The sequence below is a fragment of the Myotis daubentonii genome, chromosome 2 (assembly GCF_963259705.1).
Source record: "Myotis daubentonii chromosome 2, mMyoDau2.1, whole genome shotgun sequence".
NCBI lineage: Eukaryota > Metazoa > Chordata > Mammalia > Chiroptera > Vespertilionidae > Myotis > Myotis daubentonii.
Window position 1 is genome coordinate 52,571,552 of NC_081841.1, and position 138,326 is coordinate 52,709,877.

Below are 138,326 nucleotides of genomic sequence, written 5' to 3' on the forward strand. Positions count from 1 at the left end.
CTCTCCCCTGCTCTTCTGCCTCCTCTCTCTCCCTCCCTCCCATCCTTCTTCCCTCTAAAGTTTCCCTTCCATCTCTGGCACTGTCTTTTCCATCTCCCCCCATTTCTTTCTTCTCCTTCCCCCCATTCCTTCCCATCCCCTCTTTTTCCCCCCCAGTACCTCCTCATCTTCCCTCTGGTTCTCTTTCACTCACTGGCCCCCACTCAGTGCTGCCCATTCTCCCCCCTTGGAGCAGGTCATCCCCTCCACTGCAGGGAGTCTCTTCCTGAAGACTGGCAGGGCCCAGCCGGAGGCCTCATGGTGCCACCTACTGCCTCAGGTGGTGGGAAGACTGTGCCCAAGGACTGCCCTTCAGAGCCCAGGTTGGGACTGCGGGCTGGGCAGCGGCCCCTGGAGGTGAGGCTGGGGATTGCAGCTTCCTGTCAGTCCCTGCCTCCCTGCTCATCTTCTCAGCCCAGGCACCCTGCAGGTCCCACCTAGTTGCATGAGTGTGTGAATGGTGTGTGGACACTAGGGCATAGTATGTCATGCATGCGCACATGTGAGTGTCTGGTGTGGGTGTGTGATTTGAGTATGTACATCCTGCCGGTATCCATGTCTGTGACTGTGTGGGTGTAGAGTGCACACATGAGTGTGTGAATGGCATGTGGGCTCTGCAGGCTTTTGCCTGTGTGTAAATCCTTTGTGCACCTGTGAGTGTGTACACATGAGAGCGCATGTGATCGTGGAAAGGCACATGCTTCTGGGGGTACCGGGAGGAGCCTGAGGGCTCTGCCAAGTAGCAGCTTATCTGTACCTGGGGACACCAGTGAGCAGGGAATAGCATGAAGACAGCTGGCTGTGTGTGCGAAGGGGTGAAGGGCTGTGAGTGTGTGCATGGCGCTCTCCCTGCCGTGACAGGCTCATGTGTACACATGTTTTCACTGTAGTGTGGGGGGTAGGAGACCCCCAGGAGGGTGACCATTTGGATCTGCAATGCCACGGTCACATGCGAGTAGCACAGAGGGCCTGGGGGAAGCTGTTTTTGTGTACGTGTGGAGAAGGAGTCCTTCTAGGCTGGGGTGGGGCGGGGCTGAAAGTGGAAGTAGTTGGTGATTTATAAGCTTTTAAAGAAATGCCTCAGCCCCCAGTTGGGCCCCAGACACAGTGAGTGCCATGCATTCCTCAGGTCTGACATCAGCCAGACACCTGAAGCCACAGCAATGAGAGGAGGCTGCCTCCCTCACCTGCCCACCCACCGGAGGCCGAGGCCAGTGGCGAGCACACACACCTCTTGCCCTGAAGCTCCTGCTGGGTGTAGGGGCACACTGCCCAACGGATGCCTCCGTCCAGCCACAGACCCCTCCCCAGCCACCGAGGCCACATGCCAGAGGCAGTGGAGCAGCTGTCTCTGCCTTGGTGGGCCTGGGTGCCCCCTTTCCCAGCTACGCCTGGCTCCTTCAGGAGAGCTGAGTGGGCCTCCTGCAGGCTGCCCTCCAGGACTAAGCAGGCACAAAGCAGAGTGCAGGAAGCCCTCGATAAATGCTGCCTGGAGGAATAAGCGAACCAAGGCCGGTTCCCCAGAGCGGTGCTGTCTGGCCCAGGGGGCTCCCTGAGAGTAAGTGGTGCTGTGCTGAGTGCTGGGGGATTGGCCTTTGAATTCACCTCTGCATGATTCTCTCTGAACTTCCTGTTCCTTCTTTCTAGAAAAGAGCAGAAATCCCTCACAGGGTCATGATACCAATGAAATGTGGCGGCGTGCCTGATACACGTGCTGAGTTCTCAGAACCACAGGTAACTCCTCCCTGAGGGATGCTTGGAGCCCTTTCTGCAGCTACACCTGGACCAGCTGTGAGTCAGCTACTGCAGGGCAGCAGGGATCCTCAGGGTCCATTCTAGAAGCATGAGTCAGACCCAGGTCAGGACGGGGGGTGTTCACACTGGGGTCAGATGCTGGACCCAGGTAAGAGCAGACACATGCCTGGTTGCCACCGTGTCACGCTACCCTGTTCCAGTAGCTGGATCTCAGGAGGTGGGAAGGGGAGCCTCCGATGCGGACTGAGCACCCCCAGGCCTGTGGGGTGCAGCGTTGTTGACACAGGCTCTGTGATATGGAGATGCTTTTCAGATAGAGTAGCCTGAAAGGGCCCAGGGATGCCCTAGAAGGCCTTGCTGCGGCTGCTGGGGCAGGACCGCTAGCCCTGGGCCTGGGCCCAGCCTGGGGACTCCTTCTTCTTCCTTCGAGCTCCCGAAGCCAGCTTGCCAGGCCCAGGTACCTGTCTGGTTCCTGAGAACCTCTCACTCATCTAGATCCCAGGGGTCTCCAGTGAGGACTCAGATGAGCTTTTCCAGGCTTTCGTGAACATCTGAGACATGGAAATGCTTACTCTGAACTCTCCCACACCCTGACTCTGGGCAGGGGTCTGTCCTTTCCCATTGCTGTAAATTGTGACTGTTCGGCACAATGGACAGCACCCATGCCTGGGGTGGGCCAAAGTGGGGATGAGGGTCTCCATGCCTTGCAATGGTCAAAAGTTTAGCCACAGCACACGTATCTCCAAAGCCTGACTTCTTATTTCTAGGAGCCTTGTCTTCTCGGAAGCCAGGAACTTACTGGCTTCTTAGGACAGATAACTAAACACACCATTCTGGATATTCACATGGGCGACGTGATTTAGGATGAGGCGCCTCAGTGGGCCTTTGCAGGTAGGAAAGTGGAGGGCAACGGTGTGGTGATGGGGGCTTATCTTTGCTGCCCAGACATGCAGAAAAGTCAGACACACACAGAAGTCGCCTGCTGCGACCAGCCCTTATTAGGCACTGGGAGGAGTGGGTGAGACTGTGACACGAGGTCCGCCGCACGGCTCTTGCCTTGTAGCAGCTCACAGCTGTGCAGCGGACATAGGTGTCAACAAACATTGATTCCTTTCCATGCTTGAAATTTGCAGGACTCTCTCAGGGAAAACATGAAACCTGTTAAAATGTGCAGAAAATGAAGCGGCAGCTTGGCCGGGAGGGAAGGAAACCAAACCACATAGCCCTCAGGGACCCGCCCCTGGGACCCTGGCTTCCAGGGCAGCCCTCTCCTGGTTCTCTTGGGGCTCCTGGGTGTGGGAAGAGTCCTGGGTTGCTTTTCCTCCTGCCCCAGGCCCCAGGGGCTGCAAGCTTTCAACTCCTCCTAAGTGCTCAGTGCTGAGGTGGAGGCCGTGGCCCTCAGCCTGCACTCCAGCCCTCCCGCCTGGCCTCTGATCCCCTGGACAGAGCTGTTTGCCCAGCCCACACCTGGCAGTCTGTCCCTGACTGTCAGGACGAACAGGTTTGGCTGACCAAACTGGCAGCAGCCTTTGCTTTCAGTGAGATAAAGAGTCAGAGCTTTGGCCACAGCTGAAATAAACCTCTTGGACTTTATTTTCTCTTGAATCATTTTTAACTTATGGAAAAGTGGCAACAAGAGTACAAAGAACTTTTTGGGGAACCATTTGATGTCCCCCACCCCCATACTTTAACATGTATTCCCTACAAACAAGGACACACTCTCTCTCAACCACATTACAGTCATCAAAATCAGATTAACATTGACATGTGACTGCCATCTAACCCTCAGACCCCATTCAAGTTTTGCCGGTTGTCTCAATAATGCCCTTCACAGCCAAAGCATCAGTTCAGAATCCTGTGCTATCTATCGCAGTTGGTGGTCCTGTCTTCTTAGTCGCCTTTAGTCTGTAACTGTGCCTCAGTCTTGAGTTTTGTGACCTGGACACTTTTGAGGACGATGAGCCAGTTGTCTTACAGTATGCCCCTCACTTTGAGTTTACCTGATGTTTCCTCATGATTAGATTCAGGTTATACATTTCTGGCAGGAAGACCACGGAAGTGGTGCTGGGCTCTTCCTAGTGTATCCTGTCAGGCAGGGCACAATTTCAATTTCTTCCATCACTGGTGATGTTAACTTTGGTGACTTGAGATGATGTCTGCCAGGTTTCTCCCCTGTGCGTTACTTTTTTCCTCTTTGTAATGAAAATGCGTTTTGTGGAGAGATACTTTGAGACCATGGAAATATCTGGATCGCCATCAAATTTTCTCCACTAGTTCTATCCTCGCTGATGTATCTTGGCTTAATTATTGCTATGGTTGCCAAATACATTATTACCTCTACATTTATTACTTGGTATCTTCTGTATGGGAACCCCCCCCTTTATCATCTTCACATTTATTTATTCACTAGAGGCCTGGTACATGAAATCGTGCATGGGTGGGGTCCCTCGGCCTGGCCAGTGATTGAGGCCCATTTGGGCCATCTTGCCCAGTCTGGATCAAGGCCAATTGGGGCCTGCTGGCCAGGGGGAGGGACTGGGGGAGGTTGGCCAGCTGCAGGAGGTTGGCTGTGGGAACGCACTGACCACCAGGGGGCAGTTCCTGCGTTGAATGTTTGCCCCCTAGTGGCCAGTGTGTGTCATAGCGACTGGTCGTTAGTTGCTTAGGCTTTTATATAGATAGATTTATTTATTCATATTATACTAGTGGCCCAGTGCACAAAATTTGTGCACATTAAAAGGGAATTAGAGGAAATATTTTAATATTACTATTTGCTCTTTCTTTATAATAGGAGTGTCAGAGATGAAAGAAAATTAGTAAAATGTATATGAAATGTATATGAAAATCTCCCTCCTGTCAGAGTCTGGGGTGCACCATGGGACCCAGAGTGAAGTCTCCGCCCACCTGCATGCACCTCAAAATCGTGCAAGACTCAGACCCAGCCAGCCCCATCCCCGTCAAGCCCTGCCAGGCAGGGGGTGCAGCCTCAGGTCCCCGGCCCAGCCTCATGTGCCCTGGCCCTGGCACTAGGGCACGAGGGCATGAGGGCGCAAGGGCACAAGGGCATGACAACCATTTGCATATTAGCTCTTTATTATATAGGATTATATAGACTCAGAGATTCCTTCTATTTTATTCATTACTAGAGGCCTGGTGCATGAATTCGTGCACAGGTTGGGTTCCTCAGGGTGGCCTGCATGGATTGGGCCCCAGCTCACACCCCTGCAGCCCTGCCTTGGCCTGGCACCATCCCCTCACCTACTCCACTATCCCACCTGTGGGGCAATTGATCAGGGCCTGGCCCCTACCGCTGCTGCTGGTTACCATCTGTGGGGCAGTTGGCAGGGCAATCAGGCACCTGCTCACACCCGCCTTGGCCTGGCGCCACCCGCTTACCTGCTCCACCATCTTGCTACAGTCCTGCTCTCATCACGGCCCTTCGGGCCGGCAGCACCTCTACTGCCGCCTGCTGCCAGCACAGTGTTGCTGATGCCCGCCATGTTCTGTGCTGCCCCCTGGTGGTCAGTGCATGTCATAGTGAGCAGTTGAACTCCTGGTCTCCTGTTTGAACTCATGGTCGAATGACCACCCGAGGGGACAATTTGCATATTAGGCTTTTATTATATAGGATTTAGTTTGATGCTCAGATTGTCCCAACTTTGGCCTGTGGGAGTCCCTTCAAGCTGGCTTCTGTATTTGATACATTCCCTCCATTCTTTAAGACTTCCTGACTTTTCTGAACAAGAGGGTCATGACTCACTCATCTTGTGATTTCTCTGCCCCTGCCATGGAATTAGTCATTTCTCCAAGGCAACTTAGTTCCTTTTAGTGGAGAATGGTATTTAGAAACCAAGATCTCAGCACTAGGTATGTTCATAGCTTTCGAAATGTCAGTGATTTTTCCGACTGGTAAGCCAGGAACAGAACGTTGCTTTAAGCTTTAAGATTCTAGACCAGTGATTCTAAAACCTGCTCAGGTGGAGGACAACATGAAGAAAATGAGATTTTAGTGGAAATATATAATATATTTATTGAGTAAACATGAAATTTTCTAGAATCTAAGACATCTAATCTATATGGATGTGGAAAGAGGGGATATACATACATGTGTATATGTATATGTGTAATCTATACACACATAATTTAAACATGTGTATTTTATCTCTCTGTCTGCCTATCTTGAAGACCGTGAGTTCACACTTACCTTCAATACCAATTCCATACCACACAGTTCATTCTAGTTCCCCTTCCATCATTTCTGTGTGTAAAACCAACCTCCCCTGTAGCCACTGCCCCAGCTCAGATGTCCTCTTCTGTGATGGACAAGTCACCCTACTGCATGCACACTGTGCCCAGACTTGGGTGCCTACTTTCCTTGGCCCTATAATATATTTGGGACTGAATTATGCAGGGAGGAAGGCAGGCAGGTAGGCAGGTAACATTCTGGACATTTTAACGACCAATAAATAATTTTCTGATCTTTGGAAGGTTTTGCTCAAAACTTGCCCTTAAAAAATGATATATGCTTTGCTATTCTTGAAATACCAGACTATGTGAATTATATTTGAAAACACATGAAGGGAAAAGTTATCCATAATTTGAATACAGCCTTTGTTTCGTGTTTTAGTGCATCTCCTTTTAGTCCCCTCTTCCCAGTGCATCTGTTTTCTTTGAAATATAATTAGAGCTGTAAAGTTGCTACACCTTTCCAGCCTGCCCATTTGCTTGAGGAAACAATAAACACATTCACTGCTTATGAAATACCTCGTATGTGCCCAGCTCTGCATAGGTTGTTTTCTCTTTCTCATTTAAACCTTAACATAATATTGCAAAGTAGGTATTTTCCTGACATTAGAGCTAAAGAAATGGAAGCTCAGGGAAGCTATCCAAAATGGCACTTCTGGTAAGCGGTAGAGCTAGTGCGGGAACCCAAGCATCTCTGACTCCAAAGTCTGGTTCACTATCTGACCTCCCTGAAGATAAGTATAACCAGTCTCCCACAATACAGCACTGTTTCCATAACTCTGATTTTAAATGCAGGCGTATTGGCCCTGGGAGTCCTTTCAAGCTAGCTTCTGTGTTTGATACTTTCTCTCCACTCTCTAAGCACTTCCTAACTTTCTGGAACAAGATGCTCTGGCCCATCATGTGATTTCTCTGTCCCAGCCCTGGAATTAACCATTTCTCCCAGGAAACTTAGTTTCTCGTAGTGGAGAATGGCACGTAGAAATCAAGGTATGCTCATGGATTTTGAAATGCTGTCAGTGATTTTCTGACTCTAAAGCCAAGAACAGAATGTTTCATAACTTACTGGCACTATTTCAACTATGCCCCTGCTGTAGGCTATGTGGGCTGCTTCCTCTCGCTCTATAAAGAATGCATGGTGAACATCTTCATGGATATGTTTTCCCATGAATTGTTTTCCAAAGGGCTGGCCTAATTTGGTTTTATTTTTAAATCCTCACCCAAGAGTATCTTTTTATTGATTTTGAGAGAGAGGAAGAGAGACATTGATGTAGGAGAAACATTGATCCATTGCCTCTCATACGGGCCTGACTGGGGATGGAACCTGCAACTGAGGTATGTGCCCTGACCAGGAATTGAACCCACAACCTTTTGGTGTACAAGATGACGCTCCAACCAACTGAACCACCCAGCCAGGGCAAGGGTTGACTTAAGTTGAGTGCTACACTCAAACAGCGTTTGCATAATATTATTTTAAAAATAACTGACACAAAAAGTATTTTGATTTAATTAGCATATATTTGAATATAAGTTCTGTCTTATTCAAGAAACACTTAAGGGTTACCTGCTGTATACCAGGAATGATGGCAGGAATGGAAGATACAAAGTTATTTTTATTGTATACGTCTTCAGAAATCCAACACCAAGATGACTGTTTTAAGGGCTGTGCCAGTGAGGCCTTGATTGAAACGCGGGGGGTGATGTGGGGGCAAATGCCAAGACAATGGGTTGATTCAGTCAGCTCAGGAATGATGTGATGTGGGGTAGATGGGGTTCCCAGGTGTTGGGTGTGACAGTTGTGTCTTAGCGCCAAACCCTCACTTACATATTCTGCTTTGTGGTGTGGAGTTGGCTTTGCCAACTGGTTCTGTTAGGATCTGCCAATAGGGGGTGCCAGAGGGAGCCTGCAAGGCCTTTGCTGTCCTGGTGAGCTCTGCCTGGCAATGGGTCTTCTCCCTGCCAACAGAGCCTTCCTGTAGCAGCAGCTGAATCCATTTGGCAGTTTTCCCAACACTAGGAGTATCAGCTTCACTGTGCCCTTCTAATCCGAGGTCCTCCCGCGTGCCAGCCAGCCCCGGCTCGCTCCCTCCTCAGAGGTCTGTGCGTCAGATCCCCTCCTCTCAGTGTCCAAGTGTTAACAGTTCCAACCTCTTCCCTTTGTTCCCTCAGCCCTAGTTATGGCAGCTGCTTCCGTCCGACCCATGATATCCCAGGGTTTTCTTTTTACTCTTTCAACGTCCCAGTTAACAACTCTATGCCTAGTTCACAATTCTTTACATTGAATCCTCTCTGTTCAAATACCTGCTGAGACTATTGTGTCCTTATTGGAACCTGGCCAGCGGGCCGTGGGAGCTGCAGAGCTGGCTGAGAGAACGCAGCCTTTCCCAGAGCGTTCTGGCTCCCTCTTGCCAGGTGTTGAGTAGGAAGTGTCTAGCTGGGCTGAGGACTTGTTGACTGGAGAAATTCCAGCTAGATGCCTGGCAGCTGCATGTTCCAGGAAGTCAAGGGATCTCCTGGAGATGGGAATCCGTTCAAAATAGTTGGTCTTCATAAATCCACATAAATATTTTGTCCGTTTGAGGCATTAAAGGGCCACAGAACAACTTTCATTTCAACTCTATGCAACAAGCATGAGTGAGCACCTATCAGGGTCAGAACACGGGTGAACGCAGAAAACTGCACCCCTTCTGACTGAGCCACGTAGGGATATACAAAACGCACAACTCAAACATCCCCAGCGGCCTCAGTTCATTACCCACACCCAGCCGCATCCGGTGTTACAACTTTTTGTGGACTCTCAGGTAACCCTCCCTTTCCACCAGGTCACAATAACTCACAAGTTACAATCCTTCTAATGCCCATGTCCACAAGCAAACTTTAAGTCTTTTTTCCTCCCAAGTAAAATGCCTTATTTACTGCAGTCATTATGTATTTCTTTCCTTTTTTAAAAATTAAAAAAAAAAATCGCCCTAACCGGTTTGGCTCAGTGGATAGAGCGTCGGCCTGCAGACTGAAAGGTCCCAGGTTTGATTCCAGTCAAGGGCATGTACCTTGGTTGCGGGCACTACCCAGTAGGAGGTGCGCAGGAGGCAGCTGATTGATGTTTCTCTCGCATTGATGTTTCTAACTCTCCATCCCTCTCCCTTCCTCTCTGTAAAAAATCAATAAAATTTATACCAAAAAGATTTTTAAAAAATCTCAGTTACAGTTGACATACAGTATTATATTAGTTCCAGGAGTACAACAGTGTTTAGACATTTTTGTTATGTATTTCTTAACCATGTAATATGTGTAAAACTGTGCTACTGTTTTTATTAGGTTCCTATCTTTTTTAATGTGTCACTGATGAAGTTTTGAGTGTTGTGTCCCTAACCCCATTTCCCCCCCTCATAAGCCTTGTGGTTTTGTTGCATAGTATGGTGATTTTCAGGAATGCATATGTTATAGAAGAACTGACTAAGCCTAAGACAAAGAAAACAGCAAGGGAGATGACTGCAGAATGCTTCTGAAGCTAGAGTGTGGGACAAATTGTAACTAACTGTGAAATAATAGAAAACACATACATTGGTCTCTGCCCTTCGCTCCTGGCACGGGGCTCTTAAAAACCCTTGTAAATTCCTAAGTGGTAAGAGTGCTAGGAACATTTCTTGTCCTAATATTTGACTTTGTCCCCGTGTCTGACACAGGGCCCCTAAAAACCCTTGTAAATTCCTAAGTGATAAAGAGCACTAGAATCATCTTTTGTTCTATTGAGGCAACTTTGGCTGTGTTCAAGAATAGGGGCTGGTTACCAGAAAGACCAAGTCATGATTAGAAACTTGAAATTCTTAGCCCCACCCTCCAACCTCAAGAGAGGGGAGAGGGGCTGGAAATGGACTTAATAATTGATCATACCACTGTGACGAAGCCTCCATAAAACCCCAATAGTATGGGGTTCAGAGAGCTTCCAGGTTGGTGAACACATCCACAGTGGGAGGGTGATGTACCCCAACTCCACAGGGACAGAAGCTCCTGCACTGGGGACCTTCCCAACCTCACCCTATGTATCTCTCCATCTGGCTGTTCATCTGTATCCTTTATCACATCCTTTGATAAACTGATAATCGTGTTTCCTGAATTCTATGAGTTGCTCTAGCAAATTAATAGAACCCAAGGAGGGGGTTGTGGGGACCTCAGATTTATGACTAACTGCTCAGAAGCACAGGTGACAGCTTGGACTCCCAGTGGAGTGGGGGACTGAGCCCTTAACCTGTGGGATCTGAGGTTATATCCAGGTAGACAGTGTCAGAATTGAGTTCAAGTATAGGATGCCTAGCTGGTGTCACAGAATTGCCTCGTGGAGAAAACCCGGAAATGTCAGAAGTGAGCATTTTGTGTGAGTAGTAAGGGAGACATGCGGAAAGAGAACTGTGGATTTTTAACACACTAACTTAGACCTAAGAAAGTTGACTATTAAGCCAGCTATGAGAAAGACGGGAGCCACACAAGAGAGCGTCAGCAACCTGCACGGGTTCTCCTGAGCACATTGTTGAATAATGAGTCTCGGGTGTGTAGAGTGACGCTGGGGAAAGGATGACTGGGAGTTGTAAGCTGAACACTTTTCAGAGCTCATTCAAGTTCCTACCAATGAGAGAGGGGAGTCCCCAGTGAGCACCTGGGGAATTCAGCAGAGACCCCAGAAGGGTGATGCCCTAGTGAATGGGCTCAATTAGTCCAGAGTAAAGACTACTCTAGACTCGCCTCACCAGAGCTTAATATTGGAGGACTATGCTCCCAAATCCCAAGACTTAATATAAAGCTACAGTAATCAGGAGTGTGTAATATTGGTAAAGGATAAACATATAGATCAATGGAATGGTAGGACCCAGAGATAGACCCAGCTGCAAAGAAAAGACTCAAAAGGCTGACTATGGGATTTCTTCAGGTGAACAGTTCAACTGTCTCATGCTACAGTGAGTCCAGCATTGACATGCCTCATCTATGCTCATGAACTCCCAACCCAGTTTTAGTGTTACCTCTGGAAATGTGAGTAGTTAGCCAAGAACTTCCAACATGAAAACTGGAGCTCAGACAACAACAACAACAACAAAAGAATCTGGAGGAAGCAAAGACTAACTAGAGAGATTAAACTATTAAAAGAAAAAAACCCTCCCTTTTATTAATATTTTCAAAGAGAAGATATTTCAAAGAAATAATTCCAGAAAAATTTCCAGACTTGAAGGACATGAGTTTGTACTTGGAAATGGCACACTAAATCACTAAATCCCCAACAGATACCATTAATTCATTCCACTGGGAATAGAGAAGATTACATGAACTTCTAGAGAGGAGGAAAAAGGTTTCATATAAAGGATCTAAAGTCAGAATGGACTCAGGCTTCTCAGCAGTAATATTGGCAGCTAGGAGACAGTGCATACCTTCAAAATTTAGAGGGGAACCATTTTCCACCTCAGAATTCTACAGCTGTGCAAACTATCAATTGTTTTGAGAATAAAGACTATTCAGACATGCATTTTCTCAATATATTTGTATCACCTTTCTCAGAAGGCTGCTGCAGGCTATGCTCTACCAAAACTAGTAAACTAAGAAAGAGGAAGAGATAGAATGCAGGAAACAGGGAGTACAGTGCAAAGGAGAAAAGACGGGGGTTCCTCGGAAGAGGGTAAAGGGAGACCCAAGATGAAAGCAGTGCAGCAGGTCCAGAGAGCACCCAGTCCAGGTGGGAAACTGGGGGAGCCGGGAAAATGGCCCAGGCGATGAAACTGATAGAAATATTTGACATGTTTGACCATAGTGAGAGGTTTAGGCAAGTGAAGGAGGGTCTGGGATGATTTAGGGATCTATCTATATCATCTATATCTATATCTATATCTATATCTATATCTATATCTATATCTATATCTATATCTATATCTATATCTATATCCATATCCATATCCATATCCATATCCATATCCATATCCATATATGTGATAATGATACAGATCATTATTAACTCTGGAAAAACCAAGAGTAAGAAAGTATATTACATGGTTCAAAGAATGAGTGAAGTATACTGCATGGCTCAGTTGTGAATACCAATTAAAGACATAGTTCTATCATGAAGAAGGGAGATGAGAAATGTGGTGGCTGTGGAGTGGTTGTGAAAGAGGTGAATTATCACTTTCCAGAATGGGAAGTTAATATTAACACCTAAACCTGAAAAGACAAGAAAGAGTAGTATAAATATACCATTTAGAGATATGTATATACATTTAAAAAATAAAAGTTTAAAACTTGAATGAAAGCCTTTTGGGAGTAGAAATTGTGTTTGCCTGAGAGCTGCTATTTTTCATCATAAGCTTGTGGTTTGTCTCTTTAAACTATGTGTATGAATAACTGATAAAAATCTATCTGTCTATCTATTATCTATCTATCTATCTATCTATCTATCTATCTATCTATCTATCCATCCATCTATATTTGGGGACCATTGTGAAAATGGTGGCTGAAGTGGAGAAGGCTGACTCTTTCCCCCTTTGTTCTGTTGACATACTCAACCAATAGGATAAAAAGCTAATCAGCTAATGAGGGTAGATGTGAAAGTCTGGTGTCTGCTGGAGCCCAGCGTAGGCACATCAGAAGCTTTGAGTTCTTAGAAGCCTGGGATCAAAGGCCTGGGGAAAGCTTGTTTGTCTAGGAAAGTCAAGGCTCCCTGAGACACTGAGGGAGTAGAGCCACTCCCTCAGGACAAGGAGAGGACTCAGCCTTGGGCCTCTGTGAGGTTTGGAGAGAAGTTCCCTAAACTTACTGACAGTAGCTGCCCTACAGGGAACCCATCCTGTTTGCCTGAGGTGGGTTCATACCTGGAGCAGCCAAAGAGCCCAAAGCTCTCCCCATTCTTCAGACAAGAGTCCTGCATGCCAGCCCATTTGCTGCCAGCCTGAAGGGAGAACACCAGTTTGAACAATCAGAACAAGTGCCTCGTACTGAGGAAAATTTAATGGAACAAATGAGATAGAAATTAAAAATAATGTACAACAAAAATACTTCTATGGTGATTCAACAATTTATTGCTAAGGAATGATCTATATATATAAAACCCTAATACGCAAGTAGACCGAATGATGGAACAACTGAACAACCAAACAACCAGTTGCTATGATGTGCGCTGACCACCAGGGCGTGCGCAGAACATGGCAGGCATCGGCTGCAGTGGAATGGTGGAGCAGGTGAGTGGGGGCGCCAGACTAAGTGGGGGCACCGGTCACTGTCATGGGGTGAGCCTCTGGTGGTTACTGAAAATTCTTTGCTCCTGCTTGCTGCGATCCCCCCCAGGCATTCACATATGCTGCCGGGGCCCAGCACCGATTGCTCAGTGCCATCAGTGGGTGAGAGTGGTGGCTGCCAGCCCCAATTGCCCCTCAGGGCTTCTCCACCTCCCCCTGCTCCTGAGTGGTGATCGGGGTCCAGCAGCCGCTCTCACACCCACTGCCGATGATGGCTCCACTCTCACCCGCAGCCAGCACTGGAGCCACTGCTGGTGCTGGCCCCAATTGCTCTGTACTGTTAGTGGGTGCGAGCAGGGGCTGGTGCCGTCTGTGAGTGGGGCTGCTTGCAGACAGGGGACCAGGGCCCACGGCAGGAGGGGCTTGGTGGGGGTGTGGAGGATGGGCCGAGTGCCCACTGCAGCCTTGGTGCCCATAGTTCCTTTCAAGGTGCATGAATCTGTGCACTGGGCCCTTAGTCTTGGAATAAGAAAAGAGGTTTTGGCAATTAAAAAGTACTGAATTTAAAACTCAATAGAGGAAGTGAAAAGTAGAATAAATACTACTGGATGATAGAGAAAGTCATTCAGGAGATCAGATGGAGGAACTATCTTGCAACATGGAACAAATTACAAAGAAATGGAAATTATGAGTGAGAAGATAAGAGAATGCTAAAGCTAGGAGATCTTATATCTGAATAATATTTGTTTCAACTTTAACTAATAATAAAAATAAATAAATAATATTTGTTTCAGAAGGCAGGAGAAAAGAACAAATAGAGGAGAACCAATAAAGAAAGAAACAATAGAAGAAAACTTTTCTGAGCTAAAGAAAGACTTGAGCATTAGCATAAAAAGGGTTCCTCAAATGCCTAGCAAGATTAATAATAAAAACAAGATACACACCTAGTCATCTTTTGGTGAAATTTCAGAACTTCAAAAAAAAAAAAAAGTAAAAATCCTAAAAACTTCCAGACATAAAACAATCAACAACAAAAACAGTTTACCTGAAAGGGAAAGAGAATCAGACTGGCACTGGAGGTCTCATTTGCAATGTGGAAAGCCCTACGATCATTAAATGATCCCAACAGCTTCCAGGGGAAAGAACTCAGATCCAAGAATCTTGGCCAAAATGTTCTTTAGTGTAAGAGTAGAAGACGGAAATTTTCAGATCTCTAAGGATCTATGTACCATTTTTCAGTAAACTATTCAAGAGTTAGTTTTAGATAAATGAAATTAAATTTGTAAAAACACCACACATCTCAAGATAGGGGAAGACAAAGAGCATATGAAACAGTGGAGAGCAATAGATCTAGTAAAATTTATAGTAAATAAATGGATGATGATAAACTAATTTTTACACTATGTTCTACATTAGAAAGGATTTTTGAAATAGAAGGCAAGGGGGAAAATCCTTAGTAATAGGTTGAAATTAAAATTACAGATTATTTCAATCAAACTAGGATATGGGATGGAGAGGCTGATGTGGTTGAGAGGAAAGAGGTGATGAGCATGAGGAAATAAAAAGTGCTATAGGATTGTGCTGAGTTAAAGGGGGTCATATAACTATATAATTTTGGTATGTTGGTAGCGAATTATCAAATAGAAATAGAATATGAATTTAATTATAAACAGAAATATGAATTTCAATATCTCTATCATCCAGCAGTATTTATTCTACTTTTCACTTCCTCTATTGAGTTTTAAATTTAGTAAATGTGAGTGAACTTGAGATGGATAGAAAAACTTCCAAATACGAGGAAGGGAAACATTTAATTTAAAACAGAAAAAAACTGGAAGGATACCCATAAAAGTAGAGACCTATGGGGTCAGGTAAGGAAGGTGGGATTTAGAGAAGTGAAGGGAGAACTTTCATTTTTTCCCCTTCTTTGTTCTTCTCTAATTTTTGAATTCTTTTAAACAATTAGGATGCATTGGTTCATTGCCTTATAATTATAGACAATAAAGTAAGAAACACTGAAAAGTCAACACTCTTCAAAGATGCAGAGGTGATGCCATTTGCAATGTCTTTGGAGAAACTCCTTTCCCTGCACACACCCTCCGCACCCCCCCCCCCCCCCCAATAATGAGTAATGATTATTACTGGAGAAAAGGGCTGGAGAAAAGTATTTGGCTAACTTCTGACACGACTTTTATGTTCAAAGTAAAAGCTAAAGAATTATGCCATAAATAAAGATGTCTATCTGTGTACTTACAAGTTCCCATTTATTGAGAAGAGGTGTTCTGACATGCCCTATGGGGGATGCACTGTTCTCAACTTTAGAAAATTGGACTCTGTGATGGGCCTAGAAGCCACCAGCGCAGTGGCATGGCCTATCTTCTTAACCTAGGAGTTAAGGCACCTCATTTTAGTTTTGTCCCTGCCATTTGTATGGGCTACATCAGTGGTTCGCAACCTTCCTAATGCCGCGATCCTTAATACAGTTCCTCATGTTGTGGTGACCCCCAGCCATAAAATTATTTTCGTTGCTACTTCATAACTGTAATTTTGCTACTGTTATGAATCGTAATGTAAATATCTGATATGCAGGATGTATTTTCATTGTTACAAATTGAACATAATTAAAGCATAGTGATTATTCACAAAAACAATATGTAATTATATACGTGTTTTCCGATGGTCTTAGGCGACCCCTGTGAAAGGGTCGTTCGACCCCCAAAGGGGTCGCGACCCACAGGTTGAGAACCGCTGGGCTACATGCTTTTGTGCAAGTCATCTAACCTCTCTGAAGCTGACTTCTCACCACAGAAATACTGTGATCCTGCTCTTAATCAACATTCCCTAAATGCTTATTTTATGGATAATGAACAAATAAATGAATGAAGTAACTTGTCTGAGGTGACCGTTAGTGGAAGCCTACAAGTATCTAGCTTAACACATAGTGAAAATGGGTCCCTCCTACCTCCCTTCCCCCCACCCCTCAGCACTCTGCGCACCTCCTGGAGGATGCGCTCCTGGTTCTCCGTGGAGCATAGGACCAGGGTGCAGACCACCACGTCCATGGAGCCATCGGCCACCCGGTGAGTGTTCTCCCCCGCGGCCACCACGAAGCGCTCAAACTGCACGTGTCGGTTCTCAGCGATGCTCTTGATCAAGATCTTCTCAAAGTTGGGGTTGGGGTCAACACAGGTCACCCTGCATCCGGGCGGATAGAACTGCAAGTTGGCCCCGGTGCCACAGCCCAGCTCCAGCAGGCAGAGCTCCCCCGAGGGGCTCCCGTGCTCCTGCAGGCTGCTGAAGAGCTCCCGCTTCCGGCTCGCCATCTGTTTGTGGTACATTGAGATGAACCTCACCCAGAAGTAGGGGAAGTATTTGTTTGCATATCCTGTTCCACAAGCCCAGAAAGTTCAGCAGGTACATGGGGAATGCCAGGATGCGGACGGCCAGAAAGAGAAGGTGGGTGAGGACTGCCAGTGTGCAGGAAATAGAGCCCAGAACACAGGGATGGGGGACTGGGAGAGGGATGCGGGTGGTAATGTACGATTCTGTAGACCTCCTAGGAGTGCAGTCATCAGGTGAGGGATGAGCTGGGGGAAGTGAGAGCTCAACTCCCAGTCTCCTTGGGCTCTTACCAGCAAGGAGAAGACAGGACGCCATGAGCATGCTCCAGCAGTCACCTGCCACAGCAATAACTTCAACACCAGAAACAGTTCCCATTTACTGAGCCTCTAAGTATATTTTATAACATTATCTTCTTCAATACTTAAAAGAACCCATGGGATAGACACTATTAATTCCCCGTTTTACAGAAGGAGAAACTGAGTCCCACAGAGGTTAGCTACAAGATTGTGCAGCGGGGAAGCGGCAGTCTAAGTAGAATCGGAGTCCACACCTTCATCCGGGTGCTGCAGGGTGTCCCGGGGATGGCTGATCTGTTAGGGAGAGTTACTATCATGCATGCAGGGTGTAGGGGTAGGTCAGAACCGCCCCACAACACGTCTTTATCTATGAGAAATAGCCATTCTAATGGAGTCTGTAGGACCTTCTCTGGCTAACTAGCCTTCTTGCCCACCTTTGAATAGCCTTGTCCATCCTTGGTTCCTTCTTGCCATCGACGTAGAGGCCTTTCTCCTCTGCAACAAGCTGGCCTCACCTGGACTCTTAAACTCACCCTCCAACCCCCCTCCCTGCCCCATAAGTTAGCTACCCGCTCATATTTAACATATCTCCCTATGGTCTAGCCCCCTTTCCACTGCCAAGCCACATGCTCAAATCTATTTCCTTTAGCTTGCTTTCCATTCAAGTTAACTTCTCATCTCATTTTCCTTTACTGTCAAACTTCATGAGAAATTGTAGTTGGCACTCCATGTTTCCATGTCCTCACCCCATTGAAACCTCAGCCTGCTGATGACTGGTTTATACTCCCACAGCTCCAATGAAAGTGCATGCAGACAAATGAGAAGGCGGCCAGAGGGAGGGGAGCAAGACAGGGTGACAGAGGACTAGAAAGTGGTGACCAATCAGCGGAATGGAATGCTGCATCTGAGGAGCCCAGAGAGGCTGGTGTCCAGGACACAGGTGGAGAGAGCCAATCCTCAGAGCCCGAGGGAGGGGGAAGGAGAGGGTGGGAGGTAAGGTTGGGTGGGGGAAGGAAAGTAAGGGAGTTTTTGCCTTGATTTTCTCAGTGAGAAAGAATGCGCTGATACTTTAATTTTTTTTAGTTTATTTATTTTTTGCTCTGAACCTTTTGAGAGTGCAGGTGCAGGGTATAGGGTGGCATAGAGAGTAGAGAGGCTTTACAGTAGCAACCAGGACAGCTGGGAGAGGTTGCTGAGCAAAGGCGGAGGGAAGTGCCCAGTCGCAAAGAGGGTGCAGCGGAGCCTGAGGATCTGATTTGGTGGTGGCACCAGATCTGCAGGAGACGGTTTTCTTTGCCCATGCTCTGAAGGTTAGAGCTCGCAGAGAAATTCAGTGTTTAGGCTGAATAGGCCTGGGGGTTTTTCCTCTTGGAGGAGACTGAAGGCTGCAGGGTCAGAGAGGGAGGGTCCAAGCTGGGAAGAAAGTCTGAAGGAAGGTGGTAGGCGGGGAGAAATGTCACAGTCGGGATAAGGACTGAGGCTGCTGTGTGGCTGAGGAACACGTTTGCTGAGACTGAGAGCTACGAACAGCCCTGTGTGTGAAAGGCTTCAGAGTAAAGCCGTGTAGGGTTAGAGCAGCTGTTCTCAACCTTCCTAATGCCGCGACCCTTTAATACAGTTCCTCATGTTGTGGTGACCCGGAATTTCATTGTTACACATTGAACATAATTAAAGCATAGTGATTAATCACAAAACAATGTGTAATTATATAAAGGTGTTTTCCGATGGTCTTAGGCGACCCCTGTGAAAGGGTTGTTCGATCCCCAAAGGGGCCGCAACCCACAGGTTGAGAACCGCTGGTCTAGAGTGTGGCACTGGGCAGAGACAAGAGAAAAGGATGGAAGTGAAAGTCAGTGGAATTGCAGAGGCAAGGAACGATCAGGCTAAGATGCTGGGAGGTCATCCACATGGAGGATGGGGGTGCCGGTTGGGGAGGAGCAGCAGGAACCAGGGGCCAGCATCCCTGCTGAGGGTGAGGGAGTGGCAGGAGGTCAGGAAGTGACTGTGAGCTCAGCAGGGACCAGCTTCAGAAGAGGAGGTAAACGTGGGATAAGTGGATGGCATGAACTTTGTAGGACTTTAAAAAAGTTACAGTGACTTATGCAATCAATATATAAAGGTAAAAACACTATCACTATGTAAGGGATTTTATTCTTTTCAATGAATAGCATTCCTCTGAATGTATGCAGCTCAATAGATTTAATCACTTCCCATAGAAGGGCATTTATGTTGTTTCTGTTTCTCACTGATATAAAATAATGGCAGCAGAGACCACATGTACGTGTGCACTTTTGATGAGAACATCTATAGGATAAGTCCCTGGCAGTGGAAATGTGGAAGGCCCCCTGCCAGGGAAGGCACTGGCTTTCTTTTAAATTCATGTCAACTGAACCCATGATGAAGGCAGAGCCTTATCTTGGGGGCATATCTAACCAAGAGGTGGGAATGCCTCATTGACCTTCAAAGCCAGGTGACTGGAAATGGGTTCTTACCTAAATCTAGTCAAGCACCAGGAATGAATGCGATTCGGACCTACCCGGAGGTGACTATTTACGAGGAAGCCACAAGAACGCACACATTCCCCCTTCTATTTACCCTTAGTAAAACTTCCCGGTATTTGGCTATAAATAAAAGTTGCTGCGATGGCTCTGGGTCCTGTTCATCTATCAGAGAGCAGACACCACACTGGGTCCCAGCTTCCCTCTATTTCTGTCTCAGTCTCTTTTTTTTTTTTAAAATCTATATTTTATTGATTTTTTACAGAGAGGAAGGGAGAGGGATAGAGAGTTAGAAACATCAATGAGAGAGAAACATTGATCAGCTGCCTCCTGCACACCTCCCACTGGGGATGTGCCCACAACCAAGGTACATGCCCTTGACAGGAATCGAACCTGGGGCCCTTCAGTCCCCAGGCCGACACTCTATCTAATGAGCCAAACCGGCTAGGGCCTCAGTCTTGTTTTATTCATTTTTCCTTAAAACCTCATTGAGTTCTATTCAAGATTTCATCAACCCCCGCGTTCTCTCTCTCTGTGCTGGTCGCAAGAAGAGAGAACGCCATTCCCCCCCATATCTGACGCCACGAACAGGGATCCCCATAGGAAATACTTGGTTAAGGATAAGTGTATTTGCCCTGGCTGGTGTGGCTCAGTTGGTTGGAATGTCATCCGAACACTAAAAGGTGGTGGGTTTGATCCCCAGTCAAGGGTGCATGTTTCTCTTTCTCTCCTGTCCTCTCTCTAAACAAACAAAACAAAAAAACCCACACAAGTGTATCCATTTTGTTTAGATAAGAACAAATGTCTTCAATTTTGACAGAGGATGAGCCAGTCGATGACCCCATGAACAAAGGACAAAACTCTGTCAACCACATTCTAACCTCTGTGGGACTCAGTTTCTTCTTCTGTAAAATGGGGAAGAAATAGTGTCTATCCCATGGGTTCTATGCCATAGGGTTAGTGTGAGAATTAAATGAGTGAAGAGATGCAAAGTGCTTGAAACACTGCCAAACACATGTAAAGTAAGCACTATGTAACCAGTAGCTCATATTCTTTTCTTTAAATTTAAATCTTATTTTCAACTACAGTTTACATTCAACATTATTTTATATTAGTTTCAAGTGTGTATCATAGTGGTTAGACAATCATATACTTTACAAAGTGTTCCCCCAATATTTCCAGTACCCAGTTGGCACCATACATAGTTATTACAATACTAGAGGCCTGGTGCACAAATTCGTGCATGGGTGGGGTCTAGCCAGCCTGGCCCCAATCGGCGGATCGGGTCTGGGCCTGTTGGGAGGAGGAGATAGTGGGAGGTTGGCTGGCTGGCCTGGGGAGAGGGGCCAATCAGGGGCAAGGCCGGCTGGGGGGGAAAGGCTGTGGGAGGTTGGCTGCCGGCCATCCCCCCATTGGGCAGTTTGGCTGGCTGCAGTGGGCATCATAGCAACAGTCATTCCGGTCATTCCGGCATTATGGTTGCTGGCTTTTTATATATACTAGTATAGATTGTTGACTATATTTCCTATGCTGTACTTTACATCCCTGTAACTATTTTGTAACTACCAATTTGTACTTCTTAATGACTTCACCTTTTTCACCCAGTCCCCCAAGCTCCTTCCCCTCTGGCAACTAGTCTGTTCTTTCTATCTATGAGTCTGTTTCTATTTTGTTCATTTGTTAATTTTGCTATTTAGATTACAGGTATAACTGGAATCATATGGTATTTGTCTTTCTTTGACTGACTTATTTCACTTAGCAGTCAGGTCTACCCATGCTATCACAAATGGTCAGATTCATTCTTTTTTGTGTGGCTGAGTAATATTCCTTTGTATATATCTATCACAATTGTTTTATCCACTAGTCTATTGATGGGCACTTGAGTTGCTTCCATATCTTGACAGTAGCTCATATTCTTCATGCCTGTTGTTCACTTTTCTGTTGCAGTTGTTTGTCTTTTTCTTTTTTAAATTTATTTTTTTATAATATACAAAATAAATTTATTACCAGAGTGTAGATCAAAATAATTAGCCATTTATATGCACTAAACATTAACATTTCAAGAAAAAAGATTTTAAATATAATAATACTAGTGGCCCAGTGCATGAAATCACATGAATAGGCTGTCTGCCGCTTCTGTAGGAGCCGGTGGGAGCTGCAGCACGCCTGAAGGAGCCGGTGGGAGTGCTGCTTCCATTGGAGGCTGGAGGGAGCTGCCACTGCTACCCACAGGAGCCAGGGGGTGGGGGGAGGGACCAAGAGGTGCTCCATGCATTTCCTGGTGATCGGTCACACATACAGCCCTGCCCACCTGCATATGCCTCGCTGCGCACACAGCGTCCTGCTAATTGGTCGTTACACATGAGGGCGTGACTACCATTTGCATATTAGCCTTTTATTATATAGGATTGTCATTTTCTTATGGATTCATCTATTTAGGAAAGTAGCTTGTTGGCTGACATATATGTTGCTTCCTTGTCTTTAATTATTTGACCTTTTTAAAAAAAGTATTACATTCCATGAAGAAATGTTGAATGACTCTTGTCAAACAAGCTCAAAAGAGTCACAGACTTTGGCTAGAAATAAATGACAAAGATTTATTCTAGGGTCTTAAGGTTTGAAAATTGTAAACACAATTAGGCAATTCCCAAAATTTTCCAAAGGAGGAAGAAAAATGTGAGAGTTTGTATAATAAATAGCACATATTTGAAAAAAAAGTCAATCCTGCCTCATGAGCCTATGGATTGGCTAAGGATGGCCATCTTCCAGATGTCCGGTGGTCTGCATAATGGGTGCCAGGTGGTCTGGATAATGAAATATTCTTTCTTTAACATGACACGTGGTTCTCTATAAGAGATGTATGTATCTACAGCACACCGACATTATTGAGGTTCTTCAGAGGTTTATCTATAAAATTTAGGTGTATCCAGGCACTGGAACACCACTGAAAAGTCAAAAGTTTAAGTTTCACGCTAGTTAAAGCAAGATTAGAATAATTTCTTCATGCCTAAACCTATTCGATTTTAATAATTTAGCAGCTTGACCATAGCAACTCCATTTTATTTCTTCCTACTTCTCCTCAGGTTTTTGTTATGATTACAAGTATTTGAATTCCAAGATAATAAAAACAAATCATGCCTTTTTTTTTTCTTTAGAAACCAGAGGCTGTATATTAGCGGATGGACAATGAGCAATAGTTCTGAACGTGCAGGAGGGAGCCAAAAAGAATGTCTTCCCTCCTCTCCAGAGAACAGCAGCCAGTTCCACCTGTGAGGACTGTGGGACCCCAGGTCCAGGCAGGTTTAGAGAAGCCAAGCAGGGCTGAGGACCTGGGGGTTGCTTGTTTGTTCATAGCTGGGTCCAGGGGGTTCTGGGAAAGCCAGCTGGGGAGGAAGTGAGTGTGTGCTTGGTGTGTGTGAGTGACAGAACATTACAGAGGTGGGAGTGAGCCTTAGTCCAGGAGTCAGCCCCCCCCCAGCGCACCCCCCCCATACTACTGAAAACCAGAAAAGCACTCCCTAACAGCCCCCTCCAGGTGCTGCTCCTCCTTGACAGATCAGCTCAGTTCTTGAGGTATCTGGCCCCAGGGTGGGCCTGGCTTAGCTGGTTTCCCAAGGCCAAAGGCTTTGTGGGATTAACTGGGCTCTGGATTCTGCCGGGAATCTCCAGGCTGGTCTCTGTGAGGCCGGTGGGAGCCTGAGTCTAGATGAACCATTGGGCTGCGCACCTTGCGGAGCAGGAATCTGTCCTCGGTGTCCGAGTTAATAGCTGCTTGTGAAGCCCTCCAGAGGGTGTTTATGTGTGCAGCCTGGCACTGTGTGGGCTCATGACGCTGGCCAGCCCGTGAGCATACAGACAGGAGGAGGAAGGCAAAGCCTGGAGCACCAGGAATGCTTCAGGGAGGGGGTGGAGGCGGACACGGGGCAGGCCCTGGAATGGGGAAGTGCTGCTCTAGGGGAGGCTGAGCCTGGGCCTGGAAAGGGCTTGGTCTGAGGTGAAAACCTGGCCAGCTCATTGGGAGGGGCTGGAGGTGGGCTAAAGGTGGCAACAGGCTCTCAGTGGTCTTTTCCAAAGGAGCCGGCGATGTTGAAACATCCATGAAGATGGAAACAGTTGCTGTTTCCCTGAGGGCAGGGCTACCCCTCTATCCCCTCAAAGCTGGGTCTGGAGAACAGGGCAGTGGAGAGGGTGTGGCCTGGGTGGCAGGAGGCTACTGGGAAGGCAGGCGGGTGCTTAGCTGTCTCTGTGTCCCTTGTTCCCTGTTCTAACACCATGTTTATCCTTCTCTAGGGCTGGGTTTGAAACTCCTGGGAACCTTTAAACCAGTGGTTCTCAACCTTCCTCATGCCGTGACCCTTTAATACAGTTCCTCATGTTGTGGTGAACCCCCAATTTCATTGTTACAAATTGAACATAATTAAAGCATAGTGATTAATCACAAAACAATATGTAATTATATATGTGTTTTCCGATGGTCTCAGGCGACCCCTGTGAAAGGGTCGTTCGACCCCCAAAGGGGTCGCGACCCACAGGTTGAGAACCGCTGCTTTAAACAGAAAGATGGCAAGGTCGGGGGAATGGGAGGAGAGTCTGAATGCAGATGCAAGCACACCCACCAGACATAGATACGAAAGTGCTGCCCCAGGCACTCCTTCCCCCTGGACCTGGACTCCCACGTGTATAAGAATGTCAGACATGCACAAAGCATATGTTTAGAGTGTGCGTGCAGAGAAGCCCCATGGAAGTGAACAGACATCCACAAAGTGTCCCAAATACACACAGGCGTCCCCTTCCTCATCAGAGACAAATAAGCGGACAGGACTGTGATTTAGGGGTGGGGGTGGGGGAACTCAGGCCCAGGGTAACCATTCCCCCCACCCCCCACCCCCACCCCTCTGGGCCTCACATGCCTACTGGAGTGAGGAGGAGAGGGGGGAGAAGGGCGGTCCTGCCCCACTTGGCCTAGTTTCTCCACGGAAATGAGGTGTAGTGGCATGTGGCCAGGGAAACCAGCTAGGCCAGGCCCACCCTGGGGTCAAATACCTCAAGAACTGAGCTGATCTGTCACGGAGGAGCAGCGCCTGGAGGGGGCGTTAGGGAGCGCTTTTCTGGTTATCAGTAGTATTGGGCGGGGGTGCGCTGGGTGGGAGCTGACTCTTGGACTACAGCTCTTCTGTCCACCTCTTCCGCCAATCTTTTACGGCCTGATGGCCCGGCTCTGGCCTCAGGAGCGGCTCTTCACTCACTCCCTTAGCCCCTACAAGAAGCCTTCCCTGGCTGGGTCCGGCTGGGACCGCTGTTTCCCACGGCTCTCTCGGGGACTACCGCCCGCTCACTCCGGACGGTTCTGGTTCGGACTGAAAGCCTGGCCCCTGCCGGGTGGGCGGTGCGGAGGGCGAGGGCGGAAGCGCGGCCCGGGGAGGGGCGGGGGAGGGGGGGGGCGCAGAGAAAGGTGGCCCGCGGCCAGCCCCGCCCCTACCTGTATAAGCCGCTGGGCCGGCGCCTAGCGGATAAAAGCGGCCAGGTTTGCCCGAAGGTCAGCGAGTTCGGCTCCCTCTCGCCCACTGCTAAGTCCAGCCCGGTGCCGCCAGCATGTCCACCCACTTCAGCTCCCAGGTCTTCAGCTCGCGCTCCGCCACCTTCCCGGGGCGCGGGGCGCAGGTGCGCCTGAGCTCGGCGCGCGCCGGCGGCTCCCGCAGCAGCAGCCTCTACGGCCTGGGAGCCCCGCGGCCGCGCGCGGCCATGCACTCCGCCTACGGGGGGCCGGTGGGCGCCGGCATCCACCAGGTCACCATCAATCAGAGCCTGCTGGCCCCGATGCAGGTGGACATTGACCCCTCCATCCAGCAGGTGCGCCAAGAGGAGCGTGAGCAGATCAAGATCCTCAACAACAAGTTCGCGTCCTTCATCGACAAGGTGAGCCGCTGCAACCTGCCGAGTACGCCACGCTCCAGGCTGCCGCGGCCACTCAGCCCTGACTGCGCGTGGGTTGGCGCTGGGAGAGCTAGCCTCCCTGTCCCCCAATATCGGGAGCCCCAGGCCGGGGACAGGGGTGGCTCTCTTTCTGGGCCCCTTTCTCTGCGAGGGGGCTGTGTGGAGTCAGAAGTGGGGTAGGGGTGAACCGCCGTTCCCAGCTGGGGAGGTCCCCCTTAGCCCCTCTGTCTGCCCTAAGGCAGATGCTGAAAATAAAGGGCTGGAGGGAGGTAGGGAGGCTCCCGCCACACCCACCACGCCCACCACGCCCACCACGCCCTACCTGGTCCTCTAGCTGCCCTTTGGTGGTAGGAAGTGAGGGAGGTTGGAACTGCTTTGGAGACAGCCCATTTGGGGACAGGGAGGGGGAAGGGACATTTGGGAGGTGTTTTTCCAGAGGGGTGGGGCTGGGGTGGGAAGTGAGAGTTGGGGATGGAAGGGAGGGGGGCAGGCTTGACTGGTGGGTCTAGATGCCGGGCAAAGTGGGGCTGGGCCCAAGAACTAAGGGCTAAGCCAGCTGGGCCCACGGACCAGGGTCTCCTCCCTCAGGTGTAGACCAGGCCTTCCCTCTCCTACCTCTCCACCTCCCCACGCCTCCAGTGCCCTCTTCTCCTTCACCATTCAGACCGTGCATGTCCTTCAGGCCCAGGTTCCTTCCCTGCTGTTGAGCTGCTCTGTCTCACTGTCCACAACCCCCAGGTCCTGCTGCCCCGAGTTGCTGGTTCTGAGAAGGCTTGCTTTCCACTCCCAGTCATACTGGGTGCTCCTTAGGGCCCTTTTGGGCCCCAGGGCTGAGCACATAATAGGTGCTCATTTTACATTGACTGCTGTAGCACCTTGTCCTGAGGCCTTGTTGGAGGAAAGGGAAAGGGGAGAGAGGATACTCAGGGAGGACAGGCAGGTCCCAGCCTGCAGGGAGGAGGCCATGAGGCCCAGGACACTGACAAGGAGAACCCCTTCAGAGAGGGAGATGGAGAGTACCCATAATTCAGTGGGGTGCACAGGAGGGAGGAGACCTTAACTTTAGCACAGTGCCCAGACACCCTGGTGAACCAGGTACACTTGACCCCTGGGTCACAGTCTAAGACACTCAAGACTGAGAGTCCTGGAGAAGAGGCTTGTTCAGGGTTATTTTCCCAGAGGAGAGGGCCAAGGGCTGGGGGCCCAGGCTGGGGGAACAGCCAGTGGGAGTATGGGATCTGCTGGGTGGCTAGGGACCATTCCAGTGCCACTGTGGGCAGCACAGTCTGCTCCCCATCAGTTTCCTCCTCCATTTCCATTCTAGGTGCGGTTTCTGGAGCAGCAGAACAAGCTGTTGGAGACCAAGTGGGCTCTACTGCAGGAGCAGAAGTCGGTCAAGAGCAGCTGCGTCCCAGGCATCTTTGAAGCCTATATTGCTGGCCTGCGGAAGCAGCTTGAGGCCCTGCAGATGGATGGGAGTCGCTTGGAGATGGAGCTTCGGAGCACACAGGACGTGGTGGAAGACTTCAAGAATAAGTATTGGCTCCCAGTGTGAACTGTGGGGTATGAGGGTTCGGATGTGCACCCAATCAGCTGGCCCTCTGCAAGTCCCCTCTGGGTTAGGGGTCAGAGGGTGAAGCTGCACAGTACAATAACCCGGAATGGTCTTGACTAACACATTCCCTGCCTAGCCTAGTCCTTCTTTGTCCCTGAGGGCTGTTTCCAAGTCCTTCTGGTCTTTTTATCCTGAATTACTCCCAGGAAAATATCTCTGCCCAGCCCTGCCCTGCCCTTTCCTTTTGGGTGCCTGACAAAGACCCCAAGAGAGGGTAGGGCAGAAGGTATGACAGACGTGCTTCAAATTTGCACAACCCTCATTTCGTTCAGGTGAGGAATTAGAGATAAGAGAGTTCAGGGACTCAATCAAGATCATATAGCAGATCACTGGAGAGCTGGGACTTGAATTTTGGGCCTCTGGTTCCCTGGAGGAGATATGAAACCAACTGGAAAGAAGCAAGGAGAGAGAATCATCATTGTGAGCCAGGAGAGAGGTTGCAGAGGCTGAGGGGTGGTTGTGATCAGGGCAGGAACCAGAAAGGGGACTGTGAGAACTGGTGGGGAGTCCAGGGTCCAGGAAGGCTGGGGATTTAGGGACAGGCCTTTGAGGTGTCCACTAAGCTTTCCCATTGAGTAGAAGCCAAAGCTTGAGGCTTGGGCTGCCCCACCCTGGCATGCCTGCACAGTGGGCATTGGGGGTAGTGAGTGTGCTCTGTTCCCTGCCTGGAGGTGCATGACAAAGCCAGAGCAGGGCCACTGGCACTGACTGGAAGTAGAACAAACAAAGGCCTCTGAGGAGAGTGCTCACCCCCCATTTCCCTAGGGCAACAGTCAACAGGATAAACCCCACAGCAGGTGGAACAGGCAGGTGCAAGGCAGGGAAGGCCTGGGGCAACCAGCGAGCCCCTTTTGTCTTATTTTTAGTGAGCTCCTTTGTTATGTGCATTTGAATTTGTGGGCACACATACTTGCCCTCACCCCAAAGCCCACAGAGCTTTCCTGTGGAGTCAGGCTGAGCTCCGGGCTGGGGCTGAAGGAGGCACAGGGAGGGCCCTGGGTGCAGCTGCCCAGAAGCTCCCATCTGCACACTCTCAGGCCCAGCAGCGCTTCGCTTTGCCCAGGCAGGGTGGACAGAGCGCCTCAGGGATGTTTCCATAACTACTCATAGGGCCTGAGGGAGCGGGAGCATGAGAGTCGGGTTCCTGGGGCTGTTTGCCTGCCCAAACATCCTGCTCCCCACCACAGTTGTTCCTGTTTCTGACCCTTTTTATTTACGTTTTCCAATAAATACTCCGGTAAGCCCACCTGCTCTCTTGCTCTGTGCCCTGCTTTGCTCATGTCCTCCGATGGGTGGGGCTGGCTCTTTGGGACAAAGAGGGATGGGAGGGTGGAGGGGGACTAGGCCACCTAGTTGGGGCCTGGTTATTCCAGGAATGTATGCAGCCCCTTTCTGATTCCACAAGGTTCCTCCCTTTCAGGCCTCTTCATCCCCCACAGGGGGTAGGATCAGGTAGTGGTTAAGGCATGGGCCTGGAGTCAGACTGCCAGGTTTCAAATCTGGGCTTTGCCACTTGGCAGCTTAGTGACTGGACAGATCACTCTGCCTGTCTGTGCCTCTGTTCCCTGCCCTGCTAATCTCGTACCATTGTTGTAAGATTGGTGTGGGGATTGCCCAGCTGGGTGGCTCTGTAGGTTGAGCATTGTCCCGTACACCAACAGAGTTGCGTGCTTGGTTCCCTGTCAGGGCACAAATCTAGGTTGCGGGTTTGATCTTCAGCCCATGGGTGTTTCTCTTCTCTCTCTCTCTCTCTCTCTCTCTCTCTCTCTCTCTCTCTCTCTCCCTTTAATAAAATCTCCTTGGGTGAAGATTTAAAAAAGTTTGTTGTGAGGATTAAATGAGCTAATGCATAGCTAGCATATAACAGTGTAGGCTCCATATGAAGCGGTCTGTAAGCATGGCTTTTATTCTTTGTTTTCTCCCAGCATATGCAGCCTTTGTCGTTTAGTTCACATGTTCCCTGCACCGTCCCGCCACCCTCCCCCACCCCCCCCGCCCCCTCGCCTATCCCATGCCAAGACTCAAAGCCTTAGGAACCACCATATGGAAAAGTTGGGGGCATTGGCTGACACCTGTTTTTTCAGGGGGTCATTAAGGAGAGGGTGAGGGTGATGCAGGGTAGATTTTCACACCTGCATCTGAGGGAGGTGGAGACAAACCTGCACCAACACCATGCCCTCCTCCTCTACTGCAGGTATGAAGAGGAAATTAACCGGCGCACAGCTGCTGAGAATGAGTTTGTGGTGCTGAAAAAGGTGAGGGGGGCAGATAGGAAGGATGGGGGATGTTGTCTGAACACAGGGGATAGGGGACCACATGGCCCTCTCACCTGAGCAACCAATAGAGACCTGTGACCAAGGTCTGCTCTAGGGACTAAAGAAGGGAATGATGGGCTTGGAGAAGGAGAGATCTGGAAGTCAGGCCATTATAGCATAGCCTGTCTTGTGTTTGTGTGCGCACATGCACTTTTGTGTGTGTGTGTGTGTGTGTGTGTGTGTGTGTGTGTATTTATTTGTGTGTGTCTGATTAGTCACTAGACTTGTTTCTGGGACTGGAGGGGTTAGAATTAATATCAAAGGATGAAAGTTAGAAGGAGAGATTCCAACACCAAATAAGGAAGTGTTCTAGCACAGTCAGAACATTTCAGTACAGACAAGGGTGGCACATGGCAGGCTGGAAATACCTGCTGAATGAATGGAATGGGCTGCCTCGAGGCAGAGTAAGTTCCTCATCCCTGGAGATGTGCAAGCCGAACTTGGAAGGTCTTAGAAATATCATACAGGGGTTTGATTTAAGGTTCTGATTCAATGCATATTCACTGAGCAGCTGAGTTTTCCAGGACCATCCACATACATGCAGCTGCCCTCCCCGCCCTCCCCCCCCCCCCCATCCCCCAGTGCTGGGACCTTGAAGATTCAGGGATGCACTATCCATAGGAGTTTAACCACGGGAAAGTGTGGCTAGAAGAGATCCAGACATCATTTGGACCTGTGGTGCTATCTGTGGCCCACCTGTGCCAGACCACCCATGCTGCTAGCTAAACACTCAGGCTGGAGATGTTCCATGTCTGAGAGTGGTGCCCTGGAGTCTGAATGGTTTTATGCTCTCTTATTTGACTGATCAGAAGTTGAGGCTCATAGTTAGTAGGTGGAAAGGATTTCCCCTGAGTGTCTAAACCACCAAAGCCTTTAGGAAGAGGTAAAGTGTTGGGTTTGGGGCTTTACACTGCTCTGGGCTGCCAGAACCGAGAAAGTACCTCCGGTCCTGGGGCTTTCATGGAGATGTCAATCATGCAGCCTGGGAGAATCGAGTAGAGGAAACGTCATCCGTGGGCAAGTCAGGCAGCTGGAGAAACTGTATGCTTCTTGGTGGGGCAGTGGTGTTGGCCCTGTAGGTTGGACAGTGCTAGCCGACTCCCACCCCTGCTAAATGGTCTGTGTACTTCTCACCACTTCTCCCAGGATGTGGATGTTGCCTACATGAGCAAAGTGGAGTTGGAAGCCAAGGTGAATGCCCTGAATGAGGACATCGACTTCCTTAGGACCTTCTATGAGACGGTGAGAACCTCAGGAGTGGGAGACATGTCATGTCCTACATGTCCTAACCAGGGGGCCATCTGGTCCACCCCCACCTCTGGGCTAGTCTGGGTGTGAGTTGACTGTGTGGGGGTACCTTTATCCTTTTTGGACTTAGGAATCTCAATGGATGGGGAGTTCGGGAGGAGCTGGCCTTATCAGAGAAGATTGGTAGGGTCCATCAGGATTGGCCTTTCAGAGACACGGAATGACCATTTTTCTGGAAGTGGGATAGGGAGGGCTGAAGGAGCTAGGAGGATGTCAAGGGATCCCAGGCTGTGATGGAGTTCAGTGGTGGGCTGGGTGGGACAGGCCAGGGAGCTGAAATCAGGAGAGATGAATACCTGAGAGTTTCCACCCAGAGGAACTGGGTGAGGCTGCCCACCAACTGGCCACTCTGTTCACCCTCCCACCTCATTCTTTCCTACTCACTCTTGCCCTGTGCTGGGCTTCCAGCTCTTTCCCTCATGGGACCTAAAATCCTTTCCACTGCCATCTGTGTGAGGCTCTGGCCTTAGGCAGAGGGCAGGGTGGCCAGTCATCTGGCAGGACTGGTCTGAGACATAATTTCATGTTAACCTACATACAGTTCTCATTTCTCATTTCAGTCTAGTCTATGCCTGAATATTCAGCCTCCATTAGGCCCTTAGAGTGAATTTCCATGTGTTAATTTCAGGGGATGGATCCTTGAGGCTTTCTTTAGGCATTTTTAATCTTAGTGCAGGTATTCATATATCTGTCACATGATTATATATATATATATACATATATATATATATATATATATACACATATATATATATACATATATATATCTGTGTGTATTATATATGTATATATAATTATGTTCTTCTCATTATGAAATAGGTACTCATTACAAAAAATCCAGAAAATTAAATAAAGCATAAAATTGAAAACAGGTCACCTATACCTGCTCTTATCATCTTGGTATCTACTTTTCCAGACATTTTTTGTGCATATATACACATAGAGATATAGAAACATATCCTATATAATAAAAGAGAAACATGCAAATTAACCGTCCCTCTGCTATGCTCAAGCCACGCCCACAAAGCCACGCCCACTGGCCAATCAGGAATGAGTATGCAAATTAACCCAACTAAAATGGCGGCAGCTACAGAGCTGGAGCGAGCAGGAGGCTTGGGTTGCCCCTGGCAATGGAGGAAGCCAAGCTTCCCGCCTGTCTTGGCTGGCCCTTGGCTCCGCTCAAGGCTACAAAGTTTCAATTATAGAAAATAAATAAATCCCAGAAAAAAAGAAAAAGAATAAAAGGAGAGGCTGGGAGCTTGGGTCACCAGGGGGCGTGGCCAGACTGAAAACAGCCATTAGCCCCTCACCCAGGCTGGCCAGGCACCCCAGTGGGGACCCCCACCCTGATCTGGGACACCCTTCAGGGCAAACCAGCTGGCCCCCACCCATGCACCAGGCCTCTAGCCTATATAATAAAAGAGTAATATGTAAATTGACCCTAACAGCAGAACGACTGGGAATGACTGGTCACTATGGCACACATTGACCACCAGGGGGCAGACGCTCAATGCAGGAGCTGCCCCCTGGTGGTCAGTGCGTTCCCACAGGAGGAGATCTGCTCAGCCATAAGCCAGGCTGATGGCTGCCAGCACAGCGGTGGTGGCGGGAGCCTCTCCCACCTCCTCAGCAGCGCTAAGGATGTCCGACTGCAGCTTAGGCCTGCTCCCCACTGGCAACTGGACATCCCCCAAGAGCTACTGGGCTGCCAGAGGGATGTCTGACTGCCATCTTAGGCCCAATCCCACAGGGAGCGAGCCTAACCAGCAGGTGGACATCCCCCGAGGGGTCCCAGACTGCGAGAGGGCACAGGCCAGGCTGAGGGACCCCCCCAAGTGCACAAATTTTTATGTACTGGGCCCCTAGTATCTTAATAAAAACAGAATCATACTTTTTCCATATAACAGTATGTCACAGGTACATTTCCCTGTTTGTAAACACAGCCATGTCCTCAGATTTAGAAGCTGCAGAGTGCTTTGTTATAGACCATGATTTATTTTACTCGCCCCCTAGTGCTCCCCTCCAGAGTAGGGCTCACGCCCGGCAGTGCTCATGGCAGGAGCCGTCACAGCCCACCACACCCTGCCAGACGCTTAGTTGAGAAGTTGCTAAGGGGCTCTTCAGGGAACCAGGGTGGGTGGAACTATTTAGCAGATGGTGGCCTGTACCTTCTCCCTGCCTGGTGACTCACACCCACTCTGGCCTCTTCTCCCTTTTTCTTTCCCTGGTGTGTGGGGGCTCCCAGGATGGGCATGGGTGTGTCATGCCCCAGGTCCCCATGTTCTGTCTGGTCCCTATAGGAGCTGTCAGAGCTGCGGTCCCAGATCTCTGACACGTCCGTGGTGCTGTCCATGGACAACAGCCGCTCCTTGGACCTGGACAGCATCATCGCGGAGGTCAAGACCCAGTACGAGGAGATGGCCAACCGCAGCCGGGCTGAGGCCGAGACCGCATACCAGACCAAGGTGTGCAGCCACTGGGGACACATTTCCTCCTCCTGCAGGTGGCAGTTTTCCTTACTCACTCGGTTTCAAGCCTTTAGGGCCCGGTCCCGCTGTTCTGGCCGGACTCCGTGTAAGTCTGTGGTGCCCGCCAGCGCCCTGGGAAAAAGAGGATTGCAAAGGACAGGCCCTGCCCTGATGCGGGCGCAGGGCAGAGGAAGTGGACATGGTTTAATAATTTCAATAGGTAAAATGTGGCAAGCATTCATAGTGTTAGGCAGTGTTCCAGATGTTTTAACCTGTATTGACGCATTTAAACCACAGAACAGCCCTATTAGGGAGGCACTGTATTATCCCCATTTTACAGATGAGGAAACTGAAGCACAGAAAGGTTCAGTAATTTGCCTAACTCCAAACAGCTACAGATGGAAAAGCAGGGTCCTAGGCTGCAGACCAGGCGCTGTAGGGAGGCAGTACAGCTGACTGTGAAGGTGCTGAGGGAATGGGTCGGGGTTCCGGGAGAGGGAGCCTGAGGCAGGGGTTAAAGCAGCATAGAAGGCTGTCTCTGCAGGGATAGGGAGTCATCCATGGTGCACAGGTGAGAATACAGGTACGCCCACAAGGAGACCTGGGCTCAGACTCGCTGTGTGATCCTTGAGCAGTGCCTTCATTCTCTGGGATTCACTCTCCTCATCTGTGTAATGGGTGGTGCTGAGGAGGGGGATGCATGATAGGTTGGGATCTCAGACTTCCAGGGATCCTCCAGCACTATGATGTAATGCGGATGGGCAGGGCCTCAGGATCAGTGGGGGTGGGCCCCGGGAGCCATCCTGGTCCTCTCTGTCTCGTCTGGGAGGAAACTGAGCCTCTGAGCCACCCACTGCCTATGCCGGCCTCTTAGCATTGGGTGAAGATCGCTGGGAGTCAGACTTTCCCTCCTTGGGAAGATAAGCTGAGAGGGTTTGCCATTCAGAATCTTGGGCCTTCCTTGGGTGGGGAGAGGGATGAGTTGCCTGTAATCATCGCTCATGCCTTGTCATACTTCTCTGTGTGGCTGTTCCAGTTAGAGACCCTGCAGGCCCAGGCCGGAAAGCATGGGGCGGACCTCCGGAACACCCGGAATGAGATTGCGGAGATGAACCGGGCCATGCAGAGGCTGCAGGCTGAGATCGACAACATCAAGAACCAGGTGGGCACAAACCCTCCTCCTTGCTCCTCCCTATTTGTTAGGGTGTGTGCAGGGCAACCAGCTGACAGGAGAAGGAGGCTGGCGGAGCGGGGCGGGGCGGGGGGGGGGGGGAGGGCAGTGTCAGCCTGCCCCTGCCTCCCACCCACTGCCCAACCCGGGCCTGGCTGAGGCTGGTGCAGCTCAGGCCCACTTGTGAGAGCTCCAGGACGGACTATTCTTGGCCAGCTTTAGGCTCGGGCCAAAGGGAGAAGAGGAGCCTAGCTGGGCATAGAGCCTGTGGAAGAAGCCATGGGCTGGCTGGCCAGAGAGGAACCACCATTTGTTACCATCTTGGTATGAGCACGCTCCTTGCACCCAGCTCTGGGTGCAGTATGCGTGCCTGGAAGCTCACAGTGGTGGAGGGTCGGGGGTGGAGGACAGTGGCCAGGAGAAGTCCTTACTGTGGCTCACAGGCTCCGTCTCAATCCTGGCCTCACTTTCCACCACTCCCTCGCTGGCTCTGCTCCGGCCACACTAGCCCGCTTCCTGTACCTTGCATTTATTTGCCAGGCATCTTCATGCTTCAGGGCCTTTGCACTTGGTGTTGCCTCTACCTGGAATGTGGTTCTCCCAGCTCCATACATGGCTGCCCCTTTCCTATCCCTGGGGTTTAGAACAAGAGATCTCGGGTGGCTTTTTCAACTACCTATGAGCAGTCTGTCCGAATGAAGCACCTATCACTCTCTGAAATGTTCTGTCTCATTAATTATATATTGACTGTCCCCCACATCCACTGGAATATAAAAAATGCTGCCTTAGAGCAGGGGCCCCATTTGTATGGTTCACTGCTCCTCCCTTCCCGACACCTGGCACAGCCACAGAGGTGGGAGGGGCAGCTAAGCCTGAGCAGGTGTCTGCAGCGGGGAGGGAGGGAAGGTGACCAGTGCGGCAGCTTCAGAGAGCTAACTTCCAGAGGAGCTGGGAGGATAGGATGTGGGGGTGGTTTGCCCAGAAATGTCTTCCCCTCGGAGTCCTGCAGGCCTGTTGACATGAGGGCGGAGGCCTCTGGCACAGATGCAGGGCCATGAGTCACCGGTGAAGCGGGCCAGCTTCCAGGCCAGTGGGGTGGCACAGCATAACGAATGGCAGCTGCCCAAACCCTGCAGCTTATGCTGCATCCGGGTCTCCTCTCACACTATAGGGCAGAACCAGGCCTCAGAGTTGGGGTGTCTGCCACCATCAAGGGGCCCAGAGGTAGTGGGGTGGGCCTCGCCAAGGGGGCACCAGTGTGACAGGGAAGGGCACTGACAGGTGAGTGAGGGGCAGAGAGTGTCAGAGCGCCTCCTGGGGAGGACTGGGGGGCTGGGCAGAGGGCAGAGTGCATGAGCTAAGGAGAGGGGATTTGGGGACAGACAATGGTGGGTGAGAAGGAAAGAGAAGGAGCACTGGTTAGGGCCTGGGATGGTGGCCCTCTCTGACAAGATGAGGCCTGACGCTAGAGAGACTCCTCCACAAGCAGAGGGAACGCCATAGCTGGGCAGGAAGTGGCAGCTATTGCTCAGGTCCATCATGAATCTGATCACCCCTCCCGAACCTGGGGGCTCCAAGCAGTGTGTCTGCTCCAAGTCCTGCTCCGGGCCTGTTCCAAACTGCTTCCAGTTTTGAAGGTGGTTTTGGTTCTATCCGCCGCCTGACATTTGGGAATTTAACTAGGATCCCATAGCTTTGGAGGTCCTCCAGCCACGGGGAGCTGGGCATTTGCGAATCGTAATAGGATTTATTAATAATAATAATCCTAATAGCATTTGTTAAGTGCATGCTCTCTGCTGGACACCACCCAGTTTGTATATTACTTCATTTAATGCTCACAATGTCCTTATGAGGTAGACACCAGGATTATTGCTACTTTAGAGAAGAGGAGACTTTGGCTTAGAAAGGTTGATTCATCCAAGATCACATAGCTCGTAAGTGGCAGAGACAGAATTAGAACCTAGGTATTGGGTATCAGAACCCATGTTTTTAACCCCTGGGATCCTCTGGTGCTTGGGGAAGTAGGCTGGTGCCAGTGAAGCCCAGGTGCCCAGCAAGTTGCCCAGGTGCTCACCTCAGGGTGGGGAGGCAGGAAGGCAGTGACTGGTGAGACCTGCCCCCACCTCACAGCTCCTCTATTGCCCACAGCGTGCCAAGTTGGAGGCTGCCATCGCTGAGGCTGAGGACCGTGGGGAGATGGCACTCAAGGATGCACGTGCCAAGCAGGAGGAACTGGAGGCTGCCCTGCAGCGAGCCAGGCAGGACATGGCCCGGCAGCTCCGGGAGTACCAGGAGCTCATGAACATCAAGCTGGCCTTGGACATCGAGATTGCCACCTACCGCAAGCTGCTGGAGGGCGAGGAGGGCCGGTGAGGGCACAGAAGCTGAGAAAGGGATCCTTCTGGGGCTCAGTAGGGCCTGGGGCTTGACATTTATCCATAGACAAGCATGTCCTATGCACCCTCTTATGCAGGGCACTGGAGGTGGGAGTGCAGGGGGTACAGCTGAGGCCCACTTCTTTGCCCCTGAGATGACCTAGAAGGAAAGACCGTGTGGTGTAAAGCTCATTGGAAAAGTTGAAGTAATGACTTCATGTGGGTGGCCATTAGCAGGGCCATCTTATTTGATCCTTAGAACACATTCAGGTAAACAGGTCAGGTATTGTTAATACAGAGAGAAGCTGTGGTTCAGTTTTATTAACTGAGGGGACAGGAGTGTGCAGTCAAGCTCTGCTGATTCCTGGTTTAAGCATCTTCGATAACCCCAGGCTGCTCCTCACGATGTAAAGTGCTAAGTCATGAGGTATTGACTGAATGTGCTGGAGGAGTTAATTTCTCCCTGTCCCCAGAGATAGTTGCATGCTTACCTGCAGCCTGAGAGGGGGCTGGGAGGGGTTGATCTTGGTCTATTTATTTATTTTTATTGATTCCAGAGAGGAAGGGAGAGGAAGAGAGAGAATCATTGATTGGCTGCCTCCTGCATGCCCCACACTGGGAATCAAGCCCCCAACCCAGGCATGTGCCCTGACCGGGAATGGAACCGTGACCTCCTGGTTCATAGGTCGATACTCAACCACTGAGCCATGCCAGCTAGGCTGGACTGGGTTAGTCTTATAGGGAATTCTTCATGAAAGACATGGAATATATGTCCATGAAGTTGGGCCTTCCTTCTCACCTTGATGGGTTGGTTGATTCATTCAGTCACTAGATAGGCTTTAGAGTATGTCTTGGAAGGTTAGGATTTGAAGAGGGTGAGAGGGAACAATGTAAGCAAAGCCCTGGAAGTAGAACTCCTCATGGCTTGGCCTACAGAGATAGGTAATATGTAAGACATATTTCTGCCTTCGGGGAACTTGCAGAGGGGTAGAGGAGACAAAACATCTGCAAAGGAAGCACTCAGAGACTAGTAACTTGGACCTGTAAAATGCTGAGTTTACAAAGGGCCTTTCCTTTTCTGAGCATTATTCCGGAGGGTGGGGAGAGAAGATGGGGAATGAATGGAGTAGAGAGGAAGGAGGTGAGGTGGGTGACCTCTGTCCACCTCTTGGGGACATGGAGATAGACACCTTATTTTTATCCCTTAATCCAGGGTGAGGAACCTTTTTTTCTGCCAAGGGCCATTTGGATGTTTATAACATCATTCATGGGCCAACAAAATTATGAACTTAAAAATTAGTATGCTATAATTGGTCAAACATTTAATTAACTCACCCCAATGCCTTGGCAGGGCCAGACCAAATGATTTCACAGGCCTTATATGGCTCGTGGGCCACCGGTCCCCACCCCATCTTAATCCCTCAGCCCTTCCCAGGGGCAGGTCTAGGGTTAGAAACTCATCCACTCACCCAATTTGGGGAGGCCTTTAGTTAAGAATACAAAGTTACAAATATAAAATTAGGCACAAAGCAAATATTTATTTAGGACCAGGAAAGGGTGACAGGGTGAAGAAAAGAAAAATCGCGCAGATCACTAGAGCCCAAGGTATTTAGGTTCCCCTTTGAGTTCTTTAGGAATTGAATTCTTATATGGAATTGTTGCCTGATTTCAACCATGCTTTCCCCTCACTCCCCAACTGCCAGTAATGCCCAGCACTTGCAGGGGCCATTCTAACAAGGGGCCTGGAAGCTTCCTAGCATACCTATCTCTTGCCCTTGGCCTTTGCTCTGCCTCCTGGACTTGGGGCTGCTGAGGCCAGGTGGCTCCCTCACTCCCTCCGCAAAGGCGAGGTGTCCCCTCCTCCCCGCAGAGTACACTCATTCCCATGGCCAAGGGCTTGTGTGTCACAGAGCAAACACACCCAGCTGTCTTGGGCGGATTATTAATTTCCAGTGCAAGACAGTGCTTCAGCTCCACTGGCTGCTTCAAGTCACCCCACCTACCTCCCCATTCCCTCCTCAGTCCCTGTTGGAGCTGCATTCACTCAGTCAACAATACACTAATTATTTTAACACATAGTAATGACTACCTGCCAGACCTCATGCAGGGGCTGGAGACACAGTAATCAGTCAGCTACAGCCCACTTTGAGGATTTTATGGTCTGGTTAGGGGAGGCAGCTGTCTATGTAATAATAAGAGAGGCTACCATTTACCTAATCCTGTGTGCCCAGAGCTTTAGGTACACTGTGTCATTGAACTCTGGCAAACCACCCTGTGAGGTTGGTACTGAGTGAGGCCCTATTTGTAGATGAGGAAATGGGGGCCCTAAGACATTCCCAAGGTCATGTCGCCAGTAGGTACGAGGGCCTAAGTGAACCCTGCCCCCCACTCCTCCTTGCTCATTTTGCAGCAAGGCTGAAGGAAGGCTGGAAGTGTGGGGCAGAGGACAGAATACCAGTCCTGTGTGGGGCCTGGACGGAGGGGCCTGGGAGTGCCTCCTCCAGGGCTGAGGGAAGGGCTGCTCTCACAGGTCTCTCCTCTGCCCCCAGGTTGACCGGAGATGGAGTGGGAGCCCTAAATATCTGTAAGTCCTTGGCTTCAGCCCACCCCTTGTGCTCTCCAGACTGGGTGGGGCCTATAGGATGGCATGTGGGCCTGAGGGCCGGGGCTTGTGGGGATCTGGAGCCTGCCTCCTTCCCTTCAGTAGCTTCAAGCAGGTGCCCTAGAGCTGCCTCAGCAGCCCAGGGAAGCCTTGCAGGGGGCACCCCACCCCGCACTGTCCGAGGCTCCTTCTGGGTTGGCCCATGGTGGGTATGGTGGGAAAGGGAGGTGATGGTGGAGGGGGGAGAAGGGTCAGCCCAGCAGGAGGGTGGGTGGAGTGAAAGGACGGGCCCTGGGTGGTGGGCCCATGCTGACTGAGTCCTCTCTCTTCTTTCCCAGCTGTGATGAATACCACCGGTGGCGGCGGCGGCAGCGGGCTGACCTACAGGGGAACCAGTGGTGGCAGCGGACTGGCCTTCGGGGGAACCATTGGTGGCAGCGGGCTAGCCTTTGGGGGGACCATGGGCAGCAATGCCCTGAGATTCTCAAGTGGAGCCCAAAAGGCCTATTCCATGAGGACCACATCTGGCACTCGCAGGAGTGTCCTCAACTGAGCCCCAGGTGTGGGGACACCCATATCCCTTCCCCCCAGAGTCATAAGAGAGTCCCACCCTGGTCCCATCCCTGGCCCCAAGACTGCAAAGCTGTCTACAGAATGATGTGAGAACAGCTTCCAATAAACAGTCTCTTTCTGAGCCTGGGTGAGCCCACGGCCAGCACCTGGTATCCTGGCTGCATTTGGCTGGCAGAGAAGGGGGTGAGGAGGGAGGAGCCCTCGAGAGGGTCTGCTCTGGTAACTGGAAGCCTCTTGTGCAGGAGAATGGGGGCGCTGCTCTAAGGAACTTGGCTCTTATGGAGTGTGAGGCCTTGGCCCTCTCCCAGGGCTGGGCCAGTTCCAACTCTTCTCCTGAAGAAGCCCAAAGACACCTCAGGGGAGTTCTGGCTCTGCCAGGAAGGGGGCAGCGGAGTCCGAGTCCTCCACTGCTGAGGGTGGGGCCGTGTGCCCCTCCCCCCAGCACTTGCTGCCAGAGGACATGCCTCAGGCTGTTTCTGGCTGGAACAGCCAACTCTCAGACTGGCTGCCCCCAGCCCTTCCTGGTGCTTTGTCTGCCAGGCCCTGGACTGTGTGTGTTTGGGTCTAGGATTCTGTGGGGGGCAGGTAGGGGGTGGGGCTGGCAATGGGAGGAAGTCTTAGTGTGTGTGTGTGTGGGGGGGGGGGGGCAGGGGTAAGGTGAGGAGGCCAACAGAGTCTGGGTCCCCGGTAGTGGCTCTGTGCCCAAGTCAGTGGGGTGAGGCATGGTCTGTGTATTGAACCCCCGAGGGTGCATCTGTGCTAAGTCTGTGCTTGATGGGGCATCTGTGTGTCAGGTCTCTGACTCGGGGTCTGTGCAACTGTGAGTGTGGGGTGTCTTTGTGGCCTGTGCTTGGGACATCCATCCAGGATGGACAGCAGCACATCGATGGGTAGTGGGGAGGAGGTGGGAGGTCTCTCTGAGACCCTCTGGGAGTGGTGGTGGTGGTATGTGTGTGGGATGGGGTCTACCCAGGGAGTGTTGGTTTATGGGGGAAGGGGAAGTCTGTATATCCGATCCCATGGTCAGGAACTTTACCATGTTGAGGTGGGGGCGTCTTGGGGGAGTGGAGGGAGTGGACCACGGGTGTCTCAGCAGCATGGGGTCCCCATGCAAGGGGTCATGGGAGCCAGCACCCCATCCTTGCTAAAGCTCCTCCCTGTTGCCCTTCTCACTTCCCTTCCAGCTCCTCTGTGTGCCTGGGTTTGGGGGCTGCCAGCCGATGCCCCTGCACCCTTCAGGATGTAGGAGTGTAGCACCCTGGGTAGGGTGCCCCAGAGACAGCCCACCCTGCCTCTCTGGCTGAGAACAGCTTCCCTGTTGCCTCCATTGGGGGTGAAAACCGGGTGGGAAGCCCACATGTGGAAGCACAGATGCGCAGGGAGTCTCCAGCCATTTCTTATGACCCCTGAGCTTTATTGGAAACATGGAGACCAAGCATGCGGGAAAGGGATCGAGAGCCCAGGCAGCCGAAGAAAGCTGTTCCCTGGGAGATGCACCTCAGCCATTGTGCACAGGTTTAGAGGGCAGGGGAGGCACAGCACCAGCAGCACTTTCACACCAGACCCGCCCCAGGGCCAACCCACCCCTTAGAAGCCACAGGAGTCCAAGTTCCCAGGGCAGCCAGTCAGGATTGGACCTTTGCCCAGGGTTTCGAGAAAACCAGTCATTCAGACTTTTGGGGATGGGGAGAATTACCAAGACATACCAGCACGGAGAGCTGACCTCCCTGGAAGAAATGAAGAGACAAGCAGTGGGGGGTAGGAGGTGCGAGAAATGAAGGCAGCAGTGTGGACAGGGCAAGGATGCTTCCCGAAGCCCTTCCAGCTCAAGTCCAGGCTCTTCCAGAGCGCCGGGCTGGGGCTGGGGCCGGTGGCTGGAGTTGGGCCGGCTCGCTTGCAGAGCGGTGTGTGTACAAAGACTGAGGCACTAGGCAAACCGCACCAGGCGGCCACTGCCACAGCTCTGCCCGCAGGGCGCGCACATTCCAGTGTTCACCGCTAGGTTCCCGCTGCAGGGGGCGCTGCAGGCGCTGCCGGTCACGGGCCTGGAGCCTGACACGCAGAGGTCCCCGCAGACAACGCCACCCCGGGAGCTGCTGACACCTGCGGGTGGAGGACAGGGCTTAGTCCCTGTGCCAGATGGTGGCCAGCAGTCCTGCTTGCTGACCAGAGCCCACTTCTCTTGTTCAGAGGCCCCCCGCCCCTCATTCTTATTCCTGGCTTCCGCCTCACACCTGGGCACTCCTGTAGTCTAACGTCAAGGATGGATCCTTGATAAACTGTTAGCCCAGGCCCCGCTATCGGCAGAAATAGCTACTAAAGCGATCTCCATCATTCACTGCCGCATTCCTCTCCTTCCTTCCAGGGTCTTCAAATTGCGGTTGTATGTTTGTAAATAAAGTTTTATTGGAACCCAGCCAGACCTGTTTATTAAGTATTGCTTATGGCTGTGGTTACTTTCACATTATAATGACAGATTTGAGTAGTTGAGGCAGAAACTGCATGGCCCTCTGTCTAAAATATTTACTACGTGGCCCTTTAAGAAAAAGTCTGCCCTACAAGAACCCCAAGTCCTTATATTGGAACCCACAGTATAGATTACTTACAGACATTTATAGCGCCAATCCCTTCACACAACCTGTGGGGAGAGCAAAGAGACAAAAACTAAGTGGGGAGAGCAAAGCTTGCAAATTCCCTTCTCAAGTAATCTCGATGCAAATTCGATGAAAGCAACAAGCAAACATGTTCCTGGCTCTAAGCACAGTTTGGGGAGATTGAAGAGGCATCCTTCCCACAGGTGTGAGCCTCACCTCTGCTCCTCGCCCTCCAGCAGGCGCCTGTAGGTGGCGATCTCGATGTCCAGGCCCAGCTTGGAGTTCATCACCTCCTGGTACTCCTTGAGCAGGCAGGCCATGTCCTGCTTGGCCTTCTGCAGGGCGGCCTCCAGCTCGGCCAGCTTGCAGCGGGCATCGCTGACGGCTGTCTCGCCCTGCTCCTCTGACTGCTTCACTGCGACCTCCAGCTTGGTGTTCTGGGAGGCACGGGGTAGGGTGGGGGTGGGGGGTTTACTAAGGCTCCTGTTCTGGATTTGGGGTCAGAGGCCAGGCATCCAATGACCATTGACTGTCAGGAAGAAGGGGCCTCACCCATTTGGGAGCTCAGGGGTTGCAAATTAATGCTGCCAGGAAGGTTGGCACAGTGTCTTTAATTTTGGAAATTTAACACAAAAATCCAAATTCCTGGCTTCTCTTGAAAAATATCTAAGGCTCTGGGCCCACTGGCCCTGCATTTCCATGAGGCCTGCCTCAGTTGGATCTGATTAGCTCTATCCTCTGTGCTTTCTGGTTTACCACACTCCAGTGCTTTCAGCACAGCCTACTCCACGCATTTACTAACCTCTGGGACATCTGAGTGTGTGATCGCTGACCTAGACCAATGGGCCACAGAGGTGAAAAGGTTTACCCCAAATCATGTGGTAATTAGAGGCAGGGCTGGTTTGAGAGCCCCAGTAACCTGCCCCTCAGACCAGTGCTATTTCTTCTGCCCCTTTATGTCCCTAAGACCAAGAGAATCCTGGTCATTCCATTCCCCTTCATACTGCTCCCCCCATACTGTCCCCTCTCATCTCCGTTCAGTGGAATGGAGAGCATTTTAATGGAAGAGACTCATCTAATGTGTGCTGTTTGCTCCTGTTCCCACACTTTGGCAAGGTGTCAACCCTGAGTGCCCCTGCTGCGGGCTTAACCCCTTCTCTTGCTACACTGAGGGGTAGGCCAGGCTCCTGTACCTGGCACTTGGCGTTCTCGACCTCGGCGGTCAGCCTCTGGACCATGCGGTTCAGCTCGTTGATCTCCTCCTTGGTGCGGCGCAGGGTCTCCCCGTGACGGATCACTGTGGCTTTCATCTCCTCGCACTGGGGGGAAGCAGAGATGCTCCTGAGGCACGGATATGTCATTCCACTGAGCCCCACAGCTTGCACATTGGCCACCCCAGCTGCCTGCCCTTCCCTTGCCCTTTTAGCATCCCTCCTGCTAGGGTGCTGGGAAGGGGGCACTGGGCACTCACCTTGCTGCGGTACCAGGACTCGGCCTCGGCCCGGCTGCGGCTGGCGATGTCGTCATACTGAGCCTTGATCTCGGCAATGACGCAGTCCATGTTCAGGTCCCGGCTGTTGTCCATCTTGACGACGACTGAGGTGTCTGAGATGTGGGCGTGGAGGACACGGATCTCCTGTGGGGCAGGGGAGTGGGAAGAGCTTCTTTGACCAGAGCCCTGCGGTCGCGGTGTCCCCCTCATGGTCCTTCCCCGTTCCCTTCCTCTGCTTCCTCCAAGACTCACTGTCTGAAGGCCCAGTCTCCAAGATGCCCCCTCAACCTGGGGCTTCTAAATGCACCTCAGACCCAGAGTCCACGGCTGAGAGGAGCCTTGCTGCTCTGCTGTTCTGCGCTCCCTCTCACCTCCTCATACAGTCGCCGCAGGAAGTCAATCTCCTGGGTCAGGGCCTCCGCGTTGGCCTCCAGGTCTGATTTGCGCAGGTAGGCGCAGTCCACGTCCTAAAGGGCAGAGAGTGGCACAGGAGTCTCACTGGGAAGACCACACAGAGCTCTTCCCACCAGGGAGGGCACCCTCCCTGCAGACCCTCCTCAGCTGCTCAGCCCAGTGCCTGGTATCATGGCCTTGGTGATGTCCTTTATGCAGGCAGAGGGGTCAGGAGCAGGTTTGGGTAAAGGAGGGAGACCCTGAGGTTTCCAGGCACTTCCTCTGGTACCCACTGGGATGATGCCTCCAGGATCCACATCTTGTACCATCACTAAAACTTAGGATCTAGTGTAAAATGGGTCAATTCTACCGATGCCCTACCCATCTCTGCTCTGGAATCTCATGGAAAGAAATATAGATCTCTGGTCAAAGAAGAGGTCTCAGGGATCAATTCTGCTTCTTTCAAGCCAGTGTGACTCAGGGCAAGACCCAGGACTTCTGTGCCTCAGTTTCCTCACAGTGACCCTTGCCTTCCTCATATGGAGGTGGTTGGAAGGACCTGGTGCGAGTCTACACAATGGCACTTGTGCTGAGTCAAGTCTAAGAGGTGAGGCACAGCAGCACCGTTTACACCTTTCCCAACTGTGGCTGGTCTGAGGATTTACTCTAGCCTAGTGTGCTTTTTCATTCACAAATGTTTATTGAGTGCCTACTCTCTGCCAGGCACAGGGCAGAAGGAGGTGGGGAGCCACTGGCCAGGTGGGAGTTACCACAGATAGAGGAGATTGCCCTGCCTGAAACAGGCGAAGTGCCCTGGTGTCCAGGGCCACCCAGGGAGCATTAGGGCATTTGGGGAAAAGAATAGAGGAGAGGTTGGGCTATGTGATTCTGGGGGTGTCGCTCAGCCTCTCTGAATTACAGAAAGCTCCCTCCTGCCTCTGCCCTTGGTTCTGAGTTGTGGGAAGAGCATTCTGGGGTCACTCACCTTCTTTAGGACTACAAATTCATTCTCAGCAGTGGCCCTCAGTGCCACCTCCTCTTCATACCTGGGACAAAGAGCATAGGTTCAGTGTCTAAAAGTTCAATAGGCTGGGATTTGAAGAGGGAAAAAAAGTAAATTAGGGCCTACACAAACAGACTCCAGGAACTGGGTCATTTGGAGGTGATCATAGAATCAAAGTGTTGGACTAGAAAGGACCTTGTCCATCCCTTTCCTCTTGGTACTCAAACCAACCCCTGTCATCCAATGCTCTTACTGATTCAGGAATTCTCACTCATGATGTGGGCCAGGGTGGGTGCCATGCACATCTTCCTAGGCAAGTGATGGCGAACCTTTTGAGCTCGGCGTGTCAGCATTTTGAAAAACCCTAACTTAACTCTGGTGCCATGTCACATATAGAAATTTTTTGATATTTGCAACCATAGTAAAACAAAGACTTATATTTTTGATATTTATTTTATATATTTAAATGCCATTTAACAAAGAAATATCAACCAAAAAAATGAGTGCGCGTGTCACCTCTGACACGCATGTCATAGGTTCGCCATCGCTGTCCTAGGCCTTCTCTCTGCTTCTGGATTGTAACTCCAAAGGGGGCAGGAACCCTGCCCTCGTCTGGTATCCCCCTTACCGCTCTTCCTTACTTTCTTACCCCTCCCTCACCTCAGGGCCCAACACAACACCTGGAACATAGAGTAGATGTTCAACAAATGCTTGATGAATTAATGAAGTAAGCATGTAATAATGAGGTAACTGGAGCAGCTCAGACTCTCCAATGTTTCAATTCCCACCCCAGAAAAAAAAAAGCCCCACAAACTTCTGTCACTGTCTTCTTCCTTGTGGAAAGTTCTTCTTGTGGTCTAACCCAGAGCTACCCGGCTCTGACTTAATCCAGTTCCTTTCTCCAAAACCTCCTCCCTGATGCACTCACTTCTTCTTGTAGCCCTCCATCACCTCCTGCACATGGTTGAGCTCTGAGGCCAGCCTCCCGCTGTCGGCCTCCACACACTCGGCCTCGCGCCTCAGCGTCTCGATGTAGCCCTCAAACAGCGGCTCCAGGTTGCTCTCACAGCACTTGCGGTTCTGGTAGTACTGCCACTTGGTCTCCAGCAGCTTGTTCTGCTGCTCCAGGAAGCGCACCTGCCATTTGGGGTGGGAGGAAAGTCAGTGGGAGGAGCCGATATCCCCAGCCCTCCTCAGAGAGCAGGCAGGGTCAGACAGAACTGGCAGCGCCCATGTTGTGCAGAGGCAAGAGGTGGCCGCCATGGACCCTGCTGGGCGCTCCTGGGCGAGGAGGCACCAGAGTCCTCGTTTCACGATTGCTTGTTCAGGCCTGAGCGAGGGTCTGTCTAGGTGGCCCTGGATGGGATGAGTGAGAAGCTGAGGGCATATGTGCTGTGCTGGATTACAGTTGGGCTGGGGGGACAAAGAGGAGTGGAGGGTAGTGACAGGTAGGGAAGGCTTCCTGGAGGAAAGGATGGAGAGCAGGGGTTGGAGGGATACAGGAGGACGAAAGCCTTTCACTCCACGCTCCTCCAGGGCAGGGCCTATGGCTCCTTTAGCTATGTCCTCAGTGGCAGCCTGGGGCTGGGTGAGCAGTTGCTTGAATGGATGGTCAAGGTGGGTAGGCCTTCCTAGCTGGGGAGGTCAGAAGGGCAGACTCTCACCTGGGGAGCTGGAGAGAGGCTGGGCTGGAGTCCTGCTCTGCCACCCACTCTCGGTGGGCCCTTGGGCAGGCCCCTTGCCCTATATCCCTGTCTCCTTTGTATTCTGTTTGCACTCAAAGGGCTGGACTGGTAGTGGCAGCAATTCTCAAATATGAGCCCTTCGCTGGCTGTCTTCAAAATGTTGCCATCCCCTTGTGTGATTTCATTCATGATGTATCTATAAATGAATTTTCTTAACATTTACACTTAAATGAGATTAAAGGAGTAACTTTATATTACCACCATAGTTGTAAAACCATTATCACTATGCATTCATAAAAGGAAACCATAAAACATAAATTGTAGCTGAAACTGTTGCCCAAGAAAGTTCTGAACCTCGAGGCTTGCTCTCTTTATCAAAGTGGGAGAGTAGCAAGTATTGGAGGGATGCTAAAGACACACTAGTATTAGCACCCAATGAAGATTTTCTCCACTTAACCTAAAGGACTGAAAAACTCATGAAAGGAGATGAATTTTCTCATCAGGTGCTATTTAATGCTTTGCTGTATTAACTAAAAGTATCACATAAAATATCAGCACTCCTGCCTTGGTTGGGTGGCTCAGTTGGTTGGAGCGTCATCCAGTACACCATAAAGGTTCTGGGTTTGATTCCCATCAGGGCACATACCTAGGTTTCAGGTTCCATCCCCATCCGGGCATGTACAGGAGGCAACTGATCAATGTTGCTCCTCCACCTCTCTCTCTCTCTGTCTCTCTGTCTCTCTGTCTCTCTGTCTCTCTCTCTCTCTCTCTCTCTCTCTCTCTCTCTCATTGGATAGATATATCACCCATTTCTAAAGAGGCAGCTTGGGAATCCCAGGATCCCAGGTCCTCCCAGGAGTTCCAGGCTCAGGAAGTGTGTGCTCAAGAACACCCAAACCTTCTCTGTGGGCACCCTGCCTGCCTGGACAGAGGTTGTCTGCAATAACATTGCTATCAAATCAGGAGCCCCTGCCCAATACACAGCTGTCAATGTGGTCCATCTCCATCAGATGTGGTCCATCTCCTCTATCACTGAGAGCTCACCTGGACCACACCCCTCCTGCCCATGACTCCTCTCCAGTGCCCAGACCAGCAACAGAGGGCTCAGGGAAGGGCTGGTCAGGGACACCCACCTTGTCGATGAAGGCAGCGAACCTGCTGTTGAGACACTTGATCTGCTCCTTCTCCTCATGCTTCACGCACTGCGCGTTGGGGTCGATCTCCAGGTTGAGGGGCGTGAGGAGGCTCTCATTGACGGACACGGTGGTGATGCAGGGCGGGCTGGGCCCGCACACGCCGCCTGAGCGGTATCCGAAGCTGCGTCCACAGGAGCCAGAGCGGAAGGCGCCGCAGACGCTCTGGCTGCCAAAGCCCCCTGTGAGGCCGCGGTAGCAGGAGACCCCGCGGTAGGGGGCGGCGGTGATGCAGCAGCGGCCGGGCCGGGGCCCGCAGGCGGAGGCGCAGCTGAAGGCGCGGACCCCGCAGGGGCCGCCAAGGCGGGTGGAGAAGCAGGACATGGTGCGGCGGCAGCGGCGGCAGTGAAGGGCACTGAAGCCCGAAGTCGGCGTGGAGTCTTATATCGCTGCCCGCTGGCCCGGGGAGGGAGCGCGCAGCCAGCGCATTTATGAGCTTGGAGGTCGGCCCTGGTGCCCAGTCCCGCTGGGAATCAAAGCGGGCCGGCCGCCTGGCTGCCTCCATAAAACAGCGTTTGCCCCCTCGCCCGGCTTTATGGGGCCCAGAAGTGCCCGGTCAGCTCCGCCCGCCCTGTGCTCAGGGCGGGCCCGACACCTCTCTGCCACACTCGGCCTGGGTAGCGCTGGATCTTTGGCTCCATCCCCAGGCTGGGCAGCTGGGCGCCCCTGGCCCCTCTTTGGGTCCCAGCCCTGCGAAACCACCCTTCAGGCTGGGAAGCCTTGGTCTTAGTTTTTTGTGCATTTCCATATGGTGTGTGGGGGCGTGTGTGTGTGTGTGTGTGTGTGTGTGTGTGTGTGTTGAAGGGAAGGGGTCTCTGAGGAACATTTTCTTGTCATGACCTGGAAGGTGAATAACCTTTCTGAACCTAGTTTCCTCATGTGCAACATAGGGAGAGTAATGGTGCCCATCTGAGAGTTGTTGGGAGGACCTAATGAGATAATGGACAGGAAAGCAGTTAGGGCCCTGCCTCTCGCTTAATGAACGCCCCATAAATGTTTGTTTGTTTGTTTGTTCTGTTTATTTTACTATTATTGCTTTGCCATTCATCCTGCCCCCTCCCCCTTTGGGCAAAAACTTTCTCTTCTCTTTTTATCAGAACTCAGCTTATGGCTTCTCTCCCTGTGAGTATCGCACCACCCCTTTTCCTCCCAGAAACTGTTTCCTGTCCCCTCTCCATTCTGCTCGGTGGAGGGGAGGGAGTTGCATGTATGGAGTGCCTACAGCGTGTAAGGGCTTTAAAATGCATTATTTCGTCCTCCTGAGGTTTACCTGATTAGGAAGGTGAACTCAGAGTGGCCCGGTGACTTGTCTAAGGTCACGCATAGAAGGCTCCATAGAGAGGGAGGGTCAGCTTGGAAGGTGGCTCCCAGCGCTCCCCCACACTGGGCGCTCCCAGGGTCTGAGTCTTTGGGTGCTGAGGAGGGTTGTGGTCCTCTAGGAGGCAGGGGCCGGGGCTGCTAGGCTTTGGGCTTTTAGAGAAATCAGCCTCATCCAATGCCTTTCCTTCAACTGGTGCTTGGTCATGGCCACCAACTCCAGAAGGCCAAACCTATCATCATGGAAGTTGATTATGTGTCCAGGTATGGGCAGAGGAAACCAACGTGTGAACTCAGCAGCCAATATTAAAAAGAAACATGTAAATTATTCTTAGCTTCCTTTGTTTTTAAATATGAGTTATTATTGTGCAAAGGGTAATTAAATCCTGGAATTCAGAGGTCATCATGGCTGCAGTGCCTGCCTCTGGCTGCCTGGCATTCCATTTCCAGGGAGTGCCCCATTGCCCCCTTTCCAACACCCTTGAGAGCCCAAGCCCTTTGGTTCAGCCTTGGCTTAGTGGGAGTTTCAGCCCAACCCCAGTTCTGTCCTCTGTAGAAGGTGGAGCCCAGCTCCCCAGTGTCTTGTGCTCCGACTTCCAGCTGCAGCTGGAGTCCACAGCTGTGTGACTCACGCCTTGAGGATAATGTATTCCCATTCCAAATTTCTCCAGGGAATGGTGGTATTGGTGACATCTTCCTTCGGTGCCCCGTCCTGAGAGGAAATGGACTTACCCCGAAGCATGGAGGCCTTAAATCAGTCCTATGGAGGTACGTATGTGGTTCTTGCTTGGACCTCTTTCTGGGTTTTGGTGGATCGATGGGTTGGACTTTCTGTGCTATCACAATGGATGAGATTCATAATCAGCCTTTGTCCACACAGATAATTAAGTGCATTAACATCCAGAGAGACCAGAGGGCTGCGGGTTGATGTGTGCCCACTCAGAACACAAGCTGAAGGGGAGGGAATTGAAGGTCTGACGGCTGGAACACAGTGGTCCCCCAAAGAGTCAGTACCAGTCTCTGACTGAGCCTCAGGGACACACGCACCCTGCTCTCTCTTTATTATCCTGGAACCTATGCGCAGGAGATGGGCTTTAGCATGAGCATTCAGACACACCAAGAAGAGATTTCCCTACAGAGAGGGTTGGTAGTTCTGCTTCCTTGGGGAAGAGGAGGGCTGTTCTATTCTTGGCCAGTTCTTCTAGAAATCATTTTCTAACCCCTTTATCGCCAGTCCATCAGTCTACTGATGAAAAGCAAATGCTCCGTCTTGGTTGTCAGGTTTCTTCCTAACACCCATCCCCTCCCAGGAGGCCCCAGGAGCCAATTCAATGCAGGTGCAAACACCTGCTGAGCACTCAGGAGGAACTGGCTCAGGGCATGAAGGAGGAGATGGCAGTCCCCGGGCAGGGCAGGCAGGCACAGAGGGCCCTGATACTCAGCTGCAGGGTGTCTGGTTCTAATGGAGGAACACCATGCCAGCGGGACTTGGAGGGAGAGTGAGCCTCAGTTCCTGAGCTTGGGGCCAGAGGTCAGGCAGGGTCCTTGGAGAAGAACACAGTTTGATTGGACCTGAAGAATGGTAAAGAACTGAATGTGCTGAGATGAGTGAGAGAGGGGGAAAGATGTAAGCAATGACACAAAGTAACTGAGGCTATCGGTGTGACAGGAATAGCTGGCAGTCCACGTTAGCTGCAAAACAGGAGCTGGAGAGGGCAGGGGGAAAGGCGGCAGGCTGGGGCTAGGTGGTGGATATGGTGGCTGGATGGGGCGGGCTTAGAATGTCAAGCTGAGCACTGGAGGTGCTTGACCTGGAGAGCACCATGATCAGAGGTGAGCGAGCCAAAGGGAGGGGGATACTATATGGAGTGTATGTGTGTGAACGTGTGTGTGTGTGTGTGTGTGTGTGTGTGTGTGTGTGTGTCTAGTTTTGGTAACCCAAGGCATCATTACGAAACATCTTAAATATCAATGTGCCCATTTAAGAAACACTTTTTCCCCATTCTCTGTGGTGTAGTGATCAAGAGTGTTTCTGGAATCAAATACAACTAGGTTCAAGCCTGAGCTCCACCATCTGGATGAACAATTACATAACCTCTCTGAGCCTCAGTTTGCTTTGTGTCGAGAATGAGGACATAAAACTTGCTCAGGGATGGGGTGAGGATAAAGTGAGGTGTGTATGTAAAGCATTTGTAGAATGCCTGGTACATAGTAGGTGGTCAGTAAATTCTAACTGCTATTATTGTTGTTGTTGTTGTTGTTGTTATTTCTCCTCTATTGCGGGTACCTGCTCTGGTGACCACCCCAGCCCCTCCCCCACGCCAGCCTGCTCCTCCAGGTCTGGGTGCTGTTCGGGACCAGCTCCCCACAAAGGTTCTGAGTTATCCTTATTGTCCCTTTGCAGGTGTGAACAGCTCCCGGGACAGTGTTGTTTCTGGGGGCCTCTCTGCCGCCTGTACCTGTGGCACCAGATACAGTGGGATGGGAGCCTGTAGCAGCAGCTGTAAGAAGGGTTAAGTTGGCAGGGCTTGAAGAAACACCCGAGCCTCCAGCCCTCCCCCCGCCCCCCAGAGGGTCCCAACTGGCTCTTATGCCCAACCCACCCAGGTGCAACCCAGTGGCAGGTACAATGGTTGATCTCGCTTTGACCTATTTTCTCTGCTGTCCACTTCTCATTTCTTTCTTTCTTTCTTTCTTTTTTTTTTTAAGTATCATGTTTTCCATTTTATTATTTATTTATTGTTAATCCTCACCCAAATATATTTTTGCATAAATTTTTAGAGTGTGTGGAAGGGAGGGGGAGAGACAGAGAGAGGAACATTGATGTGAGAGAGACACATTGATTGGTCGTCTCCTGCATGTACCCCAACCAGGGCTGGGGATTACGCCTGCAACCGAGGTACATGTCCTTGGCTGGAATGGAACCTGGGACCCTTTGGCCAATGGGCCAATGCTCTATCCACTGAACCGAACTGTCTGGGGTCACTTCTCATTTCTGGTTGTGTGAGAACCCCACTCCTTGTCTTCTGCCTCCCCCAGGCCAAGAAAGGCTGCTGGGAGGAGTGACATGTGGATTTCTTCTGTGGATTCTGGGCTGCCTGGACCCATGAAGAGGACAGCTCCTCAGCCCCCGTCTCCCGACCTTCCCCTTCCCTTGCACTCTTGTTCTTCCCTTCCTTCCCCAAATCTCCATTTCCTCCTGCTGTCTGTGCTTAAAATAAAGTCATACATTCCTGTCATGCTTGTCAATCTCTTGTCCATTATTTCAGGCCTGGAGGGTTGGGTGGCATCTCCTGGAGGGCATTCAAGGTGGCGGGGGCTGCTAGGGTTATGCCAGCTATTTATGCATTGGTGTGCTTAGGGCTGGGGACATTGAGGAGGGGTGCTCAGGGATCCTTGAGGTAATTCTCAAGTGCTAGGAAGTGTCTGGCACAGTGTTGGCTCAGAGCAGGCACTGAGCAATGTTAGAAGAATTAATGACTTCATCTCTAAGGTTTCCAATTTCCCATAGGTCAAAATATACATCATTGTGTACATCATTGGAATTGTTGCAAATTGAGATGTGTTGGAGGGAATATAATTTTTTTATATATTGCTGGTCAAAGAATAAATTACTATAATGAATTTGGCAAATAATTTTGTGTGTGTTGTAATATGTACATAGATACTGATTCATGACATAAAATATATTTCTTACTTTGAGTTGTGGTTAAAAAATGTTTGATAGTCAGGACCTTAAAGACCCTCTTTCTGAGTATACCAGTAGACATGTACCAAAAAGTTCATAGCAACATTGTTATAACAAAAATAAAAATATACACATGCATACCTATAGGAGAACGGAGAATTATTCATACATTGGAATACTATACATCACTGAAAAAGAAATAAATGGATGAATCACAAAAATAAGATGTTGAGGAAGAAAAATAAAATTATAGAAGCATATAGGCAGAGTAATTCTATATATATAGATATATCCATATCTCTCTCTCTATATATATATTTGTATATATAAAGCATAAAAGCAGGCAAAACTAAATGATTGCTTGGAGGTTTATTCACATATGATAAAATAATAAAGAAAAGCAAGAAAATAGTTAACACAAAAACCCAGGAAAGTGATTACTTAGGAGATCGGATGGGATTAGGGATGAAGGATGCTATGATAAGGGTCCCCCAGGGAGATTTGAAGGTACTGGTGGGTACACAAGGATCTGTTTTATTAAACATTTGTTATATATACTCTTTGGCATGTATGAGAAATTTATAAACAAAAAGAAATGCCAACAGAGGCTTGTACTCTCTAGGCCCCTGGTTCCGTCTTCAGTTTAGAGTCATCACCCCAGATTTCCTATCAGGTCTTGGGAACTGGAATCCCCAGCCCCAGCGTCCCTCCCCGAGTCTGTCTTCCCCATTGCTAACAGATAGGCCTGCCTAAATCGCCTGTCTGGTAGCAATGTGGCTGGTCGGCTCGAGCACCTGCCTGCAAGGCCCATTCCAGCCCAAGGACCTCCACTTTCCCATCTGAGCGCCCAGAACTGCCCCTTCTACTCCAGGTCAGAACGCCGCAATTGTCACAGGTGAGGTCACAAAGCCCCCAGGTGGGAGAGGCCTTGTCTTCAGAGGTGAGGGTTCTGGGAGTTCCTTGGGCTGCAGCTTGGCTTAGTGCTCCCGGGAGGCTTGGAGGAGACCTCAGCTTGGCTCATCATGGTAATATCAGTCAAGTGCCCTTATTTACTCTCCTCGTCCCCTGATCCTCCCTCTTACACTGCTGCCCCCACCCCATAGTGTGAGGAGATAAAGATGACCATGCAGAGACACCCGCAGAGCCTGGGGTACAGCAAGGAAGAGCTGAACAGGCTTAACCAGGCCATCCAGCGGCTGACTGTGGATGTGGACAGAGCTGAGAGTCAGGTGAGGGGTGGGAGTGGGGGTGGCAGAGTGGTGATGGTTGGGATGTGTGCCTGTTATTTATGACAACTAGAATACATTCCCCTTCCCTCATCCTTTGAAGTAGATTGAGTTTCTCTTTGTGAATGTCTGAGAAAATAGGAGTGTGGCTATATGTGTACATCATGCTTATATTTGCCTATAATTCTCTGTAGTTCATATGGGTAAGTGATTCAACATGTAGGTAATATATATGCTTGTTTGTATATCGTTTTTATCTGTACGTACATTTTTATGTCTATGTGTTTTGTTTGCCTATTATAGCATTAAATTTGAGCTCATCTTTAGAATTTGCAAGATTTTACCTAGAAATCCAGTTTTCTGGTTTCTATTTAAAAATATGTGGATCTGAAAAAAAAAGTGGATCTGGTAATATTAAACTACTAGAGGCCTGGTGCACAAAAGTTTGTGCACTCAGGGGGTCCCTCAGCCCGGCCTGTGCCCTCTTGCAGTGTGGGACCCCTCAGGGGATGACCACCTGCTGGCTTAGGCCCACTTCCTGGGGGATTGGGCCTAAGCTGGCAGTCAGACATCCCTCTGGCAGCCCGGGAGCCCTCGGGGGATGTCCACTTGTCAGCGGGGCACAGGCCTAAGCTGCAGTCGGACATCCTTAGCACTGCTGAGGAGGTGGGGGAGGCTCCCACCACCACCGCTGTACTGGCAGCCATCAGCCTGGCTTGTGGCTGAGCAGAGCTCCCCCTGTGGGAGCACACTGACCACCAGGGGGCAGCTCCTACATTGAGCATCTGCCCCCTGGTGGTCAGTGTGTGTCATAGTGACCAGTCATTCCCAGTCGTTCTGCTGTTAGGGTCAATTTGCATATTACCCTTTTATTAGATAGGAGTGCCTGGCCAGCCTGGGTGAGGGGCTGATGGCTGTTTGCAGGCTGGCCACAATCCCTTCAGGGTGGGGGTCCCCCCTGGGGTGCGTGGCCAGCCTGGGTGAGGGGCTGATGGCTGTTTGCAGGGAGGCCACAGCCCCTTCAGGGTAGCGGAGGGTCCTGCTGGGGTGCCTGGCCAGTCTGGGTGAGTGGCTGATGGCAGTTTGCAGGCTGGCCAAGCCCCCCAGAGGGGCTGGCCATGGCCCCCAGCCACCCAAGCTCCAGTGGAGGCTGGCTGGAAGCAGGTATCTGGGATTTATTTGTCTTCTATAATTGAAACTTTGTTGCCATGAGCGGAGGCCACAGCCGGCTCAGGGCTGGTGGGAAGCTTGGCTTCCTCCATCGCCTGGGCAACCAAGCCTCCTGCTTGCTCCAGCTCCGTGGCTGCTGGCCACCATCTTGGTTGGGTTAATTTGCATATAGTCACTCTGATTGGCTGGTGGGCATGGCTTAGGGCATAGCGAAGGTATGGTCAATTAGCATTTTTGTCTTTTGTTAGTGTAGATGTCCCACATGGCAGCGTTTGGCTTGGGAATATGTTACTTTGTGTGCCACAGCCCCCACCACTCCAGATTGCCTCATTTAACATTGAGGCAGAGGGTTCTTTGCCACTTACCATCACCTAGGCTGGCACTGTTATCCCTGTGGAGAGAAACGGTGCTGAGGCCGTGTCTCTATCTAAAGTGGAGAGATGAGCCCTAACTGGTTTAGCTCAGTGGATAGAGTGTGGGCCTGCGACTGAAGGGTCGCAGGTTAGATTCCAGTCAAGGGCAGGTGCCTCGGTTGCAGGCTCAATCCCTGCCCTGACGTGTGTGCATGCGGGAGGCAACCAATCAATGTGTCTCTCACATTGATGTTTCTCTCTCTGTGCCCCCTCCCTTCCATTCTCTCTAAAAATCAATGGAAAAATATCCTTCGGTGAGGATTAACAAAAAAAACAATTTTTGTCCTGCCAGTGGCTCAGTTGTTGAGCATTGACCCATGAACCAAGAGGGGGGTGGTTCGATTCCCAGAAGGGGCACATGCCTGGGTTGCAGGCTTGATCTCCAGTAGGGGGTGTGCAAGAGGCAGCTGATCTGTGATGATTTTCATCATTGATGTTTTATCTCTCTATCCTTCTCCCTTCCTCTCTCTCTCTCTCTCTCTCTCTCTCTAAAACAACAACAAAAAACAACAAAACAAAACAAAACAAACACACACACGCACACACACACCAAAAACCCAAAAACCAATAAAGACATATTTTTAAAAATAGAGAAATGAAAGGCTGGAAACGTGAAAGAGGTGCTGGTGATTTCAGGACACTGAGAGCATGCACATTTCTCTGTGGAACTGGATCCTGTTGTACACAGTTAACGTTTGGCCTTTACTGTTCGATGCCTCAGCCAGGCCTCTGTTGTCATTTGTGTTTGTGACTCAGGCTTAGGCCTTAGGAAGGACAGGTTCCACATGAGCGCTCCCTTTCCCCGACCTCTCTCCCTGGCAACCTCCTCTTTTCTCCCAGCCCACTCTTTGTCAAGCCCTCTCAATCACGCTCCACACCGGAGGGAAGGGGTTCTGCTTTGGTCTTTTCTTGCTTTCTGCAGAGACAAGTGTCGTAGGCTCTGAGGGAGGTTTGCCCTTCTCCAGGAACTGATGACGCTGAGGGGGCAGAATGAGAGGGTGGGCATGTTGGGGTTCAGTCCTCCACCAGTCACAGCTCTGATCCTGCCTCCCTTCCCCCAGCCTGTTTCCTAAGCAGCAAGCACATTACCAAGGCAAGCAGTCATTATTATTTCCCCCTGAAGACTTCACATTCTAGTCTTCTGTGAGGACAGAATAGCCATCTTGTTAGTTTCCCTGATAAAACAATAATCTCAGCATTCTGTGCTAAGGAGCATTTGCTGCTTCTCCCATCTGAGCTCATTTTAGAAGTGTCACCATACTGATGTCAAGGGCTTTCTCTCAGCTGTCCCAAATGGCTGGCCCCAAATCTCCATCCTGGTAATAGGGCGCACGTGCACGCATGCACACACACACACACACACACACACACACACACACACACACACATGTTTCAGAACAGGCATGCTCACTCCACACAACAATCTGTAATCCTCATTGGCTCCCCAGCCTCTGAGAAAGGTCTAGAGATCCTTGAGGAGATAGAGGTGGGGACCAAGGATGTCCTTCTGTTCGTGGTCCCCCCTTTACCCCCAGCCCAGCGAACTAGAGGGAGCTCTGCAGGAGGAGGGTGCCTCAGGCAGTGCCAAGGGCAAGCTGGCCTGGCTGGAGGCTGCCCTACAACGGGCCAGGCAGGACATGGCCCGGCAGCTGCAGGAGTACCAGGAGCTCATGGTCGTCAAGCTGAGGCTGGACTTTGAGATCGCCACCTACCGCAAGCTGCTGGAGGACGAGGAGAGAAGGTAAGGGCTGGGCAGTGCTTCAGATATAGCACAGGGGGTGTGGGGGTCACCACCTGGGGCCTCAGCAGCTGGGGATGGGGTGGGGAAAGGTGACCCGAGTATCCAGAGACTTGTTTTCCTGGAGGCAGTTTGTTCCCCCTATTCAACAGCCCTTTAGACGGAAGGCCCCAGCTAATGAGCACCATGGCAGCTAGGTTAGGGCAACTCATAAAGTCATTCATCCCCAGGACCAGAGAGCAGGGGCTAGTTTGTCCCTCATGACAGCTGCAAGGCCCAGCCAGGGGAGTAAGGTCTCAGCTCTGCCCATCTTCCTGGGACCTGGGGAAGGCAGGGTTTGTGGGAACCAGGAGGGCCTGGCTTCTACTCTTAGACAGCAGTAGGGACTCAAAGACTGCCAGCTCCACCCACCTGGGGACACCAGACTGAGGGGAGGGAGAGGGAATCCACTATGCAGCCATGCCACATTTCTTATCTCTTTTAAACCCGCAACCCCATGGGAGGGATGTTTTGTCAGGTGAGGAAACAGAGTCGCAGAGAGGGCAAAAGGACCCCCTCAAGGATGCACAAGTAGAAAGGGATTAAGTGAGGCTTGAACCATATTCTTCAGATAATTGAGCTGTCTTCTCTGTGGCCTCCTTTAAAATGCACCCCCATCCACAGCCTCCCTTTTCAAGGTGCTTAGGCCCCCCAAAGTATAGCTCTTTTGCCTTCTCCCTCTCCTGAGAAGACATCAATAAAAGTGAGTTATTTAAATTTATGGCAGGAAGGATTGAATTTAAAGGTTCAAAGGAGCCTTCACTCAAAAGGCTGTGGGGACCTGAGAGAACCAAGGAGCTTGCAGGATGAATGACTTCTGTAGAGAGGAGAATGGGGACTGTTACACCCAGGAGCGAGGTCCACTTACCTGTGTCCCCCTCCTCCCTGCAGGCTTGGCCTGAGACGGAGAGCAGAGAGCCTCAGTAAGTAAATAATAGGTATAACCGGTTGGAGGGGCCAAGTCTTATCTGCCCCTCTTTGTTGTGCATCCTCTGGGGAAGGGAGAAGGGGTCTGCATCCTCTGTGTGTCTCCCTTTGCCAGGGGTGGTTTCTCTCTTGGGAGTGAGTCTTTGTGTTTGTGTGTAGGGCGGGGGGAGGGTCCTGGGGTCTGTTCTTTGCAGGGAGGTTCTATTGCAGTGGTTCTCAACCTGTGGGTCGAGACCCCTTTGGCGGTCGAATGACCCTTTCACAGGGGTCGCCTAAGACCATCCTGCATATCAGATATTTACATGATGATTCATAACAGTAGCAACATTACAGTTATAAAGTAGCAACGAAAATAATTTTATGGTTGGGTCACAACATGAGGAACTGTATTTAAAGGGCCAGAAGGTTGAGGACCGCTGTTCTATTGGTTTTGCCTGGGGTGTGGAAGGAAGTTCTGTGACCTTATTCTCGTGGACGAGACTTTTATTGTTGGGTGGGGTGAATCTGTGTCCGACTTGGGAGAGGGAAGGATTCTTGAGTCTGTTTCTTGGGAGAAGGGGGTCTGTGTATCCGTTACTTTGGGGAGTTTGCCTGTCTGACTCCTGTTAGGGAGGAGGGTCTGTGCATTGCTTCCTGGAGGAGTTGTTGGTATGTCTGTCTCCTGGGGTGGAGAGAGGGAAGGGGGTTTCCTCCCTCCAACAGCCACTCTCTGCTCAGCTCTGGACAGTGATCTCACCTGCCAGCCCGGCTTGGCCCGGGGCCCTGACCGTCTGCTACCTTCAGGAGCAGGAGCGGGTTCTGATGCCCTGGAGACGAGCACTCCTGGCTGCAGCAGCTCACTCTGCGGCTCCCCAGGCCGGGCCAGGGAATTCAGCTGCAGAGACTTCCCCGGACGTTGAACACCTCCTCTCCTGCTCCAAGAACCCTAGCCTTTGCCCCAAAGACTTGGTCCTCTGTCTCAGACGCGTCCCCCCCCCCCCAATCGATCTGGCCCTCGCCTCATTTCTCCCTCGTGTCCCTCACCCTGAACCATAAAGTCTCAGTCTTGCCCTTTGAACTGCCCGTGCCCCTCTTTTCCTGGGACTCTTCCTTTGCAATAAAAATGTTCTGCAGTGGACTGAGCCACCAGGCTGTTCGCACGTGGATTCCTCAGAATAAAGACAAAGCTGGCCAGATTTGGGGCCGGGACACCGCCCAGAAGCAACCACCCTAGCTTGGGGTCCATCATCAGCTCTTCCTGGCAGAGGAGCTGAGAAGTGCATCCATTCATCCACTCATTGGCTACAAACAAACAGGGAGTGGCCTCTGGGGGTCAGGCATAGTGCTCGGTGTGCAAGATGACACGCTCATCCTGGCTCCCTGGAGATGACATTCTGGTGGGGAGGGGGCCCCTGAACACGAAAGCAGACCAGAAAGAGAATGGAGTGGGCTAGGAATGAGGGCGTGCCTTCTGTGCCCAGGCAGGGGCTCTTGAGGACAGGCCCAGGGAAGATGCCCTCGCAGATTGGGGCTGGGGGATCTGAGCACAACTGAGTTCTAGTTTCACAAGTGACCTGAGGGCGGGCTGGGAACAACGTATGACGGTGGAGGAAAGCACGCCTTTGGAACCAGACTGAGGTTCCAGCTCTGCTTCTACTCCAGGTCTGTGGTGTAGTGTAGTTTGAGTTTTCACAAGGTAACTAACTGGACTTTAGGGGGCAGAAGACAGGCCAGTTTGGAGGGTTGGGTGGCCAGTGAAGGGCTGGATTTCTGAGCTCTTGCCTTGGCACACAGCCTGAGAGACGTCCTTATCTATTGAGCTCACATTTTTGTCTATTGCACAAAGGTTTACATCATCGGTGCGTCTGGGAAACAAAGGTTTCTGCTTTCTAAGTCCCGGAGTAGGGCTAAGGTGCGTCATTGGCCCGAGGCTCTGCCTTTACCTTTTAAGGTAATACTAGTGCTGGGGTGTCTGCTGTTTTCTTGGGTCCCTGCCCAAAGGTATCTAACAGGCTCCCTTCCTGGGTAAACAGGAATCTCATGCCAGAAGAATGGGATGGAAACATGGCTGGCAGGTTACCAGCTCTTGAAGGGTAGGGGACATGGCCCCACCGGACTCCTGCATCAGTCCCATTTGATCCATACTAACACCAACGATATAAATGTTCTTACCGACACTCCCAGTGCAAATCAGCTCCTGAAAGCAGATCTTGCCCTTCTGCAAGAGTTTTTGGTTGGGCATTTTGCCCAGGAGTTGCAGGCAGGATTTCTGATGAGCCAACTGCAGCCTGCACCACAGAGGACTGGCTGCTGCCTGAATTTTTCCTTTCTAAATCCCAAGCCGTCATGACGTCAGTCCAAGAGATTCCAGGAGCTTGGAAGGTTGGAATCTCTGGCCGAGCCAGGGCCACGTGGGCCACAGCAGTGTTTGCAGCTGGGGGACTGATTCTCTGAGTGGCTCCCCTGGCCGTGGGCCACATTCCAGCCTGGGGTGGGGGAGAACTACCTGGTGCATTTATGGGGAGTCATTCATCTTCCCATTTTTGAGTTTTATGAGTTGGGATGACTTCTGAAGGGAGGAGGGTTGTCACCAGCGCAGTCATCGCTTTGGGGACCTCAAGGTGTCAGCCCAACTGTTGGCTGCTGATGCCTGTCTCACACTTAATTGCACTCAAATATGTTGGGTGCAGCTTAGCTGTATTAGTGTCTCTCTTTGAGCCTTAGGTCTGGACTCCTGACAGGTGTTACAGCTCAGAGGGCTGGTTAGAACAATCGCACGCTCTGGAGCTCTCCCAGGGCTCTGCCCTGCTCGGAATTACCTGGGATTGATACAGTCCCTTAAAGAGCCTTTGGCTCCTGGTCTATCAATACATATTCATAATTATTCCTGTTGCCCTGAGCACTAGGGGTGGGGGTTAACATCTCTGCTATAGTTGTCTGGGCCTGGGCCTGGAAATGTAGATCCGCTCTGCTGTATAGATGCATGTTCAGGGCTCGCCTTGGCCCATAGTGAAGTCAAAGAGCCATCTCCCAACTCGCACCACCTCTCGCAAGATCCTCATCAGTGTCAGAGCGGGGGCGTGGAGGGGGGACGTTTCCCTGAAGAAGGAGCTCAATGACTTTGGAAGACATGAATAATTCTCACTGTACTTCAATCTCTAATCACAGATACAAGTGTAAACAGAGGCAAAGCAAATAATACTAAAGATAAACATACATCGTCATAAATTTGTGCCAGGCACGAAGTGCTATATATGAAGTTCCTCAGTCCTCCCTTCAGCACTGAGGTGGGTGCTCTTTTTATCACTCTCACTAGAGATGTGGACACTGAGGCACAGGGAGGGTACGTAAATTGTCCAAGGTCACTCAGTGAGGAAGGAACAGAGCCCAGGCCGTCTGGCCCCAGAGTTTGTGTGCTCGCCTCTCTGCCACATCATCTTCGTGTTAGGTGCTGTTTGTGAGGTAATGTACCAGCAATGGCAGGTCTCCAAACCTCAAGGGACTCCATTTTTTAAAAAGTCGCCATATCAAAGGCTTTCTGAGAGTTTCAATTATGTACTTATCCTTAAAGAATTCTAATAAATTACTCAGCCCCGAGTCTTCCCCACCACAACAACAGTGATTTTCCTTACGCTTCGAGTGACTGGAGAATCAGCTCACAGGGGTGCACAGGGATGTTTTCTGTGGTTTGGTGAAATGAGCTCCAGAGATGCACACGGGTTCAAACCCCAGCTGTACCATTGACCTCAGCAGGGGGCCCAATTACTGAGCGTCTCTGAGCTCTGGCTGCTTCATCTGCAAGATGCATCATAAAAGGTGGTGTGGATGAAATCTACAAGGTCGTGTGAATAAAACTGCACTGTGCATGGGCCCAGCTCAACCCTTGGCTAAATCTCAGACTGCTGTGAGCCCAGGGACAGAAGATTGTATTGGAGACCCCAGACTAGGCCTTTTCTGCTCCATGGGACTATCGGGATCCTCCCAAACCCCAACCCTCGAGGATAACAGAGGTGAACACAAGGCCCAGGGTTGGCTACATTGATTTATTGGAAACACAGATTAAGACAAAGAGGAACAGAGGAGGAAGGGGAGAGGCTGGGGGACCCTGGCCACTGGCCCCATGGCAGCCCAGGGTAGGGTCCTGGTTCTGGTCCTTCCTGTCCTGGAGCCCCCTTCCTGTGGGCACCAAGGGGACTTCTTTCTGGGGTAGCCTTTCCCAGCGTGGGGTGGGTGGGTGGGGGCAGAGCATAGGAAGAGGTGATCACAGATACACAGAGGAGTCTAGGAGCAGGATGGACCTTTCCAAGTGCAGGAGAAATAACCCAGTTCTTGCTCCCCCCAGGGCTGGACCAGGCCCTGCTGGGAGGGAGAGATGCTGGTCGGGGCTTGAGCTGGGACACCTAACACTTGCGGCAGCTGCTGACACAGGAGCCTACGCCGCAGGAACTGATGCCACAGGAGCCCACTCCTCCAGTGCCCAGTCCACAAGATGTGATGGAATTGCAGGGGCCGCAGGGGGCGCAGGGGGCGCAGGGAGCGCACATTCCGGTGCTCACCGCCAGGTTCCCACTGCAGGGGGCGTTGCAGGCGCTGCCTGTCACCGGCCTAGAGCCTGACACACAGAGGTCCCCACAGACGACTCCACCCCGGGAGCTGCTGACACCTGCGAACCCCAAAGCGTGAGTCAAAATTCTGATGGCGAGTTATCCCATCCCAAGGATGCCCCTCCCCAAGTTCAGTATCTCTACTTGACAACTCCAGGTCCACCCAGTCCCACAGCTGTGGTCTTTCCTGCTGTCTGACCCCAAACCCCTTCTGTTGGAATGCCAGTCCTTTTATATTTAGGTCCCAGTGAAACCCCTCCTTCCAGACTCTTCCATCCTTTACAGCAAGAGAGTAAATCTACCCACACAGGGCCCATGTTACTTACAAACATTCACGGCCCCAACGCCTTCACACAGCCTGAGAGGAAAGAAAAAAAAGAGCAGTATTAGTAACTTGGCCAGAATGGCAGACAGAGCTCCACAGATTTTGGGGGTTGGGTCCGCAAGTCAAGAGGGGAGAAGCAGAGGTCTGAGGAAAGAGCCCTCCCAAATTGACCACTACCCCAAAGTGATGACAGGTTTATCCCAGACTCTTGGCCCTTAATGGGGCAGAAATGGCAGCTTGGCCAGCTAGGGTCTCACCTCTGCTCCTCGCCCTCCAGCAGGCGCCTGTAGGTGGCGATCTCGATGTCCAGGCCCAGCTTAGAATTCATCACCTCCTGGTACTCCTTGAGCAGGCAGGCCATGTCCTGCTTGGCCTTCTGCAGGGCGGCCTCCAGCTCGGCCAGCTTGCAGCGGGCATCACTGATGGCTGTCTCACCCTGCTGCTCCGATTGCTTCACTGCAGTCTCCAGCTTGGTGTTCTGGGGACCCGGAAGAGGACAAGGCAGGTTATGGTTCTCAGGTCTCTCTGTCCATTTCCTGGATGTGGCCAGTCACTCACACCCAGCTGGCCACACTCCCAAAATAGGCCCCTCACCCTCATGACCTGGGTCTCACTGAGTAACCACACCCATGACTCTACTCATGCAAATGGGCTGGAGAATGAATGTTGAAGTCCACATGGCCTGTGGAAGCCAGGCCAGGCCCTCAGCCTCTCAGATGCCCCGTACCTGGCACTTGGCGTTCTCGACCTCGGCGGTCAGCCTCTGGATCATGCGGTTCAGCTCGTTGATCTCCTCCTTGGTGCGGCGCAGGGTCTCCCCGTGACGGATCACTGTGGCCTTCATCTCCTCGCACTGGGGGGAAGCAGAGACTCAGGATGGGACCTGCCACCCGTTCAGGTCACCACGGATGACAGTGCAGGTTGTACAGTGCTCAGCCTGAGCAACCACCCAGGGCAGCCCTGGCCCCTCAGCCTGAGAGCTGTCTGGCCTCTGTTATCATCTTTAGGATCAGAATTTGCATACAAAAGCAGCCTTTTCTAATACATACCTCACATCCCTCCCACTGCCATGTCTAGGAGGCAGGTGTCCTGTGCCACTCACCTTGCTGCGGTACCAGGACTCGGCCTCGGCCCGGCTGCGGCTGGCGATGTCGTCATACTGAGCCTTGATCTCGGCAATGACGCAGTCCATGTTCAGGTCCCGGCTGTTGTCCATCTTGACAACGACTGAGGTGTCTGAGATGTGGGCGTGGAGGACACGGATCTCCTGTGGGTATGGGAGGAGGAAGGATCTTGTTTATGCCACCGACTCCACCACCAAAGCCTCCACCCAATCTTCTCAGCCCTCCCGGGTCTCCAACCCCCACCTCCTCATGGATGGCAGACTGATGCCCGAATCCCTGTCCACCTTAGGTTCCAGGCCAAAGCTCTCTCCTCCAGGCTAGCTGCCAGTTTCTTGCCTGGACCACAAGCCCTCACCTCCTCATACAGTCGCCGCAGGAAGTCAATCTCCTCGGTCAGGGCCTCTGCGTTGGCCTCCAGATCTGACTTGCGGAGGTAGGCGCAGTCCACATCCTGGAAAGGTTGTCAGTTTTGAGCTCAGAGGACCCCTGGTGATTGTTACCCTAATGCCCTCTTCTCATCCATTCACCGAGGCCAGGTGGAGGGGGAAGGACTCCCAGGGTTCCCATTCCCATCCCATCTCCATACCTTCTCAACTTCCTGGGATGGGCCTCACAACCCCCTCCCCTTCTGAGAACAAAACCCTTTGTGTCATGGAGATGGGCCACCAGCCTTTCCCCCTCTCACTTGATGTAGTTTACCTTCACATTTCTCCTTTTTTACTCACCCTGTTCCAGGACGCCTGCCCAGACTGCCTCCCCACTCAGACATCTAGGCCCCTCCCTGTCACCCAGCACTCCTCCCAGACTCTACCTGGCCACTCCAGGTTCTGTTCCATCCCCCCCCTCCTTTTATTCAGACATCACACAGCTCTAGACAGAACATTGTCCCTCAACAGAGACTGAAGATGCCAGGCTTATGGGACCCAAGCCACAGACCACACCCCTGAAGCCGAGCAGGACATCCAGAGGTCAACCTGGCCATCCCCGTGCCCCAGGACACAATAGATATTCCAAGGGTATTGACCTTTGTCAAAGCTCTGGATGTTCCTTCCATGACCTGATCTCTGAGAGTTCCCATGTGATTTGACAAGGTCACTGCACCCCACACTGAGCTTGAGACCCTCAGGGTCTCCCCAGGAAGAGTCTGTCATTCTAGGGTCCCTCATGGCATTGCTCCCCAGTATCACATGACTCACCTTCTTCAGAGCCACAAACTCATTCTCAGCTGTTGCTCTCAGAGAAACTTCCTCCTCATACCTGAGGCAGAAGAGGCAGAGAGGGAGGTCACAGAAGGGCAGCTCTCCCATGAACCCCTCCCACTTCATACCAGGGCAGGGGCCAATGCTAGGAACCTCCCACCACAGCTGGACCCTGGCAGCCCTGTTATATCCTTTTGATTGGATTTAGGGTATCGCTGCCTTGAATTGAGGGGTCCCTGGGGCTAATCTTCTGGGACCTCATAGCTGCTCTGGGGCAAATAAGGCCTCAGCACCAGCCCCATGCTGGGCATGGCCAGCATCCCCTCTGGGGCACAGCAGCCCAGCCACCCCTCACTGAGTGTGCATCCTTGCCCAGGTGTGGGGTCTGTGAGTTCCAGAAGCCATCAGCACTCAGAGCCCTGAGCTGTGGGACACCCAGGGCCCCAGGACATGTAGGGCTCATATCATATCCATGGGCCATGTGCTATAGGTGGGAGGTCAGGAGGAGAAGGCCTGGAAGATGCCAGAAGCCTTCTCCCCACAGAGCACAGGCAACAGCTGCTGGGTAGTCAGACTCCAAGAAAAGAAGGGTAACGCAGGGGAGAGATGTCCTGGGGGAGTCACAGCCCTACTCTCAGGCAGGCGTCTGGGCAACAACTGCACAGGTGAAAAGATCCTACTACATCCTGCCACCCTGGCCTGCATGGCTGCTCACCCTGTTGGAAATTCTTCTCATGCCTAATCCAATGGTCTTTAACCTAAGTCCTTCCCTGTGTCCCACGTCAAAGCCAGCCACACTCACTTCTTCTTGTAGCCCTCCATCACCTCCTGCACGTGGTTGAGCTCTGAGGCCAGCCTCCCGCTGTCAGCCTCCACACACTCGGCCTCGCGCCTCAGCGTCTCGATGTAGCCCTCAAACAGCGGCTCCAGGTTGCTCTCGCAGCACTTGCGGTTCTGGTAGTACTGCCACTTGGTCTCCAGCAGCTTGTTCTGCTGCTCCAGGAAGCGCACCTGCCATTTGGGGTGGGAGGAGCTGTGAGATGGCTCTTGATGCCCCCAAACCAATTTGGGGGATGCTTTATGTAAACTCACAAAGCTGGAGCTCAGCAGATCTTAGATAGAGTTGAACATTGAGAGACAAGGCAACTTCTGTTTTCTATTATTCATATCTGGATTTTCCATTTTAGGGATGGGACCTAGGGTATGGGAAAGGTCAGTTCCTGCTCTCAGGAGAATAGTTTTCAGATCTGATGAGTGTAGGTGGCATGTTCAGGAGCTGAGTGGAGGTTGTTTTGCTCTTGAGTCCCCTCTCCATGGCTAGCCTGAATCGTGAGTATGAGGAGGTTTCAGGAAAGGTGTGATCAAGGACACCTTTCAAAAGGAGGTCCCTGTGGCCCAGCTCTTATTTCTTATGTGCATTTCTTGTGTCTTGTGTGCATGTAGGGCTTCCTTCCTCGGATACAGTTTCAAGCCTTGTTCTGTCTCTCTGTGGTTTCCCTGCATGTGGACAGGGGTTGTATATATGTAATAACAGTGCTATCAAACCAGGAGTCTCTGCCTCCCCTAGATGCATCTCTCCATCTCTTTGTGTCTGTCTGTGCCCTGGATGTGTGTCCATTTATTCCGTCAGACTGGGAGCTCACCTGGACCACATCCCTCCTGCCCCTGACTCCTCTTCAGCGCCCAGCCCAGCAACAGCGGGTTCAGGGAAGGGCTGGTCAGGGACACCCACCTTGTCGATGAAGGCAGCGAACCTGCTGTTGAGACACTTGATCTGCTCCTTCTCCTCATGCTTCACGCACTGCGCGTTGGGGTCGATCTCCAGGTTGAGGGGCGTGAGGAGGCTCTCATTGACGGACACGGTGGTGATGCAGGGCGGGCTGGGCCCGCACACGCCGCCTGAGCGGTATCCGAAGCTGCGTCCACAGGAGCCAGAGCGGAAGGCGCCGCAGACGCTCTGGCTGCCAAAGCCCCCTGTGAGGCCGCGGTAGCAGGAGACCCCGCGGTAGGGGGCGGCGGTGATGCAGCAGCGGCCGGGCCGGGGCCCGCAGGCGGAGGCGCAGCTGAAGGCCTGGCCGCAGAATCCTGATCCGCACGTCATGGTGCTTCTGGAGGTTGGGCTGTGGAGTAGAAGATGTGAGGTCTGGAGTCTTGGTGGAAACTCCAATGTGCTCCTCCAGGTGCCCCGGTCCTATTTATGGTCCGATGGGAAGGGGCTTGGCTATGCAGATGGAGTTGGGGCAATTTATGCTTTATGGGCTTGGGCGGTTAGCTGGGTTCAACCCCTCTCTAGAATGTGTTTTAATGGTGGAGTGGCCCGCACCCTCTTCTGCATAAAAGATGCCAATCTCTGGGCCTTAGGGAGACTCAGCATGTTTCATCTTCAAAGTGCCTGGCCAGCAGGGCATGCACTCATCTGAGTGTATTGGGGAGAGAAGGGCAGGGCAGGGCCGGGGAGGGGAAGGATGGAGGAACAGCCCAGGAGAAGGGGAAGAGAAGGGAGAATAGATGCTGGGAGAAGCAAGGAGAGGGGCCTGTGTGTGTAGGAGAGTGAGTGGGGAGGAGGCCCAGGAAAGGTTGAGATGTAAGGTTCCATTCCAGGAGTAGGCAAGGTGCCACTGAAACACGAATGTGGATGTCCCCTCCCTAGGTCGTCCAGTGGGCTACTGAAAACATCTGATTTTTTCTCACCACGGCAGCAGCTACTGCATTATTAGATATTTGTATGATGTCTTCTTCAGCTTTTATTATTCAAATTTACAAACATATAGAAATGTTGAGAGAATATATAACAAACATCCTGCGATGTTTCACCTAGATTCCAAGATTAGACAGATGTTAGCTTTGGGCCATATTTCTTTTCACATTGGTCCAAGTATTTGACAGTTACATGGCAAGCAAATGAGCAATAATTCAAAAAATAATTAACTATCCATTCCACATTCAATTTTCCCAGTTGTCTCCCAAATTTTTAAAAATAGATTTTATGTCTTTTAACGTATGTCTATCAACTGGAAGTTAACTCTAGAGCTTGGCTGTTCGGTATGGTAGCCAATGGGCACATGTAGCTATTTAAATTAGTTGACATTAAATTAAATTCAAAATTGAGTTTCTCAGTTGTACTAGCCACATGTCACACAGGACTAGTGGCTACCTTATTGGACAGTACAGATATAAAACATTACCACCATCACACCAGCATCTATTGGATAGCACTGGTCTAGAGGCTTGATTGGGCTTAATTGAAACATTTTTAGGCAGAATACTTCATATGAAGCACAAAGTGTCAGGTTGTTCTGTTATTCATGATGTTAAATTAGATCACTTGAATGCATTTCCCCCTTTACAATTAGAAAGTAATCTATAAGGAAACATTTTGATAAGAGGATTTTAAAAATTAGTCATCTATTATTATTACACTAGAGGCCTGGTGCACAAAATTTGTGCACGGGGTGTGTGTGGGGGGGGTCACCTTAGCCCAGCCTGCACCCTCTCCAATCCGGGACACCTCGGGGGATGTCTTACTGCTGGCAGTTGGACATCCCTCTCACAATCTTGGACTGCTGGCTCCTAATTGCTCACCTGCCTGCCAGCCTGGTCACCCCTAACTGCCCCCCCCACTGGCCTAGTCATCCCTTACTGCTCCCCCTGCCGGCCTGGTTGCCCTAACTGCACGCCCCCCGACTCCGCCAGCCTGATCACCCCAACTGCATGCCCCCCCACTCAGCTAGCCTGGTCACCCCAACTGCATGGCCCCCCCTGCTATCCTGGTCACCCTAACTGCACCCCCCCACTGCCAGCCTGGTTGCTTCAACTGGCCCCCCTGCTGTCCTGGTCACCCCCAACTGTCCCCCCTGCCAGCCTGGTTGCCCCTCACGGCCCCCTAGCCGGCCTGGTCACCCCATGCAGCCTGCTGTTCAACCTTTTGATTGTCCCTGCTTGTTCAGTCGTTTGGTTGTCCCTCACTAACCCCCCTGCTGGCCTAGTCATAGGCAGCCGTCTTTGTGAGGGTGTGAGGGTTAATTTGCATATTACCTCTTTATTATATAGGATGCTATAAATGATGTCTAATTCTCACAGTCATATGAGGTATGCACCATTATCCCCATTTTACAGATGAGAAAATTGAGGCTGAGAGAGGCTAAACAACTTGCCCAGTTTTTGCCTTGTAAGTAGTGAAGCTCAGGAGATACTATGCCTTCTCACCTACAAGCTATGACAACCCCTGGATTGCCTTATCCCTGGAAAATCAAGAGTAGAGAGAGTTGTTTAGGAGGGGATATCTATGGATTTAGGGTTGGAAAGTAAGTCTAAGGATAATGGGCAGTCAGAGGGGATTGGGATGGTTAAAAACAGGAGGAGATGCCTTAGCTGGGTGGCTCAGTGGATAGAGCATCAGCCTGTGGACTGAAGGGTTCTGGGTTTGGTTCTGGTCAAGGGCATCTATCTCAGTTTCAGGCTCTTCCCTCATCCAGGCCATGGTCAGGGCTTGTGTAAGAGGCAACCAATCAATGTGTTTCTCTCACATTAATATTTCTGTCTCTCCCTCTCTCTTACACTCTCTCTAAGAATCAATGGAAAAATATCCTTGGGTGAGGATCAACAACAACAAACAAACAAACTGGAGGGGACAATGGAGTGTAAGTGTGGCACAAGGGCAATGTGAGGCTGGGGCCTATGGGCTGGACCTGCAGGATCCTATGCCTGATAATTGAAGGGAGGGGATGGAAAGTGGCCGTTCTAATTATTCGTCTACTAGTACTTACGGTGTATTGTAAGTAACCTCGATAGATTGAAGTGTATTGTACTTATCCAAGAAGCACCCCACTCCAATAGAGCAGGTCTAGAAAAATTAACTCATAAAGTACAGAGATTTGCATAAGTAGAAGGGAAGAAAAGAGAAGCGAAATGACTTGGCTGGCAGCTCCCTAGCTGCTGTGCCTTTGGGGCAAAGGTAGGCAAAGTAGCTTAAGGGAAAGGAAGAGGGGGTGGGGCGGTTAATGGGAAAAAGAGAAGCAAGAAGGAGAAAAGAAGAGAATAGGGTTTGTCAGGCGCAGGGCTCCATGCAAAACATTCAGGAGTGGGATCTTGTGACAGGACTGCCACGGGGTCACAGACTGTGTCGGCCATCTGGTCATCCCAGAGGAGGGTGTGGCACCTGCTGTCACTTTATGTGTTTGGGGAGCTGGCCAGCACTTTTGAGGCCCTTTATCCGCAATCCTGGGCACTGCCCACAGTTGAGCAGTGGTGCTCCCAGCAAGCCGGCTGGCCGGGTGTCCTGAGGAGAAGCACAGTGAGTCAAAGTGCACGGCACTCACTTTACCTTTTCTACCAGTATAACTCCTCATAAAAGCGACATGCATAAACACGGACTAATTACTAAGGGCTGGCCCTTGCCAAGCAATTTTAAAAAAGCAAGAAACAATTTGAAACCAGATAGAAAAAAATTCAAATGTGACACCATTTCATGAAACTTTGGGCATTACTAGTTGTGGCTAATTTTTGAGGACCTAAAAGGACATTTAACCTGTATGTTTTCTTTGAGTGAAAAAGTTTTATTGGGGTGGGGGTGGGGTGGGGGGGGGAGGGTTGGCAAAACCATTCTATGGCCTTGGCTCTGGCAATGTGAGCTTTATGAAAGTTAAAATGGTTTTTATTGTGAAATATGTCACACACACACACACACACACACACACACACACACACACACACGAATCTATAGATGGCGTGCTTAGCATTATTGGGAGAATGAGAACAGACATGTAACTGCGGAGCTCCCTATGAGCCTCACTGTACCCCCTTCCTTCCTGGCCCGGGGATGGTTCCTCTGTGGGATTTTGTGTCAAATCATTCCTTTGTGTTTCTTTACAATTTTAGTGCTAAACCTTATATTACTTACTTTTCCAGTTTTTAAACATCATATAAATGGGATCATATTGTGTATATTCTTTTGTGTCTGTTTCTTTTTTTTTTTGTTCGATGTTGCTTCCTGTAGCTTCATACTGTTCATTCCCCCATGGATTGTACTCAGTTTACGCATCTTTCTACCCTGATGGCCTCATGGTTGTTGCCAGAGCTTGTCTTATGAACAGAGCTGCCATGGACATTCTTTCTCATGCCTTCAAGCATGATTGTGCAAGAGTCTTTCTAGAGCATTGGGTATTTTTTAAAACTATGCAAGTAGTATATACTTGCTATAGAAACTATTTTATGAATATCCTTTCAAACCCAAAAGATAATAACATCTCTTGTTGTTCATCTTGCTTCATACTAGATACTACAGTGAGAGCACAATTTTCACAATAATCCTCCGAGGCAGGAGTTATTATTCTAGTTTTACAGTGAAGTGCACTGAGGCCTAGTGAGGTTAAGAGACTGGTTCAAGCAGTGTGGTTAGTGGCAGAGCTGGCACTCAGAGCCTGGTGTGTTTGATCCCAATGAAAGGATGAGTTTATCTCATTGCGCTCCCACCTACCCACCGTCCGCCTTTATTAAAAGTATCACACAGTAGGTGGTGTTTATATATAACACATTAACACACACACCCAGTAATCCCCTTCCTCCAGTGCCCTCTTCTGGGCCTTTCAGAGTGTTCTCAGGGTTTAGGACCAGAGGATGGAGGAGTGCTCATCTTTGTTCCTGGAGAGTTTCCACTTTTAAGACAAAAGCTGGATACATACCCAGATCATGAACAAAAATGCAAACCCTGCAGCACACCAAGGGGTACAAATATTTGGTTCATGGATATTATTTCAAGAGCTTGACACATAGTAGGTGCTCAATAAATATTTGTTGAATGAATGAAATGAATACCAGCTGCATGTTAAGAGCTGAGTAATGGAGCCACCAAAGCTTGGTGGTTAATTGTATAAAGCTTTCTGGTAAGATGGGCTGGGGACCAGATGAAGCAGACCAGAGGGCGGTCACTCCTGGTGTAGGGGGTGGGGTGGGGAGACGTTCCTGGCTGGGGCTTGAAGGAGGGATGAAGCAAAGCCTTAACCTGAGTGATGATGAGAGTGGTAAGGAAAACCAGTCAATGAGGGCAAGAATCCTGAAGGCCTTAGGGTAGTGTGGTAGTGTTGGGGAAGGAAAGCAGTAGATTTATAGGAAAAAAAGAGATGAGATGCCTGGTTTTAACTTTACTCTGCAGGGCCACTAGAACGAAGAACAAAGACTGGCTGGGGGACGAGGAGGATGGTAGGGAGGGGAGATTTGGGTAGAGAGAGGGAAGAAGAGGGAAGTGGAGGACAGTGCAGGTACAATGGGGAAAAACCCAGGAGAAACAGAGAGGGGACATTCCAAGTTTGGAAGAGCAGAGGAAGAGGAGGTTGATGGGGGAAGGGCACGGCACTGAGGGCAAGGTGTAGGTGTACCTAAAGAGGTGGGCAACCTCAGCTCCAGCTTTATAACATCGAATCTTCACAAGGCAGGGACATGGGCTGGGGAATGTTCAGGGGCTTAGCCTGGTTAATGGGACAGACCTCACCAAAGGCAGAACTCCTGAGTCAAGCTTCACTTCCTCCAGCATCCCCATGGGGGCCTTTGGTCCCCTGTTCTCTCACGTATAATTGGCCACTGTCCCAGCTGTCTTGGCTGAGGAGGCAGGGCTCTGACTTGAGCCTCTCCTTAACTCACTAACCCAACCGCCCTTCCTGGTGGTTGGCCTGAGGTCAATTCTCTCATTAGCAGCTCAGGTGCTGTGTACACACCCACTCCTGCACCCCTCATTTTCTCTCCCTGGAACCTGGCATGAACCTTCTTTCTGTGAACAGAGAGTATGAGCTGCAAGGTTATAGAAGGCGTGGCCCCTTGGATACCTACAGGCCTAGTGTGCAGATGCTTTGGTATCCTCAAATGTAGAGACCACAGGCTGCCTCCCAGCCTGCAGCCACGGAACAGAATCCCAGAGACGACACTGGCCCTACTTCCTAGGTCTCTGTCTCAGCTGGCTCTTCACCACCACAGCACCTCATGATTCATTCCTGCAAGGGCCCTCAGGTATCTCTACTGTCTGCCCCCTCTCTGAAATAGCTCCATGTAAACATATCCTGCCTGCCTCTTTACTGAAGCCTGTTCTCACTCTTTCCAGGGAGACGTTCTTGCCTTTCCCATCAGACCAGCTGCATTCCACATTGCCCCAGAATGGGCACTGTTGGTAGCTTGCTTTCCTGAGCATCTGATGGTACATCTCAAAAGCAGCCCTCTTCAGACTTCTGACCTTTCTCATAAATCGGGGACTGTCTTCGCTGTCAGGTGAGGAGCTCCAGAATTCATGTCTCCTTCCTTCTCTTAGTGCCTTCTTCCCTCCAAAATTAAGGCAGGGTCCAGGTATGGCAGGGACATATCAATCACAGAATCATCGAATCCCCCAACAAGATGTTATCTTGTTGAATCCATCATCCATCTTGGGGGATCGGCCTCATTCTCCACAGGAACAGAATGAACTGACAAAAACGTCCTAACGTTAAAACCACCTAATTTTCCCTTTCTTCCCAGGCATCCCTTGAAAAAAGATCCATTTAGGCTAAAAGAGGAGGTTCTGAGTTCCAGATCTGAAGGTCTTTTGGTTCACCCTATCTCCATAAGCATGATGACGACTCCAGAATAAAGAGTGTTCTCTTTTATATAAAGCATCCCCAAATGGGAGATACAATGGAAGCTCCTTGAGGAAACCATGACTACCTGCCCTCCTTCTGGGATGTTCTTTCTGAACTCTAACTTCCAGCTGTCCAGCTGCAGTGAATTCTTAACTTCCCTTGCTCTCTTTGGCATTCCATTACATGTGTACAGGTCATCAATGTCATATCTCTCACCCTTGAACCCATGGTATCCCTGGGCTACTGCCCAATCAGGAGGTTTCAGGATTAGGTAAAATGCAAGACCAGTGCACATACCATTGATTTCTGGTTTGCATTATCATATTAGTTTCAGAAATCATTAGGATTTTTAAATGGTCTATTAAGGCTAAATAAGAAATTTACATTTATGAATTATTCACAAATAACAGACTTTTTGGTATGTCCAAGATTCTCTTCTCATCCAGTAGTGTGATTTCCCAAGGATTGGTGACATATTCCCTTTGCCTAATAAGAGAGATTGTCATGGAGCCTTCCCTGGGGCAGCTGGGCTATCGTGGGGATTGAAGAAGGGACATTTGATTTGGGGTTCTTTTACAGGGTAAAGAAAGTAACCATGGCCAAAGGTCTCAGGTCCTCCCTGCCCCTTGGATTGATCCCCATGGTAGAGTAACAGTAGATAACACGTATTGAGCACTTCCTGTGTGCCAGGTACTAGGTTAAACATTGTCCATGCATTATTCAATTTAATCCTTCTGCTAGTTCTTTAAGATAGTCAACATTAGTGAGAATTTTACATATGTGAGCAGGTATATTCCATCAAACCTGTTGCTATATCCATGGTAGCAGCAGCAATAATAACATCAATAACATATATCTCTACTTCCCCATCAAACCTGTCACTATAACTACTGCTGCAGCAGCAACAACCTCTACTAATATGACTTAATTCTTAGAGTGTGTCAGGCTCTGTTCTAAGTGCTTTACATGGATTAATTCTTTTAATACTTACAACTTTATGAGGTGGGTTCTATTATCTTCATTTTACAAATCATAAAATGAGATACAGAGAGGCTGAGTAATTGCGGGAAAGTCACAGAGCTGGACTTTGAAAGTAGGCATTTTGGAACCTGGGCCTGTGTTCTTAACTGATATGCTAGGTGTTTAAACTTTTTAGTTTCAATCATATTAAGAAATGATTTTACATAGTGACAAAATACATACATATATACACACCACATACAATTGAAACAAAAAGGTCATGAAATGTTATTCTTGCTATATATGATGCACTCTGATTTTTTCTATTTTATTTCACTCTATTTGATTTTGTTCTAATTTAATTAAAATTCTGGTTGCTTCCATGAGTGAATCACAATGTGAACTCTGAGAAAAATGCTGCCCCAGAGCCTACTGCTTCTTCTTTTTTTTAAAAAAGAATTTTATTGATGAGAGAGAGAGAGAGAGAGGGAGAGAGAGATGGATCAACACACCACCTCTTGGTGTACAGGACGGTGCTCCAACCAACTGAGCTACACCAGCCAGGGTACCTCCTTCTTCTTAATGATTGCAATAAAGAACATCTGCATTGTGCTCTGGAGTTTACTGAGCATGTGCACATCTCTGTAATTCCTCAAGGCAACACTAGGAGGGAAAAAGCGTACTCCATTTCCCAGAGGAGTGAAGTGCCTAGCCCCAGATCACCCAGACCTTTTGGGTTGAAGGCCCACACCATCCACACTGGATGGACAGCACACACCAATATGGATTTGTTGTGACCTCTTCCAAGGTTGCTGACAAACTGCCATAAAGGGAATGAGGTGGCAGGATTGGCATAACATGGAAAGCAGCACAGACTCAGGGGGAATGGCAGGGGGCTGGATGCTCTCCTCATATGGCTCTATCTAGATCTAATTATATCTGAGCCAAATGCCATGTAGATGCATAACAGTGGTGCCCACCTTAGACCTTCCGAGCCCTGGAGGAAACACAGAGGCTTCAGGTGAAACCCAGGCACACTATCCTTGCTTGGGAGCTTGTTGGAAATGGTTGGACACTCCTGAGGCCAGAGAGCCAGTGTGTGTCCCCTTAGGACTCATGGAAGACTCTGAGGGAGGGGATGCCTCCCTCAGCATGGGCTGGCCAAGAAGGTCTAATAAGTTGGCTTAGGGTCTGGTCAGTGTGTAAGGGGGGTAGAGGGTAGGTGAGAGTGCACACGACCATGTGAGTGTGTGTGAGATTGTGGGTGGGAAGGCCAGCATGTGAGTGCATAGTGTGTGTGCGTGTGCGTGTGCGTGTGCGTGTGTGTGTGTGTGTTTAGAGGGTGAAATATGTTGATTGATGTGAGGGATTTGGGAACAGTGTGGGAGTGTTGGATAGGTGTAGGGATAATTGAGAGATTGTGCAAGTGTGGAGCTTTGGCAATGCAGAACGAGGTCACCAGTGTGAGGGAAATCACCAAGCGCACCCCAAGTTCCATATCACGGGTGGATCTCACACTCTCCCAGTGTTTCAGGGCCGGTCCAACCAGCACCACGGACAGCGGCGCTGACGTCATCAGTTGGCATGGCACTGGAGGAGCAGCAGCCCCGCCTTTCCCCTCCACTCCAACCTGAGTCACTGCTCCCTCATCCTCCAGTTCCCGAGTCTCCACAACTGTATAGAGGGAGGTTGGGGTGGGCGTGGAAGATGTGAGGTGGCTCTTTGAAGATAAAAATTGTGCAGTTTAGGGTAAAAGGCCATAAACACCTGGCCACATTTGGAACCCAATTAAGTACATTAAGGGAGAACACAGCAGCTAAGCAACCCAAGCCCATAAAAGACGGCTAATTGCTCCTAACCCATGGACGCACCAGGCTCCCCACATATATAAAAGGCCCAAAGATGTCCGAGACGTAAACACCTTGTCCATTATACCCTCCACTAGGACCTCTCCCTCCTCAGAGCCTCCGTGTCCCAAAGAAACACCATGACTTGTGGATCTTACTGTGCTGGAGGCACCTTCAGTTGTGCCTCCGCCTGCGGGCCCCGGCCCGGCCGCTGCTGCATCACCGCCGCCCCCTACCGCGGGGTCTCCTGCTACCGCGGCCTCACAGGGGGCTTTGGCAGCCAGAGCGTCTGCGGCACCTTCCGCTCTGGCTCCTGTGGACGCAGCTTCGGATACCGCTCAGGCGGCGTGTGCGGACCCAGCCCGCCCTGCATCACCACCGTGTCCGTCAATGAGAGCCTCCTCACACCCCTCAACCTGGAGATCGACCCCAACGCGAAGTGCGTGAAGCATGAGGAGAAGGAGCAGATCAAGTGTCTTAACAGTAGGTTTGCTGCCTTCATTGACAAGGTGGGTGTCCTTGAACACACCTTCCTAAGCTCCACCCATGTACGGGACTCAGTCTGGGCACTGAGAGGGGAGTCAGGGGCAGAAAGAGCTCGGACGGCCTGAGTTCCCCACTCTGATGAGAGGGGCAGACACACAGACAAGAACAGGCACTCACACAAGACCCAGAAGATGCAGCTGGGAATTCAAATAGGCAGAGCTCATGGAAAAGAGGTGTGACCTGGCCGTTCGGAGGCACAACTAGAGTTCAGGACATTGAAGAGGAAATGGCAACTGCTTCTGAAGTTACAGAGGTTCCAGGCCCCACCTGAGGACTGTGTTCCCTCTGAGGCATAAGGTGGATTGGTCACCCAGTGAAGGGGGCCAGGGGCCAGGGTAGCCGAGCTCTCCTCTAGATGGCTTGTGACATCATCTCCCTGTTACCTGTCACCACACACCCCAGGCTGGGATCTGAATCTTGGAACTATGCCTAAGAGGGCACCTCTTCTAGCTTCAAGGTGAGGGGGTGAGCCCTCCACCTGGAGCCTGACTACATGCTACTTGGACTCATCAGGTCAGGATAACTCAGTTCACCTAAGAAGGGACCGACCTTTCCCAGCCCCTTGCTCCCATCCCTAAGTCGGAAAATGCAGATATAGATCATAATCAGGAATTCCCCGAGTTGATTTGTCTACCACTGTCCACCTCTAATTTCTGCTGAGCTGCAGATTTGGAAGTTTACCTTAAAGCAACCCTGCAAGTGGGCTTTGGGGCACCAACAGCCATCTGACCCTTCTTCTCTACCCTGAATGGCAGGTGCGCTTCCTGGAGCAGCAGAACAAGCTGCTGGAGACCAAGTGGCAGTACTACCAGAACCGCAAGTGCTGCGAGAGCAACCTGGAGCCACTGTTTGAGGGCTACATCGAGACGCTGAGGCGCGAGGCCGAGTGTGTGGAGGCCGACAGCGGGAGGCTGGCCTCAGAGCTCAACCACGTGCAGGAGGTGATGGAGGGCTACAAGAAGAAGTGAGTGTGGCTGGCTTTGACGTGGGACACAGGGAAGGACTTAGGTTAAAGACCATTGGATTAGGCATGAGAAGAATTTCCAACAGGGTGAGCAGCCATGCAGGCCAGGGTGGCAGGATGTAGTAGGATCTTTTCACCTGTGCAGTTGTTGCCCAGACGCCTGCCTGAGAGTAGGGCTGTGACTCCCCCAGGACATCTCTCCCCTGCGTTAGCCTTCTTTTCTTGGAGTCTGACCACCTAGCAGCTGTTGCCTGTGCTCTGTGGGGAGAAGGCTTCTGGCATCTTCCAGGCCTTCTCCTCCTGACCTCCCACCTATAGCACATGGCCCATGGATGTGATATAAACCCTACATGTCCTGGGGCCCTGGGTGTCCCACAGCTCAGGGCTCTGAGTGCTGATGGCCTCTGGAACTCACAGACCCCACTCCTGGGCAAGGATGCACACTCAGTGAGGGGTGGCTGGGCTGCTGTGCCCCAGAGGGGATGCTGGCCATGCCCAGCATGGGGCTGGTGCTGAGGCCTTATTTGCCCCAGAGCAGCTATGAGGTCCCAGAAGATTGGCCCCAGGGACCACTCAATTCAAGGCAGCGATACCCTAAATCCAATCAAAAGGATATAACAGGGCTGCCAGGGTCCAGCTGTGGTGGGAGGTTCCTAGCATTGGCCCCTGCCCTGGTATGAAGTGGGAGGGGTTCATGGGAGACCTGCCCTTCTGTGACCTCCCTCTCTGCCTCTTCTGCCTCAGGTATGAGGAGGAAGTTTCTCTGAGAGCAACAGCTGAGAATGAGTTTGTGGCTCTGAAGAAGGTGAGTCATGTGATACTGGGGAGCAATGCCATGAGGGACCCTAGAATGACAGACTCTTCCTGGGGAGACCCTGAGGGTCTCAAGCTCAGTGTGGGGTGCAGTGACCTTGTCAAATCACATGGGGAATTCCCAGAGATCAGGTCATGGAAGGAACATCCAGAGCTTTGACAAAGGTCAATACCCTTGGAATATCCACTGTGTCCTGGGGCACGGGGATGGCCGGGTTGACCTCTGGATGTCCTGCTCGGCTTCAGGGGTGTGGTCTGTGGCTTGGGTCCCATAAGCCTGGCATCTTCAGTCTCTGTTGAGGGACAATGTTCTGTCTAGAGCTGTGTGATGTCTGAATAAAAGGAGGGGGAGGATGGAACAGAACCTGGAGTGGCCAGGTAGAGTCTGGGAGGAGTGCTGGGTGACAGGGAGGGGCCAAGATGTCTGAGTGGGGAGTCAGTCTGGGCAGGCGTCCTGGAACAGGGTGAGTAAAAAAGGAGAAATGTGAAGGTAAACTACATCAAGTGAGAGGGGGAAAGGCTGGTGGCCCATCTCCATGACACAAAGGGTTTTGTTCTCAGAAGGGGAGGAGGTTGTGAGGCCCATCCCAGGAAGTTGAGAAGGTATGGAGATGGGATGGGAATAGGAACCCTGGGAGTCCTTCCCCCTCCACTCGGCCTCCGTGAATGGATGAGAAGAGAGCATTAGGGTGACAATCACCAGGGGTCTTCTGAGCTCAAAGACTGACAACCTTTCCAGGATGTGGACTGCGCCTACCTCCGCAAGTCAGATCTGGAGGCCAACGCAGAGGCCCTGACCGAGGAGATTGACTTCCTGCGGCGACTGTATGAGGAGGTGAGGGCTTGTGGTCCAGGCAAGAAACTGGCAGCTAGCCTGGAGGAGAGAGCTTTGGCCTGGAACCTAAGGTGGACAGGGATTCGGGCATCAGTCTGCCATCCATGAGGAGGTGGGGGTTGGAGACCCGGGAGGGCTGAGAAGATTGGGTGGAGGCTATGGTGGTGGAGTCGGTGGCATAAACAAGATCCTTCCTCCTCCCATACCCACAGGAGATCCGTGTCCTCCACGCCCACATCTCAGACACCTCAGTCGTTGTCAAAATGGACAACAGCCGGGACCTGAACATGGACTGCATCATTGCTGAGATCAAGGCTCAGTATGACGACATCGCCAGCCGCAGCCGGGCCGAGGCCGAGTCCTGGTACCGCAGCAAGGTGAGTGGCACGGGACACCTGCCTCCTAGACATGGCAGTGGGAGGGATATTAGAAAAGGCTGCTTTTTTTCTGGGGATTCTGATCCTAAAGATGGTAACAGAGGCCAGACAGCTCTCAGGCTGAGGGGCCAGGGCTGCCCTGGGTGGTTGCTCAGGCTGAGCACTGTACAACCTGCACTGTCATCCGTGGTGACCTGAAGGGGTGGCAGGTCCCATCCTGAGTCTCTGCTTCCCCCCAGTGCGAGGAGATGAAGGCCACAGTGATCCGTCACGGGGAGACCCTGCGCCGCACCAAGGAGGAGATCAACGAGCTGAACCGCATGATCCAGAGGCTGACCGCCGAGGTCGAGAACGCCAAGTGCCAGGTACGGGGCATCTGAGAGGCTGAGGGCCTGGCCTGGCTTCCACAGGCCATGTGGACTTCAACATTCATTCTCCAGCCCATTTGCATGAGTAGAGTCATGGGTGTGGTTACTCAGTGAGACCCAGGTCATGAGGTGAGGTGCCTATTTTGGGAGTGTGCTCAGCTGGGTGTGAGTGACTGGACACATCCAGGAAATGGACAGAGAGACCTGGGAACCATAACCTGCCTTGTTCTCTTCTGGGTCCCCAGAACACCAAGCTGGAGACTGCAGTGAAGCAATCGGAGGAGCAGGGTGAGACAGCTGTCAGTGATGCCCGCTGCAAGCTGGCGGAGCTGGAGGCCGCCCTGCAGAAGGCCAAGCAGGACATGGCCTGCCTGCTCAAGGAGTACCAGGAGGTGATGAACTCCAAGCTGGGCCTGGACATCGAGATCGCCACCTACAGGCGCCTGCTGGAGGGCGAGGAGCAGAGGTGGGTATCATAACCAATCTCTCCCAGCCTTGCCTGGGCTCTCAGCTCGCCCAGTCCCTCACAGGCGTGGCATCAGTCCTCTCTTGTTTCAAAATATCCTGATCATGCAACTGGACAGGTAATTTGAATAAGTTCTTTGGGTATGCTTCTCTAGCCCCATTTCAGTTTCTCATGCCCACCTGGTGCTGACCGGAAGTGGCTCCTTTTACAAATCTGCACCTCAGTCAGGGCAGGGCAGGTCTGGCTGTTGCAATTGCTGTTCCTGAGAAGCCCAGCCTGGGCTTGGGGTTTACTTCCCTTCATAGTGCTTCTGCCCTCCTGGGCCCTACACATGCCACTCAGCATTCCAGCTCTCTTTTCAAGCCCAGCTAAGGCCTCAGCTTTGGGAGTTCATATTTACCCCATAGGACAACTTCAGTAAGGGATTTTTATTAGCTCACACTTAGATATTCTAACAGCAGTTAGTACCCCTAAGTGGTCTTCCATCACAGCAGGTAGGACTTCACAGCAGGGTCTGTCCTTTGAGGCAGCTCTGTCACACTCTGGACATTTTTGTTTATGGATTGCTTTGGGGACGAGGTGCGGGGTGCAAGCAGACTCATTGGTCATTTGCCTTCTGCTGGCTGGAGGGCAGTTATGAGGAGAACTTTCCCGGAATGTTGCCCTTAGGTTCTTGCCCAGGTTGGTCAGGTGCTCACACCCTGAGCTTTCTTCTTTTGTATACAACCAGGCCCTGGCCCTGGGCAGACAACAGGGGAGTGTGAGGATGCAGAGGGAGCATCTAGGGGCACCCTGTGTATTGGGGCGATGGGGACACAAGTTTGGTAGCTGGAATCAACGTGATCAATTGGAGAGACTCGTAACGTACACAAGTAATTGCATTGGAGAGCTCAGAGGCACCAGGGCTTGCTGGGCCCGGGGAGTTTCATTAATGAAGAATTCTGGGAGGAAGAGTTTTCCAAGACCGAGTTTGGAAGTTGGAGAGACATGGGGACATGGCCCTAGAAACGGAGTGGCCCACCTGTCTGCCACATGGGGCTCTGGGAGTAAATTCAGAAGCTTTGGTGTGGGTTCCCTACGAAACCTGGGTATGGGTGATTGGACAGTGAATTACTGTGGATTCTCCTCACACCTCAAGCTAATTTTGACAACCCTTTGGCACTGTGCTCTCACAGGGACTCCCATGTGTCCCCCTTAGGGGACAGCAGGCTGAGTTAGATGGCCCAAGTGATAGCCCTGCCTCTGTCATTGGTTATTTTCTGTCTTTGGGTCTCAGTTCCTCTATATGTCAACTGAGGGATTTGGTGTAGATGGTCTCTGAGCCTGTCTAAGTAGGTTCTAAAATCCCATTTATTCATGCAATGCAACAGTTCTTTATTGAGCTAGGCATTGTTTTAGGCACTGTTGGTTCTGCAATGGGAAAAAGAACAGACAAAAACTTCTGCCCTTGCCCTAGCTGGTTTGGCTCGGTGGATAGAGTATCAACCTGTGGACTGAAGGGTCCCGAGTTCGATTCAGGCCAAGGGCACATGCCCAGGTTGCAGGCTCAATCCCGAGTAGGGGGCATGCAGGAGGCAGCCAATCAATGATTCTCTCTCATCATTGATATTTCTATCTCTCTCCCTCTCCCTTCCTCTCTGAAATCAATAAAATTATTTAAAAAACAAGCAAAACAACAAAAACAACCCCCCCCCAAACTTCTGCCCTCCTGAAGCCGCATTCTAGTGAGACCAATCAGACCAGATTTAAGAAGTTACACCTGCTGCTCCTCAAATGCATTTATTTATTTATTTATTTATTTATTTATTTATTTATTTATTTATCCTCACGTGAGGATATTTTTTTCCATTGATTTTTTTAGAGAGAGTAGAAGCAAGGGAGGGAGGGAGGGAGAGAAACATCGATGTGAGAGAGACACATCGATTGGTTGTCCCCCACGTGCTCCCTGACTGGTGTCAGGGATCAAGCCTGCAACTGATGTATGCACCCTTGACGGGAATCAAACCCCCGGACCCTTTAGTCCATGGGCCAACGCTCCCACCACTGAGCCAAACCCGCTAGGCCTCAAATGCATTTACAAGCCAACCAGAACCAACAGGAATGGTAGCAGTGAACATTTCTGAAGCTCTGCCTGTGTGGCAGGCACTAAGCCCTCACATGTATCATTTGCTTTCATCCTCACTACAGACCTAGCAGTAGATGGTCTTCATGAGGAGGTAGGCGGAGGGAGGGCAAATCGGAGGTTCTCAGCTAACGGTGGGTGGCGAGCCAGGCACACCAGGCATTCTGTCTCCAGAAGCCACATGTTGGTGAAGCGCCTGCCCCCCTCCCTGCCACCCCCACCTCCCCGACGCCCCGTGGCCCACCTGGCTTCTGGATTAGCCCCAGAAGGAGGGCCATGGGCCTCACCTTTCACGCTGGCTGCATCCGCCAGGCGGCGTTGCCACGGCACTGACCTCTCTCTTTTCTTTTCCCAATAGGCTGTGTGAGGGCGTCGGCTCCGTGAATGTCTGTAAGTAGCTCAAGCCCTTACCCTTCTCCCGCGGGGGTGGTCCGAGGCCTTTGGGAGGGGGCATTTTCGCTTGCCCCAAACCTGCCTGTCTGTGGCAGTGCCTGATAGATCTGGGCCTGTTCTCCCCTCATTCAGGCGTCAGCAGCTCCCGCGGTGGCGTCGTCTGTGGCGATCTCTGCGCACGCGGTACTGCCCCTGCTGTCACCACCAGCGTGTGTAACGCCCCCTGCTGCGGCAACGTGGTGGTGGGCACCGCCAACTCCTGCAGCTCGGGCTGCAACAGGTGCTAGGAGGCTGCAGCCTCTGCCAGCGCGCATCACCCGCACCCTCCGCCCAGCCAGGACCTTGAGAACCCGGAACGCCCCTCCCGCTGCCCCACGCATCGCCAGCGCTGGCCTCCCAAGAACCAGTCTCCAGATGTGCACACGCTGCGTGTCCTCCCGACCCGCTCCCTCTGTGTGCCACTCCCAGGCGCCCTGAGCCCGGGGAGGCTGGGGCAGCACCTTGGTCTCTTTCTGTCGCCTTTCTCAGTAGTCAGTTTGCTTTCCTGAGGATTCATCCTTTCCTCTGCTTTCTGTTTTTTGCTGGATTCATTGGTCCTGCTTGACCCCTTCACCCAAGCTTGGAGGAGCGGCCCCCAGAATCGCCCTGTGCTTGTACCTGCGGAACAGAGCTAGGGAACGCGGGTGGTGGTTTCCCATGACACTGTGAGGGCTGCCTGCAGGAGCTTCTAAAAAGCCAGTGACTCAACTGCCAGCAACTTCGTTTGTCCTTGTTTCACTCTGTGTTTCCAATAAACTTATTGTAGCGAATCAAACCTGGTTCCTCAGAGTCTTGAAAACGCCAGGGCCCTCCTGTGAGAGGTGCTCCCTGCCGGAGGTTTCCTCAGGGCCTCTCCATCCCGTCAGGTATTTTTTCAGCAGTTGAAAATGATTGCAGTACACGCTGCCCTTCTGGCTGGAGCAACGCAAGCCTTGGGAAAGAGAAGATGGAGGGAGGCAGGGATCTATGCGGTCATGGTTTCTCTAGACCAGTGGTTCTCAACCTTCCTAACGCTGCGACCCTTTAATACAGTTCCTTATGTTGTGGTGACCCCCCAACCATAAAATTATTTTCGTTGCTACTTCATAACTGTAATTTTGCTACTGTTATGAATCGTAATGTAAATATCTGATATGCAGGATGTATTTAGGCGACCCCTGTGAAAGGGTCGTTCGACCCCCAAAGGGGTCGCGACTCACAGGTTGAGAACTGCTGCTCTAGACCAAGCTTTCTCAATGTCAACCCTATTGACATCTTGGGCTGGAGAATTCTGTGCGGTGGGGCTGCCCTGTGCACCATAAGGAGGTTGAGCATTATCCCTGGCCTCTACCCACCTGGTGCCAAGATGCCTCTAGGAATGGTCAAATGTGCCCAAGGGGTTCTCAGCAAGGAGATTTTGCCCCAGGGGCATTCCTGGAGGGGGGAAGTCCATGAGGAAACACGTGGAGGTAAGAATGGAAGGAAGGCATATGAGACAAGCAGTATGGGGGAGAATCAGGAGAACTGTGCTTTCAATTCACAGTCCTGACTCTGCCATTTCCCAAATGTGTGACTTTGGGCAAATTGCTTCCACCTTCCGAGCTTCAGTTTCCTTTGTCTGTAGAATGAAGGCGGTTGGATCATATTCCTAAGGTCCCTTCTGGCTCCTTAAGTGAGATTATGCATTTAAAAGCATTTTGTTAATAAAAAGATATGTTTGAGTGCTGGTTCAGCCATTTATCCTTTCTATAATCGTGGGAGTAAATTCTGTAAGTACAGGAGCTGCAGCTATAAGGAGCAGCCCCTACCCTTAGGCCAGAGAGAGCATACCCAGGAAGGAGCCCCGGAATGTCACCTTCACCACAGTCTATTGGTCAAAGCTATTACAGAGCCAGCCCAGATTCCAGGGAGGGGGGTGGGAGGGGGAAATATATTCTACCTGTGAAATGAGGAGCAACATAGACAGAGAGAGGAGACATGGGGCCATTTCTAAAGATAACAATCACAGGAGGACACATGAGACAATACAAATAAACATTTAGAGTATAGCATGGCACGTAATTTATACTCAAAAATTGCAATTTATTCTTGTTGTTACTATTACTATGATATCACAACAGCACAGATTTCCTAGGCTCTGAATAGCAGGGGGCAGAATGGGATGGTAAAGAAATACAGGGGCTAGAAGTCTGGACTCTTAGCTTCATGTCCTGGTTTGATCACCAGGAGTATGTGGCCAGGCCTCTTCAGGCTTTTGAACCTCAGTTAGTTTATTCACATTTTGGGTTGACAACTAGCCTACGAAAAGAACAAGCACAACAAGAAAGGGCAGGCGCTGAAGGACTGTTACTCTGCGTGCTGTCACTACCACGACTGGCCTTAGCTCAGCTGTCAGCACAGAAGGACCTGATGTCTAAATAGCTCATATTCCTTAGGAATTGGCAGGAACATTCCAGAGAGGAGGCAGTGTATCTCTGTGAAGCGTGGAAGGCCTCACTGATTGGCCCATACCATCTACCTCTTCAAAATGATGGGAAAAGTGCCTGGAAGGAAGTAGGAATGAGAAGTGACCTTGGATGAAGGAAGATTTGGTGGGATGGAGTTGGGGCTGGGGTAGGAGGGGGCAGTGGAGAAGAGTGTAGAAATGAAGGGCTCATTTTAAGCTTCTAGAGGGCGCTGGTGAGCAGTCCCCGTCCTCCCCCAGCAGACTCAGACACTTATTCGAGTCCCTGATGCTTTCATGCTCCAACCCCATCTCCTCATACGCATTTCCCCATGTCTAGGACACATCTCTTCTTCCCGGCTAACTCCTTATACTTTTTGCTGTAAAATGTAAGCTTCATGGAGGATAGGCATCTTTGACTATTTTCTTCACGTATATGAGCCAAGTGTGTATAACAGTCCTTGGTCCATATTAAGCATGGTGTGATCATTTGCTGATTGAATAAATGAACTCCTGGCCTTCCTTTAGGCTGCAGCTTCAATATTACTTCCTTCAGGAGGTAACCAGCTTTCTCTGGTTAATACTCTTCCAACTGTGCTTTTCTTTCCTCCTAATACCAAGGCCCAGGCCTCTTTGAAATGACATGTTTCCTTGATGAAGAGGTGGCCGAGGAAGTGAGGCTCAGGTATTTAGGACAGGAAGCTCTAACAGATGGAGAGTCTGCCACATTAGTCTTGCCTGGTCCCTTGAGCTGGTGGGGCTGGAGGGAGGTGCATCACTCCTGAGGCATGGAGCCTCCCTGGGTTCTCCCAGGTGGCATCTGGATGACCTCCCAAGGCTGGCAGTGTTTATGGTGTCTTCCCTAAGCCCCTGGGAAGGGGGTGTTACAATCCCAGAGCAGAACTCAGAGCCATTACCTAAGAAAAGTCAGAACTAAAAAGACACTTTCAAAGGCTCTGGTCCAGTATTCACTTGACAGGTGTTCAGAGCCCCCTGAGCCAGAGCAGGGGAGGAAGGTGCGGTCAATGGGAAGTGGTGAGAGGCACTGAGACATAAGTCAGAGCCAGGTATGTAGGACTGATGTGCTATGTTCAAAGGCCCAGACTTCATCCTGAGGGCAATGGAGACCCCCTGGCAGGTTAGACTTGGGTTTTGTAAAAGTCTCTGGTTGCTGTGTAGGTGGATTGGAAAGGGAGGAGAGCAGGACTCAACCAAGATGGTGGTGGCTGGACCACGGGTGGTAGCCGCAGGGAGAGAGGAAAGAGACGGATTAGAAGGATACTTAGGAGGTAGAGAAAGAAAGCACTTGGGAGTTAATTAGATTTAAGAGCAAGGATATCGGCATAGATCATAGGTTTAGAAGTAGGCAGCTATGTTGAGGATCTTGACAGGGGAGGTAGGAGAAGACGGGTGGAGAGGTGAGAAATAGTGAGCTCAGCTTGGAGGTCTGTTCAGTGGAAGGGTCTCTAGGACTGCCAAGTGCAGCTTCCCTGTACAAACTGGGGGCATGGGTCTGAGGCTGAGGAGCGAGGTCAGGGCAGCAGGAGAGTCACCATGACTCTGAAGCACAGTCGGATGATTTTAACTGGAGAGGACACCAGTGATGGTGGTAACTGAAGGAGAGCTGCTTGGGAGGAGCTCAGGCCTGGCCTGTCAAACAAGTAAGTGGGAGGCCTGAGACTCTGGGAGGGAGAGAGGGTGACAGGTGAGGAGCCAAGAGGGCCCTAGAGATTCCAGGAGGGAGTGAGGGAAGGCTGTGGGTACTCCTAGAACAGCATGGGGACATGGATAGAAAGGTAAGGGCCTGAAGGGAGGTTGGTCAGCACTGGGGCTGAGGTAGGGCTGGGCAAAGGGAGGGCCATTCCATGCCTGGTTCTTCCAGAGCAGCGTTAGGGGCTTCTCAGCAGCTTCCCCCTGGAGCTCCTAGCCCCTTTCTGAGCAGGGGCAAGGAGCAGTCAGGCCATGCAGGGGCAGAGGAGCAACCTTGGCCTTGGGATTAAAACTCTGATGGATCTGGGGATGAGGGTAGTCAGTGGGGCACTCAAGAAAGCAAGTAGATGGTGGGGGGAAGTAGCTCCTCTTAGGAGTTAAGAGTTTTTTTTTAAAAAAAATATTTTTTTATTGATTTCAGAGAGGAAGGGAGAGGGAGAGATAGAAACATCAATGATGAGAGGGAATCATTGATTGGCTGCCTCCTGCACGCCCCACACTGGGGATCGAGCCCACAACCCGGACATGTGCCCTTGGCCGGAATCAAACCTGGGACAACTTCAGTCTGCAGGCTGATGCTCTATCTATTGAGCCAAAGTGGCTGGGAAGGAGTTAAGAGTTTTTTAGAAGGTGGTCCTGGGTGCTGAAGGGGTGTGTATGGGGGGTGGAGGGCTTGGCAAGGGGTGGTGTCAAGGGTCTCATCTCCATTGTTTGATGGACAGTAGTGGGAATGGGTGGTATGGGGTCCAGACTGATACGGGTTGGCCATTTGAGGTGGCTGTTGGCACTTCCGGAGGTTGCTGCTGTGGTGCATGTGTGCGTGGTGTTGGTGGAGGTGTGTGGGGGGGAAGGGGATTAAAGCCAGATACACACACACACACACACACACACACACACACACACACACACACACACCTGCCTTCAGAAGATTCCATGGCCTCCTCTGGTTCGCTTCAGCCAGAGGAACAAGTCTCAAGTCTCAGACTACCTCTGACAGGTGTGACTAAGGGGAAGGTGCTGTGAGCACAGACAGCATCGCCTGGCCACGGGAGCATGGCACTACTGGGGATAGGTTGTTCTGTGGGTATCCAGGTTGAGGACAGGCCAGAACGACCCCAGTCCTCAGGTCATCTCACTGGGCTGGGATGCTCATCAGTCAGTGGACATGGGCTCACTCTGAGCAAGCAAGACATCATAGCACAGAAAGCAGGTCCCCCAGTTTATTGGAAAAACAGAGGACAAGGGGCCAGAGAGGGAAGGGGCCAGTCCAGCAGGGCTCCTTCCAGGGAAGGAGAGCCCGCCTGCCTGGGAGGAGCCAGAGAAGATGCGGAAGAGAAGGGTCCATTCCAAGCAGCAGCCCTTTCTGGTAGGACAAGATGAGCAGAGGAGAGACTGATGGGAACAAGCCTGGTGGTGTATTCGTAGAACACATGGGGAACAGCTACCGAGGCGCCGCTGTTCTCAGCTGGGGGTGGGCGCAGTGGCACGTCTGGCAGGCAGCAGGAGCTTCTCTGGCTCTCTCTGGGGGCAGCCTAGCACCTCCCTAGGCCGGAGCCCCCTCCACAGGTGGTGTTGAGCTGGCAGCAGGGTGCGCACATTCCGGTGGGCACTGCCAGGTTCCCACCACAGGGGGCATTGCAGGCGCTGCCTACTACTGGTCTGGAGCCAGACACACAGAGGTCCCCACAGACGACTCCGCCCCGGGAGCTGCTGACACCTGTGAGAACAAGGGCTGGGTCAGACGTCACCACCAGCCACCTCCCTTTGGCCTCTGTGATCTGTCCAGCCCGCCAGGGAAGGACTCAGAGAACCTTCAGTTCTAGTTCTGAAGGTGTGGAAGGAACCTGAGCCTGGGGGCCGGGAGCCTGGGGTTTTTCTGGCTCTGGTTGTCCTTTGTGACTTGGACAAGCCCCTTACTCTTTCTGCGCCTCCACACCTACACAAGGGGGTGGGGTCAGACTGAGCGATATCCAAGGCCCCTTCCTGAGTGACATATTACTCATATTACTATTCTCCCCCCCCCCCCCCACACACACATACAACCCCATTCGTGCTGTGAGGTTCTTCCTGTCAGCAAAGCACAGTCTTTCCTGCTGCATGCCCAACCTACTCCTACTCACTGAGGGAAGAACTGGAAAAACTCTTCCCAGTGTCTATACATTCATCCAGGGAATTCTTTTTGTCCAAGAATTTTCCTTTTTAGGACTCGTGATACTTACAGACATTCACAGATCCAACGCCTTCACACAGCCTGAGTGGGGAAAAGGGAAGAGAGGAGAAGAGAAAAGAGGTCAGAACGAGGTCCTCAGGTTTCCCCTAGGTTATGGGATGGGCAACAGTCACGTCTTTGTGAAACTTTGAAGGGTGCCTTTCTGGCTGCAGCAATGCCAGGGCACACTATTTGGCAAGCAGAGTACAGGCTGGATTCAGCATTCACTTATTCCCAGGCGGCTGCCTTTGTGCAGTGCACAGCCCGGACAACCACACCTGGCCTGTGTGCATGGGTTCTGTTTTAGGAAGGGGAAGGTTCTCCTGGGCAGTGACATGAGGCCAGGGCCAGGTTTGGCCAGCGACTCCACCTTAGGACAAAGTGACCTTCCAGAAACAAGGAAGGGAGAGGATTTTGGAAGAGCTGAGGATAGAATAACTCAATGATCTGAACTGACGGGAAGGGTGTCTAGGTTCTAATCCTAGCAAGGCCAGGTGCTGTTCGGGACTCTAGACTTCACAGTGGCACTGGCTTTTGTTTTTCCTCCGTATGCCATGTCCAAGTTCCAGTCCTTAGAAATCAAGGATCCAAAGATCCCAGAATCTAGCTTGAGGCCAGTTCTTGGAACTGAGACTGAGATACGGAGGAACCAAAGGTGGGCAGATCTATGCATGTGGAGTTCTTGGGGCAACTGGGCAACTGGGTTGAGCCTCACCTCTGCTCCTCGCCCTCCAACAGGCGCCTGTAGGTGGCGATCTCAATGTCCAGGCCCAGCTTGGAGTTCATCACCTCCTGGTACTCCTTGAGCAGGCAGGCCATGTCCTGCTTGGCCTTCTGCAGGGCGGCCTCCAGCTCGGCCAGCTTGCAGCGGGCATCACTGACGGCTGTCTCACCCTGCTCCTCCGATTGGGTCACTGCGGCCTCCAGCTTGGTGTTCTGGGGACCCAGAAGAGAGCAAGGTGGGGTATGATTTCTGGGTCTCTCTGTCAATTTCCTGGATGTGTCCAGTCTCTCCCAGCCAGCTGTGAACATCCCAGGAACACACCTCTCACCTTCATCACCTGGGTCTCCCTAAGTGACCACAACTTATAATTCTAGTTATGCAAATGGGATAGAGGATGAATGGTGAGATTTAGATTGAGCACACATGGCCTGTGAGACCATGGCCAGACCCTCAGCCTCTCTGGTGGCCCAGGGTGCAGATGCCCCGTACCTGGCACTTGGCGTTCTCAACCTCAGCGGTCAGCCTCTGGACCATGCGGTTCAGCTCGTTGATCTCCTCCTTGGTGCGGCGCAGGGTCTCCCCGTGACGGATCACTGTGGCCTTCATCTCCTCGCACTGGGGGGAAGCAGAGGTGGTCCCAAGGCTCGGGATGAGAGATCCCCCATTCAGGACACCGTGGATGGTAGTGCAGGCTGTACAGTGCTTATCCATGGCAGCCCTGCCCTGTCCACTCAACCTGAGAGCTGTCTGGCCTCTGTTACCATCCTTAGGATCAGAATCCCCAGAAAAAAGCAGCCTTTTCTAATATATACCTCACATCCCTCCCACTGCCATGTCTAGGAGGCAGGTGTCCTGTGCCACTCACCTTGCTGCGGTACCAGGACTCGGCCTCGGCCCGGCTGCGGCTGGCGATGTCGTCATACTGAGCCTTGATCTCGGCAATGACGCAGTCCATGTTCAGGTCCCGGCTGTTGTCCATCTTGACGACGACTGAGGTGTCTGAGATGTGGGCGTGGAGGACACGGATCTCCTGTGGGGCAGCAGTGAGGGAAGAGGAAGAATAACCAAGTTATCAGAACTTTTCTTCACCTGCTGAGGCTGATGCCTATCATCTCTGGCCCATTTGGAGCCAAAGTCTCTTGTTTGGAGAGGAACTCCCTGATGAGATCACATAACTTTTTGTCCAGATAAAAAAATCCCTCTTAGAAGAAAATGCCACTAGGTCTCAAAGGCTTGCTGCTGGAATTGTTCAGGCCCACGTGCACCTAGGCAGCTTCCTGCCAGCCAGCATGCTGTGCATCTCCCTTGGGGGCAGACCCTGTGGTGGGGCCACATCACATTCCCCTGGTCTGACCACACGGAGGAAGGCCATGGGCTGCCCTAGAAAATCTGGAGAACAGGTTGAGCCTGCGTGATGATTCATGTGGCCTCTGCTTTGGGTTCCCCAGACACACTGTCTGTCCTAGAGACCACACACTCTTGCCCCTACTACTTCTGTCCCTTTTAGTTTTCCATTTTCTCTGTCTCCTTTCCTCCCTTTTCCTGCTCCCCTCCAACACTCCAGTCTCAAGCTGGGTTCCCACATCAGCTGGCCTGTAGGGTCTGGGCAGGGGTCGGGGTGCCCGCCATGGCTGAGAGAGTCCCTCACCTCCTCATACAGTCGCCGCAGGAAGTCGATCTCCTCGGTCAGGGCCTCCGCGTTGGCCTCCAGGTCTGACTTGCGGAGGTAGGCGCAGTCCACGTCCTGTGTGGGGTTCAAAAAGCCATGAAATTAGGGTTCCTTGGGATGCTCTGAGGGTTGGCTGCCGTGTGGCAGGGCAGAGAGGATGGGGTGGCCGGGAACTCAGGGTGGGGCTTGGCTTCAGGCACTCACCTTCTTTAGAACCACAAACTCATTCTCCGCTGTGGCCCGAAGTGCAACTTCTTCTTCATACCTGAGGTGGGCAAGGAGAACAGGACCCCGTCTGAGCAGCTCTTAACGTGGCATAGAAGCAGGCATGCAAACATGCCTGATTCCTAGATCTCCTCTGGCTTGTGCCCCTGCCTCCAAAAGAAATGAGGCGGCACAAGGAAGAAATCAGGCTGCTGGTCCAGGCCTGCTGGGATACATTGGAGGATCGAAGCATCCACTCTCACATCACCTTTGAGCTCTCAGTTGGGGTGGGAGGGCAGGCTCTGGAAGCTGTGTGTGCATGTGTGTGTGTGAATGTGTGTGTGTGTGTGTGTATGTGTGTGTGGATGTGTATGTGCGTGCATGTATGTGGATATGTGTGTGTATATGTGTGTATGTGTGTGTGTATGCATGTGTGTGGGGGTGGGGGATTAGGTCAAGGGAGATGGATGTTTTTCTCACCCAGGTCTCCTTTTACCTTTCCTCTGACCCGTCCTCTTGCCCCTGGCTTTGGGATCCCCTCCCGTTCTCCTCCTGGGCTCAGCCAAGAGGAGTCAAGCCAGCTGCTTCCTCCTGCTCTGTGGGCAGGCTGGCTTGGAGCCAGAGGCAGGGGGTGTGGTGGACTGGGAAATCCACGGCGAGAGCCTTACTGAAGGCAGCTGGCCACCCCTCAAAACTGGATTCTTTCAGAGTCCCCAGTATGTACCTGTCATAGCATGTATCGCACACGGTAACTGAAAGTCTGTCTGTGCCCGTGCCACCCTGCCTCCCAACAGACTGTAAGTGCCACAAGGACAGGGACTGTGTGTCTCCTGGTTGTCCCTGGGCAGGGGTATCTGGACCCAGTCTGCCATCTGGCTGGCACCTGGTAGGCACTCAGAAAGTGTTGAGTGAAGGAGTAAACCTAAGAAGAATGTCCATGTCTTTGAGGGCAAGGCTCAAAGGGTCCAGGAATGTTAATTTTTCTGGGGTCTTAAGAGAAAGGTCTGGTGGATGGAGGAAGGAAGAGAACATCATTTCCCTAAGCTTCTGGGAGGAAGCTCTGGAGAGCTCCACCCCTGGGGGGCCAGGAAAGACAGAGTGCAGGTTCTTCCCCGTCCTCAGGCAGAGACCCAGCCACAGGCTGGGACACATTCCTGTGTGGGAGCTCCCTTCAAGCCCTTTCCCGAGCCAGCCCTTCCTGCACTTACTTCTTCTTGTAGCCCTCCAGCACCTCCTGCACGTGGTTGAGCTCTGAGGCCAGCCTCCCGCTGTCGGCCTCCACACACTCGGCCTCGCGCCTCAGGGTCTCGATGTAGCCCTCAAACAGCGGCTCCAGGTTGCTCTCGCAGCACTTGCGGTTCTGGTAGTACTGCCACTTGGTCTCCAGCAGCTTGTTCTGCTGCTCCAGGAAGCGCACCTGCCGCCCAGAGGCAGAGCCTGAGAATCTCTTCTTGCAGGATCACAGGGCAAGAGGAAGCCCCAACTCGCTGACCCAGAGTCCTCCCTGATGGGGGTTTGCCATTTCTCAAAGACACACCAGGGCTTAACCAGCTCACCACCTGGAAGTCCTTGTGAGCTAACTTTAGTCTCTTTCAGGCAATTTATCTCATGACCTGAAAAGTGCCAAACCATGCTGAGTCCAGCCTCTGCTGCTGCTTGTAATAATGTATCCTTGGGCACAGCACTTAACCCCTCTGCAGACTGATCGCCTCACTCTGAGGGTTTAGCGAGCCCTGGTACCAGGAGGCACCTGCACGCTGAACAGCTGCTACACCAAGTGAGGCGTGATGGTCAGTGTGCAAATGAGCCGTTCAGCCCTTTTGGAAAGGTGGACTATAAAAGTTGAAAAATAAAATAGGTGCCAATTACTGAACCCCTACAACAACAATGCAATTAGTCACCTGGGATCCTCTGTGCTCCAACCCCCTCATTTTACAGATGAGGGATCCAAGTGATCCCCTGCCTGAGATCTCACAATGGCAGAGGAAGAACTCAAACTCTGATCTGCTGCCTTCTTGCAGGGTGTGTGTGTGTGTGCTTCTCTCACTACACTAATTATTGACTATTGGGCCCAAGAAAATCTCACACCCATCTCCCTGCCAGGAGGTTGACCCACCACCCCGTTTACATCCCTTTGTCTAATACTGCCACACCCCTGGTCAGTCCTTTCTTATGCTATCCTTGGTCTCTCGTGTTGTTAGGAGTTTCAGATTTTCGGTGCTCACTAGTCTTTCCTGGAGGGTATCTCTCTAACATGACTTCTCTGAGGTTGGCTCTGAGTGCTCACTTTGGCCCCGGAACTGCTTCCTCATTGGAGACTTCTCCCCCACCCCCTCGCACCACTGCCACACAGGGTGGTTGCCTGGATTCAGTGGAGAAGACAGCTTCAGACTTGAGCTGGACGCTGACATCTGCAGATGGTTTCCACTGTGCCCCCCCGCCCCCCACAGGGCCTAGGAGAGTGGGAGCTGTGCCTATTGCATGGTGGCTTGGACAAACCATGTTGGCCCCTGCTCAGTGTCTAAGTAACCACTGGTATGGACACAGCTCTGTGTGGTCCATGAGATTCCCGCCAGGCAGTCTTCCAGCACCACACTCACTAGCCTTGCCCTGGACACAGGGAGCACCTCCTTGCCATGTAAGCAGCTACTTGGCTTCAAGCACATTGAACACCCACATGGCAGCCCTTTGCTCACAAGATGTTACCTCTCAGCCCTACAAGTTCTGCCCCTAATTCTGCTCATGTGTTTTCAGTTTGTCCCGAGCATCAGGCTGGCAGCTCTTGATCCTATTCTTGTCGTTCTGTCTGTGTCCTAGAGGTATAACTGCCTCTCCCTTTGGACTTGGAGCCTCTATGGGTAAGCCTGCCTCTGGCTTCCCCCCTCAGTGCCCAGCCTGAGTCCTGCACATGGGTGGAGTTTAGGGAGGGTGTGCTCAAGGACACCCACCTTCTCTGTGGGTACCCTACCTGTCTGGACAGAGGTTGTCTGCAATAACATTGCTATCAAATCAGGAGCCCCTTCCCAATACACAGCTCTCTGTCAATGTGGTCCATCTCCATCAGATGTGGTCCATCTCCTCCATCAGGCTGGGAGCTCACCTGGACCACATCCCTCCTGCCCCTGACTCCTCTCCAGTGCCCAGCCCAGCAACAGAGGGTTCAGGGAAGGGCTGGTCAGGGACACCCACCTTGTCGATGAAGGCAGCGAACCTGCTGTTGAGACACTTGATCTGCTCCTTCTCCTCATGCTTCACGCACTGCGCGTTGGGGTCGATCTCCAGGTTGAGGGGTGTGAGGAGGCTCTCATTGACGGACACGGTGGTGATGCAGGGCGGGCTGGGTCCGCACACGCCGCCTGAGCGGTATCCGAAGCTGCGTCCACAGGAGCCAGAGCGGAAGGTGCCACAGACGCTCTGGCTGCCAAAGCCCCCTGTGAGGCCGCGGTAGCAGGAGACCCCGCGGTAGGGGGCGGCGGTGATGCAGCAGCGGCCGGGCCGGGGCCCGCAGGCGGAGGCGCAGCTGAAGTTCCTGGGGCCAAATCCACAGCCCACGGAGCCGAATCCACAGGTCATGCTGGAGATAGGGAGGTATCCGAAGAGTGGAGAAGCTGGCAGGGAATGGAGCCAAAGGCCTGTGCTCCCTGGGCTGTGGCAGGCCCTTTTATGCACCAGGGGCAGCTGGCATTAAAAGGGACAGCAAAGAGACAATAGCTGCATTTTATTGGCTTGGCATCGTCCCGGGCTCTTAAGAGCCAACCCCGCTTGCCTCCTCAGTGTAGCTGTGTCAACAATCCCCAGCCACTGGCCTGTTTCATCTTCAAAGCCCTTTACAAGCTTCTTCAAGGCCTCTCCCCGCCCATGAGGATGTGGAGAAGTGGAGAAGGGAGAAGGGCTCCTGGAAGCATCAGTTGGACTCCATGCTCCGATGCAGGGAATGGGTGCAGTGGCCTGGGGAGGAGCCTGCTTCCCAAACCCTTTCCTGGAGGGGGCTCAGCTGTGCTATGGGCCCTGGCCCCTGACCTGGCCTCGGGTGGAGCAGCTGGTCTGTCCCAAGGAGGGGCCTTGTCCCAAACAACCTCTTGTTCTAGGCTCTTTGCCTTCCCTCTTGCTCTAAGAATATCCCTCTCTTCAGTGTCAATCTGAGCCTCTCCTAATCTGTTCCTTTCTAGAGCACAGTCAGGGAGGAGGATTGGGGTAGAGGTTTGGGAGGGAGCATGGCCTCTGTACTTTGAGGAATTCCTAGGAAGACCGAAGCCATGGACTCCAGCTGGGACATGGGAGACACTGAGTCAGAGCTCAGAAGGCAACTAGCGCCATTCTTCAGAGTTCTGGGCATCGTTGCCAGTGGGATAGGTTTAGGAGTGGGCGTGTGGAATACCCCAGGGCGACAGGGCATAATCAGGGAAGGCTTCTTGGAGGTGGCTTTAAGGAGGACTGGGGTGGGATGGGGATAGGATTTGGAGGAGACAAGAAAGGAGTCCAGTTCTGATTTGGAGACTAGACTGTGTAATCAGTCATTCCTCATTCATTCAGTAAATTCTTATTGAGTTCCAACTATGCAGGAGACACTGGCTGGGTTCCTGGAATCCAGCAGAGACCTGAGGTGTTTGGAGGTAGGAAAGGGTGGCATAAATATGGGGGGCAAGGCTGAGTTGGGGTATGATGTGGGGTATGAGCGTCCTTGAGTTCTCAGCAGGGAAGTTGAGCAATGAATACTGGTATGCACGCACTCATCAGGAAGGGTGAAAGGTGCTGAAGATGGGGTGAGGGAGGTCACCGGGTTCCTAAAATGGCATCACTTCCTCCCCTCACAGGACCCATTAGGTGAGAGGAGGAGGGGGTTCATGTGGCTGTCCCTCAGCCAACTCCCCTCTTCTGTTTGGGCTTAGACTGTGATGGGTGGACAGTGGCACCAAGCCAGGAGGTTCCCTGAACCCAAGTATCTGAGCCCATAAACCCTTCCAAGCACACGTGTCTTGACCGCCTTTGAACCTAAGGATGACTCCTCCAATGGGCGGGTTTCCTGACCGGCCGTGACCAAACACTGACCCAGTCTGGCCTAAAAATAGCCCTTCATGCATCCCCTCAGGGCCTCACCAGGGCCTCCCTCGTCCCTCTCAGGGCAAGTGGCCTGTTATACCCCAGAGTGAGGGAGGACTCCTGTTTTCTGGGAGGACGGGTGATGGTGCCATGGAAATCTGTCAGGGAGCTGGGCAACTTCTGCCTGCATTCTAAAGAAAGGACACTCCCAGTCTTCCTCTTGGGCCCTGTGGATAGATTTGCACAGACTCTTGTTTCTGGGGTGGGAACTCTGTGGGTGTGGGGCATGGGCTTTGGGTTAGGGGCTTCTGGTGTGAGACACACAAGGAGGCAAGGCCTGGGGGCTAGGGGTGGCTGATTCCAGCTGAATGCTTGGTGGGATTTCAGGAGCACTTCTCTGGGAGGTGTGGCTGGTGGGTACTTTCATGTTAAACCTTTTTCTGGGTCAAATGTCTGCCAGACATTCAAGAAAGAACCAGTCTTTCTCTCCACTTGGCTCAATCCACATTGGAACTAGTGAGCACCTGGAAAGCTCTCAATCCATGCCCAAGGATTTATTTCTTGGTAAAATGCTGGGGGATGCAAGGCAGTGAATTCTTCATAAAAATTTCTCTATCACTGCAATGACAATTGTGCCCCATCCTCTGACTCTGCTCACTTCTCAACGCAGTGAGCTGGATTATTAAGTGATACCTTTCACTGAGGGTCTCTGTGTAGACACATCCACCTCCTTGGTTTCCGGGGGGAACCGTGAGTGTGCCCCGGCCCCTGTCCTGATTGGAGATGATGGAAGCATGGACAATGGAGATAAAAAGCTGCGTTTTGAGCCCAGCTCTGCCACTTACTAGCTTTGGGACCTGGGACAACTTATGTTTCTCTAGTTTTGTTACCTGTGAAATATGAATGGCAACCCATGCCTTGCTAGGTGTTGGAAGGGGTAATCGATTGCCTGGTGGTAGGAGGCGCCCCCTCCAACCCTCTCACTACTAACAAGGTGACTGGTCTTGGTTACATGCAGCCAGCAGGGCCTTGCAAAGAGATAGTGTGCACGGGCTGTGAGGTGCCATTCCTGCTTGAGCACAAGCAGCCCAGCAGCTTTTACAAGGCAATCATGGCCACCTCAGAAAGCCTTAATTAAAGCACCGATTTGTAAACGGCCCAGAACAAAGAGAATGACAGACTTAGTGAGCCCCTTGAAGACCGACTTAGACAGGAAGCTGGCCAAGGGACAGCAGCAGCCCGCCAGGCTGCTTCCTTCCACCTGAGCAACTGGCTGCGATGAGTTCCCTTCCTCACCATAGGCTGCAAAGGCTCTGGCCGAGCCCCAGGCTGGGTCAGCTGCCAAGGCCTGTGCCTGTGTCAGCCTTCACCAGCCCGCCTGCCTGCGTCTGAAGTGACCCAGCAATCGGCCCCTGAGAGAAGTCCAGCCCACATCTGAGAGCAGTTCTCCTGCAAGGACAAGGCAAGTCATCGTGGCATTATCTACAGCAGAAGGAAGTTGGAGGCAACCTAGACGACCTGAGATTGGACAGAGTCAGAAGATAATAAATGCATATTATGGAAGCCAAACACAACAAAGTCGATGTACGTACAGACAACATAGTGTTGGGTTAAAAAATGTCAAAACCGTACCATTTATCTAATTAAAACATACGCACACTGAAAGCACTGCTACTTACTGCCCAGTAATGAGCACATATTTGGGATGACATCACATGTGCTACAGTGGGTGCCTTTGGTGAGGAGAGTGAGAGGAGAGATGGGTGCCTTTGGTGAGGAGAGTGAGAGGAGAGATGGGAAATGAAGGGAACAGATGAATGAAACAGAGAAGGGCTTCTGTGGGTTGATAAGGATACTATGCTCAGGACTGGAGACTAATGGGCTCAGCTTCCTGCTTAGGAGGCCCCAAAGCAAAACCAAACATAAAATAAAGAAAGTGGGAAGGACTGGGAGATGACCTAAGAGGGCTTTGTTGGGGCCAGCCTGAGGACTGGCTGAGGAGCCTCAGTCATCTTCTGTTGAGCATTTGGTGCCTGGGTAGATGTGTTTTGGAAGCAGATTTTTAGGGAGGCGAAACTGTCAAGTGATGGGATGGAGCAGAGGAGGGAAGCCTGGTGCACAGAGCTGTTAGGTTAACATGTGGTGGCTGCGAGCCCCCAGGGAGGATACACCCTGGGGCTGCTGAGCACTTGGAAGGAAGCTGCTGGGAGAATGAAAAATCCAGGCTGGAAGGGACAGGGAAGCCACACCTTGTGTTGATCAACCTGGGAAGGCTTCCTGGAGGAAGAGGGCTTTCCCCCACGATGGCATTAGGTGCCTTCTGCAGCCAGGCTAGAGTGCCCTCTAGTGGAAACAGTGTGGGAGTCCAGGAGAGTCTTTTCTAAGGCACCTCTGCCACAGAGCAGTGACTCAACAGGGCCCCAGGGGCATCTCTGAGCTACAGAACTTAGGGTTTTGGTCTGTAAAATGGGTTGCACGTCATGTGGCTGTGCTGCAATTGGAGGAGCTCCAGGAATAAGACAGGAAAGGGGTAATTATCAGTGTTTTGGGGCCAAGTTTTCTTCCTTTTGTCTCCCGAAGTTCCTCCTTCTCTGGCAAGCTTCTGCGCTGTTGGAGTTGGGGAACTCTGAAGGGCACTGTTTCCCACGGCGCCCTCCAGACAGCTAGCTGCCTCCCGTCTCATGGGCCAGGTGGACAGACCTGGACGTGTTCCTTAAGTAGACCCCAAAGCTGAGACCCTGTAACTTCTGGCTGTCCTCCATGTCTTTGGGCACCTGTCCCCAGCTGCCTCACTTAGCCCCTGTGGGCACACATCCCCTCTCTCTGTCCCCCTCCCTCCCACCCAAGACAGACAGTTGCTCTCCTTCAGGACTCCTCACAGGGCTGGGCCTCAGGGCCTCCCCAGGTGCTGTCTTGGCCAGCAGTGAGTGACCCTTCGGAAGCAATGAGGAGGCTCAAGCCGGTCATTCCCCATCCTGTGTGGCCTGAGCAGCAGAGGGCAAGGGTACCACTGCTCTGGACACTGCATGGCTGAGTGCTGCCGAAGGGAGCAAGAGCTCCCTGAGAGAGAAAAATGAACTAGCCCTGCTGAGCACTGCCCAGACTACACAACTGTTGGTTTTTAAAGCTGCTAAGTTTTGGGTGGTTCATTACACAGCCAAGTGAGCTCTTGACTGGATTCCATAATTTGCAACCACTCTTGATTATTAGAATCATCTCAGACCCCTTTCAGGGTCTCCAGAATTTAAGGAGTCCTAGCCTCATTGTAAAATTTCAGTTTTGAGCTCTGCTCAAACCTTCTCTCTCTCCCACCCTTAAGCCCCCTCCCCATGCCCGGCTAGCCTGATTCTGGTTCTCATGCTCAGCTCAGTGGGGCGGGGTCTTTCATCACAAACTCCCTTCTTTTTTGAGGTTTTTCAACCGCTGTTGCACCAGGGGAGGTGTTGTCCATCAGGTTCTGCCTAAGTGGCAGCTGGTGGGGGCAGCAGGCTCTGTGTCTACCTCTAAAGTTGGGTGGTGGCACCACAAGTCTGACGTTCCAGGGTTCATTCCCATAAAGTCCCCCAGCACCGATGCTGCCTTGCAACGTTTGGCTGTACCTTGTGGCCCCCCGTCACCTCCCCATGCTGCTGGACACTTGCCAGACTGCGCCCCTTCCAGCTCAGCTTTCCTCCCAGGCCATCTTTGGGGCCTGTGGCCGTGAGGAGAGGTGGCCAGGTCCAACGTGAAGCTCTCTTAGAACGTGGGGAGACGAGCTGCCAACCTGAGAATCATCATCTTGACTCCTTTCCTCTCCCCCCACATCTAGTAAATTGACAGGCCCTTCTAATACCTTGTGGTTGATTCCATTTCTTCTCCATTTCTCCAACACTGTCTTAGCTCAGGCCCTTGTTATTTCACATTTCATTTCATGCGATAACTTGATAACTGGATTTTCTGCCTTTTATTATGTTCCCACAATCTGTTTTTCATCCCACTACTTAGTTGATCTGGTCATACATCCAGTCACTTTCCTTCCATCCATCCATCCATCCATCCATCCATCCATCCATCATCCATCCATCCCAACCCACCTGCCTCTGTATGTAACCATCAGAGGAAAATCCTCTACTGCTGATGGGACAAAGGCCATACTCCTGGAAGGGGCACACAGTGCTCCTGTCTTGGCCCTGCCTATGCTTCCAACCTCATTTCCCCTGTGCTCCTGCCATGCTCCGCTCGCTGCTCTGACCCTGAGAGGGGCACTCTTGCTCAGGCCTCCACGACTCTATGCACTCTATCCCCTGGGTTTGGGAACTCGAGTCTGGGCTCAGGGTCTGTTTCCTTTCAACAGAGTTGGGTATGTGTCTATTATCACACTGTAGATCAGCGATTTCGACCCTTTTCATCTCATGGCACACATAAATGAATCACTAAAATTCTGTGGCACACCAAAAGAGTACATATTTTTTTTTGCTAATCTGACAAAAATAGGTATAATTTTGATTAGTTTACAAAAAAGGCCACAATAGTGATTACCTACCCTTTTTGCTCCAAAGTGACTTTAAAAAAAAGTCAGGTACCTATACTTGCGTATAAGGATTTCTGGTACCAAGAATTAACCAATCAGATGCAACCTCTTTTATGTGATGTGACTAAGAAGATGCAACTCTATTATTAGTACATGACCTTTATATTTATGGTTCAAGACAGGGCATTCACATCAGACAACTATTGTTGTGTTGGCTGTTGTCATCTTTTTATTTGACAGTTTAAGGGAAAAGATGTCCGTGCCCCTGACTAATTAGTCAGGTATTGCATGTTTTAAAATTCTTTCGATACATTGGTTGAAAATCACTGCTGTAGATGTTTGATTTCTCCATCGTGACCAGTAGGCTGTGAGCCTCTTAAAGACAGAGAACGAGGTAGGAGAATGGGTATTCAGTGGCCACCATGCTTCCCTAGGTCACAGAGCACCAGCTTGTGTGGCCCTAATGCCCTTGCCAGATACATTCAGGTGCTTGGGAAAGGCTTGCTGCCAAAGAGGCATGCTGGGCAGGGCGGCCTCGGCCGGGTCCGAACAGGGTTCACTGGCAGCTGTGATGTCTGTGACAGGGCCTCCCACACTCCAGCCCCTGTGGTTTTCTAGCCGAGGAGTCTGGCCAGGAACTGCCAACTTCCCTCCGGAAGCAGAGCACAGCAGGAGATTCAAGCTGAGATCTTCCCCTCCGAGTTTTCATTTTGGGGAGACACCTTCACAATGTTGGGGATGTCAGGAAGAAATCCAAGAATCCACTTGGAAAAGCAGGAGACAGTGGTAAGGTGAGAGCTGGAGGTCAGGGTCGTGATAGTGAGGCTGCAGCTCTTCAATGCTCTGAAGGCCGTGGGCTCAGAAATGTGGGTACAAGCAGGCCCAAGGCTTGGAGAGATGGTGATCTCCAGGTTGCAGACACAGAGCCCGGGCAAGCACTTGGGATGCTCACCTTGACATTTTCCTCACGGTGCCACTGTTTTACTTTATTGTGGTGGCAAGTTTAACCCACAAGAAAGCGTGGAGGCATGCTTGGTTCCTCCCCTTCTCTCGCATCCCAGATCCAATATGTCGAGAAATCCGTTTTCAAATCTTTCTTTGCATTTCATCCAAGGCTGGTCATTGCTTACACCGTCCAGGGATTCCTTCCTTCCACACCTTTATGCACGGGGCTCCATTATCTCCCTGGGGTGACCCTTCTCTTTCCCGCCACCGTTACCTCTCTTACAGTCTGTTTTCTGGGCAGCCATCACATCACCGCGATCAGTTAGCATGCCAGATAACTTTCCTCTGCACAAGCCCCGCAGCTCCACGCTGCACTCAGTGGGAGTTGCAGTCCTCGCAAGGCCTGCTGGTCCTCCATGGTCGGAGTGGAGCACCTCCCTCCTGTGTCTCCTAAACTCGCCTGCACCGTCCAGAACTCTCGCTCCCACTATTCAAACCGCAGCGGCTTCCTTGCTCCTGGTGGGAACACACCAGGCCTGTTCCTACCTTAGGCCTTTGCACTGGCTCTTGCCGCTGCCAACATGGGTCATCCTCTGACCTCCTCAAAGTCTTTGTTCAATGTCACCTTCTCAGGGCAGCCCCCTTGGACCACTCAGTTACAGTTGGACCCCACCTTTTCCCAGCTCTCCTGACTTTCCTCACCCTGTTCTATTTCTCCTTTCCACAACACGCATCACCGCCTAACACATAATATATTCATTTACGTGTATTGTCGATACAAAAGTATCCATCTTTATGTTATTCACGGATGCACCCCAAGCTCACAGAACGATGCCTGGCACACAGTGGGTACTCCATGAATACTCGCTGCACGAAAGAGAGAAACTAAGAGAGACCAGTGTGAGACAGGCCCCTTCCAGAGCATCAGCTTTGAGTTCAGTTTCTATTTTGCTGGCCTGCTCAGGGTGTTTATCCTGGAGAAGCTCTCTCACCTCCTGGCACACTTGACTTTTCCCTATCAGTGCGGCTGGTGTGGGAGATGTGCTTCTGTGGCCAGCCAGCACCGAGGCAGCGGTGTGGCCATGAGAACAAAAGACTGGAGTAAGTTGTTTCTGCAGGTATTTGGTTTGTAGGGTGTCTCCCTAGCCCATCCTCCTGACTTGGCTCATCCTTGGAGCTCATCATCAGATGCCGAAACAAGGCCGTCATCTCAGACCTGTGCTCCTGGGACAGTACCTGCTCCCTCTGGATCCATCTCCACACTCCCCACATGGAGTGTGTGTGTGTGTGTGTGTGTGTGTGTGTGTGTGTGAGAGAGAGGGGGGGGGAGAGGAGATTCTCTATTCTCTCTGATTCCATGTGGCTCTTTTCATATTCCCCCCACCCCCATCCCAAGCCCGTTTCCTATAGAGGGGCATTCTGGAAGATTCTTGTTCTTGTCTTGGTGTACAGAGGTTCTCTGCAATGAGTGCTTCACTCAGGGGCCTGGGGAGCTGGGCCTTTGGCATAACTGTAGCTTTCACAGAGCAGGTGCTCTCCCCATTGGGCTGCATTTCCACCCTGCTCTTCCTGGGTGTGACAAGGAGGCACCTGTAAGATGATGGTGGGAGGACAGGGGTGAGCAGCCCCAGTGGAGCGCCTGGGCTTTGCAAGGGATCTCAAGAGCTGGGTGATTTCTCTGTTTGGCACCCCTGCCTCGGGCCTCTCTGACATCTCTCCCCATCCAGACCTGCCTAGTCTCCATCCTTCCTGATCCTCCACTGCCATGAGTGGCCTCAGAAACTAAGAGCATGCCCTCTGCCGGGTCAGTCATCTTTCCCTCTCGCCACGGATCTTTCCTGCTTCCATCTGGTCTCCTCATGAGACCCAGCTTCCTCAAGGGAAAACTCTGCCTACCCAGCTTGATTTCCTCAGCATCTAAATTAGTGCCTTGTTCTTGTTCTGCTGGTGCTTTAGCACTTGCCGTGAATGAAGGCATCTCCTCCGGGCTGCTGCTGCACCTGGCCGATATTTGTAGACTAGATGGAGAACCTCTCCAGCCATTGGCCACTCCCTCCTGCGTCTGGTCTATTCAATTCAAGCAATGCTTCCCGAGGACCTGATATGCTTTTGGGTATAAAAGTAGATAAGACTTGATTTCTGAATTGAAGGGGCAGCGCCAATCGCAATGACTCTACTATAAGATGGAATGCGATTCAGAGCAGTAACAGGAAAAGGCTTGAAGAGGCTCACTCCGTATGTGCTCAACCTGGGAGGATGAGCCGGGTGTCCTTGCAGCCTTAGAAGGGGCATGGGATCTGTGTGGAAATACGGCCGGTGGGACTTTGGTGGGACATGGGACCCTTCAGGTCTCAGGAATGTGCTGGCCCAGGCCTCTACTTGCCTGTGTGGGATAATGATCTGTGGTCTACTCACAGGGCCGGAGGGGAATTAGGGCTGAATAGATATGTCTAGGCCTGTGGGGTTGAACAGGCCAGGGACGGGCTTATTGGGGTTCAGGGTCTCCTGAATTAAAGGTGCAAGTTTCAGCTTCCCTTCTCAACTTGCCCCTGGGGGTGATTCCCACGCTCATAAAGGGAATTAATAACTTTCTCCTGCCTTTCATGTTGTCAGGAGGCCTGTGTCTGCCCTATAAAAGGCAGGAGCACTAACAGGTCTCTGGGGTGAGATCTGGTGTCCTTCAGTCCCTCCACTTCCCCTGGCACTGCCCACAGAGCAGAGGCATGGCGAGCCGGTCCTACCGAATCAGCTCTGGCTACGGGGTCAGGAATTTTAGCTCCTGCTCTGCCGTCATGCCCAAGCCGGGGGCTCACAGCTGTGCCAGTGCCATGGCCTACCGAGGGGGCAGTCCTGGGGGCCCCGGCTACAGGCGCCTCGGGGGCTTTGGCAGCCGGAGTCTGTGTGCAGTGGGGTCCCCGCGGATCGCAGTGAGTTGTGCGCGCCCCCTACGCAGTGGGGGAAACTTTGGCTACAGAGCAGGGGGCCTTTGTGGGCCCAGCCCGCCCTGCATCACCACCGTCACAGTCAACGAGAGCCTCCTCACGCCCCTCAACCTGGAGATCGACCCCAACGCGCAGTGCGTGAAGCATGAGGAGAAGGAGCAGATCAAGTGTCTCAACAACAAGTTCGCTGCCTTCATCGACAAGGTGGGTCTGTGGGTTGTCCCCTGGGCAATGGCTTAGGAAGGGGCAAGGGACTTGGAACCCAATGACTGGCTGGGCTCAAATTCTCGGGGTCCCAGACCTGCTACTGATGAGCATGTAGCCTTGAGAACGTGGCTGAATCAGGATCTCAGTTTTCACATGTTGCCTTGAGAGTCAAAATTGCAATAATGGATGCGAAACCACTGGCCAGAACAGGCAGGTGTATTACTGCTAATACCCTGCTCAGCAAGAGTGCATGTGTGTCTGGGCCCCATCCTCTGGATCTTGGCCATCACACAGTGTGGGGTGGATGGGGTGGGCGCTGTTGCGTAGGCTAGTGTCTGACCCATCCCTAGCAGGGAGAGGGGCCAGAAGCTCCTTTCCTGTAGGGACATCCTCAGAAGGCTGGGAGTTCCTAGGACTTCTGCCCCAGGGGCCCTCCCCCACCCAACACTTCCACAGATGAACAACAGTGAGTTGAGACTTCAGGGCGGCCCAGGAGGGGCTGTTGAATTGCACTTTCCCGATGTTGCAGTTTCAGAGCTCTCCTTGTGGCTGGATACACAGCTTCAGTTTCCTTTGCCCCAGTGACGCCCCCTCTGGGAGCCTGAAATCTGATCTTTGGGGGAGAACAGCCCCTGGAGTGCCCGGGAGGAAAGGCTCATCTTCCAGGGCTGAGTGGTGTGCACACCCGACACTAGAAGGTGCACACTGGCTGCTGTGGGTGGGAGCTTTGCTCTCAGACAAGCACCATCAGCAATAGGCATATCTGCAAGGGAAGGTGCTGGGCATCCATTCTTAGCATGCTCCTGGCTGTCCCTCCCATCAGCACACAGAAGCTGACCCTGGGGCCATGCAGGTTGTTCACTGCATAGGGACACCCACTAAGATGGGGGAGGGGGAGGTTGAAATCCAGCCCTTGCTCTGTTCACCAGGCTGTGTGCCCTGGGAGAGGCTGCATCTGCCTGAAGGGGCACCTTTTCCTAATTTGCGCAAAAGCACAGTAAGGACCCTGAACACGCAGACTTGAAAGGGATCTTTGCATGTGGCCCTTTGGGCGTCACCCAGGTATACCGCTTTCTGTTGGGGAGGGTCAATCCCTTCCCTAGGGTTCCTGACAGCCACTTGCCTCCTTCCAGCGTTCTTCCTTCAGGATGAACTCCAGGTGTGCAAAGTGCATCGCTGTGGTGGGTTTAAGCCTGTAGATCAGGCAGGCCCGAGAGCTGCCCTCCCGACCTGGGCCTGCATGTGGAGACCCAAGGCAGATGCCTTTTGGATAGTCAGGGTTTGGGCTCCTTTTCATTGAGAGTTGCTTTACACCAGCTTGTTCTCCCAGAAGTTTAGGACTTGAGAGGAGAACCTAGTTTAGGGCTGGCAGCTGCACGGTGCCTGGTGAATGAAGCCAAGCTGAAAGGTGTGCCACCAACAGGGGAAGCTGCTGGCCCTCACTCCAAATGCAGGCCCAGCATTACCCAAGCATCCGGTTCATCAAGGTCAGGGAAATCCAGATTCTTGCCAGAAGACACTCAATTATTAAATGTTAGTAGCTAATCGGATTTTTGTAAAACAGTGTGCAGCCAAATAGCACATGCCCTGGGCCAGATAGGGCCTGAGGGCTGCCCGTGTAAATTGCTGATGTGTTCTCATTGCCTCAGTTTACCATGAGGCTCAGAGAGAATGAGGCACTGTGGCTCGGTCAATGGCAGAGTTAGGCAGTGAGAGATCTCCTAACTTCTGGTCCAGGGTTTCCCCTCCAGGCTCCTGCACTCCAGTCAGAGTGAGGGAGGGTCATGGTGAGTACATTTAAAAACCACTGCCATAAGGAAAAGGAACCCTCGTGCACTGCTGGTGGGAGTGCAGCCACTGTGGAACACAGTATGGAGTTTCCTCAAAAAATTCAATGTGGAACTGCCATTTGACCCAGTAATCCCACTTCTAGGAATGTATCCCAAGAAATCAGAAATACCAATCAGAAAGGACATATGCACCCCTATGTTCATAGCAGCACAATTTACAATAGCTAAGATTTGGAGACAGCCTAAGTGCCCATCAGCAGATGAATGGATTAAAAAACTGGTACATCTACACAATGGAATACTACGCTGCTGTAAAAAAGAAAGAACTTTTACCATTCGCAACAGCATGGATGAACATGGAGAACATTATGCTAAGCGAAATAAGCCAGTCGGAGAAAGATAAATATCACATGATCTCACTCATTTGTGGACTATAATGAACAACATAAACTGATGAACAAAAATAGATCCAGAGATAGAGAAGCATCAAACAGACTGTCAAACTTCAGAGGGAAGGCAGGGGAAGGAGTGGGGGAGGTAAGAGATCAATCAAAGGACTTGTATGCATGCATATAAGCATAACCGGTGGACACAGACACTAGGGGTGTAAGGGCATGTGCTGGGGGGTGGGGATGGCCGGGGAGAGGTTAATGGGGGGAAAAGGAGACATATGTAATACTATATGTAATTCTCTAAACAATAAAGAATTAAAAAAATAAAAATTACTGCCATAAAAATGCCCACAAACTTAGCATCTTAAAACAACATACATTTATCTCATGAGGCTGAAACCAAGCCGGCAGGAGGGCTGCATTTCTTTCTGGAGGCCCTTTCCCAGGGACATCCAGGTTTCTGGCAGAACTGAGTTTCCTGTGGTGATCGGACTGAGGTCCCTATTCCCTTGCTGGCTGATTGACAGGCTGGTGTTCTCAGTTTCTAGGGGCTGCCCATATTCCTAGTCTCATAGACCTTTCTCCATCTTTAAAGCTGGTGACAGTGGTCGCATGCTTCTCACTTCTCCTGTTTGAACTCTCTCCTCTGCCTCCTTCTTCTGGGCATCTCTCTCATCCTTCTGCCTTCCTCTTCCACTTTGAAAGGCAACTACTGTGGGAGCCAACTACTGGATAATTTAGGATAAGCTCCTGATCTTCGGTCTGTAACCTTAATTGCATCTGAAGGATCCCTCTTACCATGTAATGCAACATATTTACAGCTTCCAGGGATTAGGGAGTGGCCATCTTCGAGGGGCCATTTTTTACCTACTACATGTGGTTTGTGGCATTTTTTCAGGATCAGATGTTATTTTATTCTGTGCAGAATAAACAAATCACAAATAAATTGTGTGCTCTTTCTGGGAGGTGGGGGGAGGGGAAGTTATTTGGGGAACAATTGTGAACTGTACTTTCAGACTTTGTAAATGATTTGGTCTTCGGGGGAAGGTCACAACTGCTACAGGTCAGGGGCCATCCCAAAGGGCAGAGAGAGTTCTGGGGGACCAGAAACTTCCTTAGACTTCCCACTGAGTCTCTTTTCTTCACCCTCGGCGACAGGTGCGCTTCCTGGAGCAGCAGAACAAGCTGCTGGAGACCAAGTGGCAGTTCTATCAGAACCGCAAGTGCTGCGAGAGCAACCTGGAGCCGCTGTTCAATGGCTACATGGAGACGCTGAGGCGGGAGGCTGAGTGTGTGCAGGCCGACAGCGGGAGGCTGGCCTCAGAGCTCAACCACGTACAAGAGGTGCTGGAGGGCTACAAGAAGAGGTAAGCATGACAGGGCCAGGGGTGGTTATAGGAATGGGGTAGGTCTTGGCTGGGTCAATACAACTATCCTGGAGGCAGACATGGTTGAAGATCAGGGTCCTTTCAGGCTACCAATCAGATGGCTTGCATTATCAGTCTGCTCCGTCTTGTCTGGGCTCCCAGCTCCTGCAGGTTATCTTGGAGACCGAGCAACAATCTGGAGGGAAGGGGTGCTCCCAGCCGGGAGGGATGGGGCACCCGCCCAGGGCACAGACTGACCCAGAGATGGAGAGAGAGCAAATGAAACAGGAGGACCATGGTCAACAGGGCTGGAAAGCAGAACATGGGAACAGCAGTCGGCACCAGGATGGGTGGAAAGGCAACATCCTGGAAGAGAATTCTTGAAAATGATCAGGCAGATGCCATTAAGGATATCTGATGAAATTGGATACTTCTTTTATTGATGCTGCAGATAAATCATTAGGGTTTTGTTATGCAAGGCTCTACAATTCAAAGGTCCAGGTAAATCTTTTATTTTAACCTGACTTGTTTAGTTTGGCCATTATCTAGTTTTACTCGCTGGATCACTTAACTTGCCCCACTTCATCTGGTAGACACAGACAGACTGAAAGGTGATTGTGACATCATCATCTCTGGTCATGCTAATTGGAATTCTGATCTTGGAAGGTCAGGTTTTACCATCAGATGGACCCAGGAATGGGTCTTCACTTCCTTTGGGGGGATGCAAATGCAGACACAATTCTGTTTGCAGGTGCCAAAGTCTGTCTCCTACTCTAGGAGTGTGTGGGCCAGTAATCACAGAGCTCAGAGTTTATAGGAGCCTAATTGCCTGTAATTACAAAGTTGTGAAAACCGTGCTCTGGGAACGCTGGTCTCCCTTGTTGGCTCGGGCAGGGCTGCTCCAGGGATAAGAAAGAGCCAAAGGCTGGTGGAGGAGGACTGTGGAAATGCCCCCAGCAGTCTGGGCAGAGCGGGTCGCTCCCAGTATTTCAAGTCCTTGGATGTTGGGGGAGGGGGAAAGGAACGTCATGGGAATGGCTTTCATGGAGCTTTATGTTTTGTATAATTTTAGGGTTGTAGGGCTCCTTGGAGCAACTGTCACTCATTTATCCCACAAACTTACTGAGTGCCTTACTGCCTACCAGGCAATTGAACCCAAGTTGCAGGCGGAGTAAATGGTTTGCCTGAGGTTTTGCAGGGACCTCACTTCCAAGCTTAGACCAGAAACCAGGGACTTGGACTCCATGTTCAGTGTCCTCTGGTGGGTTCTTTATGGCTGGGAAATAGAAGTCCAGAGAGGCTAGCCTCTTCTCCCAAGGCACCCAGAAAGTCAAGGGCAGATCCAGAGAGTCTTGAAAACCTAGGCTTCACTAGCCGGCCACAGCCCTCAGCTGTGCTCTCTCTCCTCAGGTATGAAGAAGAGGTGGTCCTCAGGGCCACGGCTGAGAATGAGTTTGTGGTGCTGAAGAAGGTGAGTGACTCTTTCCCTACGGCAAGCAGCTAACTCTTGGATGGTGAGTCTACTTGGGGGTTGGGTGTTGCCTGACTTAGGTGCCAAGGATGACCTATTGGGGAGGTGCACCCATGGCTCTGTGGCCACCTCAGGGTCATGCTCCAGGGCCAGTTTGGCTCAGTGGCAGTAGCCTGCGGTTTTGGGTTTTGATCTTAGGCTATTTGCTTAATCAAAACCCTGAATTCTGGAGGAAATGAAAAGTCTGTAGGGCCAGACTTCTCTTCACTTCCTATCCCTTGTGGTCTCACTGATGCTTATGTGAAGGGAGGTAAAGGCAGTGGCAGATAACAAAGGCCCTGTTCCCAGGACCCTGAAAGTGCCTTGTAATTGCAGGTTGGATGAGCAGGGGCAGGGGTGGGCCAGGAGGTGGTGTCAGGGCCCACGGTAGAGTGCAGCGTCCAAGGGCACTGAGTGACTCACGCCCACTCTCTCCTGTCTTCCCCACCAGGACATAGACAGCGCCTATCTGCGCAAGGCGGACCTGGAGGCCAATGTGGAGGCGCTGAAGGAGGAGATGCACTTCCTGCAGTCTCTCTATGAGGAGGTGAGTCTGCCCATCTCCCGAAGAGCAATTGAGAGAAGAGACAGGAGGGTTTCCCTGGGGTGTGGCCTGTCCTGGTTCCTTGGTTCTAGGGAAAGTTGTCCGTTCCTTACTTGTCTAGGATCTCAACATCCTTTCCTTTTGTGACTGAGGCCTCCTTTCAAAATGACAATGGATGATGGCCTTCCTTTAAAATGATTAGGAAGACTATATAATTCATTGCCTGTCCACACAGCACAACATGAAGTAGAGATTTGATAATAGAGCTCTCTCTCTATATAATAATAATTATTATAGAAACTCAGGACTCTAAATCTGGCCATTATCTGGTTGGCTGGATTTATACATAAAGCTATCACTGATCCGGAGAGCTTAGGCTTCACACATAGTAATTCAGTTTATTCCTGACCCTAGAAATCTGCCCCTATTGATCTCAGCATTGATGGAATTCCACCTTACTCACTACCTTGAGGCTATGGTACAGTCTTCAGCCTTTTCCTCTTAAAACTACACTTAAGCCCTGGCTAGTTTGGCTCACTGGATAGAGTGTCGGCCTGGGGACTGAAGGGTCCCAGGTTCGATTCCGGTCAAGGGCATGTACCTTGGTTGTGGGCACATCCCCAGTGGGGGATGTGCAGGAGGCAGCTGATCGATGCTCCTCTCTCATTGATGTTTCTAACTCTCTCTCTCTCTTCCTCTCTGTAAAAAAATCAATAAAATATATTTTTAAAGAAACTACACTTAACATTTTTCTGACTTGTCAGAAGTTTCCTAATTTATTTCTAAAATTTGCAAGTTGGGACTGTGCTTTTGATTACCTGCAGAAGCAGGAATGGGAAGGGGATTTGGAGCTGAGGGCCCTGTCTATTGTCTCCTACAGGAAATCTATGTCCTTCAGTCACAAATCTCTGACACTTCGGTGGTGGTCAAGATGGACAACAGTCGGGAACTCAACATGGACTCAGTCGTGGCCGAGATCAAGGCTCAGTATGACGACGTGGCCAGCCGCAGCCGGGCCGAGGCTGAGTCCTGGTACCAAAGCAAGGTAAACTGGAGGACTGGGCTGCCCTACGAACCATGACCCTGGAGCTTCTCTGGGAAATGCACCCAGGCACTCAGAGGGGCTGTAGCTGCGGTTCCAGGTTCAGAGCTGGGAAGGAGGTGGGCTGTTGCAGAAGACTAGGCTAGCTGATCTGGGCTGGGTGTGATCAGTGACCTTCCAGCACACCCTCCAGCCACCTGGTAATTGGTAGTTTCCACGTGTTTGTCTCCTGACCCGCAGTGTGAGGAGATGAAGGCCACAGTGACCCAGCAGGGTGAGAGCCTCCGCAGAACCAAGGATGAGCTCAACGACCTGAACCGCATGATCCAGAGGCTGACAGCAGAGGTGGAGAATGCCAAGCAGCAGGTGGGAGACACTGAGAACTCAGCACACCTAGCGCTTCTGATCTGCTTTCTGCTTTCCTTCTACCTCGAGGGCTCCTGCTATCTTTGGAGAGGCTTGTATTTTAACCACCTGCATCTGAAGGACTCACAGTGCACAAAACATTGTAGGAAGAGGATTGGTCTATCGATTTAAAAAAATTTTTTTTATTGATTTCAGAGAGGAAGGGAGAGGGAGAGAGATAGAAACATCAATGATGGGAGAGAGCATTAATCGGCTGCCTCCTGCACGCCTCCCACTGGGGTTTGAGCCTTCAATCCCTGCTATTGGAATTTAAATTTTCACTTCTCTGGTTAACTGGTGACATTGAATGTCTCCCCATACACCTACTAATCATTTGTATTTCTCCTGCTGAGAATTTCCTATTCATATCATCTGCCCATTTTTCTATTGAAACTTCCGTCTTCTTGGCGATTTGCATTATTCTTTTGCCCATTCTCTCCAGATTGTAACCCTTAATCAGTTACACATGCCTCAATTAGTCTTCTCTCAATCTGTCACGTGTCTGTTTGCTTTGTTCTGGTGTCCTTTACTGAAAAAAAAAAAATCTTTAACTTGGATGTGACCTCTTACCTTATGGGTTATACTTATGAAAGTTTGAGGTCATAAATGTATCCTCTTATGTTTTGTCCTCTGCTAGTTGTATAGTTTTACCCCTCACATTTAGGTCTTTAATCCATCTGGATTTTATTTTTTTTGTATATACAGGGAGTAGGGCTTTAATTAAAATTATCTACATACACTGTAGCAATAAACTATATCACGTAATCTATTCTTTATCCACGGGCTTGTGCTACCACCTCTATCATAACGCTGAGTTCCCGCATATACCTGGCTCAGTTCCGGTCCTCACCCTTCTGTAGGCTGTTTTCATTCTCTGTGTAAGATGTATCACAAGTAATTTGTTACTCTCAATAGCTGAGGTAATAAAATATGGGAATGGTTTACTTTTCAGAAGTGAAATTAGAGAAGAATACTTGCATTCTGATATGCTTTTAAAAATATTTATTTTATTGTGGTACGGACAGCATGAGATCGACCCTTTTTAAAAATATGTAAGTGTATAACATACTGTCGTTGACTAAGGTAGGATGTTGTACCTTGGATCTCCAGAGCTTATTCATCCTGCTTGACTGAAATTTTATGTCTGAGCATTAGTGACTCCTCATTCTCCCACCCCTCCCCAGCCCTGGCAACTACCATTCACTCTTTGATTCTGAATTTGACTATTTTAGATACTTCATAAACTAGTAAGTGGAACCATGCAGTGTTTGTCTTTCTGTGTCTGGCTTGTTATTCTTAGCACAATGTCCTCAAGTTTCATCCATCTTGCTGCACATTGCAGGATTTCCTTTTTTTAAATTTTTTTTATTTTTTTATAAAGGCTGAATGGCATCCATTTTATGTACGTACCTTATTTTCTTTATCCATTCATCTCTCCATAGACAAGTGGCTTGTCTTCACATCTTGGCTATTGTGAATAGTGCTGTGATGAACACGGGAGTGCTAATAACTCTTTGAGATCCTGATTTTAATTCGTTTGGGTAGATACCCAGAAGTGGAATTGCTGGATGATATGGTAGTTCTATTTTTAATTTATTGAGGAACCTCCATACTATTTTCATAGCAGCTGCACCATTTTGCATTCCCACTAATGGTGTGCAAAGGGTTCCAATTTCTCCACATCCTCACTAACACTTGTCTTGTTTTTTTAAATAATAGCCATCCTGACAGGTGTGAGGTGATCTTCATAGTTTGATTTGCATTTCTATGATGATAAGTGGGTTTTTTTGTTGTTGTTTTTGTTTTGTTTTTTATATGCCTGATGGCCATTTGTCTTTTCTTTGGAGAAATGTCTATTCAGGTCCTTAACCCATTTTTACAACTGCGTAATTAGGTTGATTTGTGTGTTTTTTTGAGTGGTGAGTTGTAGGAGTTCCTTCTGCTTTCTTAGGTGGGTTGAGGAAGAAGCTGTAGTTAGTGTGCTGGACATTGTAAATGGGAACTTCTTTCAGCATGCTGATCTCAAAGAATGAGACCTGCACAGTGGTCTCTGAAAACCTGGGGTTGGCACTAACTAATTGGGTAGCTTAGGGCAAGTCACAGCCTCTCTGGGTCTCATAATGAGTTTCTGCATAATGGAATAGCAAGGCCTATTCTGACAAGCTGACAGAGTAACTAAAGGTCAAATAAGATAACAACTGTGAAAGCGCCTTGTAAACTAATGACAGTAAACAAATATAAATAATATTACTAATTATCAGTCCTATTTTAGTGCTAACATTTCCTCCCTCTAATGGCTCTCCATGGGTTTGAGTTTTACAATAAAGTGGTACAAAAACAAAGGAAGAAAGCTCCAAATGGCTATTATTTCCCTTCCTGGCTAATTAAAAATTTGTCCATTTTGAATGGAGGCAAAATAGGATGACCAAGGTGTGGGAGACCCACCAGGGTCCCCACAGCCTGCCCTCTTCTCAAACTCCTTCCCTCCTCTCCTTCCCCCAGCGCCGCAAGCTGGAGGCCGCTGTGGCCCAGGCGGAGCAGCAGGGCGAGGCGGCCATCAATGATGCCCGCTGCAAGCTGGCGGAGCTGGAGGCCGCCCTGCAGAAGGCCAAGCAGGACATGGCCTGCCTGCTCAAGGAGTACCAGGAGGTGATGAACTCCAAGCTGGGCCTCGATGTGGAGATCGCCACTTATCGCAAACTGCTGGAGGGGGAGGAGAGCCGGTGAGTATGGGCTCAGGGTCACTTCACATCTCCACTCAAGGCTGGGAGAGTGCCTCACTAGACTACAATCCTCCAGGCCACTCAAACAGGGAAATACTCTAGAGATCATGGGGTCCAGACACTCCCCCATTTTAAACATAGAGAAACTGAGGCCCAAAAGAGGGGAAAGGGCTGGTCCAAGACCACAGCTACTTAGTGGTTAAGCTAAAATGGTACCAGGCTGTGCTGACTTTGAACCAAGAATTGGGGGCAGGTGAAGTCTGCATGGGAGGGAGCAGTGTGGCTTTACACCTGGGATGGTGCATGGGCCTCTAGCCTTGAGGTGGTCACATCATTACTGCCTCCTAGCTGGGTCCACTGGAGGGAGGAACAGGCTGCACTGGGGAGGAGAGTATACAAGATTAAGATCACAGGCTGTGAGCCAGATCTCCTGGGTTCAAACCCCAGCTCTAACACTTACTATGAACCCCCAGGCCTCATCTGTAAAACGGGTAATCATAAAACCCACCACTTAAGGCTATTCCGTGGATTAAGTGAGTTAACGGAACATAGTAAGCACAAGCAGTGCTGGTTATTAGAATAAGAGTATCTCTATCCAGGGTAGCCAGGCAGGGCTGCACCCACACAGAGGCTCCTTATTAACATGGTCAGTGTTAGAAATCTGACATGAGTGGCACCCAAGGCCGCTGGCCACACTGCTGGATTTGCACCATGCTTGACCCAGCAGGTAAACTTTTCTGTCCATTTCCTCGGGACTTTGGGTGAAGCCACTAGGCAGCCGTGGGCAAACTACGGCCCGCGGGCCAGATCCGGCCCGTTTGAAATGAATAAAACTAAAAAAAAAAAAAAGAAAGAAAAAAAAAAGACCGTACCCTTTTATGTAATGATGTTTACTTTGAATTTATATTAGTTCACACAAACACTCCATCCATGCTTTTGTTCCGGCCCTCCGGTCCAGTTTAAGAACCCATTGTGGCCCTCGAGTCAAAAAGTTTGCCCACCCCTGCACTAGAGCTACCTCCTCCTTTGCACTGTTAACACAACCCACTCACCAGCATTCTGTGGAGCACTTGGCATTTGCAGAGTGACACTTTCATTACGATAGTAATCATTAATGTACTAGGTGTTAATAACTCAATCATATTATGAATAATGTGCTGCTTCCCAACACACAAGGTTTTAAAAGGTGGTTTAGTGTATTCTTTGCATATTGAGGCCATTGACCTTTTCATAGACTGGTGCTGTCTGCAGTGGGTGGGCAGCATGCCCCCAGCCCCTGCTTCAGGATGGACAATAGGTCTGCTGCAAGGGCAGGGAGCTCAGTTCTAATGCTCACTCTCTCCTCTCCCCTGCAGGCTGTGTGAAGGCATGAGCTCAGTCAACATCTGTAAGTTGGGGTTGTGTGTGGGCATGGTTCTTTTGGGTGTCAACAGTCTTAATATTAGGTTGCACCTAAATAGTGACCGAACCTCTGTCTGTGGGGCACAGGGAACGGTGGTAGTAGCTGAGGTCTCTGGGATCTGGACAAATTGATGGTCCAAAATATTTGAACCATACATGGATCCATCTGGAACATCTGTTTGGTTCTACAAAAATAGCCTAAGTCTTTCAATTAAACACAGAATACTTTTCAAGTGGTATAATGTTTTAATAAGAAGAAACACTAGATGTCTATTCGATCATTTGGAGCCACTACAGGCAATTCTCAAATCTTTCTGTTTAATAATCCAATGTGTACACAGAACTAGTCTAGGTGTCTATCTGTTCTCCTCATCTTTCCAACAACCATCTTTCTAGATGATTCCTCCACTGTGATCCATCAGATTTTGCTCAAAAATTGAATTAACACATCTCAACATTAGTTTGGTTCAAATAGAGTTAGGTGTCCAATTTGCTAACCCAGTTCCTTCAAGAAGCAAATGGCAGTGGGTTTAAAAGATTCATGTTGCTGGTCCCTTGGAGTGTGAAGAGAGTTAATTATTGGTTCCAAAAAATTTTTGGGTCACACCATGTCTGGGATAACAGAATTCTGACCTGGTGTCTCCATCCACAGGTGTGAGCCGTTCCCAGGGCGGTGTGGTCTGCGGAGACCTCAATGCCACCCTCCCTCAAGGCCTGGGGGGCATGGCCCTCAGCAGCAGCGCCCTCTGCCCCCCTTCTGTAGCAGGGGCATGTTCCAGCGTCAGATCTGTGCGGTTTGCATAGCTGGGGGTGGAGGCTGGGACTTTGGATGGACTAGGTCTGATAGGGGCAAGGGTGGGGAGTGGGAGGGGGAAATCTTTTTTCTCTCTGGCCCAAATGTCAGTTTGGTAATTTCCCCTGACTGGGAACCCAGACTAACTCTCCAGTTTCTTTCCTATCAGAGTTGAGATTTACTCTGAGTGCAAATCCTGGGTTTGGCATTATTACCATTTCCATTGATTCCTTCCTCCTTGTGGTCCAGGAAAGGGACTTATAGGCTTTTTGATATAAACTGCTTAGTCACTCCCCACCCCCCCCTACTACCCCACCCCAACTAACTTCAGGTTAGCAGACATTTCCTAAGTACTGACCATGTGCCCGGCCCTCTGGGAAGGGAGCCAGGTAGAGGGATGGCAGTGTGTGGGCAGCCACTGGGCTTTGCCCTTGATAAGGGACTGTGCATGTCTCCTCAGTGTTGAGGGGCCCATGGGGGGAGAGCAACTGGGGCTCTGGGAGACCCTCACTTGATCTGAGAGATTGTATGTTCCTAGAGTGTCCTCCAGCTATTCATATGTCAGGATGGAAAGATGGGCTGAGGCTAATTGGCTGAGATTTTTATTGTTGGTGGTTTGGATTTTATTGTATTTGGGTGATTCATGTTATGGTTCCTTCTGTCTTTTAATGCGTGTGATTAAACGTGGAAGGCTAAAGGCTTTCTGCTAGTAACCACATTAATATCTTTCTTCTTACTCTCCTCCCCTCCCCACATTCCAGATTGTTTTCGTGTTTCTTCAAGTGTGGTCCTCAGACCAAAACCTATATCAGGGTCTGAGGGGGCCGGGGGAGGCAGAGATGAGCCCAGAACTCTGAATTAAACATGCTCCCAGGTGACTCCTGTAAGAACCAAAGTTGAGAACTGCTGGTTCATGTGGGCCGAGGGAATAGAGGTCCGGTCATTCTGACTGTGGAGGTGACTTTCCTCCAGATTCTCACAGGGTCAGGCTGTCTCTGCATTTCTCTTCCGCCGGCCAGGCTAGGACAGCAGGCTGGGCGTGGTGGAGACAAAGGTAGGAAAGGGGAGAGGTGGGAGCTTGTTCACAGCAGCCGCTAAACACCTCACGTATGTCCTTCAATCGTTGTCACAGCAGCTATATTATTATCTTCATTTTACAGATAAGAAAATTAAGGCCCAAAGGAGTTAAGTAACTTTACTAAGGTCACACAGGTAGGCCAGGATGCAAGCAGAGGTCTAGATAATGCCAAAGTTCCCCAAGACTTTCCATTGTCTTACCCTAATTCTTCCTCCAGGCTAACCTCTTGGCACATCAAAATGCTCCTGGACAGGAAGGAGGTTCTAACGGATTCCGCCTTACTAATCTGATATTGCAGAGATAAGAGATGGAAAGTGACATAAAGGAACTTCCTGGAAGCATTTGTAGGAACATCTCCCCATAGCCTCTGCTCTCTAAGAATCTCAGACAGATCTTATTATGGGATGCTTAATACAGGCCTCCTATGTGGGAACCCAGAATTAAAACTCAGACTTCCGGTTGGAGGGCATTTCCCCCAATAGCCTGGATGGGGGCATTGATTGGGGAAACTCAGTCTCTGACCTATTCCTGAACTGACAGTCCCTAAGAGGTGCCACCTGGGGAAGTCTGTTCAGAGTCCCCTCTGATGCAAGGGTGTCCCCCCAGATGTGATGAGGTGGAGAGAGGGGTTTCTGAGGGGCAAGTTTATTTCACTTGTTTTATAGGAAAAATTCTACTTCTCCCAGCTTATTTGATTTGGGATTAAAAAACAAGATTAAAAAAAGACCCAAATGGGTACAAGATATTTTGCCATAAGAATATATAATTGATCTCAAGACATGGAGAAACCTTTGAGCTGTTCTCCCTGGCAATGCAGTTCTTCTGATGTCTCCTGAATGTGTCCCCAGGGAGCACATTGGTCCTTTTGGACCTTGGGAGGACCAAGATTTCTCTTAGGATAGTGGTCCCCTAGTCTCTGCTTCCTGGATTCAGAGGGTCTGCACTCTGGGCACATCATGTTCTGGATCCCACCAAGGGGTAAATCAGGTTCAAAGGACTTTCAGGTCTTCTGTGAGGAGGGAAATGCATCTCACCAGGCACCTGCTAACCCAGAGAGGGATTGTGGGAAGCACAGGGGAAGAGATGCCTTTTCTTTTGATGGTGCTGCGGGAGGATGTGTATATACATATGTGTGCCTCTACTCTTTTCTCCAGTTTTTAATGCAAAAGCTCGTCCTCTGAGTGCTGCCTCCACCTCTCTCCATCCTCTGGCTACTCACCTCCCACCATCATTGTGCAATAGCACCAAGGGAACAAGAGCGGGCATGTTGGGGGGTCCCTTTGTTTTCGAACAAAGCAGAAATGGGCGGGGATTTCGGGGGGGGGTGGGCAGGAAAGTGGTGTGAGGCAGTTGTGGGCTAACCCTCTCCCACTGCAGGCCCCCACACAAAGAGGGCAGAACTTGGCGCCGGTGTCTTCATTGCTCTAATTTTCAGTGAACAGAACACTCAATTCTGTCTCCTCTAAAGTCCACATTCCTGAGAGTGGCTGTGGTGTGACACGGGGAATTCCCAGCTGGTCATTTCCTGTGCCCATGTGCATTGCAAAGCAATTTCCTTGATCTGTGGTTAATTCGAGTTTCTCACTATGCTTGGCTCCGGTGAGTAATGACACCAATCTGTGCTTCCTGAGATCCCAAAGATTGAAGCAGGGGAAGTTGGAGGCACTGGGGCTGGGGGCCAGAGCCAGTTGAGAGTAAGTGTTGGTGACAATGGTCCAAAGTGGAGGCAACTTGAGACTTGGCTAGGAGGGTTGGTTGCCTCAGAGTTTGACTCCAAAGCAAGCCCAAACCTCCCCAAGATTTTGAAAGAACTGTACTGCATACCTCTTCATGTTTTGGGGACCCTGTGTACTGTTGGGGGGAAACGGAACATTTGAAATAGAGTAGAAAACAGACAGAAGGTCTGATTTTCTCTGACGGAGGTCTTAGCTCGGTCTGTGGAGTTTCACAGGAAAGGGCAGCCCAGGAAAGAGCGCCGGAATCACCCACATGGGCCATCTTTATCATTTGGGCCGCCTGCTCTTCTGACTTCCCTGAACTCTTGATTCCAGACCACTCGGCCTCTCCTTTAAATTTGTTTTCTTCTAATAAAACTTTAGTTCGTGGTTACCCTTGAATTGCACCCTTTGGTTTCCACGGGGAATAGCTCTTTTATCAGGAGAGGCTGGGGGAGCCCCGATTCCTTGAACCAGAGAAGTTTGCTCTGCATTTTGCTGTTGGCTGCAAGGAGGGCTGCGGGAGAAGTTCCATCTTCGAACCAACGGTGCCTCTGGCTGATGATCTGATCGGTGGACTGGTCTTTGCACACAAGCATGGAAACTTATTAAAAGCTTATTACTATCTCTAAGCTCCTGGCTGTTCAGCTTTTTAAAACATGGTGCCATATCTGGGGGTGTGCATTTGGCATTTTAGTTATGCTTGGCCCATACCCATGGTAACATCAAGGTGTTTTCCCCAAGCACAGACTTACACCAGCACCCAGGACCACAGAAGGTGGCAGGGCTGGAAAGGGTCCCCAGGTCCGCAGGCTGACGGCCAGCGCATGGAGGCCACTTCTTGCCAAAGGTGTCCCTCAGACATGACAGAGTTAATGCTCAAATTTTGATCTCCTGACTTCTCAGCCCCTGCAATTTACCATTTCCTGTGGATGAATGAGATGCCTCAAACTGAATGTTGGCCTCTTGTGACTATGACCATGACCTCAGGGCCCAGACAGGTGGGAGAAAGGAGGGAAACAGGTGTCAGCTGAGCACTCAGAAAAGGCCACTGCCTCCCGTGAAGTTGCAACCCTTTGGGCCTGAAGTGAGGATTCATAAGAATGACTTAACTTCTCCCAAGGAAAGGCTGGGGGATGGGGCAGCAGAGGGGGGCTGGCAGGTGAACATCTGTGTGGAATAGTGTCTTGGACCCACCTCCAATGGATAAATGGAGATGAATCCAAGAGGGTTGATGTCTATAACTCCTGTTCTACCAGCTGCCTGCGTTCATCCAACCACCCCAGGCCTGACATGACCCGGAGCCACATCTTAGGACAAGTTGGGTGTCAGAGCCAGGAGGAGACACCTCCTGCCCTCAAGGAACTTCCAGCTTGATTCAGGCTCCAGGCACATCCAATGACATCCCTGGCTCCAAGCCACAAAGACAAAAACCAGAGATCCTCAGGGTTTTAGACACTGTGGTTCAGGGGGAGGGGGATGTGTGCGTGTGAAAGGGAGGGTGGGGAGGGGAAGTACAGAGAGCAACGAACAAAGGCAAATGGGAGGAGGGGTGTGGGATGGCTTATATGTCCATGTGGGACAGTCCTTGGTGGCCTCAGAGGGTAGACCTGTCTCCATTAGGTGGAGCCCTCATCTAGGAAGATCAGCACTGGGTCGGCTGAGAAGCAGGTGGAAAAAGAGGAGATGGAGGGAGCCTGTGTTTGGCATAAGGAGCCCAAATGTGGGCTGGGAACTGGTTTGAACCAGGTGGGAGGGGGTGAGAGTGATGAGGTTGGGATGGGACTGGCTGCTGGGGGTATGTGGGGTATGGTCAAGAAGAAAGAGGTCATGGGGGGAGCTGGAGCTGTGGTCCAGACCGAGGAGTACCGAGTTGGAATCAGGCTATGGAGGAAGAGGCAGAATCACTGGGGAATTGGGGAAACGCTGCATGGGTGGGGGTGGGGCTTGAAAGGTTTGGCCAGCGGGAGATGGGGCAAGAGGGAGCTGAGAGTCAGAATGCTGGAGGGGGCGCACACTGTGTTCACAAGTTCACATATCCTTGCATCGCAGCAGCATTTATTGAAACACCGATTGAGATAACCCAGAAGGCAAGCCACCCACAGACAGTCGTAACAAGCCAGGGACCCAGGAAGTGGCCTAACCTTCTCCATCCCACCTGCTGCGAGTTGGACAGACCCCTCCTGCGTGGGCAGAGGGAGATCTGGAGCAACTGTGGAGTTTCTTTGAAATGTATAAAGTGCATTCAATAGCAATACCTGTCCAAAGTCAAAAGGATTTCCTTCCCCTTAATGGGCCTCTCAGTGGGAGGTGACCGTGAGGAGTCTGGCTGGAACAGGTTAACTCAGAGGAAGGCAGTCAGTCAGAGAGACTAGCATAACACACAAAAATGACCACGGGGCAGGTGCTCCCTGCAGAAACCTTCCCAACCAGCAGAGGGAGCTGTGGGGTGTGTTGGGGGGTGGGGGGACTTCCTCTCTGATTCTCACGTTGTTGGAGACCTGAGGATGGTTAGGCTCTTTCTTGTTCCAGGGGAAGGCCAAGTCCCCATGATGTGCAGCCACCCGGGTGACTGGTAATGTCCCAGGGAGCTTGGTGAACAGTGCAAATTGGCCGCGGGTATTTCTGAGTTAAATTGGACTTAAGTGAAAGGCTGGGAATGACTCTCTAACCGAAGCTAGGAGGAGAACCAGGAAACAACTCCCTAAAAAGAGAAGGTGGCGGAGCGGCCCCAGGGTCTGTCCCTCTGAAGGAACATGTGGAAGATTCCAGAAGCAAGCACACATTTCCATTCACACACCCTCTGTGCACATATGGACGCAGTTGGCCCCAGACTCTATGCAAAGCGGACAGACCGGCTGCTCCCGCAACTGAAGCTGGAGGGGCGTGGCTGGCAGGGGGCGCAGGAGTCAGGCGCCATCACCGTGATGCTGCCCCCGGTGGCCATGGGGCCCGACACAATCTGGCGCCCCGGGGTGGTGCTACACGTGAGGCCCCCACAGGTGACTCCGCCGCGGGAGCTGCTGACGCCTGTGGGAAGAGAGGACACCTTGGGGTGAGGGGCCCGCCATGATCTCATCAACCCCGTGACAGATGCCAATGCCTTCCACATGGCAGGCGGCTCCTCCTCCTCAACGGGGTTAATAACTCATGCCCACCTCCTCTCAGCCTCTCAGCCGTTAGAGGGGACCGTTAGAGGGGACCGGGGCAAGAAGGACCAGGGGACCCTGGGAACCCAGAGGGGCAAAGCTGCTTAGCCCCATTTCCATGGCCTGCAGTTCACTTCTCCACCAGGTTGACCGCCAACCTTTCGTGTCCCCAGTGAGACTCCAGTGGAGGATGAAAGGAACATTCCAGGTTCAGGGGGTTAGGCTGCAGGGTTCAGCTTTGCCCATCAACAAAGCCATTTTCTAGGGGGTTTCCAGAAGATACTTACACACATTCACGGCGCCCACGCCTTCACACAGCCTGTAGAGAAAGAAAACTCTTAACTTAGGACACTGAGCTGGATTCATTGAGATGATGGTTGCTTGGGCACAGAAAGGGCCATCCTGTGTACAGATCCTACCCCCAGAAGCGGAAAGGGCTCCCCCCAAGCCTGCATTAAAGGCACACTTTCTTTCTTTAACTGTTCTCTGACCACGGAGGCAAGGTCTTCTGATTTTCAGCAGAGGTGGGTGAGATGATGAACCCTCCCATTCTTCCAATGTGGGAGACCAGACACACGCTGGGTAGTATGACTGGGCTCACAGAAAGCAGTCAAAGCACGTGCAGCAGTGTGTGTGAAAGGGCTTTGTGGTCAATGAAGAGGTACTACGCGCATGTATGCGTGCATACGTATAGAAAGCATTGTCCTTAAGATGAGCAGGCCGGCACGCAGCCTCTTGTAGGAAGCTACTCAAAGACCATGGATTTCAGAGGCACATGACGTGGGTGCAGGTCCTGGCTACTGCACTTATTAACTGTGGCCAGAGAAAGTCACCAAACACTGAGCCTTACTGCTTATCTTTGGATGGGAAAAATGATTCCTACCTCATCAGATTGTGAGCACTTAGCACATGCTGAGCACGTAATAGGCATTTGATAATTGGTACTGAAGCTTGACCTGTACTAGTGGTGGGTGGAGATGTAGCTCACACTTGGGCTTAAGGAAATTTACTCCCCCAGGACCTCCTATACTCCACAAGGTCTTTCTTAGCCCCACCTGTGCTCCTCGCCCTCCAGCAGGCGCCTGTAGGTGGCGATCTCGATGTCCAGGCCCAGCTTGGAGTTCATCACCTCCTGGTACTCCTTGAGCAGGCAGGCCATGTCCTGCTTGGCCTTCTGCAGGGCGGCCTCCAGCTCAGCTAACTTGCAGCGGGCATCGCTGATGGCCGCTTCGCCCTGTTGCTCTGCCTCGGCCACGGCAGCCTCCAGCTTGGCCCGCTATGGGGAAGGAGAAGTGAAGACAAGGATGAGAGGGAAGGGACAGCTTGGTTCACCCAGCTGATAGATTAGGGCAGGGAGTGGAAGGTCCCAGAGAAAAGGCAGGTTAACTCCCTATGACCAGGTATTTAATGGGATGTACACATGAAGGAGGAGATGGGTAAGCTTTTCACCATCTCTCTTTGGTGGTGGTCACAGGATGGCCAAGAAGAGAGTCATCAGTGATATGGCTCATCACAGCGCAAGTGTGTGATGTGGTATAGCCCCTACCCACTCTCTGGGTCATGTGCACACTGTGAGGCCTGCTTGGGGCCAGAGGGCAAAGGGCTTGGTGCTGCCGTCTGCCTGTGCTGGGTATCTGAGTGCTCCCCACACCCGTACCTGGCACTTGGCGTTCTCAATCTCGGCGGTCAGCCTCTGGACCATGCGGTTCAGCTCGTTGATCTCCTCCTTGGTGCGGCGCAGGGTCTCCCCGTGACGGATCACTGTGGCCTTCATCTCCTCGCACTGGGGGGAAGCAGAGGTGGTCCCAAGGCTCGGGATGAGAAATCCCCCAATCTGGACACCATGGATGGTAGTGCAGGCTGTACAGTGCTTATCCATGGCAGCCCTGCCCTGTCCACTCAACCTGAGAGCTGTCTGGCCTCTGTTACCATCCTTAGGATCAGAATCCCCAGACAAAAGCAGCCTTTTCTAATATATACCTCACATCCCTCCCACTGCCATGACTAGGTGAAAGGTGTCCTGTGCCACTCACCTTGCTGCGGTACCAGGACTCGGCCTCGGCCCGGCTACGGCTGGCGACATCATCGTACTGGGCCTTGATCTCAGCCACGACACAGTCCATGTTCAGGTCCCGGCTGTTGTCCATCTTGACGATGACCGAGGTGTCTGAGATGTGGGCGTGGAGAATCTGGAGCTCCTGGGGGATCAACAGCCAATGCATTTGGTTCTGTTGCCTGGTCTGGGCCATGCGCTCCACCCCCGAGGGCAGTGCCCACTCTCTGGAGGGGACACTGGTCATAAATGTTACATGACCGCTGTTCCCCATGTTCCTACCTGCTTTCATTCACACACAGTGACATCATAAAGCAACAAAGCTGGACGGGGCCCTAGAGGTCAGCTGGGGACAGCCTCTGATTTAACAAATGGGAAAACTGTGGCCTAGCATATGAAAAAGGCCTAACTCAAAGTCACCTGCCAGGGGAATTGGGTTTTCAATGCCAGGAATAGTGATTTTCCCATTAATTAAGATGCCTTTCTAACTAGAAACCCACCCTGATCCCCACCCCCACATATGTACTTTCATATCCATGTGTAGACTGACATGTGCACAGACCACCCATAGGCACACACACTGCAACACACAGAGGTGCTCACAAACATAGAGAGGCCCAACCACACACAATCCACAGTCCTTAAACATGTATGCCAGGCTCTCAACTCCACATACATACAGGTGTCTGTGACAGCCACATATCATGCCCTTTTTGCTTGTGTGTACATGCTCTTTTCATGCTTATATCACACATACACATGCAAACGCATGCACACACACACCCCTTCGCCTCTCTTCTCCGGGTCTCCACACCTCCCCTCCACTGCCCTGGCTGGTTGGCAGGGGCCCCATCACCTCATCATAGAGTCGCTTCAGGAAGCTGGACTCCTCCACCAGGGCTTCCACATTAGCCTCCAGGTCTGATTTCCGCAGGTATGCGCAATCCACGTCCTGGTGGTGGAGAGAGGAGGAAGGGTGGGTGTGGGAGGCCCAATGAAGGAAGGGGCCTCTGTGGTCAGTGTGGTGACTGGGTGCCCCTCCCTCCCTGCCCTGCAACCATCCCCTCACCTTCTTTAGAACCACGAACTCGTTCTCTGCCGTGGCTCTCAGAGCCACCTCCTCTTCATACCTGAGTGTGGGGGACAGAGGGGACAGAGCTGAGGGGTTGGCGCTTAGATACCAGCCCAGTTCCCAGGCAAGCTCTTCTGGGGCTCAAAAGGGATGAACTCCCTGCAAATGTTATCTTGTTCTTCCCATGGTCTCTTTTGTGTGTTATTCATGAGCTAGCCCTTGTGCCAGCCTCGCTTGTTCCACCCCAGTTCTGCTTGTGGGATGAGATTAGGGAATCCCTCTCTACTCCCCAAGTCTAGATCCAGAGAGATCACAGAGCCCACGTCATACAGGTGAGCTGGAAGGGGCAGAACAAAGATAGCTGCAGAACCCATTGGGATCCCTTTCCTCACTCCTCTGAAACCAGCTCTGAGACCCCAGGACCTCCCAGCGGTGGAGGTGAAGCCAAAGGATCCAAGAAACCTGGGTCTCTCCTGGACATTCCCTGGGGTTCCAGGTAGCTCCTGTTGATGGCAGGAATCTTAGAGAAGCTCCTTCTAGAAGGTTGTGGGTGGAGCCTTCACCTCCCCCCTGGGTCCCCCTGGTTATGCCGCACTCACTTCTTCTTGTAGCCCTCCAGCACCTCCTGCACGTGGTTGAGCTCTGAGGCCAGCCTCCCGCTGTCGGCCTCCACACACTCAGCCTCCCGCCTCAGCGTGTCAATGTAGCCATTGAACAGCGGCTCCAGGTTGCTCTCGCAGCAGCGCTGGTTCTGGTAGTACTGCCACTTGGTCTCCAGCAGCTTGTTCTGCTGCTCCAGGAAGCGCACCTGTTCAGGGTGTGGAAAGAGACTTAGTGGGGAGTCTATGGGGTACATGGCCCACAGAGCTCCCTCTGCCCGGATGTTCCCTGAACAGCCAAGTGCTGAGCCACGGGGTTGAGTGTCTGCAACTCAAGGGCCCTGGCTCCCCCCAGGGAGGCAGTGTGGGTGTGAGGGAAAGCACTCAGGCTAGACACCAAAAGTCTGGTTCAAGCCCCAGGTCTGCCACTCTAAGTGGGAAAGTTGTCTAACCTCTTGGTGCTTGGTTTTCTCATTTCTAAAACAGAGATGATGATAGTACTTTCCTTAAAGTGGTGAAGACTGAACAAGTTAATGCATGTCAAGTGCTATGTGTCAGTCCCTGACACATAGTAAGTGCTTCACTAGCTTAACTATTACTGAACTCACTATAATTAACAATTACTATAATTCCTTTATGAAACACTTATTGAATATTTACTATGTGGTACCAGGGCCTGTGCTAGGATACACACACACATCCATCAATACCCATAACATCTATATCTATATCATCTATATCTACATCTATATATCTATATCTATATCTATCTATAATCTATTACCTCTATCTATTTCATTCAATCCTTACAATCCTTTGGGTGGGGAGATATTATTTCCCTCTACATACGATGGGGAAACTGTACTTGGTGTGAAATCACTAGCTTATTGCCACACATTGATGGAGCCAGGATCTGCTGTCCTTTGAGTCCACTTCACCTGCCCACCACAGTATGTCTAAATAACTCATCTAAACTCTCTCAGCTTCAATTTGTTATTGAAAAAATAGAGATAATAATATACCCCATTGGCTCATTTTGAGGATTAACTTAGATCACTACAGAGAAAGTGATAACAGGAAGGTCACCCCCCGAGCCCCGGATCCCAGACCCAGACCCTGGTTCTATGTACTCTGCCAGAGTGAGGCATCATGGACGCCAGAGGAGCCAGTATGAAGGGGGGTGCAGAGGTGGCCTTTATGGGGGCAATTGTCACATGGTGCCAGTGGCCTCCCCTCACCAGCCTGCTGCCTTCCCTTCCATAGTCCCAGCCTTGCATCCGTGAAAGAGGCTGCTGAGCCTGCTTGGTTAGCTGTCGCACCTCCTTGCTCACTACTGTCCTTGGAAAATAGTAACAGCTAACACGTACTATGTGCCCGCATTTTTCATGCATGAACCCAAAAGTTCCCACAACCACCATTTGTCTGAGGTCTCAAACTGCAGAGGGGCAGAGCAAGGATGGGGGAGGCACGGGGCTCCCAGCCATGCCCCAGCCGCTTCCCGTGCTGCCTGGCCAGGAGCCACATGCCTTTTGTTCTCCCCATTCGCTCCCATTCTTTCCGCACCCAGTGCCCAGTCCAGTTTTTCAGGGGCAGCTCTGATATTGCTGTTATCTCCAGAAGCACACAAGCGCTTTAGACCGCAGACTTGATTTCTGGACCACTCTGGGCCCTCCATACACTCTGCTGGAATTAAACAGTGACCATCAACCCTCCTGCCTATAACGGTTGCATTTCTCTCCCTCTGCTGCCTCACACCTGGCTGCCATGCTGCGTCCCCAGCAGACCAGGACCTTCCCAGTGGGAGCAGGGCTGGAGCCTTCTCTGGACCATCCTGGGCCTCACTGACCTTGTCGATGAAGGCAGCGAACCTGTTGTTGAGACACTTGATCTGCTCCTTCTCCTCATGCTTCACGCACTGCGCGTCGGGATCGATCTCCAGGTTGAGGGGCGTGAGGAGGCTCTCATTGACGGACACGGTGGTGATGCAGGGCGGGCTGGGTCCGCACACGCCGCCTGAGCGGTATCCGAAGCTGCGTCCACAGGAGCCAGAGCGGAAGGCGCCCACCGCCATGCGGGGCCCACAGGCGCCCAGGTGAGAGAGGCTGCGGCTCCCGAAGCCCCCGGTCAGCCCCCGGTAGCAGGACACCCCCCTATAAGGGGCGGCAGTGATGCAGCAGCGGCTGCCAGTTTTGGGGGCCACAGCCGAGCAGGAGCTGAAGGTCCTGGTGACCCCATATCCCGAGTTGATCCTGTAGGAGCGGCAGGACATCGTGTGGGTCTGAGCAGAGCCTGAGCCAGCGGGCCTCTTCCAGGGCTGTGGGTGCGCTGCTCAGGTTCCTCTGGCCTCTCTGGTGCTTCCTGGTCCTTTTATTGGAGGGGAGAGCGAGGGTTGGCCGCATAAAAGTAGTGAAAAGGCATTTTATGTTGTTTATTGGCTTGGGGAGTTTGCCAGCAACTCCCCAAAGACTCGTCTTAAAGGTGAGCTCAGCGGCGACTCTAGGGCTGCGTAAAAGTATTGAAGATGTTATTAGGAACACTGTGCGTTTGCACTTTTCATCTTCAAAGCTCGTTTACATACATTAAGTAATTAATTTTCTCATATTCTCCCTGTGAGATGGCCTCACCCCACACCTGGAGACGGATATGAACTCCACAACAGTCTCCGTGGCTGGTTTGGGGTAGAGGCAGGGGCCCTCTCTCAGGGGGAAGTGCTAGGGGCCCAGGTTGGGTGAGACCACGAGATGTTATCCCCTCTTTCCTCCTGGCTCCACGAAGTGTCCATTGTCAAGTAAATCATTGAGTTTCAGGGGCCGATAGGTTAGGGCAAACCCAAACCCACCCGACTGCATTGCCTGGGAGGTGGGTCAGGACTGAGGGGCCATTCTGACCATGCTCCCTGCAGGATGGGGAGCACAGACTCTTAGAACCTTCTGGATTCCAGTCCAGAAGACTCTGCTTCAGGGCCTTCATTTCCCACCCAGCAAAACTGCTAACCACGTAACTTTCAGTGGCCTCAATAACAGCCACTTGTGGGTAATGGGGAGCCTCCCTTTGAGCCACTTTCTCCTGCTTGGCTGAGGGATGGAGAACCCTAACCTGGGGTAACCTGGCTGGTATGGACGTGTTCTGGGCACCTTCCCTTGGCTATTTAAGAAGAAACAGGTCCTTTGAGTCTCTCTTCCAAGACCACCAGCCAGAGGAGGTACTCATCCTGTTTGTCAGCCCCAGAACTGTCACCCTTAGGGGAACATTTAGAGACTGCTGGGGGGAAGGTGGCTCTTCTTGTCTAAGGAATGATTTCTGGCTCCTGGGAGCTCTGGGATCCTGGCTTCTTCTAACTTCCCTGCCTCCCGGTGTGTGTTGGGGACCCTTATTAGAAACATGGCTGCTATTCTTTTAAAGTTCAGTGAGCACAGACCTGGGGGATGTGGTCCCTGATCTTAGGGAGGTTAGGTAGACATCCCAGGTGTTAGGAGCCACAGCTGATGTGAGAGCTGATGAAATTCCTTTGAGGGTGACAACTCCCAGAACCAGACACTGCCGCTCTGCCACCTTTGCCCGAATCTTCCCTCAAATGCATGACATCCTGTACCGGGTCTTCCCTTGTCTCTACGGCTGGGCCCAGCGCAGGTCTTTGCTGAGGACCAGGCTGATGGGTTTTTGTCTCCGCATTCCATATCTGTTCTTCCGAGTAGGACAGCAGGGCCTTGGGCAGTGGGTGCGGGAGCAGGTAGCCTCATGATGGCCCCAGGTGATTTTCGAAGCATGGTCACCCATGGGAAAGCTGCTTGGACTTAGCCACTGGGCGATGGAATCAAAGTTGGAAAACCTGGTTCAAATTTGGACCCTTTCTAGTTGTGTGGCTTTGAGGAAATGCTGAACCTCTCTGAGCTTCTACTTGTTTTGGCTGTAATGGAATTCATCCTTACCTTCCAGGGTTGTCGGGAGGATTAAGTAGATAATAACACAAGAATGTGATTTGGGGACCAGAACATTCTGCATAAATGAAAGGGACTCTTGCTTCCTGTCAGAAGGCCTCCCCCCCCCGCCCCGCCCACCTCCACAGCCCCCTCACCCCTCCCTCAGCAGAGACTGGGCCTGTTCCGTGCTCCACCCACGGCCTTCACCTCCTCTGCGTGTTTATGGCTTCTTTACCGTTCCAAGGCTGCCTTTCATGTTTTCTTTAACCTGATTTCATTAGTATAAAAATTTGAGGTGGAGTCTGGGGGTGGAGACAGGAAGCGATATTGAGGAGCACAGGGGATGGTTTCCCAGCCTCCACCCCTCAGTGGGGGCTGAGCTGGCCTGGGTCCAAGGGTGTATTTTGGTGCCTTGGACAGTGAGCTCACGGACTGACAGTGTGTGGACCTGGAGCTGATGTGTGGGCCAAGAGGGATGCGGCACTTTGAAAGTGGGGAAGAGGGTGGTGGCTGAGTGTGGGAAGGAGAGGAGGGGTGAGCTCTCTGCTCAGCAGCCTCAAGAGCCCATAAAACCTCACCCTCTTCTCTTACCTGTGGGCCTCTGCTTCTTTCAGCTTATTGAAGAGGACAGAAGCAGACCATTTCTGCTGCTTCCTGAAGGCAGGAGGGAGTGAAGGCTTTTTTCTATAGGGTGGCTCATGTATCAGCTACTCCCCTATGGCCCCCCCGCCCCGCCCCCCCCAATGCACGTGTGTGTGTGTGTGTGTGTGTGTGTGTGCGCGCGCGCACACACACACACACACACAGACATCCCTCCCAAACCTCCACCCTGAATTGGACGTGGGCGCTGAGGATGGGAAAGAGGAGCTAGGGGACCAGGAGACCCAGGAAAGCCCCACTGCTTTCAGAAATAAGTTTTCCCATCCAGGACCAGCAGAACTATCCAGAACAATGGGCACCTGGGTAGGCATGGAGTAAGGGCAGGCCCAATCTGGCACAGGGACGCACTCATGGGCACTAGGTAAAGCTTGTGTCACTGCAGATGGCAGCTGAGGCCAGGCTGGGTGGGGCTTCCCAGGATGGCTGTCTGGATGGCACTTTGGATTGGAGGGGCTGGGCTGTTACCAGGTCACTCAGGGCAAATGAGAAACTCATAGGTCAGACCAGTCTGACAGCTGCCCTGGACCCATGGCAGATAGGCCTTTGCCATATGGTTCACCCAAGGGAAGTATATAAAACCCATAGCTCCATGCCTCTCTCTGCCCATCACCCACTATCTGCTCAGTAGGACCAGATCCCAGTCCTGAGCTGGGATGGGAGCTGGTCCTCCCTTCCCTGGCCTCTTCCTCCTTTCCTGCCCTATTTGCTCCCATACCCCAAGCATTCTCCCTGGTTACACTTTGCTGGGATGTCCCCGACCGGCCAGCCACCTCTTCCAGGAAGCCTTCTGATCGAGTCAGAGGGAGGCTGTGATTCCTCCCTCCCTGTCTCAGGAGGCAGCTCAAACAGTGCCCTTCCTGGGTAACTCCGATTATCCCCTTCCACACCCTTTGTCCTGGGTGTTGTCCTTCATCACCCTTTTGGTCTTGTACTCTCCTGTCCCCACACCTTTTGAAAGTCACACCCAGTGTCGGGAATCCCCGCTCAAGAACCCATGTCCTCCCTGTAATTTAAAATGCTCCCAAGAAGTCGCCCCTTCCAGGAAGCCTTCAAGAGTTAATTGGATGAGAGAGCTTGTTTACCCCACCCTGGAGCCCCAGGCAACTTCCCCCACCCCCTCTGAAGCTGCTTCCCTCCTGCGGTCCATCTCCTGGGGTTTCACCAGAGGCCTTTCCATTCCCATTGGATCCACCTCGGATGAGTCATCCTCCTCCTGCATGTTACCTAGCTGTGATGCTTGTTGGGGGAATGCTTGCTCTTCCCCACTCTAGGGTTCACTATCTCCCTTCCCTTTTGCTCCTCTACTATGCTCCCCCCGCCCCCCCCCCCCCACCCCACCGGCTTGTAGAAATGCTTCTGGACTTGTCCAACGATAAGGGAGCTCAGATACCTTCCTGTCCTGCCTGGTTGACCCTTGAGATTCTGTATTTGTATCTGCCAGGGTGCTCATGGATCATCTCACTGTCTTTGCTGGCTAGCTCTACGGAATAGACCCTATGGACAAGGCACATCCTGAGCAGGGCCTTGGTGGCTGCCCAAATGGCTTATTCATGTCAGACATCGCCCATCATCTCTGCTGGTCTTCTCACTTTTACTGTGTGCTTGAATCTGCACTACCTCCTGGAGCTGGGACACAGCTCTCAAAGGGCCTTCTAGTGCTGTGACACATTCTTTGGCTTTCATAAAACTTGGGCATGACTTAGAGACCCCATAGGACAGGAGTGAGGTTGGACCAATAGGAAGGAGCTGGATGAACCACTGGCCTATTCCCAACATAGCAGAAGCTGGGCCCCTCATCCAGTCGGCACAACTGCTCCCTGGGAACTCAGAGGTTCTCTAGTCTTGCCCCAAAAGCAAGTCACACACCCTCCTGCAGGCTGCATTCCCAGTGGCTTTTCTGGTTTCCTGTGACTACTTTGGGTCACATCAGGTGCTAAGTAAATCCAGAACCTCTAATTTCAGAAAGGGTCATACTAATGGTTTGGAATTTTTTTCTTCTTTTATTTTTAGCACTAGAATCATTTCCCTAAATCGTAGGGTGAAAACGGCTATCTAAAACTGATGGTTGATGCTGTCAGCTACTTGATGCGGAGTGGGGATGTTGTTTGAGCCAGACCCTCGTGGCCCTGTGCTGGGAAGACACACAGGGACCATGTGGGACTCAGGTCCCCCAGATGTATGTCCTGGCCATCAAAAAAAATCGAAAGTGTATACATTAAAGTAAAAACATTACAATAAGCTAAGTTCAATTTGTTATGGAAGAAAGAAAAGTATTTTTGATAAACTTGGTGCAGCCTAAGTGTACAGTCTTTATGAAGTCTAAGTAGCGTGCAGTAATGTCGCAGGCCCTCACATTCACTCACTCACTGCCTCACCCAGAGCAGCCTCCAGTCCTGCCAGCTCCATTCCTGGTGAGTGCCCTGTAGGGGTGCACTGTTTGTTGTCTTTTATCCTGTATTTTCACTGCTATGTTTAGATATGTATATATACAGATACCATTGTGTTATAATTGCCTACAGTATTCAGCACAGTCCCATGCTGTATAGGCTTGCAGCCTAGGAGCCATAGGCTGCACCATATAGCCTAGGCGTGCAGTAGGCTGTACCATGTAGGTTTGTGCCAGTGCACTCTATGAGGTTCACACACCAATGAAATTGCCTAACAATGCATTTCTGAGAATGTATCCCTGTTGTTAAGTGACACAAGACTGTATATATAGTTATAAAAGCAGATAGGATTGAAACACTGGTCTCTGCTTGGCTTGGCTCCATCCACTCCATTACAAGCACTGGAGAGTGATCCCCTTAAAACATTAGGTTGGATTATGTCACTCCTCTGCTCCAACACCCCAATGATTCCCCATTTCACTAGGAAGAAAAGACAAATCCTAGCAGTGGCCAGCAAGGCCATGCATGCACTGCCTGCTCCTGTTGTCACCTCTCTCACCTCAGCTTCTTGCTCTTCTTGCAACCACACCGGCCTCCTGCTGCTCCTCAGACACACTGCACACTCCTGACTCAGGGCCTTTGCACTGGCTGTCCCTTCTGTCCAGAATGCTCTTCCCTCAGCCTCACACCTTGCTCCATTGCCGCCTGTGGGTCTTTACTCAAAGACTGCCTCACGGAGGTCCCTGACCCTTCCTTTAAAAATGGCAACCTGCCTTTCCATTCCTACACATTCTCCATCAGGCTTATCTTGCTCGGGTCTTTCTCTATGTTCCATAGCACTTAACGCTCTAACACACTCTATAATTGACTTATCTATTGTATTTATTGATTATAGTCAATCTTGCTTCTCACCCAAAAACAAACTCCATGGGAGAAGGGATTTCATGTGTTTTAGTCATTGATGGGCTTCAAGCACTTAGACCAGTGCTGGGAATATAGTAAGTGCTCAGTAAATATTTGTTGACTGATTGAATATATAAATGAGTGGATATCTTGAAAACTTTAGATATTTGGTATTTGGCAGAAAATGCTACCTTGTGGGAAGCTCTGATGCTTAGCCCTGAGGAGCACTCCCAGTTTGAAAGCCGTGGGACCCAGAGCCCTCTGTGGGTTTTTCCTGCTTCGAGGCTGTGGTTTTCTGAGCACCTGTGGGAACAAAGACTGACGCAAACACAGAAAAGTGAAAACAGTGCTATGCTGGGCTGCTGAGACAGGCCGTGGGTTTCTACACACATTGTTGTAGTGTTTGTGTCCTAAATACAATTTTGGAAGAAAAAATTGTTTTAAAAGATTCTAAGATCCCCTCCAACCCCATGTCAAATCGCCAAATACTTGGCTTTGGAAATGCCCTGTGCATTGGCACCTTGGAAGTTGGCAGCCAGCAGAGGGCAGCAAACTCCCGGAGTTGGCTGGACAGAGGCTCAGCCGTGGCTACAGGAGTAGGAAAGGCCAGGCCTCTGCCTGCTTGCCTGTGACTCAAGGTTCAGGTACTTTGGATGCAGGTGCTGGAAACAGTCATCTGACACTGCAGCCACCACCTGTGCTTGGCATTGTACTGGCTGAGCTGCTGAACAAAGCTATTCCCCATCTATACCAATAAAAGGGTAATATGTTAATTAGACTGGGAGACCTTCTAGGAGACCTTCCGGACATCTTTCCGGAAAAAGCCATGGTGGTGGGGCCAACGCAGAGGTGGTTAGGGGCGATCAGGCCAGCAGGGGGGGCAGCTGGGGGCAATCAGGCTGGCTGGGGGGTGCAGTTGGGGCGATCAGGCCAGCAGGGGAGGGCATTTGGGGACGAGCAGGCCAGCAAGGGGGGGGCAGTTGGGGGCAATCAGGCCAGCAAGCAGAAGTGGTTAGGGGTGATCAGGCTGGCAGGGGGGCAGTTAGAGGCGATCAGGCAGGCAGGTGAGCGGTTAGGAGCCAGCAGTCCCAGATTGCGAGAGGGATGTCCGTCTGCCAGTTAGGCCCTGTGGGATTGGGCCTAAACTGGCAGTTGGACATCCCTCGAGGGGGTCCCAGATTGGAGAGGGTGCAGGCCGTGCTGAGGGACCCCCCCCATGCATGAATTTCATGCACCGGACCACTAGTTAGTAATGAAACTAGTACCCCCCCCCACCATCATCAAAACTATTGCAACCATTTATTATGCACCCACTGTGTGCTAGACAAAGTGCCAAGAACTTTAATTATGCCATTGCATGTAATCTCCACAACAACTCTTTGACATTGAAAATATTCTTCCATTTTACAGAGAAGGCAAGAGGCTTTTTGCTTCCCTCCAGTATTATTTTCCTTCATTCTGAAGAACTTCTGCCTTCTTTTTAGAGTAGGTAGGTCTGCAGGGTGCAGGTGACAGATTCTCTCAGTTTTCCTTCATCTGAGAATGTCTTTTTTTTTTTTTTTTTTTTTGCATTCACTTCTGAAGGATATTTTTGCCAGACATAGAATTCTGGGTTGACAGCACTTAAAAATGTCATTCTATTTTCTTCTGTCTTTCAAGGTTTCTAGTGAGAAATCTGTGGTCATTTGACTTGTTGTTCTCCTATAGGTAATATGTCATTTTATGTAGTTTACAAAATGTTATTTTCTAATCTTCTTTTCTCTTTATTCTTCAGATTGGATACTTTTTGTTAATGTATCTTCAAGTTATTAACTCTCTTTTGTCCTCTCCTTTTTGCCATGGAGTGTATCCATGATTAAAAAATTTTTAATGTAGTATTTTTCAGTTGTAAAATTTCCATTTGGTTCTGTTTTTATAGTTTCTTCCAATGTGTTTTCCGATATCTTCTGGAACAGAGTTATAATTGGCTTTAAGGTCTTTGTGTGATAATTCCAACATCGGTGTCATCTTGGGACTGACATCTGTTGATTTTCTTTCCCCTTCAGAATTGGTCACGTTTTC

At 51.2% G+C, this 138,326-nt stretch overlaps 7 protein-coding genes and 2 pseudogenes across 8 annotated transcripts; 4 read left to right on the plus strand and 5 right to left on the minus strand.

Annotated features, from left to right (window-relative positions):
- Positions 1-5,098: 5,098 nt before the first annotated feature.
- LOC132226539 (N6-adenosine-methyltransferase TMT1A-like) lies at positions 5,099-16,904 on the minus strand (annotated as a pseudogene).
- Positions 16,905-24,848: 7,944 nt separating this feature from the next.
- On the plus strand, positions 24,849-40,300 carry LOC132227621 (keratin, type II cytoskeletal 7-like). Of its 2 annotated transcripts, XM_059682949.1 has the most exons (9): positions 24,851-25,299; positions 26,642-26,853; positions 29,127-29,187; positions 30,394-30,489; positions 32,856-33,020; positions 34,060-34,185; positions 36,343-36,563; positions 39,119-39,153; positions 39,510-39,887. In XM_059682949.1, the coding sequence occupies exons 1-9, from the start codon at positions 24,976-24,978 to the stop codon at positions 39,722-39,724; spliced, it is 1,455 nt and encodes a 484-aa protein (XP_059538932.1). In that variant the 5' UTR covers positions 24,851-24,975; the 3' UTR covers positions 39,725-39,887. The 2 variants fall into 2 exon arrangements, with proteins under 2 accessions (XP_059538931.1, XP_059538932.1); XM_059682948.1 differs by lacking the exon at positions 39,119-39,153 and having other exon boundaries at positions 24,849-25,299; positions 39,510-40,300.
- Positions 40,301-40,444: 144 nt separating this feature from the next.
- LOC132227622 (keratin, type II cuticular Hb1-like) lies at positions 40,445-48,587 on the minus strand. The gene is made up of 9 exons (XM_059682950.1): positions 48,045-48,587; positions 46,155-46,363; positions 45,209-45,269; positions 44,202-44,297; positions 43,810-43,974; positions 43,532-43,657; positions 42,555-42,775; positions 42,351-42,382; positions 40,445-41,847 (listed from the first exon to the last, which is right to left on the minus strand). The coding sequence occupies exons 1-9, from the start codon at positions 48,426-48,428 to the stop codon at positions 41,672-41,674; spliced, it is 1,470 nt and encodes a 489-aa protein (XP_059538933.1). The 5' UTR covers positions 48,429-48,587; the 3' UTR covers positions 40,445-41,671.
- A 4,987-nt stretch (positions 48,588-53,574) lies between these two features.
- Positions 53,575-57,853, plus strand: LOC132226541 (keratin, type II cuticular Hb1-like; annotated as a pseudogene).
- Positions 57,854-62,639: 4,786 nt separating this feature from the next.
- Positions 62,640-68,034, minus strand: LOC132227620 (keratin, type II cuticular Hb1). The gene is made up of 9 exons (XM_059682946.1): positions 67,586-68,034; positions 66,656-66,864; positions 65,851-65,911; positions 65,010-65,105; positions 64,633-64,797; positions 64,258-64,383; positions 63,788-64,008; positions 63,532-63,563; positions 62,640-63,264 (listed from the first exon to the last, which is right to left on the minus strand). The coding sequence occupies exons 1-9, from the start codon at positions 67,952-67,954 to the stop codon at positions 63,002-63,004; spliced, it is 1,542 nt and encodes a 513-aa protein (XP_059538929.1). The 5' UTR covers positions 67,955-68,034; the 3' UTR covers positions 62,640-63,001.
- Positions 68,035-77,343: 9,309 nt separating this feature from the next.
- Positions 77,344-84,944, plus strand: LOC132227646 (keratin, type II cuticular Hb6). Its single transcript, XM_059682986.1, has 9 exons — positions 77,344-77,766; positions 78,559-78,767; positions 79,512-79,572; positions 80,320-80,415; positions 80,628-80,792; positions 81,032-81,157; positions 81,406-81,626; positions 84,107-84,138; positions 84,274-84,944. The coding sequence occupies exons 1-9, from the start codon at positions 77,398-77,400 to the stop codon at positions 84,426-84,428; spliced, it is 1,434 nt and encodes a 477-aa protein (XP_059538969.1). The 5' UTR covers positions 77,344-77,397; the 3' UTR covers positions 84,429-84,944.
- Positions 84,945-89,518: 4,574 nt separating this feature from the next.
- Positions 89,519-96,791, minus strand: LOC132227644 (keratin, type II microfibrillar, component 7C). The gene is made up of 9 exons (XM_059682984.1): positions 96,308-96,791; positions 94,327-94,535; positions 93,119-93,179; positions 92,894-92,989; positions 92,111-92,275; positions 91,735-91,860; positions 91,237-91,457; positions 90,532-90,563; positions 89,519-90,029 (listed from the first exon to the last, which is right to left on the minus strand). The coding sequence occupies exons 1-9, from the start codon at positions 96,689-96,691 to the stop codon at positions 89,845-89,847; spliced, it is 1,479 nt and encodes a 492-aa protein (XP_059538967.1). The 5' UTR covers positions 96,692-96,791; the 3' UTR covers positions 89,519-89,844.
- A 9,545-nt stretch (positions 96,792-106,336) lies between these two features.
- Positions 106,337-118,740, plus strand: LOC132226542 (keratin, type II cuticular Hb5-like). The gene is made up of 9 exons (XM_059681146.1): positions 106,337-106,759; positions 110,103-110,311; positions 111,722-111,782; positions 112,273-112,368; positions 113,246-113,410; positions 113,648-113,773; positions 116,315-116,535; positions 117,891-117,922; positions 118,589-118,740. Exons 1-9 carry the CDS (start codon positions 106,337-106,339, stop codon positions 118,738-118,740), a joined length of 1,485 nt encoding a protein of 494 aa, XP_059537129.1.
- Positions 118,741-123,573: 4,833 nt separating this feature from the next.
- LOC132227642 (keratin, type II cuticular Hb5) lies at positions 123,574-130,766 on the minus strand. The gene is made up of 9 exons (XM_059682981.1): positions 130,242-130,766; positions 128,396-128,604; positions 127,794-127,854; positions 127,581-127,676; positions 126,705-126,869; positions 126,329-126,454; positions 125,727-125,947; positions 124,959-124,990; positions 123,574-124,552 (listed from the first exon to the last, which is right to left on the minus strand). Exons 1-9 carry the CDS (start codon positions 130,662-130,664, stop codon positions 124,359-124,361), a joined length of 1,527 nt encoding a protein of 508 aa, XP_059538964.1. The 5' UTR covers positions 130,665-130,766; the 3' UTR covers positions 123,574-124,358.
- Between the last annotated feature and the right edge of the window lie 7,560 nt (positions 130,767-138,326).

What these genes read in the sequence shown, in the direction of transcription:
- LOC132227642 (XM_059682981.1), bottom strand. Translation starts at nt 130,664, where the DNA reads ATGTCCTGCCGCTCCTACAGGATCAACTCGGGATATGGGGTCACCAGG. An exon ending in CTGGAGGGCTACAAGAAGAA is followed by an intron (nt 127,855 to 128,395) that starts GTGAGTGCGGCA and finishes CCCCACACTCAG; the next exon opens with GTATGAAGAGGAGGTGGCTC. An exon ending in TTGAGAACGCCAAGTGCCAG is followed by an intron (nt 125,948 to 126,328) that starts GTACGGGTGTGG and finishes CCTTCCCCATAG; the next exon opens with CGGGCCAAGCTGGAGGCTGC.
- LOC132227644 (XM_059682984.1), bottom strand. Translation starts at nt 96,691, where the DNA reads ATGACCTGTGGATTCGGCTCCGTGGGCTGTGGATTTGGCCCCAGGAAC. An exon ending in TGCGGCGACTGTATGAGGAG is followed by an intron (nt 92,276 to 92,893) that starts GTGAGGGACTCT and finishes GCTGCCCCACAG; the next exon opens with GAGATCCGTGTCCTCCACGC. An exon ending in CGTTGGATCTGTGAATGTCT is followed by an intron (nt 90,030 to 90,531) that starts GTAAGTATCACG and finishes TTGTTCTCACAG; the next exon opens with GTGTCAGCAGCTCCCGGGGC.
- LOC132226542 (XM_059681146.1), top strand. Translation starts at nt 106,337, where the DNA reads ATGGCGAGCCGGTCCTACCGAATCAGCTCTGGCTACGGGGTCAGGAAT. An exon ending in AGTTTGTGGTGCTGAAGAAG is followed by an intron (nt 111,783 to 112,272) that starts GTGAGTGACTCT and finishes CTTCCCCACCAG; the next exon opens with GACATAGACAGCGCCTATCT. An exon ending in AGTCCTGGTACCAAAGCAAG is followed by an intron (nt 113,411 to 113,647) that starts GTAAACTGGAGG and finishes CCTGACCCGCAG; the next exon opens with TGTGAGGAGATGAAGGCCAC.
- LOC132227646 (XM_059682986.1), top strand. Translation starts at nt 77,398, where the DNA reads ATGACTTGTGGATCTTACTGTGCTGGAGGCACCTTCAGTTGTGCCTCC. An exon ending in ATGGAGGGCTACAAGAAGAA is followed by an intron (nt 78,768 to 79,511) that starts GTGAGTGTGGCT and finishes CTTCTGCCTCAG; the next exon opens with GTATGAGGAGGAAGTTTCTC. An exon ending in TGCGGCGACTGTATGAGGAG is followed by an intron (nt 80,416 to 80,627) that starts GTGAGGGCTTGT and finishes CCATACCCACAG; the next exon opens with GAGATCCGTGTCCTCCACGC.
- LOC132227620 (XM_059682946.1), bottom strand. Translation starts at nt 67,954, where the DNA reads ATGACGTGCGGATCAGGATTCTGCGGCCAGGCCTTCAGCTGCGCCTCC. An exon ending in TCGCTGCCTTCATCGACAAG is followed by an intron (nt 66,865 to 67,585) that starts GTGGGTGTCCCT and finishes CCCAAATGGCAG; the next exon opens with GTGCGCTTCCTGGAGCAGCA. An exon ending in TGCGGCGACTGTATGAGGAG is followed by an intron (nt 64,798 to 65,009) that starts GTGAGGGCTTGT and finishes CCATACCCACAG; the next exon opens with GAGATCCGTGTCCTCCACGC.
- LOC132227622 (XM_059682950.1), bottom strand. Translation starts at nt 48,428, where the DNA reads ATGTCCTGCTTCTCCACCCGCCTTGGCGGCCCCTGCGGGGTCCGCGCC. An exon ending in ATGGAGGGCTACAAGAAGAA is followed by an intron (nt 45,270 to 46,154) that starts GTGAGTGCATCA and finishes TCTTTGTCCCAG; the next exon opens with GTATGAAGAGGAGGTGGCAC. An exon ending in GATTGGCGCTATAAATGTCT is followed by an intron (nt 41,848 to 42,350) that starts GTAAGTAATCTA and finishes CTCCACCCGCAG; the next exon opens with GTGTCAGCAGCTCCCGGGGT.
- LOC132227621 (XM_059682948.1), top strand. Translation starts at nt 24,976, where the DNA reads ATGTCCACCCACTTCAGCTCCCAGGTCTTCAGCTCGCGCTCCGCCACC. An exon ending in TCGACAACATCAAGAACCAG is followed by an intron (nt 34,186 to 36,342) that starts GTGGGCACAAAC and finishes TATTGCCCACAG; the next exon opens with CGTGCCAAGTTGGAGGCTGC. An exon ending in CTGGAGGGCGAGGAGGGCCG is followed by an intron (nt 36,564 to 39,509) that starts GTGAGGGCACAG and finishes CTTCTTTCCCAG; the next exon opens with CTGTGATGAATACCACCGGT.